Genomic DNA, 114515 nt, shown 5'->3' on the forward strand with positions numbered 1-114515 from the left:
TTTTGGATTAGCTTTATGTCCGACTCTGTGGTGTTGTGCACATAAGAGACTTATAAATTGCCGTGGCTTGACTGCTGTGGGCCATTAGGAGGTCTCAGTGTAGCTGTTATTCGTAAAGCCAGCTGGGTTTAAGGTCTTTATCATTTACGTGAGGACAGCTTCGAGTCACTGTGGAGAGGTTTTACTTTTTATTTATTTGGCAGATATTTCTTCAGTCTAACTCCTCCGTGCTCCTGTCAGCAGAGTTGCAATGTGGTAAGGAGGTGAAACTCTGAACAGCTTTGTAATTCCAGGCTGTCACAACTAGAGCCAAAAGGATTTGTCTTTTATAGGATTAGGCAATTGAAAGACAATTAATTTAGCGTCCCTGCTTTTCTTTGTCATTTTTTATAGCAAATAACACATCTTTGGGTTTGATGGTTGGTTGGACACAGGAACAAATTCAAGGCATCATTTTTGTTCATGATGCCTTGAAGATTAATTGATTCTAAAAGTTAGTTTTTTTTGCATCCCCGGAATTTAAAAACACACTGCTGCAGGTACAGATTATTGACTTTTTACAGATCTAATTTTTTATGAATAAATGTCCTGTTTATTAGCAATACTATTAAAACAGAAAAAAAAATACAAAAACTGCCAGAAATAAAGAAATATAAATTTACATGTGCTGGTTATAGGGGCACATCAATCTATACCAAATGATAAATTAAAATTAGGTGGAAACTTTCTAAGTAAAATGATGGTTCCAGGTTCTCAAATGAAACAATTTGCTTTGTTTCATTAACATTTTCTGATCATTTATGGACCAACTCATGGATTCATATTTTTAAATGGTTAATCTATAATGAAAGTCATCAATATCTGCAACCCTGAATTGTTGTGGAAAAGATCCTATTAAATGCTGCACACACATCAGACCATGAAGAGCAAGAAAGCTAGTGTAACAGACCAATACAAGATTGGCTGTTGATTTAAAAATATACAATAATAATAATAATAATGTTTATCCTTCTGTAGCTTACACTCACACCTATGAAAACATAAATTAATTTGTACTTCACCATCTGAATAGTTGAAATATAATCATGATGACGTAGTCTACTACTCTTTAAAACAAAATAATGTAGTATTTTTCTCGTAAGGAGTGTGTGCATTTCTTATATTTAATTAATCATATGTTATTTATTCATGTATCTTTAATTAATTATTCATCCAAATAAAATGTCTAACTTTAGGTTCTTGCTGTGTGAAAATGCAAAGTTGCTTCCCTCTCGTTCAAGTGCATTTTTCTTTTGATGAGTGTGTTCTTCCTCCCTATGGACACCGTGACGGACACGCCCCTGTCTGGAACGTGTACTTCCTCGTTTTTGTTCCCGTTTCTACGGTGACCGTCCAGCACGGTCGCCGGTTGGTGGAGCCGCTATGACGTCACGGTGATATCGGGAATTCCTCTCCCTGTAGGGTCTCGTTGGTATGACGGCGAACCGGAGCCTCAGACACCGCCGGGAGGAAGCATCACGTACTGCGTACACGTGAGCCGTCAAGTTTACCGTGTTTCCTGCTCATGTTTTCATCTGAGCTCCGGTCCGCGGCGCGAGGAGATGTGTCCGCGTGTTTGTGGGAAAGCAGTTTAGGTTTAATGAGAAAACTTAGACAAGAGACAACATGGTGAACTGTGTCTTCATCTGCATTTCCTGCTCATAAACACAACAACTGAGAGCTGTACTGCTACTGAGGCCGACTGAATGTAAGTGTGTTGTGAATGAAAGTCATTACACTTACACAATAGTAGTAGTCATAGTATTTGTAGAAGTATAGATGTAGCATATGTGGTATCAATCTATCTTAGAGTTTATGTGTAAGAATTTAGGGTATAATAAAAGTAAAATGTAAAATCATGATGATGTCAAAGTTGTCATGATCTTGAGGCATTATTAGGGTCTTGTATACAAAGTAAACTAAGCAGGTATTTAAGGGGAAAGGTTGTTTTTGTCAGTTAAATGAATTTCCATGTAGCCCATTAGTCTTAAAGACAAAAATGTTGGGAAACTAATATGTAAATATGTTAAATAATCATTTTTAAATAGTTATTTTCAGAAGCAGTAGCTTATATATTATGTTTTATCCTTTTTGTAAATGCTGATGCATGACCAAACAAAACAGCTCTATTTTTGACATGTATCTTTAAAGTGAACCTTAACTGATAAGATGTCAGTCTTCGTGTTTTGTACTTATTTCTCGCTCTGTTTTTCTGCGTCTTTCTTTTGGAGTCTGCAAAGTTTATAATCACTGACCTGTTTTGTTTTTTCATGCACATTTTTAAACAAGTCCAGACCTGTTCAGCATAGCATGTTTCAATCCTAGATATGAGTTTTAAACTTAAATTAATAGTACTGAGGCAGTTCTTGCAATGCAGGGCTTTAAGTTCTGCAATGCATGGTTAGCAGTCGCTGTAGAGTTCACAGCCATATGACAAACCTCACATGATATAGGCATTGAGGGCTGCAGAAGGAGCACAAAACCTCTTTTCATGCATTTCCCAACCCCGGCGTTTGGCTCCCTTAACACTATTACATGTGCATTAACTGTTTGTGTTGCCATGTATTTCCCAGCAGAACTTATTGTGTAAATTTCTGTTATGTGACTTTGTTTGTGCCCCTGCTGCGTGACTGCGTCGTCTCTATTGAATCTCATTATTGACCACACTCTCTGGACAGTCAATCTGCACCCCGCTCGGAGTCCTGGCCGACCTTGTCACAGAGCTTTGCTGTTGCAGGGATCAGTGACAGTGTACGGACACACTGGCAGCTCAGATGTCTGCTCCCAAGCTCCTGGGGCTGCTGGCAGGCCGTCTTTAAATAGATAAGCACTTTACTTGTACACCAGCAAGGGGCAGCGACCTCTGAACAAGGTGATTTCTCAAGTCTATCTGCGTCTCAGAGGGTGATTCAGCAAAACACGCGGGCTGTTCTCTGATCTTTCTCGGGGTTAAAAAAAGACGACACAAACAGTTAATGTGTTTTATTACTTCTATTTTCCTGCTAAGAATCTAGCTTAAGTGTTTTTCTTAAGATTTTCTTTTCTACAATTAAAAAGCCTTCTTAAATATCATAAATCATCAATAATGAAAATAATCATTGATTGCAGCACTAGTTTTTAACTGAATTTCTGAGCTCTTTAGATGCATAACAAGACTGTTTTTCAATGATTAGAAAAACTACACAGGTTGGAGTTAGAGGTTTAAACCTGCAGAGGAATTACCCAGAAGGCTTTGCAGGCTTTTGTTACATATATGAAATACGTTTGTGATAAATCTACTTCTTTGTTTTTCCGATTTTTCCCTATTAGGTCTGCCATGTTCCCAGATGCCCTCGAGGCAGCAGGGCGGGTGGAGGGCCTGCCTCTGTCCTCCCCACAACCTCTTCCAGAGCTTGAGGAAGAGGACGCAGAGACATCAACGGAGAGGGGGCCGAAGAGAAGAGGCCGCTACCGGAAAAGCCTGCAGCTTCTGAAGCCCTTCAGGATAACACACAAGTAAACATAACTGTATTTATGTTCATGTCTAGTCCCTTTCCCTCTGAGCAAGATATAGGTGGACATAAAGGTACACAGACAGCTGGAATATAGACAGACAGCTACTACTTTAGACACACATCAACACAAAAGTTCACATTTGTTGTGTTTGCTGTGCTCTGAGGGTTAGAGACGAGCAGGAGGCTATGATTAGGGGTGGTAGCTTATCCCCCAGCGACAGACAGCACCGTGTTTGAACACATGCCGACTGATAAACTGCCCCTGATCTTTTTTTTCCCCTTTTCGCTGCTCTCTCAGATTTCTGTGAGGAGCGTGTAAATTACTGTTCAAACACTGAGGTCATGATTCACATTTCATCGACTCCTGCAAGCAAAGACGTCGTGTCTTTCTTGGTTGCCTATGAGGGCCTTCTCCCCCAACATAACACCTCTGTGTATGCCTGCACTTTTGGACATCTCACCCATTTCCATGTCTTCCTCTCTATTCCAGGCATCAGCACCCAGTCGATAACGCCGGCCTCTTCTCTTTTATGACTCTGCACTGGCTCTCCCCACTGGCACTGAAGGCCTACAAGGCGTCTAGCTTGTCTATAGATGATGTGTGGGGACTGTCTTGCCATGAAGCCTCTGAAATCAACTGCCAAAGGTGAGGTAACTGTGGCGCTGCTGAGGTTTGACTGATGAAAGTGACCTGCGGTGTTGGGAACACTCTATTTGAAGCCTTATCAAAGTATTACTAGAAAACTGCAGTTGGTGTGAGACATGGCATGAAAACTGTTTGTCAAAAGGAGAAGTTAAACCTCATTTACCATATTCACACGGCGCCCATTTTCTTCTGATGAAATGCTCAGGGTGGGAAGTGGAGATTGTTCTCAAGAGGGTAATGTCATAGTGTTTTTCATTTTACCGCTTCCTGATTAATCAGCAAACTAAAAACAACAATAGAAAGTGAAAATATGTAAGGATATCAGGCCACTTTTCAACTTTAAAAACCTGGTTAGTTAGCTAGCTAGCTAACATTAGCATTCAACCAGTGACATTATGCTCACTGGAACACATACAGTATTTCTATTAATTATGTCTTGGCTTATGGCATACTTTCCCAACAACTAAACACATGTTAGCTAGGAAGTGTTAAAATCCTAACGCGAGCTGTTTACTTAAGATTGATAACGGTTGTATATAAGGTTATTTTGCCTTGTAATGTACAGATTTTCATTGTAGAAAACTAACTGTTATCCAACAATTGCTAATGCTTTTTAAAAGGTAAAATATGTTGTTTCTCCTTGAAATATAGCACTAATTTCACTATCCAGTTGCTAATAAACAACAGCTAATAAACGATAATAATAATATTGAACTGTAACGTTAGCTGTTTACCCTACAATAGCTAAAAGGTTCTTAAAAGGAAAAATACATTGTTTCTGCTTGAAATAAAGCACAAATGTCACTATCCAGTTGCTAAAAACAACAGATAATGATTAGCATTCAACTCATATTGAGTTCATACTTGTTTTCTATCAACGTTACGTTAGCTAGGAAGTTGTTCAATTGTAACATTAGCTGCAGTAGCTAATGGGTAGGTAAAATCTGTTGTAATTTATGGAATATGGTCAGATTTTTACTATCCAATTGCTTCTCAGTTTCTAACCCACCTGGATAAGTAAAATTATACTATTTATTTCTTACCTTAACAACCTGGAACACAACAGCACAAAATCTTTCTTGTCACCGCTTCTGAGTGTGACATCAGAGCAAAATGGCTGCCTTAATGTAACCTCATGAGGAGAATGGAATATACAGTTAAAGGAGGGGTGACTTTGTTGACCTTAGCGTGTGATGTGTGTGAGTCTGTGTAGCGAGTAGTGGACAAGCCTGGTAGACAGAGTTAAACTACTTTCTCCCCTTTAAAGTCAGAGAGTCTGGTTGAGCTTTGACTGTCATGAGAAGCACATTCATGGCCCTTTGTGAGAGTCACGATGTGGGTACCTGGGTTGTAGCTTGGCCTCAGGGCTCTGTTTTGAGAAGTTCTCAGCGTTTGCTTCTGTGGGCCAGAGTCAGTATTTAGCCGTAGCCTTGCTGCTTATTGTGATCAGGATAACTGTGCTTATGCTGCCTTCCAGTCAAAGCAAGTTTCCTTTAAAATTCTTGTTTAATTAGCAAGAGTTTTTTGGGGCATTTTCTAAGGTTTTTCTGATTATCTTTTGTGCTGTCATGGGAACAGTTAAAAATTCGGTGTCATCCCTCCTTAAAGGAAGAAGTTTAGTGATACTCTGGGTTGTTTATTTTGGCCAACAACTCACGTGATTCTAAGTAATGCCAGTTTATTCAAAGCCTAATTGTTGAATAGTTGAAACCCCTTTCGATGTGTGTGCTACATTATATTCTGTCACAAAAAGATGAGATTAAGGATGATAAGCATGTGACATACAGACAATATTGTGCTGGCTGGTGTTTGGATACCCATTCTCACTGATCCTAGATAAAGATTTTCAGTTGTCACAACATCATTAGATTAAGAGACATGCTCCTTAATTAACATGAACATGTGCAATGTTAGGTTTAAGTCAATGCTATATACTCTTTCCTGGCTGTTTGTGACATGTTTTAAAGATTTACGTCACAGTGAGCGTGTGGCTAACAGCCCCAGACGGGAAAGTATAGTCATAGTATGAATAATGTTGATTATTCATCCTTGGTGGAAAGGCGTTGCTTTGTCATTTTCAGCAGTGGAAGATTTTTGCTAGTTTTCCATTTGCTATAAAACAAACTCAAAGTTAAATTGAATACTCTTCTTCTTCTGTCATGTGCACACACGTTATGAAACAAAGAAGGATCCATTAAGGTGAAAAAGTCATGTTTTTTGTTTCAGACTCCCAGCAGAGCTTGTGGTTTTAGGACGTGTTCAGGTGAACTGATCTGGACATGCTGCTTCACTCTCACACTGCAGGGTCACTTGGATTGTGTTTCTTCCTCGAATACAAACTGAGAAACCTCGCTTTGCACTGTACGTAGAGAAGGTGGATGTGGTGATGTGGCGGTCAAACAGGTGCACGTCCGAGGTAGAAATCTATAATGCCCTGCCATGTAAACAACCGTCTGGGCTTATTTTCCGTCTGTTGATTCTGTGCAATGTGACTTCTTTGATGAACATCCAGCCTCTCTTTACCCTCACAGGAACATTGTGCTGGGACGGGATGCTGCTAAGAATAGCAGGGATTAGAGATTACAGTGAGAGTTAGTGCCTGACTTGGGTGGTTATGTCATTAACTCCTCTACCTGGGATACACCGTGTCTGCCCTGTCACGCTCATTAGCTGTCATTGATTGTGAGCAGGCTGCAACAGACTGACCGTGAGAGAAAAGTCATTACTTTCTGCCAAACACGGCTTGAGAAATGCCTTCTAGTAATGCACTAAGTCTATGAATGAACAATAGACTTACAATAATGATATTAGAGGGCATTTAGCTTCTACCATGTGCTGAGAAAGTGAACCACTGCTTTTTCCATTACTCACGTGTTGTCAAGTCATGGCGCAATGACTCGGCAATAAACAGGAGGGTCACTATTTGAGGAAGGTCGCCTTTATCTTGTGACAACTGTGTGTGTTGTAAATGACCTTTCCTTTATAAAGGCTCTGGCTCAGGGCCTGGCGGTTTAGTGCTTCTGCTTTGTGTGTGCTAAATAGCACGCTGAAGGGAAGCAGCATAGAGGCACAAAGCTATCACGTTGGCACGGGTGGGCGATGGTGTGCATGAGCGCTGCAGAGTCTCTGGAGACGGGAGGTCTTTATTTTGTGTTTACATAGCAAGAACAGTTATGCAACCGGCATGCAAAGCAGAGATGACAGCGAGAGGGGGGAATGGGAAAAGCACCCTGGGAGAGTTGACACTTGTTGGTGCTCAGTGAGGTGCGAACCTTGAATGCGAAGTCCTGGCCAACACACCCTCGAAAAACCTCAGCTTCGCTTGCCATTTGGCAAACTCAAACGATGGCTGGTAGGAACATTTCAGCCGTGTTTAAAAGCAAATTATTCCTCCTCTCGATCCCACACTGTCGCCTGGGTGCTTGCATTTCCATTAATGTGTGTGACCATGCACGCAACTAAAGATCTGCTGTTACATTGTGGATTTTTAAAGTCTTGGAAAGGATCTTTAATGTGATATTTAAAGCTTTATTTACACATGACCTTGGATGCGCAGTGTATCAATATTTACAATTATTTAGGCATAGATAGTACAAAGAAAATATCTGATTTTTGCTCTTTCAGTGATGTGTTCAATTGTTCTTGCCTGGTCCTTGACAGGATTTAGTAAAACAAAATGAAATGCTCACATAGAAGTCTAAACTCCAGTGAGTCAAGCTGTCCTCTATCCGGTTATTGGGCTGCAGTTAATTGTACTTTTTGAGATTTAAATCCGTTTTACTTCCAGTCGCAATTATCAGTCTGTGGAAGAGTCTAGTTGGTTTAATGTTCTGTCTATCTCTGATACGTTTTTAATAAAGTCATTAGGGCGTAAATTACTTTCTGCAGCTGCTCTGCTGCTGCTTTATAGAGTCATTAGCAATGATGCATTCGGCCAACATGATATTTTACCCTCTTTGAGGGGCATTATACAGCAATAAAGGACGTTAGCACATCTTTTATACATGTGTGGTTGAACGTCTCTCAGTCTAATTATGTGATTCATCATTCATGATGTATATCCTAGGTCACCTTTACAATATTATCAGCAAAACTGCCGTAATTTTTCCTTTGAGATTTGCAGCTGCCATAATTTCCTGCCAGACTGTGCATTTATATATCTCCTGTTGTGTTTTAAAGCAGGCTTATAAATTGGCAAAGTTCAGCTCCACAGTATTTAAAATAATAATACAAGTTTCTTTTCCCTTATGATAATTTTGCCCTTCTAAAATGCCAACTTTTACATACACTTAATTAATTATAACTACAATTTGCATAGCATTCACGGTGGAAAAGTGAGTTTGACTAACTGTCGAGGCAATGTTCAATAAAATTGTGATGTTTGCTTGAGCTGTGAGTTCATATAGCTCGTCCTAATTTTTGCTCCTGGTTTCTGGTTCCAGGCTCGAAACTTTGTGGCACGATGAGCTGAAGAAACGGGGGCGAGAGGCAGCGTCCCTGACCAGAGTCTTCTGGAGGTTCTGCCAAACCCGCATGCTGGTGGCCGTCTTTTCCCTCCTCCTAACAATGGTGGCAGGCTTTGTTGGGCCCGTGAGTACCTTCCAAATCCTCTTCTTCCTTAATGTTAAACGGATTCGGCTAATATGCACTTAAAAATTGGTCGCTAAATCCCAAGTCTGCGTGTATTTCCAGAAAATCGCTTTATCCTGTTTCACGCTGGTCTGGAAATTAGAATGAAACCATACTGGGAGATTACAAAGCCTTAGATCAGGAAACACATTATAATACCATAGATTATCTGATTTGTACCCAGTCACGCTTTGGTCAAGAAATGTGCTGTTTTGTTTTTGATCCGCCAAAAAATGCCCAAAGAGAATCAAAGCAATTATTTTAATAAACAGAATATCTGAAATTTTTAAAATCTTCCCCTTAAACCAAAAGTTCAGTTTTAATTTATGGTGTTCTTGAGTCGACCCCGTTGTTGTTCCCCGAGTTGTTTACGTTGATCAGGTGGTATGTGTGCAGTATGCGCTTGCTGCTGCCAACAACTAATAGCATTAACTGGATTTAGTTGTTACACAAGGACGCATGTGTCTCGCATTTCCAGCTGATTTGTTTCATACAGTCACTGAGAAAGCTGTGCTGTACACGCTCTCTTTGTAATTCATGTATTTCCAATCACGTCATATATATCTGACTCATCACAAATGTTGTAAGTCTTCTCATGTTTTCCCGCCAGGCCTTAAACTTGACTGAGTAACCACTTGATTCTAAACTGTACCCCCTCCCTTTTATCTTCTTCACCTTCTTCTTCTGTCCCACTTTATCTCCTCCTTCCTTTACTATTTCTCCACCCTTTCCTTCACCTTCTTTTCCACTTTCTGTCTCCTCGCTTTTTTCCGTCCCTAGGCTCTCCTGGTTCGAGCTCTGCTGGAGTATTCCCAGAGCCCGCAGAGCTTCGTGCTGTACGGCCTGTCTCTGGTAGCCGGGATCTTCCTCATGGAGTTGATGCGCTCCTGGTCTCTGGCGCTCATGTGGGCCGTCAACTACCGCACTGCAGCACGCCTCCGCGGGGCTGCTCTCACTTTTGCCTTTAACAAGATCCTCCGCCTACGCAGCACCAAAGACATCAGTCCAGGCGAGGTACGAGACACAACCCCAGAGGGGACTTGCCCCCTGAATTAACAAAACCATCCCTCACTGCGGGGCACCACATGCAGACTGAGGTGGATTTAATTTCTGCTCTTACACCATTCTTGCTTAGATCTGGGCAAATCCCTTAGCCTGAGGGAGGAGACTGTGTAAGATTAGTTATTATGCAGCTTAAGAGGAATCATTGTCCTACAAGGAAACGAGAGAATAAGGGAACGGTCATTTGTAAAATATCCTTTATGTTTCAGTGTGTCTTATTGTCGAGTAATCTGGAAGGTAAATCGTACTCTCTCTTCTCCTAGCTGATCAACATCTGCTCCAGTGACGGCCAGCGGCTGTATGAAGCAGTGTCGGTGGGCTGCCTGCTGGCCGGGGGGCCCCTGGTGGGAATCCTGGGTCTGTCCTACACTGCATACTTCCTTGGCCCCACTGCTCTGCTTGGGTCGGCCGTTTTCATCCTCTTCTACCCTGTCATGGTACGTCTGCTGAAAGGATATAAGCTTATTCAGTTCAAGGCTGTTGTTATAAAATAGAGGATGCATTTATTCCGCACAAGGCGCACAAAATAGAAAACACAACAGCTGTCAGTGATTTTAATATGGTGAAAATTGCTGTCAGCAACAAAACAGTCAAATTACAGCCTTAGAGGGAGCAATGATCAGACCCTTTACAGCCGTGACAAGTAATTCAATAACAATTCATAAAAGTTTTATCAGAAGTTTTGATCGTGCAGCTGTGCCGAGCAATTACATCACAGAAGTTTACCCAAACATAATCGCCAGAGACACTGCTTTATTGTTGAGTCATTGTTTGTAAACTACATTTTTAATTTGGTTAGAAGAAGACATTAGCGCTCGTCGCTGAAGCTTCTTTGAAAATACAACCAGCACTTTTTTAAAAGCATCATAACTATTCGTCTATCAATCACCTGTCAAATTTTTAGCTGTTATTTTCAAATTACACTCAGTCCAAGCCTTCGCCTGACAGCCGGAGACCCCTGCTATTGATGTGAGAGGCATTTATCACTCTGCTCTCCCGGACAGCCCTGCAGCACAGCTAATGTGATTGTGTCTGCTTTCATTTCCTCCCCTGCCACTTATTTCTCCTGTCATCATTTCCTCTCTCTCTCTTCCCCATCCGGACAGATGCTGGCATCGAGACTGACAGCGTATTTCCGCAAGAAGTGCGTGGTGGTGACTGACCGGCGCGTGAGGCTCATGAACGAGATCCTGGGCTGCATAAAGTTCATCAAGGTGTATTGTTGGGAGGATGCATTCGCGCAGAATATTAACAGTGAGTGGCAGCCGAGCGCTAAAACTGCTCATGTTATGTTTGTGTTCAAGGCCAGCTAGTTTTTATGAGATGCTAACTTCCTGTGTTTTAATAAGCTTTTAATTCCCACCTCACTCAGCATAAAGGGTCAACTCATTTGAACACCTGTCACTGCTGCAAATTAGCACGTAATTGGTCAGTTTATCACCTTAAATTAGACTTATCCTCTTAGTGAACTGGCAAGATAACCCCGACCCTAAATCCATTTTCATTAGCTCCCTCCATTTAAGTCTTTCCCCGTGCCCTCCTCTATAATCAAGGCCAGTTTGAATCCCTAGGCTTCAAGGTTAATTTGCCAGGTGTTTGGGGCCTTATGATACCTTGAATGACTGTCAAGGCAGCTCCACTTATCCATGAATTAGTGATGGCCTTTTCTCACGAGAGCCTGTGTGTAGGTTGTGGATAAGGATCATTTTCCCCTTTTAATCATGCTACAAATTAGCCAGGCGGGGCTCATTTTCACTGCTGCCCTTTGATTACCTATTATGATGATAATTAATTGGCATTCAAGTCAATGGCCAATGAGTCCTTAGAGTTACAGTGCCATCTCCGTCAATTACTCTTGTTGTGAAATTGATGATCACAGTGTTTTTCGCCCCCGGAGCGTGCAACTTTTCCTTTGTAATCCACGCAGAAACACACAAGCCATCCGGAGCGCAGTCCCAATGAGAGTAACATGTACAAGGGGGAGGGGGGTCTTTTATTTCACACACGATGCTGCCGGGGTTGAATTAAAGACGCACAAGCTTTCGTGTTCCAGTATTTGCACTCATTGAACTGGGTGAACAAAGCAGCTAGCATGTGCATTCAGGAGATACAAACGTGGAGGAAGGGGGGGCAGGATTCGGGCATTACACTTGGACAGTTATCAAGGTTCAGCAGGTTTTGAAGCCCCTCTCATACCATGTATGGATGCAGGGCCCCTTGTGCTCCCTCTGGTATCTATTTCTGTCCTCTCTGTGTGTTGGTAACCGACTCTTATGGTGTTGTTGATTGAATTTTCACTGGAGGACCCTCTGGGAGTCACTCAACCCTTACTTTATTTTTTCTCTGTGCCTGCACGTCTTTGCCTTTTTTTTTTATCACCTCTCTCCCTCTTATCTCCTCGACAGAGGTGCGATCAGAGGAGAGGGGGATATTGGAGAGAGCCGGAGTCGTCCAGAGCCTCACAGTGGGCGTGGCTCCCATCGTTGTGGTGATAGCAAGTGCCTGCACTTTCACCCTGCATATGGCTATGGGTTATGACCTCACTGCAGCTGAGGTATTTAGATACAGAAGACTGTGCTCACTATGTTTGTTATGTTTCCAGTTTAGATGTATCTAAAGATTGCATATGTTTTTCTTACCACCAAGGTAAAATTATATTTTCTGTGGCTTCTCTCTCCTCCTCATTTCTTCAATGTCTGTTTCAAAAATAAATCCTTTAAATGCCCTTTTTTTAAATGTACACTTTAACTTGTTTAAAGGGGTGATGTGCCATTATTAGCATGACTACATTTTCAAGTCAAGTTTAGCCCTAGATAAAATAATAAGAGTAACTGTCTTCATGTCTACACATCCTACTTCAGGCTTTCACCGTGGTGGCAGTTTTCAACTCCATGACCTTTGCCCTGAAAGTCACACCACTGGCTGTGAGAGCTCTGTCAGAGGGTGCTGTCGCTGTCAAAAGATTTCAGGTAAGACTTATTGATTCGTCTGTCAGCCGCCCCTGTCACAGAGCCGCCTCAATTGCTTTTACTTAATACAAAGACACCTGCTATTGATGTTAGCTGTGTCCCAATTCAGGGGTTGCTTCCTTCGAAAGCCATACTTGAAGGCCGGTTGCGTCACAGCGAGCGACATTGAAGGCTGTCCCATTTCGAAGGCTCCTTCAGATGCGGCCGACAAATGCGTCCTTTTCATTTCGATTAATTGCGCGCCAATTCAAACGAGGTAGCGCGGCCGAGGAATACACTTTTAAATGTAAACGTTTTTGGTTTCAACTCAGTCGAATAGCTAGAGATACAAATGTTAAAAATAACAAAAGGGCCCTTGAAACAAATTATGCTTTATAAGTTACACAACGCTAGTTATGATAGCTAGTTAGCCCTCTAGCTACCTGTTGCTAGGCGACAGGAGCCACATTTGGTGACACAAGTTTAAGGGCACGAACAGCTGGTGATGCAAACAGGAAATCCTCCACAGACCAGTCAGTCTCATTTCAGTTCAGCCTTTGCGGTGACGAATGATCCATCCTCTGTAGACCACATCCTTCGAAGGATGCAGCCCCTGAATTGAGACACAGCTTTTGTTTAATGTTAGAATAATGCAACATTTCCACGTCTTTTGTTGAGTTGTTGACTTACATTATCCCAAATGTTTCCATAAATGTTCAAAGCGAGATAAGTCCCTAGTTTCCTGGTGTAACAGGGCGTTAATTGTGTTAACTGTCTTCCTGTGAAACTCAGGAAACACCAGCATTACATAAGAGAGTGAAGTCAGCAAACTGTGTTAGCTTTACTTAGCTTGAGGCTGTTTCATTGGGATGAAATGAGAGGAAATAAAGTCAATGTAACAAAACGTGACATGGCTCTAATTATACACTATCAGTATTTCTGCCTGAGCCTGCGCACTTTCATTGACAATGGGGGTTGTTATACAATAAACACTTATACACACAATCACTGATATGACCCCATGCACACTGTAGGATACTGTACATACTTGATAAGTATGACACACAATGAGTTTTTACAATCCCAACATTGTTAAAGCTTCAGCTCGGTCAGTCAAAGCAGTTAGTCTATAGCCCTTTTTACACTGCGGTTCTGCCTTAGCGGCGTAACGAAGCTCCGCCGTCATGCCGCCTTTGCCATTATACATTGGACCAAGCAACAGCGGCATAAAGCTGCCCCAGTGTGTGTTTTTACACAGCGTCCTGGTATTGCGGAAGCAAAACATATGCAAGGTGTAAACAAACAGCGCAAGCTTCAAAGACACACGCACACATGGTGCTGTACCGCCCTGCCGGATCTGCTGTTTATTTCGCCTCTGTTACTACCTTTGATGGCGGCTCAGAGGCGGAACAACTTCTCCCCACCATTCTGCCTCTGTGCATTTTACACTAATGCTAATAATCCTGCCTTGAACTGGCAGTGTTTTAGTGGCTTATGTGTGTGTTCCACTTGTCATACAGGTCAGTTATAAAACACACTTATGTTGACTTAGAGGCTGTAAATACTGGATGTCAGTGGTCGGGCAGGTTTTACCGGGTCCGTAGCCAATCAAAATGCACTCCCGTTGTTACGACAAACAGACCCACCCAAACCACACACTGTCTTATCGACATACTGTATTTCAAAAACATGGTAAAAGTCGCATGTTAGTGAGAGATGGTTTCACAGAGCCAGCTCAGGTTAAGTAAGCAATCACTTCTGCCAAGGATAAACCTTGGCCTAGGGTGTATTGAGTTACCAAAAGGCCTAGGGTGAGTTATTTAAGCCCTATGTGGTGTGACTGTACCTTAAACACAAGGTTGAGAAATGTATGTGCATGCTGCCAATATCTAATGACACAGCACAATGTCAGCTGCGTTTAACAACCTTTTGCTTCAACATAAGCAAAGACAGAAACTCTGAGCTTGTTTATATGCATTCATTTAAGAACTACACTTAAGGAAAAGCTGCAGCGTCCTTTTTCCATTAAATGTTGCATAAGGTAACCCATTGTGTCTGTCTCCGCAGAGGCTCTTCATGATGGACGACAGAGAGGTCGTTTTGGTCAAAATGGACGATCCCAGCAATGCGGTGGAATTTCAGGACGCCACGCTGGCTTGGGAAAAGGCGCGTCCACCGGCTGCAAAACCCAGCCAGCTTCCCAAGAAGGGGAGAGGGATGAAGCGCGTGCTGCGCAGGGAAAAGCTCAGCCTTTACATTTCCACAGACGACAGCAAAGGGAGCAAGGAAAGTCCCACCGCGCAAAGTCTCCTCACAAATATGGAGCAGGAGAGTCCGCAGAGCACCATCTCCTCCACTCAAAGCATTCGACCCCCACTGCACAAGACCCTGCACCGCATTGACCTGCGTGTTAAGAGGGTAACAACACAAACACATACATTACATGGATTAAAGAGGTTTTATTTAAAGGGTTTCCTACCTTATGTAATCCCCACAATCCCTGTGTTTTTTCCCCCGTGCTAGGGTTCACTGGTGGGAATCTGTGGAGGTGTCGGAAGCGGCAAGAGCTCCCTTCTGTCTGCTCTTCTCGGACAGGTGAGATTCAACTGCATGTTAAGCTAAATTGCTCCGTTTAAGACATGAATAACAACAGCAAGGATAGCTTTTCTGACCCTTTTATTCACACACAAAGCAAAGCAGCAACCTGCGATTTAAAAAGGAGCGTTTCAAATATTTTCTCTGCTTCTGACAATCTGATTTTGCGTTGCAGATGACCCTGTTAGAGGGAAATGTAGCCGCCAGTTCCGGCTTCGCTTACGTGTCACAACAAGCCTGGATCCTCAACGACTCGCTGAAGGAGAACATCCTTTTTGGAAATGACTACGACCAAGACAAGTAAGATTAACTGCCGCCTAATGATGCTATTAAATCGGATTTATCCCAAATTTAACATTCTCCCTCGTCATTTCCTCAGATATCATGCTGTCCTGCAGGCCTGCTGTCTTCTCCCAGATCTTACAGAGCTGCCATACGGAGACATGACTGAGGTAATAAATTGATAGATACTTTATTGTGCTTTTACAAGAAGTGTGTTGCCATAGTCTGTACAGAGAGTAAAAAAAGACGCAGATACATCTTGTCAGTAAACACAAACCTACACACACAGTACCTACACACATGACAGCTACCTGATTGCTTTTGTTGAGTAATGCTAAGGCAGAAGGGACAAAACTCCCGTCACATAGAGCCCATGTCCAGGCCTGGGATATGTATCTTGGACCAGATGGAAGCATAACTTGATGCAGTGTTAGATAATAATTATAAATCTAATTCTATAATCTTTATATGATGATAGAAGAAGATCGGGTTCTGGTCAATCTGCTTCTGAGCAATATTATACTTTGGCTCTTTATTCTTAGCCAGGGTGGAAATGTTCTTCCTGTTTGCATTTCAGTGCAACAACAATACTACTTTGTCTTTCCAGATTGGAGAGCGAGGTGCCAACCTGAGTGGAGGGCAGCGTCAGAGAGTGAGCCTGGCTCGTGCCCTCTACAGTGAGCGGCCCATCCTTCTCCTGGATGACCCTCTCAGTGCTGTCGATGCTTGCGTGGGTTCCCATGTCTTCCATAAAGCTATCAGGGGTTTTGCCAAAGGCAAGACGGTGCTCTTTGTAACCCACCAGCTGCAGGTAAGAGACCGTCTTCGAAAGACACCTTTAATTTCACTTAAAATGTTTCCCTCAAGCACACTAACGCCTCTTTCCCACTGGTCAAAAAACCCGCTAACACCCGGCTTTTTTGCTTAGTGGGAAAGGCTACAATCAACATTCATACCCTGCAGTCGACACGGGTAATTATCGCTTCGGCTCTGATCGGCATTGATGGGAACACAAAACCCGCCTCAACACGCTAATCTCCTACCCCTCTTGGGCGCAATGCTATGCACCATTGGAAACTTCTGCGACTCCTCGTCATCTCAGCTACAAATTCTACCCGTCTCTGTCCGAGCAGTACTCGAACATCGTTCCAAATTTGTTGGCGCTGAGTTTGATATACAGACTGAAAGACCTAACCACCGTAACATCTTCACTGTTAACTAACCCTGTTTCCGGCGCGGTGACGCAGCAGAAAAGAGACCGACAGTTGTATACTTCACTGGCAATGGGAACAGAGACAATCGGCATCTAGAAGCAGGTCTTTCCGGGTCTGAAAAACCTGCGTTAACGTTAAAGTAACGGTCCTATCTTGGTGGTTTCAGCTTTGTGGAAATATTGCACACTTTTTTCCTCTCTCAACTGTTTTGTTTCTTTAAACCAGAAAGGGAAAAGGTCTAAAAGCAGCTTTGATTAAACTTTAATAATCTAAATGTCTGCAACACTAAATCCTCACTATTTTGCCTCTGTTGTTTGGTTTTTCCTCTTTAGTATCTGTCTGAGTGCGACAACGTAATTCTGATGAAGGATGGGCAGATTTCCGAGTGCGGCACCCATGCTCAGCTAATGGGTAAAGAGCGTGACTATGCCACCCTGTTCAACAGCATGCAACAGGAGGTAAGGCCGGGGGCAGACGAGGCACCAGGCCAGCTCTTTTGAATAAAGCATCTTTGCCCTCACTACACAGTAACAGTGAGCTTTACAGGCTGAATAATTCATAGGCCCAGATAGGAAGGCCCGATAGCTCGGAAATGTTAATGCATACATGGCCTTTCATTATTTATGCGTGCATTGATTTACTGGTGGGCCGCTAAAGATCCTGTCACAGATATCTCTATTTAAATGCCTTGCAGGGTGTTGCTGTTTTAGCATGTTTCAAAAGTCTTTCTCTTTCTTTCACTGTTTTTTTCGTCTCTTAGAATCTGGTGAAAGAGAATTTAAAAAACAAACAGAAAAGCGCAGGTGCAGAAAAGGCTGACAGTGTTGCCGATGTCGCCAAGGTGGGACCAAAGGTGGAGAGCAACAAAGGAAGTAAGAGACGGTGCCACTTTTCATGCTGCACATGCACAATGAATGCTAAATGCTTTACTTCCTCGCGAATGGCTTTCAAGTAACTTCTTTCTTGCTTTCTTCCTTGCATCTTTTATTCAGAGCAACTGATGAAAGCTGAAGAGAAAGGCTCGGGTGCAGTCGCCTGGTCTGTGTACGGTGCCTACATCAAAGCAGCAGGCGGGCCGGTCGTCTTCATCATCAACATCTTCCTCTTCCTGTCAACTACAGGCAGCATAGCCTTCAGTAACTGGTGGCTGAGCCACTGGATCAAGCTGGGCAGCGGGGTGAGTTTAGAGATCATCCTTCTTCACTATAATAGACACCTCTTTTTAGTGTGTATTTGGCTGCTATTCTTCAGTGGGTTGTTGTAGCAGACTGAGCATTAATCTGAACGTGCATGATTAAAAAAGTAACGGCACCTCGATAAACTTAATTAAAAACAAGCACGAGCAGTGAAGAAACAGATGTGCAGCAAAGCAGGCGCTGGCTGCTACTGAGAAATGTGCTTGGAATAGTAAACATGGTCGAGCTGACTGGTTTTCATGTGCTCTTTGTCTGCCAAAGTGTGCTTTTCTCAATTTCATTAGAGACAAAATTCCTCTGCATCGAGGGAAAGATTTTATTTTTCTCTCAGTGTTTGTAATTTGTTTGCTCCATCTGCCCTCAGAACACATCATTAATCTCGGTGAATGAAACGCTGGCGAGCAACAGCATGAGACTCAACCCTCACATTCAATACTATTCTGCTGTTTACGTCTCATCCATGGGAGCTGCTTTACTGCTGAAGACAGTGAGAGGGCTGGTGTTTGTGAAGGTAAGATCCCCTCACCATTTACCCCAGACTCCACTCTGTCTGCCACATTCGTCCGCTTAATCGCTGATAAACTTTTAAAATGATGGTGGCGTTTGTCAGGAATATGAAAACTTAATATATTAGTGCTGTACAGTTGAGCAGTGACCCTACCTAATTGTCTTTATTGTCATTTGTTCATGCTCTCATGGCTCTCACTGCTATAATTGAAAATGCCTGCGGGCTAAATCCATTTATCTGTCCACAGCCATGTCTCCGAACCACTGCATGTGTGTGTTTGTGTGAGTGCAAGAGAAACAGAGAGGCAGAGAGAAAGAAAGGATGTGTGTGCGTGCATGCGTGTCAGTGCCCCTTCGGCTCCTCTTTTTTTTAAAGCTAACCCGTCCTGACGCTGCATTGCAGAGGTCAGGTCCCCACGTTAATGTGTGCCACATGAAATTGCTAATTTTTCAAAGATGGCTAATCTTTTTTACCCCTAGCTGTGAGGAGATCTCTGGGAGTGTTGAATATTCCATTAATAGAATTAATTTGTCCTCCGCTGCCACATGTAATTTCTGTCCAATTGGAGAGATGTCTCTTGCTCATTAGGTCACGACCTTTTGTGTCAGCCTTCCAGAAACTCATTATAGATGAAGTTTTGACAGCTTGCCTCGTGCGAGGGAAACAAACGTACTACCCACCACTGCGCACATGCTCAGCATATGGTCGTAGCATTTGTAGCTCTGCAGGCAACATTTTAGCGCCACTGTTTTTATCCACTGTGTGTTTTTCCGCCTTAGTCTAAGCACATTGACTGACGATTTCCTCCCGACTGTGTGTTTATCCGAGCCCTGACTCTTTCCGTATGTTTTTCTAAGTTGTTTGTTTCCATGTGTCGGGTCTCATGTTCAAACACGGCTGTTGTTTGTGTTGACAGTGCACGGTGAAGGCTGCCTCCGTGCTCCACGACAAGCTGTTTCGCCGGCTCCTCCTCAGCCCCATGCACTTCTTTGATACAACACCTCTGGGCCGCATCCTGACCCGCTTCTCCAGAGACATGGATGAGGGTGAGGCTTGATTTGTGTTGACTGGGAATCTTTCCCTCGAGAGAGAGAGCTCTCAGTCAGTGAAGTCACCGCGGTTGACAAGGTGTAGTGCCGAGACACAGTGTGTTTTCACATGGAGTTTTTAGCCTGAGGGAGTGGCTTTGTGTTATCCACTTCACTAGTGTCTTTGCTTGACAAGTTGATTTGTGGGTTGCTGTTTATTTACTTTTTGGATGGTTGCTTTTGTTTCTCAGAATTCTATTTTTGGAGACTCCGTTGTGGCTCCTTCTCTCTTTTGTGGAAAACATAAACACTTAGGGGGACAAAGAGAAAGTTTTCTTCACATACAGAGATGGATAGATCCAGCCCCAGACAGTGTGTCTGATATATTATATGTCTCCTCTCCAAAGTGGACGTGCGTCTCACCATGCAAGCTGAAATGCTGCTGCAGAACCTGACCCTGGTGCTGTTTTGCTTGGGGATGGTGGGCATCGTCTTCCCCTGGTTCCTGATTTCCATCTTTCCACTGGGAGCCTTCCTCTGCGTTGTCAACCGTGTCTCAAGGTCAGACTCTCATTGCTCTTGTTATCACTGTTATTAGCATTAAGATTCAATCTGACTGTTTGCACGTCACACCTCATCTCCCAACAAGTGATAGATAAGCAACAAGTATTCCAGTTACTTTAAGTAAGTAGAAACTTAACGCTGCATTACTTTTGAGGGGACAGAAAAACATCCAAATACACTGACAGATACACACAGGCTTATAACCGTAACACGGATTACCTGTCAGTTGATAATTGCCTGCAGACACAGAGCGATATTTGCATTCGTTTTAAGTTTCTGTCGACCTGGCAACGGCAAAAAGAAAAGTAAACATTTAGCTCACTTTAGTTCTCCACCAAGTCTTGTTGCCTTAAAACACTCAAAACACAAAATAACTACAAAACACTGAATATTTGAAGGTTAAAATTATTTTCTGTTATTGTACAATAGTGGAAACAAAACAAACCTCATCTACAGGAACCAGAATCTAATTTGTCTAACAAAAGACAAAATGAGCAACAAGAAGTCATAGATAAAAACTTGCTACAAGATTCTAACAAAATATCATCAACAATGATATTATCATTTATGGTAAATACAAACCATGGAGCCATGAGCTAGTCACATGTTTAAAGGGGTCGGATCTGCAATCCTGAAGTATATGCACCAATATGAGTATTTGATAAAGCTAAGTACATTACATCTCAAAGATTGTCACTGAAATAAACGTCTGTTAAGTCTCTATTTATCACCGAATGAGGTAACACAATGGTGATTGAGCCTATGGCCCACTGATGAAAGCCTTTGCATTTGCAGTATTACAGACTGGTTGTCTGTGGAGACATTCGCAGAAAAATCACAAGCGGCGCCCAGTTAGTGACGCATTTTCCATCAGCCAGCAGTGGTTGGTCTGCCAGAGAGGGTAGGCGAAGCCAAGCGGCTGCTTTTCCGGTCTCTGCAAGCGTTGCGAGTAAACAGTAATCTACTATGGCTGAACAAACAAAGAAAAGATTGATGACTACAGATACAACTTCAAAAATAAGTGGAAATCCAAAGACAAAGACACAAATTGGACGCTCAGGTGAAGGCAAACAGTCTGAAAAGGAAAGCGACCGTCAGCGAGGAAAATCAAGAGCTACAACCGGAGCCAACCGTGGACGTCACACAAGCAACACTGTCTGGATATCTGGGAAGTGTGCTCCTGCAATTACTGTTTATCGACATTGGTGCCGCCAAAGAGAACGAAACTGAGATCTTCAAGATTACCACTTTAATACTAACTTGCTTTTTTCTTTGTTTCAGGGCATGTAGCCTACAGTGGGTTTACATTTGTATCTTTTAGCTAACAGTTTCCTTCTTCAGCTCCTAAAAGAGGTGATGGGAATATTATAGATCGGACTTTATTGTTAATGTTGGTCTGAAAACACTGACTTGTAACAGGCTAGAAATCTGCAAGGTGGCAAATTTGGGTATTATGTCTGATTTCAGCACTGGGAATTAACATTTTGTCTCCTTCAAATTTAGACAAACTCAACAAATTTCATGCTCACAAAAAAGCTTTCTGTATTAAACCAGTGATTCTCAACTGGTCTAACCTCAGGACCCACCTCCACCTCCTTCATGATGAATCGCAACCCACATTTTTTAACCACTCAAATGTATTTAATTAAAATCTGTGGAGTTTGCACCTGAGATGTAACGAAACATCATTCATTAAACAGCCTTTTTTTAACAGAAATAAACTAAAAAAGTGCAACATAAATGCAACTACTGTTGGCTCATCAAGTTTCAAGAATGTAAATGTAACTGTAGCTGGGATTACCCAATCAGTGGATACATGGAGTGTGAATAAACTACACTACTACTGCACGCATTTCAAAGGAAACCATCTCCTTCAAAATAAAAGCGCAGCATAGATTTTTGGCCATAACTTTTGTTTTTTTTCAAGCACACATCCGCGACCAACTATCAACAGCTCCATGACCCACTTTTGGGTCCCGACCCACCAGTTGAAAACCAGGAGAAAACTGCAGCTAAATAACAGTAGAAAAAAGAGTTATCAGTTGCTGACTTAGTTTTTATCACCTTCCTGTCTGTGGTAAATGTTTGAGAAACACCATGCATGAGCTCAAGACACTGCTTTAGTCATTATTTATGGTTTTGCAGCAATTGTGCAATAAATGTGAATCCGCTGAGACGAACAACAGCTCGCTGGTGCCTTGGGAAATAACCGCGGTATCTTGTTATTTCCTCTATCTGAGAGAGCAAGAAGACCGTGACTCTCAGTGTTATTGTTTCTGCAGGTGTAGATCAGGAAGTACTAAAACAGAATAGGCAAACACATAGAAAGAGATTTGTAGCTGTGCATCACTCACGAGTATAAAATGACAGAGTGATTTGAAGACACATTTGTCTGGTAGAGCTGAGATCTTTGGAGGGCGAAAAGGAATGATTTGGGTTCACAGCTGAGAAGTCAAATAGCTCGCAAATCACACACAGCCTCCCCGCCATGTCTGTGGATATGAATCACTTCATTACTGGCCCGACACAAACTTGAATTCTTCATGTCTTTAATCAGATCTGATCCCAGTTTGTCTCTTCGGGGATCAGTTCAATTAAAAAATATCTTAATTTATCTTTGAAGAGACTCTTGATTTGCCGGCTATTCAAGAGGAATTAATGTTGAAGTATTAAGCATGAATAAAACCAAAGGGGGAGAGATGGCCCTCATCTGTAGCGATCACCCTCGGCAACACTTTAAAAGATTAAAAAGCTGTATCTTAAAAAAGTCGTGACACCCCAGAATATGTACGTTACATCAAACTGGATCTCCCATTGAAATTACCCGCTTCTAAAGCCGCCTTTATTGAAGTCTGAAATGAAATCGCCCAGGGCATAAACATGTTTGTCTAGATCACATCCCCGAAGCGAGGAAGTGTCATGTTCTCTCCGTCTCTCTCTCTTCTGGGCTTTTTATGAGAAAACCACATGATTCATGGGAGACTTGCAATTCACACGCACCATCCATCCCAGCCGTGTGTAGATACTCCAACCTTTGTCAATAAACCTCTCTCACTCACACCGCCACGTGGTCGCAGAGTCTGGTGTCTCTCTGGCTGCCCATTATTTGGTCATCTGTGTGTAAAGATGCTCGTCATATTGCACAACAGACAGTCTGTCCTTTGTGCTGGTTTGAAATGCAAACTTTAGATGTTAAAACCAGAGCAAATAACCCTCATTAAGGATCGTACTTCACACTTCAGACAGCGCTTTAAAGATCTGTCTCCTTTTCAGTTGCTGTGGCGCCATCGTAGGAGAAGGGTGTTCTTCATGGTGCTTTTCAATTTAACGTGATATATTTGAAAGATTTGCTTCTCATAACGCTGAAGTTTGTTTGCACGCAATCATTTCTATTTTTGAGCGAATGAAACAAACATGAGTGGCGTTTTTTTTTTCAATTCTTAGGTGCTGCAAACTTGCCTACTTAGGATTGTCACAACTATTTTGGGTAACAAATCAAAACAATGCAATTTCTGGTCTCTTGTTCCAATGTGCCTATAAAAGAAAATGGATATTTAAAGTGGTAATCTCTAAGATCTCAGGTTCGTTCTCTTCGTCAGTGCCCGGAAAAGCAGCCGCTTAGCTCCGCCTACCCTCTCTAGCAGACCAACCACTGCTGGGTGATGGAAAACGCGTCACTAACTGGGCGCCGTTTGTGATTTTTTTCCACTAAAGTCGACACAGACAGCCAGTCTGTAATACTGCAAATGCAAAGGCTTTCATCAGTGGGCCATAGGCTCAATCACTGTTGTGTGATAGATAGTGACTTAACAGACATTTGTTTAGATGAAAATCTTCAAAATTATTACTTTAAAGATATTGTCACTTTCAATCACTCATCCAAAACTGAATCACAATTACAACACATACAAATACAATGCTTCATAAATGATTGGACAAAAGTGTTTTAAACTGTAAAAGGCTCAGTCCAAATTATATTATCATTTTAAACATCTATGTTCAGTCAATTTTAACTTCATAATTCAAAATATTGGTTTTATAATTTAATTCAATACTGTGGGAAGTTAAATGTAAAACATCATCTTTCTATTTCCAGGGTTTTGATACGCGAGCTGAAGCGTCTGGAGAACATCAGCCAATCACCGTTCACCTCTCACATCACCAGCAGTCTGCAGGGACTCTCCACCATCCACGCCTATGGAAGAGGGCACGACTTCCTCCAAAGGTGAGCATAGTGTCTGTCAAGAGATGGAGATCATTAAACTTTAATTTCATCCTATCTCTCATGGGTAGTTCTTCTGTTTACTCCAAGGTGGTAAACATACCAAACCTCGTACCAGAGCATTTCCCCCTAGGGATCTAGAGGTCTTCTTACCTCTGCTCTGGCTGAAACAGGTTTATCTCGCTCTTTTTTCAGATATCAGGAATTACTGGACACCAATCAGGCCTCCAACTACCTCTTCAGCTGCGCCATGCGCTGGATGGCTGTCCGCCTGGACCTCATCAGCATCTCGCTTATCACCGCTGTAGCACTTCTCATTGTCTTCATGCACAATCAAATACCTCCAGCCTACGCCGGCCTGGCCATATCATACGCAGTGCAGGTTTGTAAACAACACGATGTTTGGAGGCACCAGCAGCCCTGGGGGTCTAAAGGGTTGAAAAGAGGGTAGCTTGACACGCCAGACACGTTTGTAAAGGTGGATTCAGTTTCTAACAGCCGCTGCAAAAGTGTGCTTAAAGGGTGCAGGGGTAAACTTTTATTAGAGCTTGTTGCATTTATTCTATCAATACGCAATTAACATGCACAGTTTGTTTAATTCAATATACTCAGAGGTTTTGCTGCTGCAGCTTTACTCTGTCTGGTATGATTACGGTGGCAAATGTTAGTGTGGATAATTGTGTTTTAGGTTAAATCTGCTGTTGAGGCCACTATTTAGTTCACTGAGTTTCTCCCCTTGTGCTACAGTGACAATAGCTGCTAAAATACTGTTAGCATTTATCTAAATCAACCAGCATCAACCTCACTCATTCCCCTTCTTTTGGAAGAGCATGCATCAAAGTACCGTGTGCATGCGTGAGTATTTCCACAGCCGTTTTAAGAGAGGATGTTTGGTTTATTACTTTTTAAACGCTCAGTGTCTGCAGGGATTTGTGCAGGAGCCATAACAGCAGACCTGTTTATTGGGCTGTAATATTTTTGGTTGTTTTACTGCTCATTTATTGAAGGGGGACTTGCACATGTAAATATTAAGTGTTTCATAGTGATTGATGCGACAGTTTCACTCATTGATCTTCCGCCCCCCTTTGCTTTCTTCTCCCCTCCAGCTGACCGGCTTGTTTCAGTTCACGGTGCGGCTCCTCACAGAGACTGAAGCTCGGTTTACATCGGTCGAGAGGATCAATCATTATATAAAGGTAAGAGCATTGATTAGCGCAGCGAGGAAGGTGGATTATGTGGCACTCAGACGTATTGCTCACATAGACATAGAGCAGAAGAATTTAGGGCAGCTGGCATGTACATACATGTTTGTATTTATTGTGTGCATGTGATATGTGTGATGCACACAGCAGGAGGCAGATAGAAACCCAGTGTGAGGCTTTAACACACTGCAGAGCACATGACAGGACTCGTTTCACACAACAGCCATCAAACTGCAAAGAGTAGACTCAACTTTTTCTGTTCAGTCTCAAGTGCAAAGAAAAACTCATAGAGAGAAAATCCCTACAAATCAGTGAGGGAGCTTGCACCTCCGCAGAGATTTAGAGATTAATACCAGATATCATCACTGTTCCTTATCTCAGAGTCTGGAAAAAGAAGCACCCCGACAAAGCCCCGAGGCAGCCGCTCCTGCCCCCTCCTGGCCTCAGCAGGGAAAGATCACCTTCCAGGATGTGGGCATGCGTTATCGTGATGATCTGCCGCTTGTGCTTAAAAATCTGTCCTTCACCATCCTGCCCGAAGAGACCATCGGCATCGTGGGCCGCACGGGATCAGGTATTTTAGTGACCCTTTCTGTTCCCCTAACCTGCAGCCATCAGTCTGTTTTACATCCCTTTTCAACATGCACACACACACACGTCTTCATGGAGTCTCTTCTCTGTCTGCAGGGAAGTCCTCTCTGGGTGTAGCTCTGTTCAGGCTGGTGGAGCTCACTGGAGGCTCTATTATAATTGACGGAATCAATATTGCACAGATTGGTCTGAATGACCTGCGGAGCAAGCTAGCCATCATTCCTCAAGAGCCGGTGCTCTTCATCGGGACAGTCAGGTAATACAAATGATGTGAGCTGATGTGAAATGTGTTTATGAGCTTTGTAGCTTTTGCTTTGTTCCCACGTAGCAAAATTTCAAAGCAGAGCAGAAGTAATAAAAGGAGAAACACCTGCGATTTTCAACCGGCCATTATGGTAGAAAAGAAATACAATTTGGCTCTGTGCCTTTGGAGGATGCTATCCGCTTCTCCAATGCGCCCTGGAAAATCTCCACCAGACTACGTGAAAGCGTCATCTGGCGGAGGCCAGGGATCTCGCTAAACTACACCTCCCCAATCTAGGACGCCCGCTTCCAATGTCATGTCTCGTTCAAAATCGTCAGGTTTGAAATGTAGACTGCAGACCTGAAGATTTTTTTAGACGATCCACCGTTATATTCTCGTCATATTTCGGATTCTGTACCGCTCTGAGCCGTTGCCTGCAGCGATCAATGTCCTTGACTGGAAAACGTTCGTATTTCACTCTAGCATCTCTCGCTGGGCCGTTCCTTTCAGAGGGAGGGGTGCAATGCATGCTGGGTGTGCTGGGGAATGAAGAATAGGCGAAACCACGATCTGTTTTTACAACTTTCTCCACAGCTATGGCGCCAATTTCAAATATTATTGCTTCTATCGATTACAGAGAACACCAGCTCTGACTGACAGAGGGTAAAAAACCCCTGGTTGTTTACTGGTGCAACAATGTGGCATCTGTCACGAGCCTTTACATATGTATCACACTTCCTTCTTACATAGTCAGCTGCTTGCCACGGCAAACAGTCATGCGCCTTCAGTCAACTTGTGTGTGATCCTGTTAAAACACCAATGTATGTGCTACTATTCCTCTTTAATTGTTTTAAAGAAATTTAAGTTCAACTAGATACTGTTTGCTGAGTGTGAGCGCAGCACTAGTGTGAATTTAAAGCCACACTACGGGGAAATCAAACAAAAATGTGCATGCAGTTAGAAATAAAAGAGACAGAAATTTGACAGGCAAGACTGATTCAAAAACAAAACATCAGCATTGCTTTTATAAAACAGCAGTCAGTGGCTTTATGGATGCCTCCTGCCGCAGGCTAGAACTGACCTTGGTCAGCAGGAGTGGCAGGAGTGCAGTATGCAGCACCTCCTCTCTTAATGTAAAATGGTCATAACGTTTAATCCAGTTAATAGATCTAACGATTCTCTCTTCTTTCCAACAGAACTAATTTAGACCCCTGGGATCAATACTCTGATTCCCAGATATGGGAAGCTCTCGAGGAGACACACATTAAAGACATGGTAAGTGACATGATAGTGTACCACAGACGGATTATCCCGTATAATGCATAACTAGATTAGAATAAACCACCTAATATGTGTCCTCTCGCCTTCCTCAGGTCAGCCAGCTGCCTCATTCGCTCCAGTCAGAGGTGACGGAGAACGGAGAGAACTTCTCAGTGGGGGAACGACAGCTTCTCTGTGTGGCCAGAGCCCTGCTGCGCAACAGCAAGGTGCTGAGCGTATTACACTGCTGGTTCACATTTACATGTGCAACACTGTTAGGCATGGGTGGTGACAGATTAGAGATTCTCCTCAGTCGTATTATAGAGAAACAGACCCTTCCTATATCATAGAACTGTTACTGTTCATATGTCTCTGCATGGGATAACACTGCCACCAAGTGGTATGTGTCAGAACTGCAGCCATAAAACTGTTCAAGCATGAACAAGACATAAAGTATGGTGTTATCCCTGATTGTTACACTGATATTCTTTAATTTTACATTTTTACAGCAAGAACAGAGACCAAAAATTTTGTCTTATTTTTACATATTTTTTTCTAGGTTCTTATATTGGACGAGGCAACTGCCGCCATCGACACAGAGACAGACCGTCTCATCCAGGAGACCATTCGCTCTGCGTTTGGCAGCTGCACCACCCTCATCATCGCCCATCGTCTCAACACTGTGATGAGCTGCAGCAGGGTCATGGTCCTGGACAACGGCCAGGTGTGTATAGACGCAACACGACAGACCGCATGATTGCGCGATTCAGGCGTGTGGTTGAAGCTCATTCGGGGGTTGAAACACCTCTGATTTACTGTGTGAATTGGTGCCTTTGAGGTGATGGATTGGATAAGGCAGTACACATTTTACCTAAGTGGTCTTGTGTTCAAGCTAATAGTGATGCACTAGTGAGCATGAAACACACGCACATGATTATAAGTTTCAGCGTCAGCCTTTAACTCTGCTAATAAGCTGAGTTTATAGAGGGGGAGTTTAAAGGAGTGAGGGAATGGATGTATCAAGATAGACAAGATTCATGGTGCAGATTTAGCTCTTAATTGTTGCCCCTGTGACCATGTAAACATGCTTTTATCCTCCCTGCAGTGGGTTGCAAGTAAAGGGCAGTTTCTATACAAACATTAATGCAGTGTTTTCATTATTTTTTTACTATGTAGCAGAGACAAATAAGCATTTGATTTGTTGTTGTTTTTGAATAAACAGTATGTAAGAAGTGAACATAGCCGTCGTTTGAAAAGTGAGGCTAATGCAAAGTGCCTTAAACCTGCATTAAGTGTGAGGGCCTTTCCCAAACCACTCCCTACGCACTTCCACTCCATTTGCACGATCACATGGAGGATCCGCCACACTGAGTGCCGCCCAAAACCTCTGAGTGTTAAATCCTCCTCCAGCGAGTCTCTACCGATGCTGACTTACTGACCGGGTGCAATGGTGTGTTATGTTCATCAAGTTCAGTGTTATTACCCGTACAAACCAGAACTGCTTTAATTAAGATAAACATGAAGTAATATACTTATGTCACGGCTTAAAGTTAACTTTATATTCAGGATCTAATAAACCGTTTTCTTGTCGAGAAACGATACAAGTGAAAAGTTTTTATATTAACGGCTATACAAACTCAGCAGGTCATTATGAGTTTGAAAATTATATTTATGCAACAAATAAGAAAAGCTACCAACGAAACTCTGGATGAAATTTATTTTCTTCATGATGTGGACAGTGATTTTAATGACTCTGCCACGCTGGTATTTACAGCGCTTTTGTTATTTGTATGACATGAAACCATGGTTACACAGACATCCTGTCTCCGCCAAGTTTGTCTCAAAGCTCTGCTCGGTATTTAATCCCTTCACCTAAACGAAGGGTGCTCCGTTCAGCTGTGAGTGTGACGCCAAACGGAGTTCACTCCACGATGGAGTGTGAGTGGAAAGACCTAACTTCCCACTTAAGTTATTGCCTCAGTAAACATTTCCCCAATGACCTCATGGTCTCAAAGGCCAGTTTCAAGTCTTTCTCAGTATAGCATAATGTTAAGTTTTTTAAACAATGATCCCAATCAGAAAAAAATGTAACAATGACATGCAAAAATGTCAATCTCGAAGCTGTAAAATATCCAATTTGCAGAAATATTAAAAAAAAGTTTCATAGTTTGAGACGCGACATGATTCGAGCACCAACAGCTGAGTGTAAAGGCTGTCTGAGGACACAGGGGTCAATTAGGATTGGTTGTAGAAGCTTGTGTCATCCACTAAAGCATAACAAGACTGTCTGAGGACGCTATTTTCCAGATGTCAAAATTCTTGTCATACGCTGCCTGCAGGACATAACTGAGGTTGCAATATTCATAAAGAGAATAAAATGCCTGGATTTTTGTTCCCTCTACTGAAGTTCATGGAATGAGCTGGTTCTGATTTAAGATGCTGGTACTGATCACTGTTCTGTCATTTGTATTCTCACAGATTTTGGAATTTGACAGTCCTGCTGCCTTGCTGGCAGATGAGAACTCAAGATTCAGAGCCATGATCGAAGCCTCAGAAAACCAAAGCAGATAAAAGACACTGGAGCTGATTTCTGGACGTGAGCGCTGACAACACAACTTATTCAGGGCGAATACCTGAATTGCACACAAAACACACAATTAAAGCAATCCTGCCATGGTGTTAAAAGTGTTGAAACACAGAGGCTGCGTCATGTAACAAAGTCTGTTTATTTCCAAACCAAAGAACAAGGGACCACACTTCTGGACGACACATGAAACCCAACTATGCAAACAGAGACGTAAAGGCCTCGAACTTTCTGCTGCCGTGTCTCAAGGGTTATTTCCTGGAGGCAAAATAGTTAGCTACAAGTAAAACAGAGCAATGACTCTGACAATAGCACTTTATATTTCATGTGAACACATGGAAGGACATGTGATGCTTCCTACTCTGGGGGCCGACCTCAGAGTGAGCCTCTGAGCTAGTTTAAGTTCATTTATTTTGATAAGTAACACCTCACAAGTTAGTATTGATTATTCAATACAGTGTATCTAAAACCATCACCTATTAACCATTCCTATAGTAGGAGGTACTGTCTAAAACAATGTTTCACTGTTTTTATGTTTTATGCACCTAGTTTAATGTTATTATGCAGAGATTTCTGTAAATTATTGCAAATGCAATATGTGCCTAGAGCTGTACACTTTTCAGGTCATATAATGGAGTTAGCCATGTAAGCATGCTTTTTAGACTGCATGCAGGTACTTTGTTTTGGAGTGGGCTACTGTTTCCTCTTAATCCAAATGCTGGAGTTTAAAATCTGCACATTTTACACTGACTATAATGTTTTTTATCAGCAACATAATCCCAGTGTCGAACAAAGTAAAGGTGCAGGTTAAAGGTTGAGAACCTCGGTACAAAATATGTAATGTGCATCAAAGCTGGAGCTGAGCAACATCAGGATGTATCTTCAAATGTTGTGTTTTCTTAAAGCTGGGGATTGTAAACTTCTGCCTTATAATCAAGAATGTGCTGAACAATCATGAAGAGTGCAATATCTTTTTATTGCATCCATATATTTTTTTCAAGATTGCCTTTGTACACTTGAGATTGTAGTGTTGCAATATTCTTTTGTAAATGTTCGGTTATTGTTTTTCAATAAAAATATTTTCTATATATGCTGATGTCCATTGTTGATTGTTGATATGTCATATGTTAAAGGGGAACTCCACTACTTCTACATTTGTTCACAGGACTTAGGGAGTATTGTACAAGTGAAAACAAGCCTTTTGTTGCCCAAAGCACTTTGCTGCCCACACCTGATCAGCAGCGGACAGTGTGCTGGTAGCAGACCATTATGTGCACTGTGTGCTAACTGGTCAGCTGTTAGCAAACAACCCAAATACCTTAACAAGGTGGGAAAATAGCTGGAATTCTTGGAGCCACACAGGAATAAGGGGGGTTATGTAAAACTACACTAAATGTCCTTTACATAAATACGTGTGTGTGTGTGTGTGTGTGTATTCCTGCATGTGTAACAGAGAGAGACAAACAACTGTGTCCACATTCAGCTGGACACATTATCAATACTCTTGCTGATATCATGAGATTGTCAGTGACTCAAAGCCAGTGTTTTCCTTTCCAGGGTTCACCTCCTTGACCTGAATTGCTACAACAACATGACATAACTTTTTTTGACCTTGCAGCCATCTATCTAAACGATATGTTCCTTTTCTAACAAGGACGTGTGCATGCACAGTATGTTTGTGTTGTAAAATGTTTTAAATAAGCTTTAATCTGACTTCATAGATTGTAGTCTGAAATGGAAAGTATTTCGTTGACAAGACAACTAAATCAAAATATCCATTCTTCGGTCATTCTTTCCTTTGTTCATTTTTTCCAGGGGAAAAATACCTTCTAGGTACCACAAAAGCCTAGGAACCACTTAAGCCCATGTTGCTTCTGCAGCGTACCGATATGTGCAGTTTTTCTTTCCTGAAACACCTTTAGCTATAGGGTAAGTATGCACCAGACTAAAATACTGAAGCTCCTAAAATTAAACATGTACTCCATCCATCCAAACATGCAAACTCCACACAAAAGCCCTCCACGTCCGAACCTGGACATCATTTCAGATAATTTGGTGCATTTTTCTAAAATAAATTTCTCAATAAAATTTGCACAGACACTCAGTAGGTCTGGAGCTTTCAGGGCCCTTACCAATTCCTGGGTAACTGGTTGTTGATTGAGCCTTCCCTTTAACTGCATGAGAATTGGTCAATGATTTAAAAAAGATTCTCTCAAATTAAACGGTTTTGATCCTGTAAAACGAAAAAGCTCTGCATGAGAATTTTAAGTTTGCGAATGTAACCGTCTAATCAATCTAACCGTTTTATTTTAGATTTAATAAAATCTGTCAAAACCCAGAGTTGTTCTCGCACCACACAGGATGCTAAATTTAAGTAATTGTGTAGTCACATGTACATAAAAGCAGTTCTTGTGTAACCTCACTTTTTATTCAGTTCCTGCACAGATACGATTTTAGCACCATTGATTGATTTTGACACTATACATGATCAAAAACCTCGAATTTTTTTTTTAATCAAAATGTATTTATTCGGCCCGTTTGCAAATGTTGACAGGCATTTATAGTTTTCCCTGTATTAGTCCCATTTTATATTAGCAGGGTTTTTAGTGGTAATTACCGAACTTATCGGTAATGTTGATTATAAATTGTATGTTGTAGAAATTAGTACAGGTATCAAAATAGAACGACTCCATTAACGTGCATTAGTAGGTTCATCTGCCCGACTTTTATTTTGAAGTCCGGGGATGAAGCCTCGCCGGAAGTGTGTCTGGTTGCTGTCGCTCTGTTCAGGCTGCTGGGGAGGAGGAAAGCCCTGGCTGTGATGCCGCTGGATGATGGCTGCTTTCGGGATCCTAAGTTACGAACACCGGCCATTAAAGCGGCCCCGACTCGGCCCGCCAGACGTCTATCCTCAAGATCCAAAGCAGAAAGAGGTCAGATTTTAGAATGTGCAATATTAAAAGTCCAGGAATCCCGTTTTATGAAGGATTCTTTTAGCCGAGAAGCCGTGCAAGCTAATAGCAGCTAGCCTGTTTAGCTAGCTATGTAGACGATTTGGGCCTAGCAATAACAATGAACTGCACCTAGTTGTCAGTTTGTTAGCTAGCTCACAGGCTTACTTGGAAAACAACCGGTTTGTTAAATGCCAGAGTTTGCTAAGCCAAGCTAGCTAATCGGCTGGCGGATGCTATCCAACATGTTATTCTACAACCAGCATTTAGCCTTGTGATGGAAACAATATCCGCTGGTTTCTGAGGCTGTGCGTGATTGGAAATTGTTTGTTGGCTTGATGTTTTGGTTCAACGTTAGCTAAACCTGCAGAGCTAACCTACATGACCTCACAGCTGAAATATAACTTAAATTAGCAGTTTTAAAGAAGATGTTTGGCCTGGCAGTAGTAGTGTAGTGCAATTGGATACTGATCTATTATTAACCCAAGATAATCTGTTGATGTGGATTTGTAAAGCTGTACCTGTGGGGGATTCTGTCAAGGCTGCTCCAAATTACTCAAATACTTACCTAATAACGTGTCACTAAATTAGACTTTTTTCCCGTGCGCACAACACCCAAATAATCACTATTCCTAGCTAGTTAAAGCTGGTCTTGGATCAGTAACTCTGCATTCATGTTTTTGATTTGGTATGAAGTAGGGCTTGGCGATATGGCCAAAGCCCTATACCACAATATAGGATTTTTCATATTTCGATAACGATATATAGGGATACACGATATTGGATTTTTTGCCGATATCTGATATGCTGATATTTTCCAACCCTTCTTGCCAATTTTGATACCGATATATTAGGCACGTGTTTTTTTCCACCTCATTGGAGAGAACATCAAGTCTCCCCTGTATCATGCTTTCTCTTATTGTAGTGGACCACTGGCAGATGCAGAAAAGACAATACAGTGCTTTTTCAGATGTCTACATTCACTGGGCAATAAACTACTTAAATTTAGGTTATGTACAAAATGCCATATTTATTTGTGTGTAACATTTTCTTTTAAATAAAGCGGTAATATTCATCAAGCTGTTTTAGGGAATCATCGAGCATTTAGGCATAATTAAAGTGTTGTTATATTGGCGGAAAATATCGGCAGAAAAATGACATATCTGCTAATTTTCAAGCCATAATCGGCAGATAACGATAACGTGCCCATGACATCATGCATCCCTAGATATCACGATATAGCATGTTTTCTGGTCTAACAAATAACAACTAATTAGTCTAAATGAAATAACCACATAGTAAAGCCTATTTTTGGATAATCCTGTGTGAATAAAATACTTGACAAATAAAAAGTACTGAGTTTCCATTTTCACTCGGGCTGTGCCTGAGTCCTTTTCTACACATTAATGTCCATGTACATAAACAGCACCTCCCTCTGTGGTTCGCTCCAGGTTCACTCCCATGTGCAAGGATTAGAATTTAAAGCACTGTCAAAATGACGTTAAAATAGCTGTAAAGTAGTTCAGCCACTGGTTTTGTGACATCACAATAGAGACAATATAGAAAAACACATACGATAGACATTTTCATATAGTTTTAATGATAATGTCTTATTGCCCAGCCCTACCATCAGTATGCATTGTAAATTGTGTTTATTTCAGGATGAGTTGACTGCCCTGAATGTGAAGCAAGGATTCAATAACCAACCAGCTGTATCTGGAGATGAACATGGCAGTGCTAAAAATGTCAACTTCAATCCTTCAAAGGTAAGAAATATCGATTCTCCCCTGCATGCTTCTTTGTTGTATCTCTAGGAAAGAGGTTTGAAATGCAGTCGGCCATCACACGTTTCCCTCATTTCTCTCCAGATCAGCTCAAACTTCAGCAGCATCATTGCAGAGAAGCTGCGATACAACACGTTTCAAGACACAGGGAAACGTAAGCCACAGGTCAACCAGAAGGATAATTTCTCGCTCGTCACAGCGAGGTCACAGAGCTCCATCAATAATTGGTTCACGGATTTAGCCGGGACTAAACCTCTAACACAGCTAGCTAAAAAGGTAAGACCCTGTTGTGAGTTTCTGAAAGCCTTCTTAACTAAATGTTGTTTCCTGCATGTTGGTTTAACTTAGAACAAAGGAATTTTGTACATGCAGTATAAAAGTCAAAGGCTGGGTTTGGCTGTTTAATCAGTTTGTTTAAATGCTTTAGTGTTTTGTTTGGCTGTTCACTGCAATTTGCATGTGGAAAGGATTGGTGTGGATTTATTCGTCTGTCATCAAATCCCAATGTTTTTCACCACATTCCACATGAAAGATATTTATTACCATAATAGATTAAAAACATTTCGCTTGTTTGAAAAACATTAGCATATTGTTTGTTTTTTCCACATGCACTATGTTTTGGTTGCAAATGCCTTCTGTCCGGCTCAACCATTTTCCTGTCCATATTTATCAATACTGATAAGATACTGTTTTCCTGTCATCTTGTTTAACAAATACTAAAGACAATAGGCTTTTTGTTTTTGTGTCATGAGGTATTTAAGTTGTAGTCAAAGCCAGATAATTTCCATAATAGCATTAGCATGTTTAATGCTAGCTAATCTCTGTCTGTGTATAATCTGAAGGCTCAGGATTCTGGTATTGGAAGTGTTCTGGTTTCTGTTTGTAGTATGTTTCTAGTCCTGGTAGTATTGACCAGTCACGTATTAGCAGGCTTTGGTTGCATGCAGGAAAAAAAAGTCCGTGTGGAGAGCAATCGGGGCTAACGGCAATCCGGTGTAATACCATCCCGGCTCCCATCGAGGGTTGTTTGAGGACGATGTATCTTTTTATTAATCTCTATAGACAGACATCTGCAAACAATGCAGCACATCGAAAAGGAACTCTTGGCTGGAAGTCCTTTATCGTTAACCGCTAGCTACATTGGATGCCCCAAAAGTTGGCCGCTGCTCCCAAAGGCTATATCGTCAGCAGGCGATAGCCAATGGGTTCTGAGATGGACCGTTGGCATGTTATATTCACAGCTAAGATTAAGCATGCTACCCTTCCTACCAAAATGCTAATATGCTACGAACACGACGAGCTAGTTTAAGATTTCCTACCATAGTTGCTTGTAATAATTAGATGTTTATCTGTGTATCCCATTTGGTAATAATGATAACCAAACTGTTTCAACAAATTGGGCCTTTGCTATCTTGGTTTTTTGGAGCCTAAAGAGATCCTATTTGGATAAGGGGTGGAGCAGAAGGAGCAAATTGTTAGCAAATGCGAAGTGGTCCAAGTTTTACAGTTATGAAGTGTATGCCTGTTTTTCGTATCAGGATATAAGAAGTTTTATTTCTGCTCTAAAGTCAGGCATTTTAACATGAGGGTCTTAGAGATTTACTCGCTTTTGGGCCCAACCTCAAGTGGCCATTCGAGGAACTGCAGCTAGATTAATTTTGCTGCCTCATAAGAAGAAACTAACACATTAGGTGTGAAGGACCCTGATGTGTACCTTTATATCAGCGCTTGTGAAAGCCAAGAAGATGCCAGTCGGTAAATTAGCCACAGTGATAAAAAGTCCCTGAACGGTGCAGATCTTTCCTGGATGATTTAATTCAACATCCCAAAACAAGAACAATTCACAACAGATAAATAATGCATTGTGTTTCATTTCCTTGTCAAACAGACCCAATGCCTCTGTGTAAATAAAGCCTATTGTTCGTCTTGTTTGCGTTTATTGACCCCAAACACAGCAAATGTCACGGTTTGTTGGTGGAAACAAGTTTTATTGCTGTTTGGTTGGTTTTTGAACTTGTAAATCTATTATTCATAGATATTCTGGTTAGATGTTTTTGTTCTTTCACAACAAATTATTGTCTGTGCAGCAGCTCTCACATGTGGTTTTCTATTAGTGTGTAAAAGCCCAAAACTGTTACTTTCTAGTTTATGTGCTTTCTTTTATTCCTGCTTGCATTGGTCCACATTTCATTGTATTTCCCCTATAATGAACAATGTGTTTATTAAAGTCGAGGTGAAATGAAAAATGTAATCTAATCCTTTCAGATCACATCCCCGGTAATATTGTGCATCTATTTGACAATATAGGCCAAAAAAATACAGAAAATCCATTTCTTCGTATTCTTATATCAAAATCTTATCATTTTTTCTTCCGGTAAAATTAAGTTTCACGCGTGCCTACGTAAGTTAGCACCAAACAATTTCAACCAATCAATCTGCAACATTTAGCCGCAGAGCACCAAGAACGCTCGGTCAGTTAGCTAGCTACTGCGCTGTGGAGAACGTTTGTCTACGCCCACTTCTCAACGATCAAATCAAATCCCTCCAATGATATGTCCCGCCTGCACGTCCTGTTTCACTCGGAAATACGTCACGATACGGAAGCTAGATACTCTTGAAGTGCCGCTTCAGCTCGACTTTAATGACATTGGCAGATCATCTCTCCAGGTGCACATTATCTTCAGCTTCCACCTTAGCTGATCATTCAGACCATAAAAGAAGAAATCAGGAAAACATTAGGAAAAGGAAATGCATGTAGCTTGATGCTTATTTTACAAGGATGTAACGTACACCCAATTCACATCCTGTTTCCCGTGTTTCTAATGTAGCATTTTAGTCTTTTAATCAGCGTCTTCCTTGTTGAACTTGTCTTAACTCAACATGTCTGACGCATACTGGAATGTCGTTTCGTCACAGGTTCCCATCTTCAGCAAGAAGGAGGAGGTTTTTGGATACTTGGCCAAGTACTCAGTCCCTGTTATGCGTTCAGCATGGATGATTAAGATGACGTGTGCGTATCACGCAGCCATCACAGAAACTAAAGTGAAGAAGAGGCATGTGATTGATCCTTGTATAGGTAAGCAAGTGACGTTTGTAATCTTAGTAAAGCAGTTTGTGTTTCTTTGAGTCTTACTTGTTTGGCTCATATTTCATGAGCTTTTTTGTAAAAGGAGATTAAAAAAAGATATACTTTCTGTTGCTTTAACAAGAATTTGTGTTTATGTGTTTGTAGAATGGACTCAGATTATTACTAAGTACCTGTGGGAGCAGCTTCAGAAGGTGGCCGAGTTTTACAGACAGTTTCCCAGTCAAGGCTGCAGCTCGCCCCTGCCTGCCACTCCTGCTGATGTGGAGACGGCCATGAAGCAGTGGGAGTATAACGAGAAGCTCGCCATGTTCATGTTTCAGGTCGGTTCACTCAATAACATAGTTTGCTGCCAAACAGTGTTGGGTTTAACATTTTAACAGTGTAAAACTGTACTGTAGTCGCACACATTTTTACACATATTACAGTACAGTAATTCAGCTTTTCACTGGGATAATGCAAAACAAGAACAAACAGCTGAAGAGGCTTTGAGCTCGAGTAAACAGTGTGATCATAACCCTCTCATATGACCTGTGTTAACCAGATTTACAGGAAGTTCGATTGGGAAGATTGATACTTGTGACACGACTGTAAAAAGTTGATTTATAGATGAAAATCATTGTATATTTCTTATCTTTATTCCAAACATTAAGGAAGTCTACCTCCCCACGTTTAACACTGTATTTGTGATGTTTATGTACTTCATATTAAGATGCCCTTGTGTCGATGTCTGTGTTCAGGACGGCATGTTAGACAGACACGAGTTCCTGACGTGGGTGCTGGAGTATTTTGAAAAGGTCCGACCCGGTGAAGATGAGCTTCTCAGACTTCTCCTGCCCCTTTTACTGCAGGTATGTCTGTCTATCCTTTTAATATCACCTCTTCCTCATCATCACTCATGCACTGATGGTTGGCTTTAGGAAACATGCAGTCCTGCTTCACATGTATCTGTAAACACTGTGACTCTCTAGCTGCTTGGCTTCTACAGCTGTCGACAGTTTTTCCTTGACAGATTGCGTGTTGTCGTCCGCAGCACTTTGCTGCTGTTGACCTTTGCTGACGGATGCTCACCGGGGGGTGCAGCCTCCCTTTTTGTGTTATATTTCCAAAGCTGACTGATATTAATGGAAGCTGAGTGCTGTGGCTAATGCTGTGAATCTCTCCTCCGCCCTTCAGTACTCAGGGGAATTTGTACAGTCGGCTTACTTGTCACGGAGACTGGCTTACTTCTGCACACGCCGCCTCAACCTGTTGCTAAGCGACGGGAGCCTGGGCCCCGGCACAGGAGGGCATCCGGCCCACGGCATCTTAGCGCAGCAAGGTAACGCCCTGCCCCCTACCCCCACCTCACAGCCGGCAGGTGGGAACCAGCCCCAGACACCTTTCACAGACTTCTACATCTGCCCTCAGCACCGGCCTCTGGTATTCGGCCTCAGCTGCATGCTACAGGTACTGTGTCCACGTTTTTTACTTTTATACATTATCAGCTGCGTAAATGTCAAGACACTTAAAAACTGTCTCTTACCTATATTTGTGTTTGTCTTTTCCGTTGTTATTGTCCCATCAGAGCATCGTGTTGTGCTGCCCCAGCGCTCTGGTGTGGCATTACTCTCTGACAGACAGCAGAAACAAAACTGGTTCTCCTCTGGACCTCCTGCCCATCGCCCCGTCCAGTTTACCAATGCCCGGGGGAAACACTGCCTTCACACAGCAGGTAACTCCTCAGTGTTGAAATGAATGTTAATTTAATCCTTGCAAACTGCAGGTTTTTGGAAAAGCACTTCAGTTGTACATTCCCATTTTTTTCCACTTTTGAGCCGAAGAATGACAAGAAAAAACACACACACACACTCACCCTTAATGGACGGTAAGGCCATGTCCACACGTACACGGGTATTTCAAAACGTATACTTTTTTCTCTGCGTTTTGGCCTTTCGTCCACACACTAATGCCGTTTTAGGTCACTGAAAACGGATGTTTTATAAAACTCCAGCCGGGGTGAAGACATTTAGAAACTCAGTTTCCACGGAGACGGGGGTAGACTGCGTTCTTGGCTCGTGACGCCAGGCTGTGCACCGCTACCTCCTTTTGTGAGGCGTCACAAATGAGGCGACATTCCTTGCAAAATGACGGACGTGACAAAAACAGTGTTGCCTCTAACCTTAAAAGGACTTTTTACATGTAAACACATATGTACAGTTCCTCGTCCACTACATTGATATATCGCCCCCCTTCCTCGATGCGCCATTGCAGCCCGCCAGGTAGTCTTCCGGCAATAGATTTTTTCAGACTTTTGATTGACCGCCATTTTCTTTTTCTTCTTTGTTCTTTGAAGATAACATTTCCTCACTCTTTTCTGTACCACAGGTCCGTACAAAGTTGAGAGAGATCGAGGAGCAGGTTAAGGAGCGAGGCCAGGCGGTGGAGTTCAGGTGGTCGTTCGACAAGTGTCAGGAGACCACAGCAGGTTAGAGAACTGTTCCTTTATTCTCTCTGCAGACAAATGTTTACACCTTATCTAAACAGGTTTTTTGCATAGGCCGGTGTTGTGATGATTTCTGTAATCTGTTGCCAGGGTTCACCATCGGGAGGGTTCTCCACACCCTGGAGGTGTTAGACAACCACAGCTTTGAGAAGTCTGACTTTAACAACTCACTGGACTCACTGTACAACCGAATATTTGGGTCAGGACAGAGTAAAGACGGCCATGAGGTAAGATCCCCCTCATCTCTTTATTTTTATCCTGCATGAAGCATGAAACAAAATGTGAGGCTAATTCCACGCAACAATCCTCACCATGTGATTACCACATTATAAAATGCGACAAGGACTTCTATTTTCAGCCGTATTGTCTCATTTGGCGTGTTTCTGTGCAGATGTCACCGGACGATGATGCGGTGGTGACCTTGCTTTGTGAATGGGCAGTGTGCTGTAAGCGCTCTGGCAGGCACAGGGCCATGGTGGTGGCCAAGCTGCTGGAGAAGAGACAGGCTGAAATAGAAGCAGAGGTAAGAGACACGCAGCACAGTCTGTGAGTAACTACATGTTCTTGTCTCTGTCACAGGTCCAAACGAGCTGTTTTTATGGTGTTCAGCTTAATTACACCTCTTCTGCTGTTCACTTGGCTAAGTGGATAACTGTGCTGTCGTGTCTTACAACTTCCTCAGGGCTAATAGTACAGATATTTCGTATTTTTACCATGTTCTTGTCTTGGTGTTCTTGCTCTGTTCCCCTCGGTAAGAAGTGTCAAATTCTACCATGTACAACTTCTTCTTTAAAATGTGCAACAGTATCAGCTCGAGCAGCTGCTGCACCACATGAAGCATACTGAAACAAAATACTGATTTCCTTTTTGAAAGTACAGAACAAGCTTAACTAGTTTTTTTGCCTTTGGTTATGGACCATGTATCTGTCATTACTGTATGTCTATATACAGTATGTATGGAGTTATGTAAGATAAACACACATGGCCATAGCCAGGATTTTATATGCGCTAATGTCTTAATCTATCAAGCCTCCTAAAGCAATTTAGAGAGATAGAAAGATGTACTTTTTTGATCCACAACTCTTTTTTTGTAACGAGAAAAGAAAAAAAACTCCAACCAACCAAAATATAAGACGCAGTCTGGTTTTGAGCTTATACCAGAGGGAAAAACGTTTTCTACAGCTATTTATTAATAAAAGCGTTTATACAAGTTATTTCAACGCCTACCATCTGTTTTCGCCATGTCATGTTTGCAGTCCTGCTAGCTCCCAGTGCGGTAGTTTAGCTCAACCTATGGTAACATTGATTGTTGTGAGGATGGCGGCTGCACCTGCGATCATGACGCCACCTGTCCATGAGTAAGGTTTAGCTAGATTATAGCTCCATCGTCTGGGTAAAATATTGTAACAAAATAAAATACCTCCCTGCATTTTATACTGGTATATTGGTCGCACCGGTATCTAGGACGCAGCCCATTTTTTAGATGAAAAAATATGTGTTAAAAGTGCTCATAGACCGAATTTTACAGTACTTTTTTAGTGAATTAAGCAAGATACTGGTCAAGACAAACTATATCCAGTATCCACATAAATTATTTGATTTATTTTATGTCAAAGGGAATGTGTTTAAAAAATGGCCTTGGCCTTGCTGTTCTCAAGGGGGTTTGTGACCTTGAAAACAGACCCCTTGCTCGTTCTGTTATCCTATAATGAAAAGGCTTCAGCACATATTATCTTGCATTTATTCAAATATGAATTACTGCTAGGATTGCCCTGCAAACCCATCATGTCCCCTGTCGAATTTAAAATATCATGATGGCTTACTTCATATTATGTTCCCTTTTTTGACAAAGTCTTAAACCCAATAATGCTTTGAATAAGGAAAGCATGTAAACACACTGACTGTGTGTTGTCTGTCCGCTGTGTGTGTGTGTTTGCAGAGGTGTGGTGAGTCGGAGGTGGTGGATGAGAAGGGCTCTGTGTCATCCGGCTCCCTCTCCGCCGCCACACTACCAGTCTTTCAGGATGTGCTGCTGCAGTTCCTCGACACTCAGGCCCCCACACTGAGTGAGTCTCTTTGTCTCCTGTTTTTTTTATTCAACATTTCCTGCGGCTGAGATTTTCAAAGCTTTCAATCTTGATTTGATATTGAGGGAACTTTATATCCTTTTGACTTTGCTTCTTATTTCATCACCCAGTGCATATTTATTATGAATGATTTGGCAACAGAAACTTGGTATTTAATAATTCAAAACCTCTTTTCCCCCTCTGCAGCTGAGCCTGGGAACGAAAGTGAACGTGTGGAGTTTTCCAACCTGGTCCTGCTGTTCTGCGAGCTCATCCGTCACGACGTCTTTTCCCACAACATCTACATGTGCACACTCATCTCCCGCGGTGACCTGGCTTCTGACTCCCACCTGCCGCGCCCGCGCTCCCCCAGCGACGAGCCCTCCGATGAGTCAGAGCGCAAGGAGCAAGAGGCAGGCGGCAGTGGCAAGATGGAGGCATGTTGGAGGCATCTGTTGTGGAGTGTGATGAGTCATTTGTACATCAGCGTGGTGTGAAAGGGTAACCTGAGGTTATTGTTTGTTCAACAGGATACCGGCCTGTCGGAGTCCATGGAAATCGATCACAACTCCAGTGCTAATTTTGATGAGGTACACACATTTTGTAATCCCCTCTATAACATGTTTAGTATTGTTTGCAATATAGTGACCTTTTTAAAAAATTCTGTACTGCTGCCACACTAAATTGGGAATTCCTCATGCGTCCTTTCGGGAGTGATTTCAGTCCCCCTTTGCCTTACAGATATTCTCTCCTCCGATGCACTGCGAGTCCAAGGGGAGCCCCTCTCCTGAGAAGTCTGCCCCAGAGCAGGACGGCAAGGCCGGCTGTAAGGACAAGGGCATGGACCCCGCCTTCCCTCAGCTGTATGAGCAACCTCGCCACATTCAATATGCCACTCACTTCCCTATTCCTCAGGTGAGACAACCCACAGCTCGGAGCGTTAAACAGAAATTACAGTTATTAGCTGTCTACACATGACTCATTTGGGCCATGTTTTCCAGTCGTCATTCTCTGAATCTTCTGAAAAAACAGATGAACCTCTATTAGAACACATACAGTACATCTCACACTTCCTACAGTGTATGTGTGTAACAGCGACCCATATTTTTGCGCTTCTAGTCTATTTTCTTCCATTTAACTCATGTTAATGCAGTGATTCTGAGTGCTGCCAAACCCAGGTGACCTACACTCAATACTGCGCCTGAATGCATCCTTTATAAACAAATATTGATGATTAAGCTGCTTCCGCTGCTCTGCTATGGGACCATTTAATTTTCACTAAAATTAGCTTTGCCAGAGTTACAATGCAAACTAAATAATACAGATGCAGCTTGGATCAGTTCATCAACAAAAAATAATTAACTGTTTCATGAAGCGATTTATAATTTAAGTCAATCAAAAACACACACAAAAATAACCTATTTTCAGCCTCTCAATAATGATAATAAACTTAATATTGATAGGTTTTGGGCTGTGATCTGGGATAAATAAATTCACTTGTTTTCTTTATTACTTCAGTGCTTTATTTAATTTGCCTGTTTTGTTAGATGCTACAACAACAAGTTAATTTCCCCTTTGGGGGCTCAATAAAGCTTATCTTATCTTAAAGACACCACCACAGACTTATGGAAACATTGTGTAGATCAGGGGTGGGAATCACAATACGTGGCCAATGATAACGATAATAATGAATAAAAAAGATAATGAATATATACCGTATTAATCCCAGAGGGGAAATTTAATGTTTACACTCTGCATGCCGCATACACAAAGGCACGAAATACACACGCACAAACAGGACCCTATGGATGCATTAATGGAGAGATGTCAGAATGAGGGGGCTGCACATGGACATGCGCCCCGAGCAGTGGGGGATTCAGTGCTTTGCTCAAAGGTACCTTGACAGTGCCTGGGAAATGACGCAGCACCTCTCCAGCTACCAGCCCCAATTTCCATGCATGGTCCGTACCAGAACTTGAACGGGCCCAACTCCAGGTCCCAAGCCGAGTCCCTACAGACTGAGCTACTGATACAGCCATTCTGCGATAATTTATATATTGCAGGACAGTCCTATATTAGTACATCACAATATCTGATTAACTTATTTGGCCAATTAATTTCTGTTCTCGTTTTCCGTCATTCATGTCATGTCATTGCAAGGAGTTATGAAGTAGTGACACTGTGAGTCAAAATCACAGGTAAATCTGTGCGCCATATTTATATTATATATATATATATTTGTAAATCAAAATATTGGCGCCAGCCTATTGATGATTGTCAGGACACAATACATCGTATTTTGTCCCACCCAATTTAGCCATTATCAAAGAAATCCCACTAAACCAAAACATGCCTATGTTGAATATCTCCATTTTTTTGTATGATTTTCAAAATGACCCTTGATTTTTGTTTTATTCAGAAAATCTCACTTACTGATGTTGCAAAACTTTGTTACATTTATTCCTCAAACCTTGTCACATCTGTCGTCCCGAAATTGTTCCCCATGCCACTCGGGCTGTCGGGTTCATGCAGTTTCTGAGGATGTTTTTTGTGCCCTTGCCGTCTCTGTTAGGAGGAGAATGCCAGCCACGAGTGCAACCAGAGATTAGTTGTCCTGTACGGTGTGGGCAAACTGAGGGATGAGGCGCGACACACCATCAAGAAAATTACCAAAGACATCTTGAAGGTGCTCAACCGCAAAAGCACAGCAGAAACAGGTAACTGTGTTCCTCTCTTTCACCAGCCTGTGACTTAAAGCTGTCCTGTGTCTCACATTTATTTATGTCTTACATTTCCTGGAAGGCAAAGCAAATCTGGAAGCCAGTAAAATCGTTTTAAAGTTTGGATATGTGTTCCTCAATTTGCCAGCTGGATGTTTTCCTGCATTTCTTCGCCTTTCATATGAAAATAAATAATATTTTTCCAGACAGCAGTTTGAAACGCAGGAGCTTCATCATGCTTGGATGTTTGTAAAAAATCATTCACATGCAGCCCGATTGTTCGCTTTCCCCACTGTCGCCATTCCATCTCTTATCCTCCTAATAACTCGTGCTTGTTAAATACATTTCATTTGTATTCCCTTTCTCCTGCCCTTAAGAGAACAAGCCTATTTTCTTTCTTTATCGACCCTGAGGGTGTTGCATTGCTCAATTTTCTTTTCACCCAATTTGTATGCTAATAAGTCTCATCTGTTCACAGCCACTTTATCTTGGATACATGTGACCTTATTAAGGTGATTTAAGGTTTTCAGAGTTATAATGGTGTAGATTAGAATGATTTAGTGTCACCTTATCACATCACTATGAGCTGATGGTGACCTTCAGCTCAAAATTGGGTTTATTTTAAATGAAAAGTACCAATTTTCTTTCCCTTTGAGTGTCTTTTGCACTGAAGCTCCAGATCGAGGGAGGCTGGGTGAGATAACGGACCGTCAGCTTAACTTGATTTCACGGCCGGTCCGCTCAGCAGACTGGAAAGAATACTGCTGACCAGTTATGAGTCGCTGCTCCCTCTCTTATTTATCATTCGTCTCTCTTTCCCACGTACGCAGGGGGAGAGGAGGGACAAAAGCGGAAGAGGAGTAAGCCGGAGGCCTTTCCCACCGCAGAAGACATTTTCTCCAAGTTCCAGCACCTCTCCCACTTTGACCAGCACCAAGTCACCTCCCAGGTCAGACCAGGAAGCCTCGTTCTTTTGTGTCCTTGTGTGTCCCAGTGCATGTTGGATCACTTAATTATTTGAGGTAGCCGCAGGGTTTCTAAATGCAAATACCTCAGCAGCCCAAAACAAAAGACCCCCCTCCCCTCTGAAGGTGGCTCATTTGAATTTAAATGTAATTTGAATGTATTTTGATTCCTCTTGAGGGATGGGTGAATACAATTTGAATAGATAATGCAGTCAGGTGACTTTCACTTAAAAACAAAGCAGAGCATAATGTATTTAGATTTCTCTGAGGGTTTAAAGAGAATTTAGTTGAACGCGATACTGTTAATGATGCAATATTATAAGTTCTTAAACACTTTATATGTTAAAATTAAAGTGGTAATCTTGAAGATCTCAGTTTCGTTCTCTTTAGTGGTAAACAGTAATTGCGGGAGCACACTTCCCAGATATCCAGACAGTGTCGCATGTGTGACGTCCACGGTTGGCTCCGGCTGTAACTCTTGATTTTCCTCGCTGACGGTCGCTTTCCTTTTTAGACTGTTTGCCTTCATCTGAGCTTCTTAAAAGATCTGTCCTGCTCTGCCACCTTTGTTGGCACCCATATAAGTATGAAAGCATTAGTTTATTACTTTGGGAATTGGCTCATTCCTGTTGTTGGGAAATGAATAAAAGTAAAGAATATCCATAGATCTTTTTCAGAATCAGAAATACTTTATTTATCCTCGTGGAAAATGTGGGCGTTACAGTTGCTCTGACACAGAGAGAAGCATGAAAATATAGGGAATAAAGTAATATAGCAAATATAAATACAAGTAAGAATACTTAAAGTATGTGCATTAATATACAATAAAATAAGAAATAAAGACGATGGTGATTTTAACATACATGCCAGAATTAAGTATAATTGCCTTACATTGCGATTGCGCCACAGCGCCGTAACAAAGCTCCACCATTAAGCCGCTTTTGCCAATTTGCATTAAACCAAGCAAGGCTGGCGTAAAGCCGCCCCAGTGTGTGTTTTTAAAAAGCATCCTGGTGTTGTGGAAGCAAATGGTGGTGACGTGTAAACAAACAGTGCAAGCACACGGTGCTGTTCTTTCTGCCGGCACCACTGTTTGCACAGGCATCATTTCACCTCTGTTACTACCTCTAAAGTCGGCTCAGAGGTGGATCGACCTCGCTCCCCTATACCGCCTTTGTGCGTTCTACATTAGAGATGAGGTGGAACAGTCCCGCCTTGACCTGGCGATGTAATATGACGTGTCTTTAATATGAAGCTACGTCCAGCGCAGTGTTAAGACTGGGCAGATTAAGGCTAGCTGTTTACTGTATTTCCAAAGGTTAATACAACCACGCAGAGACACTATAAGAAAAGAACAGAAGTGTAACACTGAGAAAAGACGTTCTATTGGGGCTCTTTGCCCTGTCACTGTGAGGTTTCTTTTTGCAAAGCTAATTGCAAGAAAGCTATATTGTGTATCTCCATATATTGTGTAGAACCATTCTATTAACATTACTCTAAAAACATACATCTTGAAAGATTTATTAATTTAACCATTTATCTGCAACAAAGCCCATGAAGAGGAGTAAATCTGTGATATATTTTTCATTTACCGTAAATTCTCAAATAACAGCCGGTAGTCAAATAAAAGCCGGCTCTCTATAAATAGTCGGGGGCGTGGTCGACACGAACAAAGGAAGGAATGAATTGTATCATTCTTTTTATTTACAAATACGAGCCAATAATCATACAATCATGTTACTTTTAACAATTCAACACTTTGTTGTTGTGGATTACTCATCTCAAGTGTTGGTGTCCTGTTTTAGTCACTGCGGGTGCAATCAAACTGGAGCAGTAATGAATGACTTTATTTTCTGTGTGCTGCATTGTTTACAGAAAATGAACCCGTTTTTCTTGTGATTTACTTTAATTAATAGGTCTTGCCTTTGCCGAAATTTCAACATCATGATACAGATTAGTAAAAAGTAAAAATTCAAGCTTTGTCAGGTCTGTCCTCGAGAGGAGAAGAAAACTACTTTTAAAATGCTCGTTTGTTGAACTGAGGTTGGATTGATCAAAGTCGAGAAATCTGAATGCTGAACGGCTTTCGTGACACAGCGTCAGGGAATTTATCTCAAGTTGAATTTTTCATCTTGCTCAGGGCTTTAACATCGATCTGAAAAGAATCAGGTACAAAAAACAGCGCAAACAGAGCAGATCATAGAAAAATGAGGCTTCATACTAAAATATGACCACATGTACAGAGGGAATTAGAAATAACGGCCTGTCTCTAACATAAGCCTGCTTCATATAAAAGCCTGATACCCTCTGCAGCTGAAGTAAATAAAGGCCCCGCCCACTAGTTTATAGAGTAAGATCAGTGAGATTAAAGACAAAGTTTTAATCATTTATATTCCCATTTGTTATTTTTCTTCTCCTTCAGTTGTCAGGGTTGTCTCCCTCAGACATCAGAATTCCAGTTGCAGACGGAATATTTTGGCACTGCTTGAACATTTTCTTTTGTTTTAAACGTCTGTCCTGGAGCGCTGCTGAAAAGTCGTGCTGCAGCTCGGTGTCAGAGCCAAGGCTGTAGATATTGTGTGTTTTTTTGCATGTTGATGATGTTTTTTGTTTTGCGTGCAGGTGTCCAGGAACGTGCTGGAACAGATCACCAGCTTTGCCTTAGGGATGTCTTATCACCTGCCTCTCGTCCAGCACATTCAGTTCATCTTTGACCTCATGGAGTACTCCCTCAACATTAGTGGCCTCATAGACTTTGCTATTCAGGTACGGCCCGACATCATCACCGGAGATTAACTTGGACAGAAAAATCTCATCATTGTTTGTAAAAAATCCATTGGCTGTGTGTGTTTTGCAGCTTCTGAATGAGTTGAGTCTGGTGGAAGCCGAGCTGCTGCTGAAGTCGTCCAGCCTGGTGGGCAGCTACACCACCAGCCTGTGTCTGTGTATCGTAGCTGTGCTGAGGAGGTACCACTCCTGCCTCATTCTCAATCCTGAGCAGACGGCGCAAGTTTTTGATGGGTATGTCTCTTACATATTTACTTGAAATTTCAGCATTGATTTTCATTGGTGACCCTGGATCTAAGTGTATTTACTGTACTGAGACAGACATGAAAAATAAAGCCTAATAAGGGGATGTTTATGCAGATGAAGCACGGTGAAAAAATGAGTTAAACTTATAATTACAGTCGTAAAAAATGTGTTTCAGATTGTTACAGCTGGTTAAAGGATGGCTCTGCTCTCCCTGAGCCTCATTCTACAGTCTATAATGAGATTTCTCACAGCATCGCTGACGGGGCACTTCCTGACCACAACACTATTAGCAGTTGTTTGTGATGCTGTTAATTTAGAAATTCCAGCTGATTCTGCTTTTGCAGTGGTTGAAAGTCATTTTGGATTAAAGCATTTGCTAAACGCCTTAAGTGTTAAAAGATAAGGATAGCTTAAAGATAGCTTATGTAAAGCCTTTAATTAAAAGAAACCTAATTAGATATAAGAGTAGTGCTTATACAGAAAATACTGTGAAAGGAATGGATCAGCATTTTGGGAAATACGTTTATTAACCTTCCTGTAAAGATGGGAAAATAGATACCAATCACATGAGCTACCATCAACATGGAGCTAACATAGTTTAGCACTAAGGAGGGAAAGACCAATGTAGATGGACAATGCTTCTCCATCTGCTCTCACTGAAGCCAAAGTAGCGGGTGGAGCCGCTGTAGCCACTTCCACGAACCAAAACAAACACTTAAATTACCAGAATAAAACAGCAAGGATCCTGCACGCCGCCGTGTTTAACAGCAGAACAGCTTCTTGTGTTGGCCTGAAGCAGACGTTCACAGATATGGAAACTTCATTAACTGTAGTGATTGTTTGAGCTACATTTTATGCTACCTCTGGACAGAGGAAGATTGGCTCATTCACCCTGTGTCCAGCCTTTATGCTAAGCTAATTTAGTGGCTGCTGAATTTTGCTCCACACTACACTACTTTGAGTCTACAGACGTGACAGTGGTATCAATCTTCCCATCCAACTGTCAGTAAGATTACCGGATAACCATTAGTCAAAATGTCTGCTGAATAACGTGCGTCTATGTGTTCTCAGGTTGCGTATTGTGGTGAAATCAGGTGTGAACCCGGCAGACTGCTCCTCAGCTGAGCGCTGTATTTTGGCGTACCTGTATGACCTCTACACGTCCTGCAGTCACCTCAAGAACAAGTTTGGAGAGATCTTCAGGTAGAAAACATTTCCAAAAACGTAGCTCTGCTTTAGAGACTTATTTTGACTAATCCCTCAAAGATAGAAGTCTATCTTCTGTCTTTGTTTAACATGATTCACTTTTTGTAACTTATAGTTGATTCTTTTAGCCATCAGTGCCCATTTATCTCTTCATTCTCTCCTTTCTCCTTCTGCTCTCTCTCAGTGAGTTCTGCTCCAAAGTGAAAAACTCCATCTACTGCAACATCGACCCGTCGGACTCCAACATGCTTTGGGATCCTGTGTTCATGATGGAGGCCATTGCCAACCCCTCGGCGCACAACTTTAACCACTCTATGGTGGGCAAAGTCCTCAACGACAGCCCGGCCAACCGCTACAGCTTCGTCTGTAACGTGCTCATGGATGTGTGTGTGGATCACAGAGACCCTGAGAGGTGTTGTTTCTGTTCTTTTTACTCCTCTCACTGGTGCAGTTTTCCACTATATGTCGGACTTGTTTTATATCGTGTGTTGTGTTCGCAGGGTGAACGATATTGGGATCCTGTGTGCAGAGCTGACGGCGTACTGTCGCTCCCTGAGCGCTGAGTGGCTCGGCATCCTGAAGGCTCTCTGCTGTTCCTCTAACAACGGCAACTGTGGCTTCAATGATTTGCTGTGTAATGTCGATGTAAGTTGTTCTTATGGTGGAGGGTTGTAAAATAACCTTCTTGCATGTGTTGTAAATCAGCAGGCTATGATGTGCGTTTTATTTTCCACACTAACAATGTTCATTCTCTTAACTGACTAATAAACTAATGCAGAGCTGCAGCAAGCGATACATATAGAGTTTTAAGATTAAGATTCATCGTAGACATGATCCAGCTCTGACCTTCCAGATACCGATTCTGATACCTAGACTTAAAGTGTAAAAAACCTTCTGCCTGTCTGTATTACTCTGCTACACCAAACACGCACACACACGTTTTGCAGCTGGTATGTGTCGGCCATTGTGCGGTGCGTCTCTCTGAAGCACCGAGGCAAGGAGAGAGAGAGAGAGAAATGTTGTTTATTCCAAAAAGTACACTTTATAGCTGGCAAAATGTTTAAATACGACTAAAGTTATCATTATAGTTATGATTCTTGGTGTGGACCACCTTTTTACCTCTAGGTGTTTAGCTTAGTTCTACCGTTAGCTGTTACCATAAGAGCTACCGTAACACGTCAAGAAGGAACAGGGCAACCTCTGCATCGCTCTTCTGTCCCTTACACTCCCACTCGCCTGATCCCTCTTTTTATTTAGGGCTCTCTTTGTAGCTTTTTTCTCCCCCAAGCTCTTTCTTCTTTTTGCTTCTTTAGCAGTGCCATTGTTGACAAAGGAAGTACAGGAAATTTAAGTTGCCATAGCTCCTGACTGACCAGCCTCTACGTGCGCGCCGCTGACACTAGTCATGTAGAAGCCAGATGATGCTAGTTTGTACAGAGTCGCTGTGATTGGCAAGTTGCGTGGAAGGCTAACCCTGATTGGTTGTTTGATTCAACCTAAATACATAGGGGCGGGTGCTCACAGTCACAGATCAGCAATCATTTCAATTTAATGTTGTAAGGGAAATGCAATGAACCAAACTTGTTATTTTAACAAAATGCTTATGAAATAATGTTGCCTACTGTAGCTTTAAGTACTGGCCGAGTAACCTCCGATAATGGTGCAATAAAAAAACCGACATAAAATATGGTGTAAAAACACTGCACCACTTTACCTCAGCGGTTAAATTTCGCGTCCCATGTACAGAGGCTCAGTCCTGGATGCATCGGCCGTTCTAATATTTAGCAGTTCTCTGATTATTGCTTTTTTCATGTCACAGATTTCGTGTTATAAAGTTGATCTCTGTGCTCCTTTCCTTCAGGTCAGCGACTTGTCTTTCCACGACTCTCTGGCGACATTTGTAGCCATTCTCATTGCGAGACAGTGCCTGCTGCTAGAAGACCTGGTTCGCTGTGTGGCCATTCCTTCCCTCCTCAATGCAGGTAAACAAACTTCCTGCGACACAAAATCAGATTAAAAAGGTTTATCAGATCATCATCCATTAAAAGAGTGGTTTCTATGTCAATATGAATTAATTTCAAACTGAATGTTTTAAACTATGTTTATTACATAGAAGTGGAAATTGTTGGAGCAGTTTCTTCATTTTTTTAAGTTCAGTTTGGTCAGGTATGTAATTGTACATTTGCACTGGCAGAAGCTGGACGTAAGCCATGTATTCTATCTATTAAAACCATTAATCAATTACTTTTAGCTAACTGTTAAGACCTCTACTGGTTTACTGCTGCTTCCTTTCCGTGGCCAGTCTCAATATGTACGAATTGGGTTTATTTGGATATATTTTTAATCACATCCAAATTTATATTTTGTCAAATTTTGTTATTTCATGTCCCCCCCTGGCATCGGAAGAACCACGAGCCCATGGTGGGGAGTAACTGCTTTAAACTATCATTTAAACTGAACCACGTTATTAAACTTAGTTCACTTATTCGTCTTTTCTATCTGTGATTCAGCTTTGCCAGGGTTCTCCACGTCACCACCACCCTTTCAAGCATCTACATGTATACAAACACCACCGCCATTAGACTTTGAACTAATGACTGAGCACGACATTGTAGCCGGGCTCGTAGGAAGGAACACCAAACTGTTTAATGCATTACTTCTATCAGAGAGGAGAGTAAACACGGCGTGTTTGATCTGCGTCCACGAAGCCTTGGTGTGCGCTTTGTGCTCTGGCCACAGAAGTGCCTCTCTCTCTCTCCCCACTGTTAATCGTTCTTCCTCTCAGCTTGGAGACAAGGCTCCATTCAGCCATGCTGTTTGTTTGGGTCTGGCTCATTTTATAACGCTGCTACACAAGCCAAACGACAGCAGCTCTGGTTTGTGGTAAATGCTTTGTTCTCACTCCCCTCGTCTGTGAAAACTCCACTTTGTCCTGTTTTGATTCGAGGTACATGGAGGACAAGTTTCAGATTTTGTACCTTATCTTAAAAATGTGATGTAAATAAACTCTAACTTGTCCGTGCTTATCTTCAGCCTGCAGTGAGCAAGACTCTGAGCCAGGAGCCAGACTCACCTGCAGGATTCTGTTGCACCTTTTCAAGACGCCACAGCGCAACCCGGTCCCCCAAGACGGCGTAAAGTCAGGTAGTGGAAACAACCAGAAACCTTTAAACCATCAACATTTTCTCTTAGACCTGATTGTCAAAAGGGTCACTTTTTTGCCTTTTTTGCAGATAAATCCTCTGTTGGTATCCGGTCATCATGTGACCGTCACCTTCTTGCTGCTTCTCAGAACAGCATTGTTGTTGGAGCAGTGTTTGCTGTCCTCAAAGCTGTCTTTATGCTGGGTAAGAATCTTTGCTGTAAGCTTAAGGCCAAAACCTGACAAACATTTATTAAAGAAATGATGATTATCGGGGTAAGCTTAGGTCAGTTTGCCTTCTCTAAACTCTGTTCTGCGTCAGCTCAGCCTCAGTTGCCTCCTCAAAGGGATCGATGCAGATTTACATGCTGTTAAAATACTGCATCATGATGTCACCGATTGATCTCACTGTTCTCTCCGTGCCTTTTTTTTAAGGTGATGCAGAGCTAAGAGGCTCAGGACTGTCACACCCTGCTGGCCTCGACGACATATCTGAGGGGCGCAATGTCTCCATAGAGACGGCCAGCTTGGATGTGTATGCAAAGTATGTTCTGAAGACGATCTGCCAGCAGGTGAGGATATGAGATGACACGGGATGAATGATGTAAAAGCAATGAAATCCACGACCACCGTTCAGTAAGTCGGTGTGAAATGGGGAAGATGAAAATGAAGGTACTGAGAGGAGTGATTAATGTGTCTGAAATAAACAGTTTTTTTTTGTGTAGAGTTGAGAAATCAGGCTTTCTTTTCATTTTTAACTATTTAATCTCCTGTTTTTCTGAGCCACTCATGTCGCATAGATATGAGGCCCAGAGAGAGATTGCAGGCAATAGCTCAGAAGGCATGCTCTTACATCTCTAATTACTTTGGACACATTCTCTACCCAGCAAGGCTCGAGCATGTGCAGCTCTAGTCCTGAAAAAAAAAAAACCCATTTTCATCACCTGCCACCTGGCTTTTGTCAAGCTTGATAAACGCTGTCCCATTTTTATTCTGCCACTTCTTTCCCTCTGTGTCATCTTGCAGGAATGGGTCGGTGAGCGCTGCCTGAAGTCTCTGTCCGAGGACAGCAGTGCCCTCCAGGACCCGGTGCTGGTAAACATTCAGGCCCAGCGGCTACTGCAGCTTATTTGCTATCCACACCGCCAGCTGGACAGCGATGATGGTGACAACCCTCAGAGGCAGCGCATCAAGCGCATCCTACAGGTCAGGAATACACAGAATCTCACATACACTTGTGTCCTTTTGTTTGTGACAGAGAATCGTATAGTTTTGGGTGAATAAAGGTTGTATAGTTTAAAGGTATAATAAGTAGGATTTTTCAACACATTCAATCTGGGCCCCTCCTCCTGGGCTCTTCATCACAAGAAGCTCACTCTCACCCTCTCGTGGCATCACTAACCTTTGCGTTAGCATGCTAGCCACCGGTTAGCTTGTCCTACCCGGTTTGAGGCATCTACCTGTCCAACAGAAAGAAGGCCAACTCTGCATCGCTCTTTCGCCATGTTCACCGGTCTGAATGGGGCCCAGTTGCTAATCTGAACCACTCCCACACTCGCCTATACGCTGTGATTGGCTCAGGGAACTACAACAGCGCCCCTCCTGAAAACGTCCTGTGCAAAGCAAAACAACAGAACCGATGCAGAGGGAAGGGTCTCACAAGGGTCTGCACACACTCACCAACACACATGTATAGAGGCCCATAAGTGATGATTCATATTATATTATATTTGTAAAAGTCTATGTGTTATTTTTCTAGGAAAATCCTACTTATTATACATTTTTAAGTAGTAGATCCAACTACGGTAGGTTTCTCAAAAATAACAATAACCTTCATTTAACCTGAGAAGATGACGGCCTTGCATGAATACTCTGAGGTGTTGCTGCCCTCTCCTGGCTGAATTGTGCACACTTTTAATAGCTTTTGACCAGAAAAGGGAATAATACATGTGACTAACAGTTCTCCTTTCTGGTTCGTAGAACATGGACCAATGGACGATGAGACAGTCGTCCCTGGAGCTGCAGCTGATGATCAAACAGAGCACAAACAATGTAAGTGTTCAGTCTTAACCATTTAAAGGACAACATGTAAATGTGAAGTCTTTTTCAAATGAATTGCTCTGAATATTCCACATTTACTTTCCAATAGGAGCTCTACTCGCTCTTGGAGAACATAGCAAAGGCCACCATAGAGGTGTTTCAGAAGTCAGCTGAGATGAACTCCAATAATCCCTCAGGGAACGGAGCAGCTGCTCAAGGAGGCTCCGGTTCAAACAACAACAGCGCTAGCAGCAAGATGAAGCCAATTTTAAGGTGTCTATCTTTCTGTTTTAATTTATTTTGTTTGTTTATTTTTTATGTGTCCTTTGTGATGTTGTAACTCAACTCTCTTTGTTTGCACTGTGTGCTGCAGTTCATCAGAGCGGTCAGGTGTGTGGCTGGTGGCGCCGCTGATAGCCAAGCTGCCCACAACAGTGCAGGGCCATGTACTGAAGGCAGCAGGAGAGGAGCTGGAGAAAGGACAGCACCTGGGTTCTTCTTCACGCAAAGAGAGGGACAGGCAGAAACAAAAAAGGTCGGCAGATGTGCATATTTCTTCTGTTTAATCTAATTTAGAGATTAAATTTAATCTTCCACAAGGACAAAATCCTTCGCCAGTATCTGTAATAGTGTCTTACTTACTGGCATTTTCATTCTGTGCCACCCTCACAGGCTATGAAAGCTACAAAAGCTAACATCTGCACCTGATTTCTTCTTTATTAAATTCCTTTTTATCCCCTCTCTTCAGTATGTCTCTGCTGAGCCAGCAGCCGTTTTTGTCTTTGGTGCTGACGTGCTTGAAGGGACAGGATGAACAGAGGGAAGGCCTCCTCACCTCCCTCTACAGCCAAGTGCAGCAGATTGTTACCAACTGGAGGGAAGACCAGTACCAGGACGACTGCAAAGCAAAGCAAATGATGCACGAGGCTCTGAAACTGCGACTCAATCTTGTAAGAACTTCTCGACCGCTGCAAGCTTTCTTTATAACGTCCATCCAGAATAACTTTTAGCTCTAATAGACCAGAAATGGGCCTGATTTCATTACATTTATTATCTGCAACAAAAGCCACAATAACCTCATAACTGTCTTAGACTAACAGTATTTTTCTTCTCCTAACAAGGTGGGTGGCATGTTTGACACCGTGCAGCGCAGCACCCAGCAGACCACTGAGTGGGCCGTGCTTCTCCTTGACATCATCAGCAGTGGCACGGTGGACATGCAGTCCAATAAGTGAGTGTGGACTGAAGAGGAAACCCTATTGATCCTCTAGTCAGATACTTCAGTTATTATATTCGATTCAAAAACTCTGCCTGGCTCTTATGTGTTCTTCTCTCCAACAGTGAGCTCTTCACAACAGTGTTGGACATGTTGAGTGTGCTGATTAACGGCACGCTGGCTGCTGACATGTCCAGTATCTCTCAGGGCAGCATGGAGGAGAATAAAAGAGCCTACATGAACCTGGTGAAGAAGCTCAGGGTAAGAATATTTCTCACACACAACACGCTCGCCTTTTAACAAGGTTTTCTTTTACTTTGAAGTCCAGGATCATAAGATTTGTATTATTCTTTTATTTGGAGTCAGAAAGGGTCTTTTAAAGTAAAGATGAAACAGTTATAATGAAACTAGAGAAGATAGAATCACTCCTCCCAAAATAGTCAGATAAACAAAAATGTGACAAACCCCAACAGCAGGGTAACAAAGTAATGTGTCACCAAAAGGTTTTCAGGCTAGATGTAAAGTAGCAAAGGTTTATTTTTACATTATCTGTCTTGATGAGCTCATAACTCTACAAACAAGAGAGATTTCGGTAAATTTACTCGCGTAGAAATTAGACAAAAGGCCCCCATGGTCCTTGAATTGAGAGACTTTCATCCCTCCATTGGCTCCCTGAGTAAACGCCAAGATCCTGTTTATTACATATATAAAGCACTGCATGACCTCGCCCCCAGTTACATTTCAGACCTTCTCGTCCCATATTCTACTTCTCGTCCACTCCGATCATCTAAATTCAGCCTTCTATCAAAGCCACGTTCCAATACCAAAACAAAAGGTGATCGCGCATTTGCTGTTGTAGCCCCGACCCTCTGGAATCATCTTCCCCCAATCCATCAGATCTGCTTCTTCAGCCTTCAGCCTTCTTGGAGCTCTCCATCCCCGCCTTGTGTTTAAGTTTGTTTTCGTTTTGCCTTGTTGATAATATATTTTTTATTTTTATTATTGTTGTGTTTGTGAAGCACTTTGTAACCTGGTGTAGAAAGGCCTCTAAATAAAGCTTTACTTACTTACTTAACAACAATGTACTTACTTCACTGTTAACAGAAAGAGCTCGGAGATCGGCAGTCAGAAAGTTTGGAAAAGGTTCGCCAGCTTCTGCCGCTGCCCAAGCAGACCCGTGATGTCATAACCTGCGAACCTCAGGGTTCGCTGATAGACACAAAGGGTAACAAGATCGCTGGATTTGAGAAGGAGGTAAGTGCTTAATCACAAGTTAATGTAACTTGGCATCAACCTGCAAAGTCACACAGTTTATGATTTCCACACCACAATTTGCATACAAATAATATTAGGTAATTAAGAGGGAAAAAGTTACAGCAACCATTTTGGATCAACAATATTTCATTAACAGCAGTATTATAGTTCACATGCTTTATTTGATTTTGCTCTCAGGAGTGTAAGCATCATCTGCACATGCTGATCTTAACATGAATAACACTGCTGTGTCTCTGCGTCATCAGGGCCTTCAAGTGTCGACCAAACAGAAGATTTCTCCCTGGGATGTCTTTGAGGGTCTCAAACACTCCGCCCCCCTCTCCTGGGGCTGGTTCGGTACAGTGCGCGTGGACCGCAAGGTTACCAAATTTGAGGAGCAGCAGCGCTTTCTGCTCTACCACACCCACCTGAAGCCCAAACCTCGTAGCTATTACCTGGAGCCGCTCCCGCTGCCCCCTGAAGAGGAGGAGCCGCTGACACCTGTCTCCCAGGAACCAGAGAAGAAGATGATAGAGCCGGTGAAGCCCGAGAAGAGTGCGCCCGCTGTGTCCTCTGACATGAAGAAGAAACCCAGCAAGAAGAAGAAGACTCCGGCAACCAAGCAAGACGTCAGTTGTGTTTATAGTGTATGATTTAAGAATAATAGGCATGTATGTATTTACAAAGAGTTTAATAAATGAGTGTATTTATCCCCTTTTGTCAAAAGGACTATGTGAACCGTACACCAGGCGGTGTGACCTATGGGACTAATATGCCACCTGAGCTGATGCAAAGCCACCCATATGGCAGGCTTTACAGCCAGCAGGCCATGGGCATGTACGCACAGAACCAGCCTCTACCTCCAGGTCTGTTCAAAGCACATGCACACACCAGTATGCCTTCAAAATCAGCATCATTGTTTTATCAAATTGAATTTGTTGTTGTTCTTTTCACAGGTGGTCCAGGTTTAGAACCTCCATACAGACCCGCCCGCAACCAACAAATGAATAAAATGATGCCCACACGGCCCAGCTACCCAGGCATGATGCCCAGCATGCAGGGAAGCATGCCTGGCATGATTGGTATGGACAAGCAATACCCGATGGGTTATAAGCCCCAGCCTACCATGCCACAGGGCCAGATACTGCGGCAGCAGCTACAGGTCAGACTGGTGAGTCAGTGAGCACTGACAGGTCAAGCTACTCCATATTTTTAAGTAGAGTTGACCATCAGCAGGAGTTAGTGAAATTAAACAGAATGAGAGCATTTGATTCTCTGTTTGATTGCTGACATGTTGTCTCTCTTTTCAGAATCAGAGCATGATTGGGCAGCAGATTAGACAAATAACCCCCAACCAACCATATACTTCAATGCAGGCGTCTCAGGTAAATCTATTCGTGTTGCTTTTTGTTTGTTTGTTTTGTCAAGAATTGCATTATCCATCTGACACCTTCATGCATTGAACAGATATCATCTGACGCCTTTAAAACAAACTGATGCTCAAAGTTGTAAAAACAGGATTCCCTTTACCTTGACAGTTTTCAGAGTTTACCTGGTCCTGTTTGGTTTTACTACATGAAGAATTCTGACCCAGACATGGCCAATAAACATATAATGTCCTCCTCTGTCTTGATTTTGACTAATTACATTGGCTTTGTCTGTTCAGAACATATCTCAGGGCTATACCACGTACAGTTCACACATAGGGATGCAGTCGCATCCGTCCCAAGGTGGTGGTATAGTTCCTCCCTCCTATGGGAACCAAAACTTCCAGGGCACCCATCCTGGAGCCAACCCGGCTGTGGTGGATCCTCTTAGGCAAATGCAGCAGAGGCCCAGTGGTTACGTTCACCAGCAGGCCCCGGGCTACGCACACAATATGCAGAACGCACAAAGGTTTGTATTATTTTGCAAGGAAGGTTGTTCGTTTCTTATTATGGGAATACCGTCAACCTTCTGCCATGATACTTAAACTACACTGCTACCTGTGTCATACTTCTTCCTGTCCTGTACACCTCAGGTTTTCCCACCAGCCCCTCCAGCAGAATCCCATCATGCACACTCTCAACCACATGGGAGGCCAAGGTGTCCATTCAGGCATGCGGCCCAATCAAATGCTGGCAGAACAGCAGCAGCAGCAACAGCAGCAGCAGCAACAAGCAGCACAGCAGCAACAGCAGCAGTACCTCAGACAACAAGCACTCAGAGTAGGTCTCTAGAATGATGGAATTTAACTGTGCTCTATCATCTTATAAAGGGCATTGCCGGATATATGATGCATACTTCATGAGATTGGGATTACTCTTTATGTTAAAGATCATGCTTGACTTAAACACTGCTTTCCTAACTCTTAGATGTCACAACAGCAGCAGCAGGCTCAACAAGTTCAACAACAACAACAGCAACAACAACAACAGCAGCAGCAGCAGCAGCAGCAGCAGGTCCAACCCCAGCAGGTTCCTCCTCAACAGCAAGTTCCACAGCAGCAGCAGCAGCAACAACAGCAGCAGCAGCAGCAGGTGTCAGCGGTGCAGCCACCAGGCCAGGGTCAGAACCAGGGCCTGGGCATGCAGCCGCTGCCCCCCCAGCAACCTATGGTAGGTCCAGTCCAGGTAGTCCTTTTGTACATAGGATAAGTAATGTTTGGAGACAAGTTTTCACTGCGTTTTGGGAGTGTTATGTTGGTTGATTTTTACTTGTTAATAAATCTTTATATGTTTTTGAATAATGCCAAAAAAAAAATCACTGCAAGTTTATTCTCATAGCATACTAAAACAAGTAGACATAATATGGTATGCATTTTGTAGAATGAATGTGACTAGTAAGGATTTAAAATCGACTGAGGCAGAGAACTGCTGTGCTTGGAGCTAATTATATCGTTACCTCAAGAAAACGGCTTTGTTACTGCAACGTAACGAGACAATCAACCCGTTAATCACAAGAAATCAAAAGGCCATTTCCTCTTATTACTGCTGTTTATTGAGATCAATAGTGCCAGCATGCATAAATGGTATCTTGATGGCTGTTGCAACTGATTTAAGCTGAAAATGTTAGATCAGGTACCAAATATTGATCAATGCATCAGACAGTAAAGCAGTAGTACTTAAGTCACTGTTTGGTTATGAACCTGCTTAACAGTCATGACAGTGATCTTGAAGGCAGATATCAGGTGTGACCCAATCTCAGATCCCATCGGCTTTAGTCGGACGACGATATAGCCTCTGGGGACAACGGTGAACATGGCGGGCGTGTAGCCCTTCCGTCTTCCAGTCAGGACTTCCTTTTCCACGTACTGCACTGTTTACAGAAAACATTTTTCTTGTGATTTACTTTAATTAACGGTTCTTAGGTTTGCTGAAATTTCAACATCATGATGCAGATTTGTAAAAAGTAAAAATTTTTGTCAGGTCGGTCCTCAAGAGGAGAAGAAAACTTCTTCTAAAATGCTCGTTTGTTTGTTGTTTGAGGTCGGATGGATCATTTTTGATGCATTCGAAGAAACACTGAACGGCTTTTGTGACCACGTCACGGAATTTATCTCAAGTTGAATTTTTTATCTAGAACATATTGTTAGCTGTTAGCATGCAGATGTCTGTTTAAAGAGATTAATAAGAAGCTAAATCATTATCAAATAGCTGCTGATGGGATCCGGGATGTCATTACGGCACATTACGTTCTCCTCACAGACTGGTTTTACTGCATACGCCTCAGCCTGTTGATACGTGATTGGCCAATATTACTCGGAATACAAGCATAGTACAAACAAAAACCAGAACACTTGCTGTCCCTAAAATTCACGTTTCTGCATAAAGATTAGGTGTGACCAAATAACACAAAATCGTACTTCAGTTTTTCATAAATAGGCCCGCCTCTTTTTGTTTTCACAAGATAAAATAGCCCGAATTAACACGTGATTTAGAGATGACAGCGCTGAAAGTAATTGCAAGCAAGACAGTTTTCAGCTTGCATAAAAATGTAATGAAATTGTTATACTTACAATGTTTTATTCTCTTGTAGTTCCCACGACAGGGAATGCAGCAGACTCAACAGCAGCAGCAGACTGCAGCTCTGGTCAGACAGCTGCAACAGCAACTTTCAAGTAAGTCAAAAACTGTATTTAGATATTTTCACTGCAGTTTCCAGTGTTTCTTTTTCTTGTGTATTGATGAAAAACATTTTCATGTTTATAATGAAACTTTCCCTCTCTTTTCAGATACACAACCAGGACAGGGCACCAACTCATATTACTGATTGTGCTTGTTCATAGTAGTACGGAGAAAAGGCTCTAATTATGTGCAAAGTTCCGGCTCTGCAGATGAGATATGTCCAGTCCGGTGTAGGCTGTTTAAGGCACAAAGGACCACCACACAGATGAACCAGATCTCATCTCGACCGCTGAGGCAACGATCAGAGAATATCTTGACTTCAGTCGTGTAATTATGGATTATCAAATGAGGGATCCTGCTCTGAAGTAAACAGATAATGGTTAATAATGGTAAAGTCTATGTAAAAAAGTACCAGAAATTATAAGAATAATGCAATTTTTTTTATTTTATTTCAATTTGTACAATTTTTTCAGTTTCGTGTATTTCTCATTAAAAAATCATGTCAGTTTTTATGCCTTGTACTTTTATGCCTTTAGTCAAAGTCATCTTGCTAAATGATAGATGCTTGTGTTTGGTGTAAATTTTACATTTCCTGTGAAGAAAATTATTACAAAATGTAACTCAAGACATATAGCCAATCTTTATAGACTTTCCACAGCCTTAATTACTGTTGTCATTAGACAAGTTATAATTTCAGCATGTGTCTCAATCTATCATGGAAATATTGATAATGACTGCAGCTGTGGCCGTTTTTAATGCAGACATTGTAACTTTTAATAATAGGAAAAGCACAGATATTACTAATTGTACCTATTTTTTCATGATGGCTGTGTTCATTCAAGAGTCTTACTGAGCCAATATACACAACACCACCCTGAATTTAAAGCAGCTAAATAGTATTTGGCCATCATTAATCTTATTCTTTACACTCACTGAGATGTGTCAAAATGTTTTACATGAAAATTTAATGAGTCGGGTTATAGTAATGTCAGGTTGCATCTTTTTTTGCATTAGACTATTAATGATAAATTGAAAATAACATCTGCAACTATTCAGCAAAGGCAACGAAAAAGTAAAATAGAGCTATATTTTTGGTGAATGTAAAGACGCATGTATATACACGTCAGGTTTAGTATAGAGTTAGAATTTTTTTAACTACAAAATATCCAATGTGTTGCAGACGTACAGTCCTTTCTGCCATGTATTTATATTAAAAAAAATACTAATTTGATATTTCAAACAAAATGAAATGGATATTGACAGCAATATTTTAAGTCCCCGATATAAACCACCATGAACAGTCTTAAATAGTTAAATAAGTTTAATAGATGGTGTCAAAAAACTAGGTATAAGGTATACGTTTTGAGGTACTGATTATTGACAGCAAAACAACTGGAGTGAAGAAGATTTCAATGCAGGCACACCTCCGTGTTGAGAAGATAAAGTTAAACCAACCAGAGGAGCTTAATTCCTTTATTGACAGAATCAGGATACAGGAAACAGGAAACATTTCCTCATTTCAATTTTGCTGCCTTTTTCATTGTCTTTGGTTTTTGTTTATCCACATTCGGTCTCTCCAAGCGACTAAAAAGCACTCCCGAGTCAGGTCCCAGCACTCTCCCTTCAAAAGGACAGTCCATCCCTTGATACCTTGGCAGAAAGTTCAAATCCACCCATCTCCTCTCATCTGGTTTCAAGCCGAGTCGAGACAGCAGCTTATGTGAAATCTCTGGTACTACTGGTTGAAGGAGCGTGCCATAAATCCTCAGGCTCTCAAGGGAGACATGGATGATGGTGTCTAGCCAGCGCTGGTCTTTACTGTCCCTTCGATCAAGCTTCCAAGGTGCGTGGCGGTGAACAAACCCATTGGTCTGCCTCACACAGGCACTGATGGCCTCCAGAGCTTTGTATACATTGATGCTCTCATAGTGCTCCTCTACCACAGCAGGGAGATTTTTTACAGCGTCCAACATGTGGTAGTCTTCAGCCACAGCTCTGCCTCCCTGATCAACTGGGAAGGACTGAGAGCAGAAAGAAGGGTAGACCTGAGCCGGGTTAAGAGCCGGAGCTGTGCAGCGGTTAAGCAGACCGCCCAGAGTGTCAGCGAGCTCTGCGTTGAGCATCTTGATAACTTTATCGTCTGTATAATCACAGTCTGAGTCTGGGACACCCTGACGCAGAAGAAAGTACCTCATACCATCAGTTGTGAACATCTGAGAGCGTTCAAGAGGATCCACCACATTACCCAAACTTTTAGACATCTTCTTCCCTCCGACTGTCCAGTGAGAGTGAACATATATCGTCTGTGGTAGCGGCAGTCCAGCGCCTAGCAGAAAAGCTGGCCAGTAGATGGCATGAAATTTTAAGATGTCCTTCCCAACAATGTGGTGGGCAACGTCCCACCATTGATCCTTTTCTTCTGGATATCCAACAACTGTGAGGTAGTTTACCAGAGCGTCAAGCCACACATAGATGGTTTGTTCAGGGTCACCAGGGACTGGGATGCCCCACTGAAGGCGGCTTTTCTGACGGGAAACAGAGAGGTCGGGAAGCTCCTCCTGCAGCATGTGGAGAACAGCCTGGTGGAAACGCTCAGGCTGTACGGCCCCGGGATTTCCTTCAAGCCAGTCGAGCAGCTCAGAACGAAATGCAGAGAGACGGAACATGTAGTTCTCCTCTTTCATCCACTCCACCTGCAAGAGATTGGAGAGAAGATGTACAACTGTTTCCACAGGCTGAGTAGTACCATTACAGCCAAGATGAGCCAACTTGCCTTAATGTGTAATGTGTAAAATTTACACTTAATCATCTCTACTGAAATCACATTGCTATGATCCAAATTTCACACAAATTACCTTGTGTCCACTCTCCAGCGACACCTTGATCTCTTTCCCTGATGAGTCCAAAGCATCGACCACCTGCAACGGCGTGAGGAAGCTTTCATCTTGGGTGGAATACCAGCCTTCATAACTCCCCTTGTAGATGAGCCCTTTGTTCCAGAGCACTGACCAGAAATGCTCCACTGCCTTGCGGTGTCTCTGCTCAGTGGTTCTTATGTAGTCTGTGTACGATATGTTGCAGCTGCCGAAGAGATGTTTGAATCTCAAAGACACATCAGTGCAGAAGGTCAGGGGATCTTTTCCTGCAGCTTCAGCCGCTTGCTGGATTTTCAAGCCATGTTCGTCTGTGCCTGAAATGTAAGTTAATATTGTGTATTATTATCATTATTTGCTTGAAAAATCTTAAATAGCTTCTTTTCCCCCTTGGTGATCAATAAAGGATTATCTTATCTTTGTCTGGCAAAAAGTCTGATTTAAATCTGAAAAAAACTTCAAATTCCAACATTTGATAGACTGCAACTAAAAAGTATTGAGCATATCTGCTTAAAAATGACTTAAAATATATAAGAACACTTATACTTTCTTATTACAGCATAAAACAAATAGCAAGAGCGGTTACAAACATGTGTATTTTGTTAAATAGAGGAATTACCTGTTGCAAACTTTGAGTTGAATCCCTTCAGTAGTTTATACCTGTGTAAGCAGTCAGCTATCACAGCAGAATACAAGTGTCCTAAATGAGGAGACGCATTAACATAAAAGATGGGAGTTGTTACGTAGTAACTCCTGTCCTTTTTGCAGGCGTTTGTGCTCGTACATCTCAACAGAGTTATCCTCTGATGTGTCAACAGAGCTGAAACTGGTGAGAAAAATGGGCTTTGTCGGAGTCTGTCAACAGCCTTACAGCTTCTGGTGACGTACAGCCATTGGGTCCTCATCATTGGAAAGCTGGTGATGTCCACATGAAGTCCACCGAGCGACTGTTAGTGCTGTAGATATTTTTAAAGTGCTAGCTATTCATTTAGCTAGCTGAGTTTTCACTCAAAAACTAATAAGCTGAGTAACACAACTACAGTCAGAAAAAAACATGGAAGGTCGTTAAGTAATAGTGCTAAATGCCTCCCATTTATCTGAAAGGAATCAGTTAATTTTATGCTTTTATCGTGAACGAGCAGCGCATGTTTTGTTCGCTTGTCAAGGTTAGTTCTTCTTCCGGTCTTACCCGTCCAATCAAAACGCTACATAGTATGGCACAGACACAATCTACCAATCAGATATCGAAGACTCTTTACGTAACGTTCTACCAAAGTTATCAGCTTTCAGCTATCAGAAAGCCTCCTCCCTCCTTACCGTTTCCTTGGACACTACCAGGAAGTACCGGGTGACAACAAGCCAATCAGCTTATCCACTTCCTGCACTCGGTCAGCGACGACGAATGGGGCTGACGTGACAGCTGAGGTAAAACATTTTATAAACTGTAACGTTAAGCGGCAGTTAATAGTATGTTAGATTTAACTAAATCATAAACAAGTCAGAGAAGTCGTTAGTTTTTCTTTTCTTACTATCTCTAGCCGTCTTGAAAGCTAGTTTCAACCTCGTTGGGGTAGAAACAGTCAGTCTATCATGTGACTTTAAACATGGGGTGCCTGTTGCTCGACTCCTCCTGAAAGTTCTGTTGAAGTTCAGTTATTTGTTGCATACGTTTGAACGTTATTCTGTGTCACCTGTTGTTATAGATGGAAGTGAACCGTACAGACTTTTACATCGGTCTCGCTCTGGCTGTGAGCTCCAGTGCGTTTATCGGTGGAAGTTTCATCCTAAAGAAGAAAGGCTTGCTGCGATTGGCCAGCAAGGGCTCAATGCGAGCAGGTACTGTGGAAAAATACCCTATTAAAATGAAACTAAACTTTATCTAAAAAGTAATTGCTGAAGGACATAATCAAAAATTAATTAACATGTAACGAACAATACTATATTGTAAAATACTTAATTACATTACATGTAACCTCTGTTAAGGGTAGGCCTACTGGATAAATAGTAGAAATCTCTGGGAAGCTAGATATGTCTTGATGGGAAGTTTTAGAAAATATGAATATGAGAATAATACACTAAAGATGTAACGTCATAAGGTCTGTGTAAACTTTAAATGAAGGCCAATCGATCTGTACAGGACTTTTATTTGTATTCAGGAAGTTGTGGTAAGAAGTGTTTTCTTGTGAAGAAGCTAATGACCCTCCAACCTAGGTGAGAAATTATTGTTGGTGAGTCATCTGTAACTGTTTTGCTTTCTGTTCCTTACAGGTCAAGGTGGATATGCTTACCTTAAAGAATGGCTGTGGTGGGCAGGACTAATATCAAGTAAGTGAATGCTTTACAGACCTCATTCTGCAAAATGGGTGACATTGACAGCTGTTTGTTATTCCACTTGGTTACACTGCTCACCAGCCATACCCCGGAAACATTGCGGCCTTTGTTTTTCAAGGGGGAAATGAGGTTAATGTGGGTTTGGTATTTTTGCTGGTGACGTTGCAGCACCCACACCCTCTCTTTGAAGCACACATTCCTCCAAAGAGTACATTTGCACACGTGGGTTGGAAAAGAATAATTTTTCAATGTTAAACCAGCTGCTTCACTTATGAACTCATGCACACTGATGGTCATGTTTGTATTCTAGTGGGAACTGGAGAGGCTGCTAACTTTGCTGCATATGCATTTGCGCCTGCTACACTGGTGACTCCTCTTGGAGCACTGAGTGTACTTGTAAGGTAATTGTCTTTGTTTGTATTATTTAGCCGCATGTTAACACAACATTTGCTTAATGTGATACAGATATTCCTAGCCTTCTCACTACTTAAAGTCTATATTTTACGTTTCTTTTACTTTCAATAAATCAATATGAAATACTAAAACAAGCAATTAATTCATCCCACTACATAAACAACTATTGTCTGTTTAGCTAAGCAGAATCTGTGTTGCAGACCTCTATAATCCAAAAACATAACTTAGTCACATTGTGGGAATGGCTGACATTTTCCTTTAATAAGAACGTGGTAAACATGTAGTTTATCCCATGAACCCTCCTAGTGATGTAAATGCTTCGAAGAGCAGTGGTTCACAACATTTGGCTGTTAAAGTTAAATTAGCAGTATTCTGATTGAGGGATTTTAACAGTATTTAATAAAAGCAGCTAAAAGCAATCACAAGACTTATCCTTTTTATAATGTAGCAACATTTCTCCTAACTTTCTGTTTCTGCATCATTTTTTTGTCCTTCCAGTGCCGTGCTCTCCTCTTACTTCCTGAACGAGAGGCTGAATGTGCATGGGAAGATTGGTTGTCTGTTGTGCGTCATGGGCTCCACAGTGATGGTAATCCATGCCCCTCAGGAGGAGGAGGTTGCGTCCCTCAGTGCCATGGCTGAGAAGCTCAAAGACCCAGGTAGGACCAGCCCCTCATTAGTATGATCTGATTAACCACGCTGCGGAAACTGAATCCCACACAAGGGTTGGATGGATTTCTTTCAGGGTACTAACTCCTTCTTGAATGCTCCCACTAGGTTTCATTGTGTTTGCTGTGTGCGTTGTGGGAAGCAGCCTGGTGCTTATCTTTGCTGTGGCTCCGAGGTTTGGACAGAAGAATGTGCTGGTCTACATCCTGATCTGCTCTGTGATTGGCTCCCTCTCTGTGTCTTGTGTCAAGGGCCTGGGCATTGGCATTAAGGAGCTGTTTGCTGGGACAGCCGTGCTGAAGGAACCCCTGTTCTGGTCCTTAGTCATCTGCCTGGTAGTCTGTGTCAGCGTTCAAATCAGTTACCTGAACAAAGCCCTGGACATCTTTAACACCTCCTTAGTCACTCCCATCTACTACGTCTTCTTCACCACCTCCGTCATGGCCTGCTCAGCCATCCTCTTCAAGGAATGGTTGAGTATGACCACTGACGGGGTTGTGGGAACAATAAGCGGGTTCCTCACTATCATTTTGGGGATCTTCCTCCTCCATGCCTTCAAGGACATCACATTTAGCTGGGATTCCCTCCCACTCTACCTAAGGAAGGGTCCCCAAGGCTGTCCGTGGGGGAACCAGCCTTATGTAGCTCTCCCCATCGACGCCGAAGCAGAGGATGAGATAAAGCTACCAAGAGAAGGAGGCTCAAACGGGGGGCGGGGTACGCACCAAAGAGCTCTTTAAAGGAAGACCAATTATTTAGCTCATACTTGAGTAATGGTACTTATAGCAATTCTAAAGCTTTAACGCACACTCCAGCTTTACAATATGACGTTAGTTTACTAAATCTGAATTTCAAGTTGGAATAAGTGAACATATTGGCTCTTTCATTACACTGGATTTCTTATATATCATAGTTGAAAAGAGAGGACAGAAATCTAATCTTAAAGCTACTGTGAGGAACTTTTATTTTGTGTTTATTTTGACGGCCCCTAATGACAAAGCAGGACATCTTTTCTCTTTGCTGATCCTCTCCGGTACATAAATCCAATCTGGTTCTGCTTTCTTCTAAGCTTGTGTACTGCTCTTTGTTAAACTTTGCAGGGTAAAATTTAGACAAAGGCTCATTCAATCTGCAAGCTGTAAATCTCTTTGTCGAATGTCGACCGGGTGGCAGAAGTGACAGCCATACAAAATATAGTCGAGCATTACGATGGTGGTCTGGTTCACTTCTGGGGTTATAAACAGGCATCAGTATTAAGTTGAGTCTATTTGATAACCACTTTTAAACTCCTCGAAGTACATTGAAGTGTAACTTATATCAATGTGAAAGTCTGTTACACTTCTGAGTGCATTTTCTACAGCAGCCAAGGAGTAACAATAATTGAACGTTGAATCCTTGCCTGCATAAACCACATTGTGCCTTCTGTTACTGAAATAATAACCTTATTAGGTTTGCACTTTTAACCTTAGCGTATAGTCTACAAATATGATTTTATAACCAGTGTTAAGGAAAAAATAACTTATTTGCCCTGAATGCATTTCAATCATCTGTTGTTGATGAACAAGTTGGAATAATTCCACTGATGGGTTTCTGTAATACCTCAGTATTATTTACAAACAGCACCAAAGAATGTTCTTTTTCCTGTATACATTTATTCCCAACATGTGCCAAATTGTAACATATCTCTGATGTTACCTGTTACTTTTTGTGTGTTTGATACTGCCGATTAAAAACATGGCTACAACTTACTTGACTTCAATTTTCCAAAAGATGGACAGCATTATTTGGCATTCTGTTTATTGCATATATACAGTCCGTAACTTCACTTCAGCTTTCTTAAATTATGGTAGAGTGTGTAATGAAGTCCTGGGCTGTCAAAAACAGCTTGCCAGCTAAATTTCCTGGATGCATCCAACTCACTGCAGTCTCCCGCACTTGACCCACTAGTTTTCCACAGTGGAGTTTAACACATTCAAGCTCAGTTTCGCAGTTCGACCATTTAACAGACTTGAATTCCTTGGTTTTACAAACAAAATCAGCACAAAAGAAGCCCATAATATTAGCTTTTGCAACACTCATATCCTGCTAAATGGAGGACAAATAAACACATCTTCATAACTCCATACATAGTGTTGATCTCAGGCACTTGTATCAAAAGCAACACTCAACGATGTTCCTTTTCCAGTTGAAGGGACAGTTCTGCAACATGCAGTCAGCTGCATAAAGACCTAATGGCCTCTTCACGGAGCAGGTGCCGAGTGCTGTGCGTCTTGTCAGTCCTTTCAGTGACAGCATTTAGTCTGACATGGATTCAGAGAATGAGCCCCTGCCCCTCTGAGTCTGTTCCAGCCTGTTTAGGATGAACTGGCTGGTGTCAATAAACCGCTCCACACAATTAACAAAGCACATTTCTGTCCTTGTGTCCAGCTTTGGCCCAGGTTTATCCATACATTTCTCCTGAAGACAGAGACAGATCAATTAGAGTTAGTCTGATGGAAGCGTTAGAATTTTAAATTACAGCTCATCTCTATTTTCAGATTCTAGGTAGAAATGTAGAATCTGCAGGCAGGATGTGGATTTTAGGGCTGGCAGTGTTCTGGTTTCCCTTTGTACTATGCTTGTCGTCAGAGTAATATTGACCAATCACGTATGCAGGAAAAACAGTCCGTGTGGAGAGGGGACAAACCTGACAAAGCTTCATTTTACTTTTTACTAATCTGCATCATGACATTGAAATTTCGGCAAAGGCAAGACCCATTAATTTAAGTAAATCACAAGAAAAACTGTCTCTTTTTCTGGAGACAATGCAGCACGCGTAAAAGGAAGTCTTGACCGGAAGAGAAGTGCATTACAGCAAATACTGCTTCTATTACAAGAGCGCACGAGCTTGCTATAGCTGTGACCTCAGCAGTACTTACGTCACATGACGTGACAGTTAGAAAATTGAACGGGGACGTAAAAACGAGTTTAAGCGCATTAAACAGCAACAGACACTTCCTTCAAATGTCTTACAGATCTTATACATGTCTTCTTTCAGTCTAGCGTGATAAAATGTTATCCATGGACAAAACCAACATTTAAATCCTTCATTTATTGACACGGGCGCAGGCCGTGGTAGTTGTAATCGTGCGTCAAGGGGACTTGTATGTAAACGTTTGTTTGCAACAGTTTCTCGTACCTGGCGGAGGGTAGAGATCTTTGGGATGACGAGCGGCTTAATAATGGATATAATTCAGGTTTGCGTAGGGAACGCTATGTGACTAACATACGGAGGGACATACGTAGTGAGGGGGTCACAAATGGGATTACTTTCGCCTTTATTTATGTAATGGGACATCATTATCTAACCACGGCAAATAAAAAACGTATCTGCAACTTTTATTATGTCAAAAAGAAACACACTAATCATCAGTTCAAAGGTAAGTCAAACGTAAATAGTAGAGCTGCAACGTTAGCATTAGCTTAAAGCTGATCTTACCCAGCAAACCTCAGTCATCTGATGCACCAGCTGCTGAAATCTCTGTTTCTGCGACTCGATTTCGATGAACTGCTGAAGCTGAGGGTCGGCTGTCGCTCCCTGGCCTTCCATTGTTAGCTAAAACGCTTCGTTAGAGCAATATTTTCTAAATATCAATTTCTTATGGCACTATTGCTGACCTTCACGTGCATGTATCATGGTATGTATGAACGACGGGAAACAGGAAGTAGACCAACCAATCACAGAGCACGTTCTTCTGACGGCATACGTCATCATACATACGTAATATTTCACAACAGCCATATACAAATAAGACTGATACTGATGCATGTAAAGTATTGATACAGTAAAAAAAAGTTCACATTTGATGAGAATGTAGGAACAAAAGGATGAATTGACAGACGTTTTCATTTCACACCATGTTTCAGTCACTTCAAAGCCTGACATAGCCTACTTGGCTTTTATTTGTGCAATATGGATATATTCTCACAAAGCTTCATGCAAAGGTGTCTATATTACACAATGATTACACACAATACAATACACAGAATACAACAATGACAAATACAATGTATTTTAATCCAATAACCTTAAAAATAATATACACACTTTAAATGCTAGTCTGTTGGACTGTACTTCAAACAATGTGATAAGAGGGCTATTCTAATCAGTGAGTTAAAGTGACATTCATATTATGCATATTCACATACAGAGGAGCTGAGTGTGACTCTTTAGTCCTATGTTTAATCTGATCAGGTTGAACTGATTGTGTCTTTGGATTAATCTGAGAGCTACTGCAGCTCGTACAGCAAATCCTGAACAGTTAGTGCTAGCTCCTCAAAGGTGGGTCTCTCATCAGCTTTCTGAAAAACAAAACAAAAAGAAACTGACATTGGTGTTAAGATTTTGTTTCTATATTAGGATTCCATATAATAACATAATTCTGCACAAGATAATGACATCTGCTGAGACCCATTACAGACAAAAAAAAAAATCACTTACCTCAGACCAACAGCTTGTCATAATGCTGTAGACCTTTTCATTGGCCAGCTGGGGGCGGTAGAGGCGCAGGCCTCGGGACACCTGATCCACTATTTCCGTGTTGTTAAGGCGTTCATACGGAAGGCGTCCCAAAGTGTACACCTCCCACATAAAAACCCCTATGCATTTAAATAAATAGTTCATAGTGTGAAAAACTTTTACAATGCTTTTATACACATGTGAATTTAAATGATTTGAAGTCCTTTCACACTGTGTTTACACACCATAAGCCCATATGTCCGACTTGCTGCTGAACCTGCAGTATAGGAGGACCTCAGGAGGTGACCAGCGAACAGGAAACTTGGATCCTGCTGAGCTTGTGTACTCATCATCCAAGACATACCTAAGACAAGTGTGGAAGAAGAATTTAATTACTTTAGTAAAAAGGAAAACTACAAATACCATAATGTAAAAATACTCTCGACAAATAAAAGGTTTTGCATTTAAAATAGAAAATGTGTTGTAAAGTAAATGCACTTAAAGTATCAAAAGTAGTGTATGCGTGTTAAGAAAAATTTCCACTGTGAGAGTTATATCATAATTACGGTAGACAATGATTACTTCTTCATTCATTTGTTAGTAGCCTTCTACTGCCGAAGTTGATTTAGTCAGAGTTACTTAGAACATTTTTTTACATCTTTTTATGTGTAACACAAATGTGAACAACATAATGTGTCAACATTAAGGTATCTTTGCATGTAAATATTAATACACAAAGTAAGTAGGAACTATAATTGTTGAATAGATCTAGTGGAGTTAAAAAAAAAATACAGTATCTTCAGAATTAACTTTATTGTCACTATATCAAGGTACAATGAAAATCTGTATAGCTTCTCTCCTGTGCAGTAAATTAAATAGTACAATAAATACAATTTAAAAAATAGAGCAATGGGATAAAAAAAAATAGAGCTATAATTCAATGAAATACTCTGTAATGTAATATTTTCCCTCTAAAATGTATTAAGTCAAAGTAAAAACAGGCATTTAAAAGGAAATGCTCATGTAAATTACCGAAAAGGACCTAAGAATAGTACTTAAACATAACTGAGCTACTTCCCTTTACTAATTAAAGCACACAAAAAAAGGATTTCGTACCATACACTATTAGTCACCAATGTGCCGCATGTATATGTATATGTCCTATAATATTTTGATAATAACATTTTGAAGAATTTTACCTTGATAGTCCAAAGTCAGTGACTTTGATTGTGCCATTGCTGTCTACTAAACAGTTCCTGGCAGCCTTGGGACAAAAACCAAACAACACTTGTGATTTTAGTGTAATGATTTACTTTCAAATAACTAATCCTATTTCATCTAACAAACGTTTTTGTCTATAAATATACTGGGATATGTGTTGCTGAGTTGCACATGCTATAGGAGTTCTCTCTCACCAGGTCTCTGTGGATGTACCGCTGGGACTCGAGATAGGCCATGCCCTCAGAGACGTCTTTACACATCTCCAGGAGCTGCACGGCTGTTGGGTGCTGCTTCAGGCCCTCTCTGAGGTATGTCAGCAGGCAGCCATTGGAAAGGTACTCAGTTACTATATAAATGGGTTTTTGTTTGGTGCACACGCCGTACAGCTGGACCAAGTTCTCGTGGCGAAGCTTCCTGGTTTGAGCAGAAGGGGAAGGAAGTTACTGTAAGATTATGAGTTGGTTTCCTCTCAGAAGTGATAGAAAATACAGTGTGACACGGCAGCTGTTTTATGCCTGGCCACAAATCCTTAATAACTTATAAACTGCAGTTAATGCAAGAGTAGCAGCTGAAAAACTCTTGCTTACATCATGATTTTGGCTTCTTCTATGAAATCATCTTCAGACATGGAGCCCTCTTTGATCATCTTGATGGCAACGTCGTGCTGGCCCTGCCACTTTCCATACTTCACCACTCCAAACTGACCAGTGCCCAGCTCCTTGATGAAGGTCAGGTCATGGGGGTCAATCTCCCACACACCTGAAGCGCACAACAGCAAGGGCGTAGTTTTCATTGTAACATTCATTGGGACAACTTTTTAACTGTATTTCATTTTAAAATGTGCTAGCAAGATTTAAAATATGATTATTCATGTCAACATATCTTCTAGTAGTCTCGGAGTAGTTTAGTTGACAGAGGACAGAATTATTTATCTGCTTCATCTGCACTCTCCCTGCATTACAAAGGAATTATGATGGTGATGATGAGGTGTTTTTCGTTTCAAATGTCCCATTGGAACCAAATACATTAAGGCAGCGATAGTAATTGAGTATTTATGATATTTAAACAAACTGTACTCCCTTCAAAAGAGAGAGAGAGAGAGAGACCATGCATATGGACAGCACAGATGTGGCGCAAAAAGTGGTTATATGAGCATGAGACATGTTGTTCTGCTGTATAGGTTTCAGTTTAGTGAAGTGTATGAACTGTAGACTGGAGTCCATGTTTACAGTGACAGGCAGAGACTCCTCCGCAGGTTAAAAGTGCAACAATTAAGCGTATCATATATACATTTTTGGACAAAATTATTGGGAGTGACAATTCAGTCATTTCTATATGTTGGCTCTTCTTGTCGAGTGCTAGGTAAGATGATAAAAGTTATATTATGTCCCTGTGCTAGCTTTGGCCAGCAACCAGTTAGCGTAGCATAAAAACTGTAGACAGCTTATCAGGATAATCTTCCCACCAGCACCTCTAAAGGTCCCAAATTACACATTTTATTCAGTCAATTTCACAAAACACAGAGTAGTATTACTGGAGGTTTTGTCCACTATTAACTTTGTGGTGACATCAAGACACTAGTGGGTTATTGCTGCTGGCCAGGAAATAGTCCAGCAAATAACTTCCTGTTAAACCGTGTGACGTTTTGACATGTACATGCTTTGTACAGATTTAGCACAAGATATTGTGTGAATGTGTGTATGTGTGTGTGTGTGTGTGTGTGAGTATTTTATAACCATTGACAGATCAAGGCTAGCTGCTTCCTCCTGTTTCCAGTCCTTTATGCTCAGCTAAGCTAGCTCCTTGCTAGCTCCAATAGCGTACAGAAATGTTGTTCTTAAAAAACACAGAGGTGCCATAAAACGCTACTGAGAAATGATCCTGATGTCAATGATACATGAAGCTTCAATTTAAGTCCATTATTCAGGGAATTGTTGGTTCATATATTGTACCCACAGATAGTCAGTAGATTTTATGATTAAAATGAGAATAGATTCAAAAGCCAGGTACACATGTGTTTTAAAGCTCTGTGGCCTGTAGTTCAAGTCATACATGTATCCACTTACAATAGCCAAGTCCTGCTGTTGATGGAGGTCGCGCCCGGTTGGATACAATGTATTTCAGCCTGCTGACCATACCTAGTGGATAGATAAGGTAAACACATTATAACCTGTAAACAACTTTTTTAATCTATAGACAATGACAAACTTATAATACTTTTTTAATCTCCACATCATAGAGTCATTTCCTTTTTCTGTTATCACAATTTAATCCTACTGTATTGAAAATACTTAAGGATTAAAATAACAAAATTGTTTAGGAGATATCTATACATTAGGAGCTGCTTTATTAACCTGCTGCATTGTGCTGGTGGTAGTTGATGAGCTCTGGGATGCTGCTGAAATTGTGCTTCTCTGCCAGGTAAAACTGGCCCTGTGAGGTGGTGCAGATGTTATAATGTCTGCAGCTTCCACCAGTTTCCCTGTGGAGACAGCATGAAGAGTAACTTAAAATAGATTTACTGAACAGGTTTTCATCAACACACGAAGCTATCATTTATCACACATGCACGAGTATCTCCTCAGGGTTGCCACAATACAGCTCAGTCTCTGAGCCCTGCGATGAAAAAAGTTGTGCTGGCAGATTAGTCCATGTTTTGCATGAATAATTTACATCTCTCTCCCTCTGTGGCCCACTGTTTCCGCTTTCATTACAAACAGTTCTTCTTTTGATACGTTCACACATAACTGAAGCCAGTGGATAGAGGATATACTGTAAATGGTGTACCACAAAGCGGTGTTAAACACCACTAAGCTCACTCACCCTCCGCCCTTACTGAACAAAGACACAGTGTATTTCCCGGCCTTGCTTGAGTCGCGGATCAAGAAGCCACCATCTTTGTTCTGGGAAACAAAACATGAACATACATTTAAATAAGTTTTATTAAATCTGACCAAGTTTGATGTATTTGTAGCTGCGGAAATATTTCAAAATGTTCCTTCTATAAAAAAAACAGTACGTGTCAATTATTGAGTTTACCTCAGTTTTCAACAGCTTTTCTGCCTGGCTACGGTTCATATTCTTGCAATACCAGCTGTGAAAATAAACATGAACAGACTTTTTTTCCTGCAGCATTTATTGTTTCAACAATAAAAGCATATTATAAGCGATAATGAAAAATACAATTTCACCAAATTTGTGACACTACAACAGAACAAATACTTACTCAAATCTTTCTAGAACACTTTCTGCTTCCACAACATAATTACTCGGTATGTATCCTTCCTTTCTGCAAAACAAAACGAAACAAACATTTCTGAATCATGTCCCCATGCACATACCCAAATACACAAAACGGTGTTTATCTGGGCTTGTTACAAACACAAGTAGGATCTTAATGACATACACTTGCTCCAACAACGCCAAATGAAAATGATGATAAGTTTTTAAAGACCCCCTTCAGTGAAAATCAAGTGCTTAATCTTGTAAACATCTCCATGTGGTGTTCTTCATGTGCTACAAGACATATCAGGGACAACATCAGCAGTCATCTCCATGGCTGGGCCTGTCTGCTTTTAAAGGACAGGCTGAACAACACGTTTTCAGATTGGCAGGTTTGAGACGTCGCAAACCTAAGGAGCCAATCCCGTTAATGGACGGGGTGACGCTATGCATATCATTATGTGTAACCTATGGCAACCAGTTCGGTGATGTGCTAGCCAGCTGTAGCCGTAATTGTAATTTTTGGGCTGGCTGTTTGTAGTAACATGTCATAAAGTTTTTAACTCACCCATATTTGTCTCTGGCTCTCCACCAGTTGGGATCGGACATCTCCAGGAGGGTGTACTCTTCCTCCCTCCGCAGCTCCAGATCCTGGGGTGTCATGGGTGTGTAATTATACTCTGCAATGACAGTCATGCCTACAGTGGGGCCTGTTGGCTCAGGAGGCTGTGGAGGTAAAGGCCGACCAGGTTTCTCCTGAAACAAATTAGATACGTTTATGCATCATTGAGAAAAGTGACTGTCTGTAGTCAGTATTGTGTCTGTTAAGGGACTGTGTGAGTACCTCTGTTGGCGTTGGAGGAAGAGGTTTCCTGGATCCCCGTCGTTTAGATTGTTTAGATGCAAATCCTATTCATGACATGATTTAAGATGAAATATATGTAAGTCATAAGTGGAGGTTTGGTTGTGGAGTTAAAACTAAAGGGAATCTCACCGTTTTTACTGTCCAGCACCTTGCACCCCATGGCTTGTTTAACTTCCTGATGGCAGCACAGCCACACCCCATCCATCCAGTAACAAGGATGGTACTTCTGCATGAGGTCCTTGTTACAGCGGACCACTATTCACAAAAATTTGCACACACACACACACACACAAAAAACCACATACACTATTTACATTGAATTAAGACTGATATTTGCATCGACACCAAGCCTTTCTGGGCGATATTAAGGTAAGGCGAAATATTCCATATTCCTTATTTGACTGTAAACACCTGATACATTTATACATTTGTTTGCATATACTGACTTTCTTTCAGCTTCTTTATCCACTGTGCCCGAACGTCCTCGTTCTTTGCAAAGACATACAGCGGCCCCTCATCATACACAATCTGTAGTCAAAGAGAAAAAAGAAAACACCTATGAGCTGTTTTTCCAAGAAATGTTCTACTTCTTAAGTTTCTAGCTCAGTAAATTTGTCGCTCAAGTTTCCGACAGAATCTTTTAATACCAATACTCTGGGGGGTTCTTTTATGGTGAATGCCATACAGATGCATTTTTCATGCTGTCTTGTTGTGTGGGTTTACTCATGTGCAATGGCAACAGCTGCACGGTCACTGAAAGCCCCTAGTTTACTTGAGAGTGAGAGATGGTTTCACTTCTTAACTATGGACTTTCACATTATAAACTGTCGGAGGATTGGACCCTTTTTTTGTTTGCTGAGTAGAAAACTACATCTTAGTCTCCCATTTCAACAGCTTCTCCATAATTTTGACCTTTGTCATGACAGCTTTAAAACAATATTACACCACAATGACTAATAGTGTGATAAAGGACAGTTTCTCTCTTTCTTTCAAGTAAACACCAGCTTAGATGTAGGAGTGAAAGCACATACTTTTTAAATCTTGAATATAAGATATTGTTGCACATTTTTCTGTACCTTTAAACGTAGTTTTTTTATTTTTTTTTGAAGAGCACCTCTCTTTTAGACAAATAAATTGATATAATTGCTTACCTGGAATGCGTACATGCGCTCCTGCGGGGCGTTGGGCTCAGGCTGGACCGTCTCTACACACTTTATCTTCTCGACATCGACTGATCCTCTCAGACCTTTTCGCTTCTGCTTAACAGATGAGGAAACAGTCAACAATTTATCTTAATATTAACATCGTGATTCTGTTTTATGTGGTTCTTAAACGCACCCGTTTGTCAGGATCAAAATCGTAGTACGCTATCTTTTCCTGGGTCAGAACGAACATTCTCTCCTTGTAGTTCAAAGGCGAGGTCTTCTTCTTCTGCTGAGAGCGTTTAATGAAGATTTCTTCCATTATACTTTCTGACATGATTCAACCAGGGTTAGTCTACATGGGAACAAGAGAAAAGGACAACGTCAAAGACTTTTTTAAAGCATAATAGCAGCACAACACCTGCCTGTTTTTTTCACACATCGGCTCTGAGAGCTGTGAATGACTGGTCCGTTATTACTGTGCTTAGCTTAGCAATAAGCTTAGTGTCGTGTTGCACTTCACACTTAGTTATTCAGCATCTGCATTTCATTTTTTTTAAAGTGTATTTTAACAGATTTTAAGGTCAGAGCAGTGCCACAATAACAGGTGAGAGTGGAGATCTGGAGAGAGATGAGGACGACCGAGTGCGAGCACGTATCAGTGTGTGATTAGCTGTAGTTTGCATAAGCCTGCTTTTACTGCCAGCAACATCCTCTGACTCCAAAAATCCCCTCCTGATCATCATCGCACCAGCTCTGTGGCCCAAATACGTTTGTGCTAGGAAGCAGTGAAAGGAGATATTGGATGAGTTTATGGTAGATAAGGAGCTAAGGTAGATAAGAACCCAATTTTCAATGTTGTTGTCAAGCAATACAGTTGCTGACTTAGGTTCATGTAGCACATTAAGTTTTTTAGTGATCTTGTGGAGCAGGATATTTGTGATTTTGTGGTTTGTATAACTGAAACTGACAAAAAGCACACTCTTAACTCTGGAGTCACTCTAAGCCACAACCTGCCCTTAAACAGAATGCCAACATACATTCATAAATACTATATTCTTCCTGAATGATTACTATGTCTTTGGTGAAACATACTATTGAAATGAGTATAACTGGTAAAATCTCACTTTTCTCTCTCAAGCACATGCATGCAAACGCAGTATTACATTTAACCTGCCTTGGAACAAAAGTAGGCATTTAAAAAGGCTGTCTCTTTTTAGTTTAAGACTATAATTGTGCCTTGTTCTTTGCACCTACTGACCACTGGTGCTAAATTGAAACTCGCACCTTCGAAACAAGATACGACTTATATTGCTACCATAGCTAGGTGAGAGAGGAGTGGGGTAAAGAAGCACTGAAAGAATCATAAACTGTGCTGCTACTAATAAACAGACAAGTAAGGTCAGCTTTAGTTGTAACCTACTGATGCTAAACTTCAACTAAAATCACATCAAACCACCACTTTTACCAAATGCATGATGTAGTTCCAGCAAAACAGCTAATTTAATGTCCAAAGTACGGTTTTCAGTCTCAAATACAACCAAAGCACACAGTGCACTGAAGGTACAAATAATTTTGACTTATTTCCAGGTGAAACATGAACTATTAGATGCTCAAACTCACCCTTTTATCACAGCTGAGTGCGCATTGTCTGCTAGTCTCTGTCACACTGTGTTTGCACTTCAGCTCAGCCTATTTTCAGCCTGAGAGCACTTCCTTCTATCATCTGAACTGTAACTGTAACATTACCAGAAGCTTCTGTCACTCCCTCCTGTTAACCAGGAGTGTGACATTTCTTCACACCAGACTGACAATACCTATCGGTTTTGTTTGTGCCGTCATGAGCAGACAGCATTGTTCCCTTTTTCCGTAAAACATTGTTTATTCATTCCTCATCCGCCACCATGAGATGTTTTCTCACAGTTTCGCAGTTAAGTTAAGGTCAACGCACTCTGCACTTTTAAAACACCTGTGCGCCTATCTCTGATTGGTTGTCCCCAGTCGACTGAAACTGCACGTCTGTATTTCACTGTATCATTCCTGCAAAAAGAGGATTTTTTTGGCCTTTTTTTTTTGAAGGGAGTTGACTCATGTTGGCTGACACGGACAAACTCATAGGGAAGTTGCATCAGTGTTGTACTGCAATATAAAGGGAGAAGAAACTCAGTGGCCTGCAGCTCTTCAACCTGACTTTATCTCTTCTTAACATGTTGATATCTTTTGTTAAATCATTAAAATGTACGTCACAAACCTTTGACGTATTACTTTACGAGTCATGGCTAAAAACTGTGCACAAGTCTCACTTTTTTTTCTCTGTTTCTGCACAGCACAAGAACTCTTTTAACACTTTGAGATGGTTTTTTTCTCTCTTTCTCATGCTTGTCCTCAGTATTTTGTCTGTTCTTGAGTTGTGAAATTCTCCATGTGCTATCTTTTCATTTGACTCTATCTGTTATGAATCAGGCTAAAAAAAAAAGCTCTTATCCACTTAGCCACTGATCTTTGAAAAATCAGAGTGACAGACAACAGATCTTTATTAAACATTGCCAACTTTATCATGAACTCACTGCGTCAAAGGCAGTACATGTTTTAAATGAAAAGGCCCAAATAAAATGGTTATAAACTCTTTTGAACATACATTTTAGGACAGACTGCATATATTAATTTTGTTGCGTGATGTCTGCTTTGTATGACACAGCAAACCTAACCCTTGCAATGTTGTTTTAACAGGAACCTGTCATGATGCTCTCTTTCCTGACGTTTCCTGACTGATAAGTGAATGTGTGCAAGAACATGTGTGTGTGTGTATGTGTGTCTGTGTGCGCGAGTAAAAGAGCGAGACAGTGAGAGACAAAGAGACCAACGAGTTCAAGCTCAAAGAGTGAAATCTAACCACAAAGAAATGCTTTCCCACACATGTTCAGATACCTTTTGAATTTGGGGTGTTTGTGCAGGTCAGTTTTCAGAATACGTATTTTCCTGTGATGCGTGTAGGCTCAGGCTTATTTGTCGTTCACGGGTCTTAAAGGTAACCACATTAAACTTTATCTGATAATAACCTCACCAAACGTCTAAACCACTTCAGTGCTGCAAGATGCGGTAAAAGGACTGTGTTTTATAGCAACATGTTCAAAGTACTGCAGTATACACCAAACATTAAGAAGCAAGTGAATTCTAGAACATAATGTCACGATGATTTGGACTGTGAGTTGTAGTTGTTTGTACACAAAGAAGTACACATTTAATTTAAGGATTTGCATTAAACTGAATATCAGTGGGTTTCAAGTCTGTACTTGCACAAATTTGCATAATACTTAGTAAAACTAAAATGCATTCATTTTGCTGCTTTAAATTACCAACTGATTCAAAATACATCATGCTCTTAAAGCATAAATTCAGAGAGTATTGTCACTTACCCAGACATCCAAAAATGTCAAGCATCACACGGTCAACTCCAGATGCTGAGGCTTGAAGCAGTGGTATGAACCTTTGCCTCAGTTGCTAGTCTTTCATTAAATGTGTGTTAGTTTGTGATGCAAGAAACTAAAACACACCCACAGAGAGGAATCGACGCTGCTTACTTCCCCTTTTTCTTCCTGCTCATTTTCATATCGGCCCTGTGGACAGTTTTGGTGATAAGTAGAAGCGGGCTAAACATTAACACAGGTGTTTGTCTCTCACATGTAGTTTATCTTTTATTTGAGGGACATTTTTGCAGTGTTCTGCTAATTAAGGTGTTGCAGGGATGAGACATCAACAAACCTCAAACTGATAACTTATGCAGAAATCAGATTCAGAAACAGTTTTATTGGCCAAGTATGTGGGCACATACAAGAAGTTGGACTCCAGGTTTACTTTGCTCTCAATGTACAGACACGCAAATTGACATGCTACACTTAAAACAAGGACAGGTTAGACAAGGTAACACAGACACTTAAAACACTAAAAACTAAAAATACTATATACAGGCCTATGGATACAAATATATATTACAAAGTGCATATATGTATCTATATCTATATCTATATATATAGATGGGTGTGTTATTTAAAAAACAGAACACTTATAGACAGAAGACAATAGTGCAATGAGCAGTGCAAAGGTGCAGAGATAAATGTGGTTATGAATCAGATTGTTTTATTTTCATAAAGACTACATTTAAGCAATTTAGGTCAAATTTAATCTCTTTGGTAACTTGTGTGCTCTCAGCTGTTGTCCTCCTGTAACGTCATGCCGCTAGGGGGCAGACTGTGCAGCCTGTTCACCGCTGCTACATTAAGGAGTGCTTCCGGTTCTGACCTCCCTCTTTTCCTCTGCATCGGGTCGCAGCCATGGTATGAAATTATTAGACGAATGCACTTTTTGGAATCTAAGTCAATCTTATCGATTTAAGAAACGTTATTGTGTCTTGTTTGATAACATATGTGAACAGGGCTTCGATACACGTAACGATGGTAATATTAGTTGTCTTTTGTATGTTATACTCTGCTAGATTGTCCTTAAAGTAAACCTGATGTGTTGATGCTGAAATGCCGCTGCTAGCTGCACTTCCTCTCCAGTAGGCTATTTAAAAAGGGGATTTAAGAAAATGTCAGTCTAAGTAACCGTAATGTGACACAAAAGCCTTTTCACCTTTCAACGTATCATTTGTTTTCTATGTTTACGCACCTATTAGCATCAATTTCACGTGATTAGCCACGATGCTAACATGCAAGCTTGCTAGCTGACGTCAGCTGCCTTTACCCTGTTCGTGGTGCTAACTGGTAGAATGCTAAACCCAAGCGAGTTTTGCTTCCCTTAAAGGCAGCTTGTTTGCAGAATGAACGCCAATGGTAAAATCCTAGCAGGCCATGGTGACAGATGAAGATAATAGCTTTTTAGGGCATATCTACGGAAGCCCTTAGCGGACATGCATTGATCCATTTTTATTTACCCAGAAAACGACCAGTAATAACTGAGATAATAAAATGTATGGACCCATGTCCGTTAAGGACTTTCGTCGTAGTCACTATGTTTATCAGTACAAATCGTCTTCTGAATGGTAATGAAGAAAATGTGTAACATGGTGTGCCTCTGTGTATTGCAAATGTGCTTAATGTTCATCTTGTGTTGCCTAGGTGAACGTCCCGAAGACCCGCAGGACGTACTGCAAAAAGTGCAAGAAGCACCAACCTCACAAAGTTACCCAGTACAAGAAGGGGAAGGATTCCCTCTATGCCCAGGGTAAATGATCCTTATCAATGGGTATATGCTGTATGTGGAAAATCATCTGTATTTATATTTAAATATAACTGGGTAATATATGTTCCGCAGGTAAGAGGAGATACGACAGAAAGCAGAGCGGGTATGGTGGTCAGACAAAGCCTATTTTCAGGAAGAAGGTATGATCACCTTTCCAGTGCTGTTTAATTCATCAAGAAATGTGTGTGTGTGTATGTACTAAGACCTAATGGTGGGATATCTTATCAGGCTAAGACTACAAAGAAAATCGTGTTGAGGCTTGAGTGTGTCGAGCCCAACTGCAGATCCAAGAGAATGCTGGCCATCAAGAGATGCAAGCACTTCGAGTTGGGTGGTGACAAGAAGAGAAAGGTAGGCACCACGACATTTTGAATGGCATAGTTGGATGTCTCTGGTCAAATCTATGAAGTGTAGCCTTAAAGCACTTAATGAATCCTCTGTTGTTGACTTTTCTGGAGTATGCAAGGTTTTGTTAGCTAATTCAACAATAGTCAGCAGGGAGTTCATAGGCATGACATGCAGATGGTATGATAACTATTCTTAGAAAATTGGTTATTAATCCAGCCACACCCTGACAAACGGTAGACATAAAAAAAAAAAATAATAATCTTAAAGTCCCATTCATATTTAGCTCTTCATCACACTGAAGAGTAAAGGAAAATGTGGTTTAGCAGCTGCAAGATGATTCAGAAAAGCTGCATCTGATGGATGTTAGCTTTTGATATATTAACCTGAACTGAAACCCTTACAATGAGTCAAATATAAAATGGAATAGTAAGAAGGAAGGCACTGTTTTATTGATATTTGTACAGAAAATATTCAGATTTAATTAGATTGTATTCCTCTAGTGAGTCTACAATTTTAAAGCTGAAAGATAAAAAAAAAAAGATGTTTAGACAGGTTTTTGAGTGTTAAGTGTGTTGAGCACACTTTGCCTCAGCACAGGGTATTTTGGTATTGGGTGAGATGCCTTGATTTTGATTGGAATCATGTAGGTCAACTAATATGGGCTGTATGGTTGTTGTACAGTTGTACACATCACGTATTGCTCACATATAGACAAAATAACGAAAACAATGCAGAAATTATGATGCTGTGTATTATAGTTTTAACTTAAGAGTTTTGCAGGCCTGTCTTTGTTTTGTTAACATGGCATTTTAAATCAAGTCAATACCATATTAACATGGAAAGTTAGCTGTTTATATCATTTGTAGGAAAATTGCCGGACAGCTTTAAAACCTTGTGTTGGCAAGTGTCCTGAGCAGTAAATACAATACTTTTAAAGTGTCCATATTTGTAGTTTTTAAGTTTACATGATTCAAAAAAAGTGGTTAAATGTTGAAATTTTGACCACTAATGCTTGTAAAGTGATAAGTTTGCCTAACAGAATTTTAGAGGACGTTGGAAATTTGGTGTCACAAACTGTTAAGCAATTATCTCATGACCTCAGAAAGTCTGACAAAGAATTTAAGAAGAAATGGTGATATCATCGATATCATTTCAAAATACTTTATCTTGAATCTGGTCTTTCACAAGGAGAATGTTTTTATAATTGGAACAATAAATGTGTATAAATCATAGTAGCATATTTGTCTAATTGGTTTCATCATTATGTCCTCTCAGCCCATGCTGCAGTGCAGCTTTCACCCAAAATGTCAGTCAAAGATGGCAGTGATGCAAAAGATGATGCAACTTGGGAGAGAATATCTATTTCAAACAGTCTTAATTTGAGTAAAATAGAAAAGTTTGTAATCCTAATGGTAGATTATGCTTTATTTCCAGCATCAATTCAAATGAACCATATATCAGTAATGTATCAGTGTGTGACTGTGCTTGAACATCACTTTAACCAATGTTTGTATCTCTTCTCTTACAGGGCCAGGTCATCCAGTTCTAAACTGTGGCTCAGTCTTCTGGAGGATGTTGTCACTATTTTCAATAAATGTATCAAAATTTACTTGGGAGTTTGGTCCTTCCTTCGCCTGTATTTCACTATACTTGTCTGATGGGCCAAATTAAAGCTCTTCCTAATGGAGAAATATAAAACCTGAATTGAACCTAGCCGGCGGGGTATACTATGAAGCAGGATTTGCGGTTAGGGAGATAACTTACCGGGGTAGATCACCATGGTAACTAATGTTGAGCACCTAACCTGCTGGAGATTACAGATCAATCTGAAGTAAACGCCACCCACTGACCAATCAGGTCTCTTGATTTAGGAGCTCTGAGAGCAGATCTTGAGGGAGACAGAGCGGTAAAACACTTCCGCTTTACTGTCTGATTTTACGAAGTATAATCATGAAAGATATTCATCATGCTTTACTGATGTACATCTACATCAGAGACTGATAAAAACATAGAAGCCTGAAGTACTGGTAAGATATGAAAGTAAGCTTTCGTAATGCTTTAAATTGCAGATTTATTTTTATTTGCTCCGTAGTTCGATACAGCTGGGCTGAGAATAAGTTTAAATCCGTCATTAATGCCACAAAAATAAATCTGCAATGAATTAATCTAATGTAATACAAGTGTTCTAATAAATTAATGGTGCTCTAATTATGGAGCAGTGATATATGTGCATTTACAGTCTGTTTCTTTTATTTGGCCACTGCAGCTGAGTGGATTTTAGTCTGGATTACATGCGACTTCTTCATATCTCTCTAAAATCAAAATTTGCTCTTGGTTTGTGAAATATGCCGATCAGCTGACGGCAGACTCTACCGTGTTTAGATTGCTCATTTGCTCCAAACGACGGCCCTTACACTGTATGGGAACGCGCTCATAGAAACCCTCGGTTGACTTATTGAATTGACAACCAGCGTCATGTGCCTTTGTTAGGTTAAGTAAAGCCAGATTAGGAAAAGATACCCGTGGTATGTTGAACTCACTTCGTTGAGGCCCCTGGTCTGAGTTGCAGAAAAATTCCAGTGGTTTATTAAACATGATATGAAATAAGTGTGTGTAACACAATTATCACAGTACTTCCGATTTAAGCAAACTGTACAAAATAAAATATTTCCTCCCTTTTTCTTTAATATATTCAGGCACTCAAATTTTAAAAAGCAACCTTTCTGTTCACATTAAAAGACTTTGAAAAACATTAATAGTGCAGTAGACTGAAGTGCGTAACCACATTAGGGCTACAAAATGTTGTTCTTGTGCTTGAATGATGGGTGTTGCCAGTGGAGCGACTGACGGCCTGGGAAGTTGCTGCTTATGGGAGTGACAGTCAGTAGAGCGGTTCCTGAAGGGTTGACGGATACAACCAGGTTGCTGTTCGGAGTCTGAACACCCATCTCCTTATACTGAGGCAGGATCTGTGTGACGTTACACTTGGGGCTGCAGATCTTCCAGCCAGGGGCCGCTTGGATGGGTAACCCGCGGGGACCACCGATCTCCTGTTTGTTCAGCACAGCGATTGCCAGCCTGTTCTGAGACAGCGGCCTCTCCCACACTTCAAAGCTCTCCACCTGTAGAAAAAGTTGTTTGATATAGTTTTGTTGATGGAAATCAGCACCTCATAACTTGTATGTTACCTAAATTAATCAAATTTGTACGATTGTGTCTACAGGACCCTGCCAGAGACGACACAGCATTAAGCATTTATACACTGAAACAATGTCCTATAAATGCTAAACAAAAGCTGTAATTCCAGGAGGTATTTTATATGAAACCCACCTTGGCAGTGCGGTATCCCTGCCTGCCCAATGGGTCCTGGCTGATGGCGATGATGTGCCTGTTCTGCAGCAGCTCCTTGGAGCGAGGACAGATTTCCCTCAGATCATTAGACATGAGCAGAGGGGCTGCCATGATGGCCCATAATGCCATCTGAGACTCCTGCTGGTCATGACTCAGGCCAAAGTTTCCAATCACCAGCTAGAGAAATGGACCAAAGTCATGAATATGTAAATAATAGGGTAATTTAGGCTTTCTGATAGTGTGCAGTGTATCAACAGCCTTATATTGACAAATATGTTTTTTACAAGAAAATAGAAAAAACTGGGTTTGTCATACTTTGATGTTTTCACCCATTTATCTAAGTAAATAACCATGCAGTTGCTACTGCACTAAAACCAATGTTTCATTCTGGCATTTAAATAGTAGACTGAATAAATTATAAAGAATGGAGCATTTCGGGTAAATATGATTATTTGCCTTTTGTTGGGAGTTAAATTAAAGGATCCAGACATACCATACATCTGTTTCTGTATTGTCAATATGCAGTTATAGCCAGCAGACTGTTAGCTTAGCACAAAAATAGAGAAGAAAGCAAGCCTAGCACTGTCCAAAGGTCACAAAATGTGCTTTCTAAAACACACTCTTATACTTTGTATCTCGTTTATTTTGTATAAAAAGCAAAGTGTTGTCACTTTAATTCGTAACTTTTTAGCTTTGGACAGAGACAGTCTTTAGTTTTTACGCTAAGCTAACTCAACCAGCTGCTGGCTCTAACTTCATATTAGCTGAACAGACGCTTAGCTGTGCCAATCTTCTCATCTTTGTCTCAGCAAGAAAGCAAATAAGTTAATTTGTACTAACTGTTCCTTCAAATCTGCACTTAAAATTCTACATGCAATTCAGATAGGATTTAAAAAAGTGATAATTAAATAGCTTGTAACTTAAAGACCACTGGTTCTATGCTGCTTTTGAGATCATACAGAGGATTGTAGAGAAGAGTCAAGTACCATATCGGGGTCATTCCAGCCCCCAGGTCCAGCCGAGGGGGCGATGATGTCTTGATGAGAAGCAGTCCAATCCAAGATGGACTTGACCGAGCTCCACGAGTCGTACACGTCAGCGTAGTTGCGCCAGTGGTTGCACGTTTCACGGATGGCTGTGTAGTTGGGCTGCAGGCACAGAAATCCTTTTTTTATGCCATATAACACATGATGTATGACATCATCACCCAGTTGATTGCCATTAGTTAGAACTTTTAATCTTTTTCTTACATTAGTGTGGGTAAAGTCCTGAAACTAATGTTATAGCTAGCCCTTGGTCATACATAGTTTAAATACACTTGCTTTGGATCAAGTGCCAACAAAATAAATATAATGTAACATGATACAGAAACAAGAAAATAATGACAATGAAATAACATATTTCACATAACGCATAAAAATGGGGGAAAAGAGGCACAACTTCTCTCTCACCTGTCTGAAGGGCCACTCATACAAAGGCCACTCGCAGGAGTACAGGATACTTGCTCCAGTTTTGTTCAGTGCTTTTGACATGTTCATGTAGCCTGAATCAGAACAAATGGATAACATATAGATTAATTAAAGAAGTATAATGTTAGATATTGAAAATAACTGGCCTATCACATTGTTTCAAACTCAAATTTAAAGCTGAGTCATGTAAACATTAAGGTCAGAGCTAAGCTTACCTTCTCCCAGCAGTTTCCAGTCCATGTAGCAGCCATCAAACTTGAGCAGATCCACACCCCACTCAGCAAATGTCTGAGCATCTGTCTCATAGTAACCCAGACTGCCAGGGTATCCAGCACAGGTGTTTTTCCCCACATCTGCATAGATACCCAGCTTCAGCCCCTTAGAATGGACCTTAAAAATACATTAAAATTAATTAATTTAGTTTACAAAGTACTGAGAGTAGGAGATTTGCTCTTGGCAGGTGAGTACCAGTGGGGGGCGGTGTTGTACAGCATAAAAAGCCTCATTTACAGGACATGGCTCTGCCTTAGTGGGCAGTTTCCTGAGGGAAGCTAGCTTTTTAGCAGCCTGTCATTAGAGTCTCCATCCTAAAGAGATAATGACTGCAGCAGAGAGGGTGAACGACAGCATCCTCCTACTTAAAACAATGTATGCCAACCTACTGTATCTCCCTCGGCTCCAGGTGCTGAATTTCTCCCTGTATGAAATCTGAGACCTGGTTTCCACATCTGCTCTTTTCTCTTCATTATGTAAATAATTGCAGATTTGCTCAGATGGACGTATAATGAGTATGTAATGTGACTGTGTAATCACTTTTACACCTAGAGTTATTCAACAACTGGTTCCCAAAGTTTTATGAGTCAAACATTTTTAAACTTAGAAGCATTGCACCCTATGGAATGACATCTGTAGCATTAAATTACAGTGTATTCTATTCATAATAAAGTACAAAGACTGGTAAATCTTATAACTCATATTCAATACTCTTTTTGCTCCCTCCAGCTAGTAAAAAAACCTAAAATTTAAGTATTTCTCGCTTTCCTTAAGTCTATCCGAACCCCTCTCTCTTTGAAGTTCATGGAGGAATTATGGCATTGAATAGTATATTCACACCCAGGCTCTCCTTTTATACCTGCTACTCACATAGTCGGCCAGTTTCTTGATGCCCCTCGGGAATCTTTTGGGGTCTGCCTGCAGGCGGCCCTGGGCATCGCGCTGGTGAGAGGGCCAGCAGTCATCGATGCAGACGTACTCGTAACCGGCCTCCTTCCAGCCCTCCTTCACCATCGCATCTGCCATCTGCATGTACAGACTCTCACTGCCAGGGCAACAAGAGGAGGCAGGAGGGGCCCATAGTATCAGTTTGATGCCAGTGTTCAATGTCATGTGCAAGAGCAATACGGCAGACACAAATACATGCTTGTTTTTTCCGTTGATCATTGTCGACTGTTTCACCACAACAACAATTCAAACAACACACTGACGTTTGTTTGAAACGCTTTGGTTTTTTGATTTGCAGGCCAGGGCATCTCTGCAGCACTACCATACTTTATTATAGTGTTGTTTTGTCATTTTGCCTTTATCAAAATAGCAGCTTCTGCAATTTTGGTATTTTAATTTTTCCATAGTGCAATTTCAATAATATCTGGGGTGGATTGTGAAGACCTAATTTTTTAATTACATTTTTTAAAATATTTTTTGGGCCCTGGCTTCTCAAATCAGAGGATAGAGGCTACTGCTTTTGTGAGTCTTACATTTGACATCACTCTGATTTGGCTGTTGAAACAGACCATGACTGTTAAAGATATGTTTACATTTGTTTTCATAAATATTTTCAGGCATTTTTCACTTTATGCTGATGACCAAACAAGTCATTGATAAACAAGAAAGTAATGGGTAGTAGCACATCTATGTAATTTCTCCTGATCTTTGTTGTTGTTCTGCCATTTTTCTTTGTTGAAACCTTGTCTCTTACTACTACAACCATCATTTTTACATGTCTTGTTTATCTCCCCTGGAATGTAAGGTGCTTTGCAAATATAGATTATTAGATTATGCATCGACTTCAATATCTCACAGTTCCTCAAACCACAGAACTAATAAAGGCAAATTAAATCAGGTGGCTCCATAATGGTCCTGTCTTATTAAATGTCCACTGCTTCAACAATGATCTGTTTCTGATGTCATTTTCTTTCCTGCTGAGACAGTTTCTCAATTAAATAATATCCAATAATAATAATTATGATAATTATGATTATGAATAATTAAACGGGATCCCCCTCCCCCCTGTTTTGTCACTTCCTGTAAATGCGGAATCACTCTTTGGTACTTTCTGGAGGAGACATTTTTTTTAACAAGATGTTTACAGTGGAGTTTTAGTTCACACTCCTGTTCGTCCGTGTTGCTGTTTGATCACCGCCATCTAACAGCTTTGATGTCTCTTACCTGATACAGTTATTGGGGTCCCTGTCACAGTCGATATTACACATGAATCTTTCCCAGTGGAGCCAGCCCATTGTGGGTTTCAGCGCCAGACCATTGTCCAGCGCTTCAGCAGCACGACTCATTAAAATGATGAGCCCGAGGAGGAACATAGCTCCGTACATTTTTACTTTTGCTCGACACTTGCCACACATTAATGACGACAGGCTTGTGTTTTACAATTTCCTCGTGCAAAACGTCTTCAGCCCGCCTCCCTGGAAGTTTGACGCAAGTCTCGACCAATGTAATCGAAATGCGTTTGTAACCGTCCAATAGCGATCCGTCCTGACTGCTAAACCAGGAAGCGCGGATGTTTCCTGTTGCTGGAGTCAGATAAAAATATGAGCTGGCAAGTCAGGTGACTTGACATGACCGGATTATTATATTGTCTTTTACTGTCCTTCAACACTGAAACAAAAAAATACAATGTTGTATGGCACACAGTATGAAAATAGTATGAAAATAATAAATATTTAGGTGTATTCACTGCTAGTAAAACTATAACTATTAAATACTTTATGTTCTCTTTATGTCAATATTTTTTTGGTTTACTCGTTGTTATTAAAAATGGGATGTTAACTTCTACTTTTGCCATATACTCAGTGTTTATGTGCCATTACCCTATGTATGTATGTTTAAACATTTTAAGAAACTACTATTTGTTGTGTGGAAAAACATCAATAAAAAAGAGTTTGGAAAATTACCCCATACTTGTATTGTGACAAAATGAACATAAAATACCAGGCTAAATTTCTCCGTACTCTCCCAGAGGCAGGGATCGAACGGGCGTGCGAGCGTATCCTTCTTTGCAAGGGACAGGTGAGCCTACAGCTCCCTATTCTCCTTATTCTTCCTACTCTCCCTACTCTCCCAGAGGCGGAGATCAAACGGGCCTGCAAGCATACCCTTCTTTGCACGGTAAAGGTGAGCGTACAGCTCCCTACTCTCCCTCCTCTCCCTACCTCTCCCTACTCTCCCTACCTCTCCTGACTCTCCCTCCTCTCCCTACCTCTCCCTACTCTCCCTACTCGCCCTACTCTCCCTACCTCTCCCAACTCTCCCTACTCTCTCTACCTCTGCCTACTCTCCCTACCATTCACAAGCAATCTCCGATGGAAGGGACAGGTGGTCTGTCCATTGAGCTAGGTGGATACCCTTTCTTAAGGGATTCGTTCGGAGTTTTGTAAGTATTAACATCTGACATTGATTTCAGGACACTCGGTCTTATGAAATGGAAGCTTTTAGAAAAACTTTAGGAGCAATAAAATCCAATAAAATTAGCTGTGTCTTATTCGTCTAGGTGAGTATCAATATCTGACCTTGATTTGAGAACAATAGGTCACATGACATGGAGGCTATTGAAGAAAGAAAAACATATTTTTAGAATAGAAATTATTAAAAAAAATATACAATAAAATGAGCCATTGATTTAAAGGACACTGACATGGAAGCTTTTGAACAAAACCATTAATTGTTCCATAAAATTATTGATAGACACTTGACGGAACAACCCAGTATCCATGGATAAACATTGAGAAAAACGAAGCTCTACACAGAGAGAGCCAACTTTGAACCCAGAATCTTCTGCCTGCAAGTCAATGGTGCTAACCATTATTCCAACCTGCAACACTGCAGTACTTACTTGTTCATGTATATCTATTTGGCAATTATATTATGATAATTTAAAGAAAGGCAGGTGCCAGGTCATTGTCATTGTTTTGCCAGGGGCAGGATTTGAAACAGGGTCTGAAGATATGCTTTGATGCAACAGTCAGGCACTCTGACCTGCTCTGCCTTAAAGGGTTCATTTGAAGTTTTGAAATCATTCCAGTTGTGCATAATTGTATTGTTAAATGACTGTGGACGAATATGAGAAGTTGGCAGAGGTATGTGTATATTTTTGATACACAGGTCAGGTATTCTGTCCATTGAGAATTCTGTCATTGCGCTGCCTTAAGGGGTTCACTTTAAGTTTTGAAATCATTTCGGTCGTGCATAATTGTATTGTAAAATAACTGTGATCACATTACTTGTGACATTATTTAAATCAGCCTCAGTAAAAGCTTGCTATGATTCTGGAACTTGCGATATTGAGGAGTCAAAACAAATGAGGCAGCATTCATGAGTTGGCAGCACCCCAGATCATGACAATAATCCTCAACCCCGCAGCTGGCCGTATGTAAAAAGGGAGCATAGATGAACACAAAACCTGACCTTTCAGTGAAATGACAAGGGTGCCTATTTCAACCCTAAACATTTTCCGAGGCTTCACTGAGGGATAGGCCTGATACAAACAATTTGTCACTTGCTGTAGTTCATATCAGTGCCAGTGAGCAAAGGCGCCGAGGCTCTAAATGTCAGATTTCAATTTGACTCCCCCCTCCCCCCAGCTGATGGATGGACCAATCTGGCTCACTTGAATACATACTTTTCTCTTTGTAAAAATGGGAGCTGGCCCCTCGTGATGATAGAGATGCTTGTTGTTGCTGTATAAAAGAGCAGTGTGCCTCTGTGTGTACTGTGGTTAATTGAGATTGTTGACAGATGGGCGGCCTGTACTTTCTGTCTGGCTTATGGCTCCCCAGGGCTTTGACACCAATCCATCATGTATCTTTCTTCACACAGTGTCACGTAATTGAAGAGACTGTCATGGCTGATATATGTCGGCAACTTTGTTATGAAATGTACAGGGATAAAAATGAAAGCATTGCGAGTGTGTGCCTCTTACCAAGAGGTACCGTTACTGTATTGATCTAGGGGAAGAGGTGGTAGCAAGAGCAAATATCACTAATAAGTTGTTGCTCATATATACGAGGACTAACACTATATGGCTCACAAAGCCACAATGGAAAATCATTTATTGTCTTGTAATTAGCTGCTTAAGCTCTTTAAGTAAGTGTCACAGCTGAAAAAGCCGTCATGTGATGATGTTGCTACTTTAATTAGGTCTTGTTGGACTGAGAAGAAATTACATTTCTTAATAAGCCAGTCATTTAACATTTGTGTTCAGTAATCAGATGGAGATTGATTTTAAATTCTCTAATTTCCTAATGTTAGGCAAGGGGTGTATTGAGGGTTTCCATGTTATTTCCATCTGGGGACTCTTCATTTGGTTTTATAAAGTTGACACTTTATCTAATATTGTACACTGAACAAAAGTATAAACGCAACACTTTTGTTTTTGCTCCCATTTTTCACGAGCTGAACTCAAAGATCTAAGACTTTTTCTATGTACACAAAAGGCCTATTTCTCTCACATATTGTTAACAAATTTGCCCAAATCTGTGTTAGTTAGCACTTCTCCTTTGCCGAGATAATCCATCCACCTCACAGGTGTGGCATATCAAGATGCTGATTAGACAGCATGATTATTGCACAGGTGTGCCTAAGGCTGGCCACAATAAAAGGCCACTCTAAAATGTGCAGTTTTATCACACAGCACAATGCCACAGATGTTGCAAGATTTGAGGGAGCGTGCAATTGGCATGCTGACTGCAGGAATGTCCACCAGAGCTGGAGCTGTTGCATTTATATTTTTGTTAAGTGCAGATAGTAGTCTTTTTAAGACCTAGAGTTGTGCATTTTGGCTGCTGCCATGTTTTCTGCAGCCAAAGGGGATTTTATTTTGATAAGACGGTGGCACGTGAGAGGAGCAAGGGTTTGCAAAATCCAAACTTTCAAAGCTTGTCGAGTCTGTGTCTGTGGCTAATTCCTTAGCTGGCAATTAAGCTAATTAACTATTTTCCACTAGAATTATATTCTTGCTCTTAACCGGACTTGTTTATTTTTATTACTGAAAAAACTGATGAAGCCGGTGGAACTTAGCTGCTATAGAGACTAAAACTGTTCTTGAACTGGGCTTTAAACATGTTTAATTCTGGCAGGGCGTTTTAATATGCGGTTTAAAGGGGATTAACATGCTGTTGGAGCCAGTGGCCACTCAAAAACTGCAATTTTTGACACCTCGCATTGGCTTACTTTCTTAGTCCACAAGGTTGCCACTTGCGTTTTACTTGACTTTCTATAATTCAATTTATGCAAATACTACTTAAATTTTGATTAGCCAAATATACTCAACATATGTGCAATACCACCCTGACTGGTAGTCGATTATTCAGACATGTTTAATACAGATTTGACAGAACATGTAAATCCATTGGATATACTACATTACAGTGCTTTTCTAGGTGCATTTTCTTTTGATTTGACAGATGACAAGGGGAGACAGAGTGAGGGTGATTGACATGGAACAAAAGTGTCTGGTCTGTTTTTTAACCAGGGATGTTCTCGTCATACTGGTATGCATTTTAAACACCGCCAGACACTCCCATATAGAATTTTGATAAAGTATTTAGCCCAGATTTAATTTAAGATATCTGTAATTACATTGTGACTGGTAAGAATGAGCCATTAAGTTGTGTGATGATTCAAAACTTATCTTTAATTAAATTCTCAACGGTTCATTCTTACTAGTCAAAATGTAATTAGAAAGTCATAAATGTATTGTGCATAGCTTCAACGTGAATGAACTCAATCTTATACGGTACATTAAAGCCACTTTTTGTAGATGCAATGTTATGGAAGTGTTACTATTTTCATTGTTGTTCACAGCTGGAAAGCATTTAGTGCAGAGACGGATTCTTAGTTCTTTGTGAATTAGATTAAATCTCTGTCAACTCTCAGAGGGGGGGCACAATGTGCTGGATCAACAGCAGGTTTCATGCTGAAACAGCTGCAGATGTGGAGCAAAGTAGTGGGTTTACATGCATTATTTGTTTGGTAAGTTCATCAGCTGTCAATCTGATAAATTATTTGACATTGACACATAAACAGGCAGAGAATTAATTTGCCTTCATATGTAGAAATGCTGCTTTCTCTGCTTCTCTGCAGCCCCAAATGTTTAGGAACCACACTGTGGGGGCAAGTCCTTTTTATAAATAACTCTTCATAGTAAATGTAGCTGTCGCAAAATAACGTGTTGCCTTCCTGATATGTTTTTATATGTAATTTGGGTTCTCCTGGTTAGTGGCGACACCTACTGTTCAACCTGTGAATTACGCTGAAATAGTAACATACTGTGATCATGTGATTTATTGAGCCGGTAATGCGTGCACCTGAAGAAGCTACTGCCAGAAGCCACCCTAAGAAGCTACACCAAGAGAGAGGAGCTTAGCGATGAAAAGTTTGTGCTACATACAGGATTGTAACGACTCGTACACTTCTGGTCAGAAGGTGCACGGTATGTTTTGTACATTTTATTTTGCATTGATAACATTTTTGTGTTTTGTGTTTTGTAAATTCCTTTTGTGTTACTGATGTTACCTGTATTTTGTTTTTAGTTTCTCACGGTGTTGCTGGTGAAAGAAGGTGTTTGCTGGAAGATGTTGCTGGTCAAACAAAGAAGATAAACACTGGTCAAACATCAGGTGGAGCGTGGCTGATCTGTATCAGAAGAAAAACTTTGGGAGCAAGTAATTTATTCACCAAAAGCATTATTCGCTGCCTTTTAGTGGGAGGGTTTAATCGAAAAGAGCACCCCGGTTCCTCCTGTTTGTTCTATTTAAATATATTTACTTTTAAAGCATTGTAATTTGTCTGTGAGAAAGGACAGCCTTCGATATCAATATGTTGTCAAAGCCAGACATAGCATTAAACATATGTGACACTCTCCCCTCTGGAAAATATGTGCCTAATTATGATTTTACTCTCCCGCCAATGTGCAAATTGTGTTCAATAATAGTCTAGTATTGATTGCATCTTAAACATTATTACTAATGAGCAGCTACTCCAGCAGAGAGAGTTACGGAGCCTCTGCGAAGGGGGTATATCAGTGTAAATGTAGAAAATCTATTTTAATAGTATAATCGACACATGACTCAGTTGGTAGTCCTAAAGAAGTCAGGCGGTACACAAAGACTGACCTTCTGTTACAAAAGCAGCCCGGACCTGCCAGGACGAAGCCTTTGAGGAGGCCTGATGATACACGTTCTCCACAGTAATTAGATAGAACTGTGTATTGTGCACTATAGCAGGTAAACAAAGTGCATTGCAAAATCAATATCAAGCATACAGTAGAGGCACTACATGTCTGATAAAATCAAGGATTTGTTCAGCTCAGTATGCAGGACATGTACTCAAGGATATTTTGAGGTTGTCTACTTGGCGTCTAGTTTTGTGGTATTTATCATGTCTTTGTCTATTTATGTCAAAGCAGATGGATCAAGAACATTTCAGATGCAATTTAGCTGAACGTCTCGTAAAAATAGGCTCCTTTAAGTCTCTCCAACTGGAGCCGCTGTTCCCATAAGATCTGGACCACTTCACATAATAAAGCAGCTGAAAAAGAACCAGGTGAACAAAACATTCAGTCTTATTAGTAGTTATACATATATATTTATACATGGCTTATGGGATATTAGTTGTTTGATAAGTCCACCTAGTCGGTCCAGACTGACATATCTTGATATCTCTTGGTAAAGACACTTCCAGATGCTAAGATGATACATGACTGGTGATTCCCTGACATTTCCTTTGGCACCATCATAAAGTTGACATTTGTGATACTGAGTAAAATGTCCTGACAATTGGAGGATGGAATGCCCCAAAATTTGGCACCAACATTCTTGTTTCTCATGAGAATGGATTTCAAATAACTTTGATGACCCCTTCACTTTCATCTAGCGCCATCATCAGGTTAAAATTGAACTTTTCATGTGCTTCAGTTCATGATGAAATACAGAAAACTAATGACATTCCAATCAGCCTCAGCTGTTAGCATGCTAATGTAACCGGTGGGCTCCTGCGTTGTGTTGTGTAAATGAGGCTTTCACACCGGGACTCTTTCAGTAAATGTATTCTGCCACACTGGTAAACAGAAAGACAGACAGAACCTCCGTTACATCTCCCAGCCCGCTCCAGCTCCTCTACAGACAAAATTAAAGCACACAAGTTAGCTTAAAATGGCGGCCCGCAATTAGGCTTAACGTACCGCGCAAGCTAGCTCACGGACGATAAGTTTGACATTTACAGGATTTTCAAATTAAATGATCATATCGACAAGTAACAATAGACACGGTCGTACATTGTAGGAAATAAAAATATACACAAAGAATACCGTACATAATACAATAGATAAGACAATAGCTTCAGCTAAACAATGGACACTCACCTCTCCCACAAGGGAATTCTACTAGAGGGTATCGGCCAAAAGGAATATAAAACAAAAAATGAAGAAGAAGACACAGACAAGAAGGAAACCATACTACATACATGCATATTTATTCTGTACAGCATGTTTTTTGTTTAGTTTCCAATATTTTCTGGGAGCCGTTTTGAGACCACCTACAGTTAATTAGGATTAGTGTTAGCCGTTTGCTGCTTGCTATTTCCTTCATCGTTTTGGCAGGCTACACAGAACACTCAAAATCAATCGTCTCTAGTTTTCATGCTCTCTACTTTTAGTTTACTTTCTTATAGATTATTTTTGGGGCGTTTGCCTTTAATTGATCGGACACTGAAGAGTGACATGAAGTGTGGGGAGGATGACATGCACCAAATGGTCACAGACAGGGGGTCGAGTCTCGGATCGATGATAAGCAGGGAGAGGAGGGGGCAGCTCTTTTAACAGTTTACCGTAAAGTCCAGACTCGACAGGTGTTTACTTGTTTAACTGTCTGTAACGCAGAGTGCGCAACAGCAGCTCGTCCATATAATAATCCCTGTCATGCGTAACTGCTCCAGACTGGCTCCACACATGTGGACAAAGTGCCCATGTGCCGGGGTTGAGCCTCGCGCATCCCCGGACTGATTGGTCCCCCGATTATAATAATAATGACAATATATTATTAACAGATTGTATTTACAGACAGATACATTTTTTGATCACACAAAAGTTAGAACTGTCGTCATGATCAGTGTAAACTCAGAGCGTGACAGCCCTTATAATACTGTGCTGCAGTTACCACCAGCTCTCTGCAGACGGTAATATTTTCACTCTATCTGCGCGGTGCTGTTAGCGCTGGCGCTTGTGAATTAGATTTGACAGGAGACTCATTTGCATAAGAACGGGGCTAAATTTGCTACTAATGCATAATGAATCAACTAAATCGTGCAAACGGCACCAGGGCACAGAGATGCTGTTTGCTCTGCAGCGCAATTTGGGGTGCATTCAACCCTCTGTGTGTGCTTGGAGAATGAGGTGGAGTCTTTTTGTGTCATTTGCACAGGTTTTGCGGGCGCAAAAGCAGCGCAATCCTTAAGTCAATCAGGCCCTAAGTGTCTTAAATATTTTGGAGTGTAAAATGAGTACTGAATCCGACTTAGATACACAGCATTTCAAGCTAAATCTGTTCCTGCAAAAACAGTTTGCTAAACTGTGAAACAGCTGAGAGCAGGTTTTTGCCCTCCATCACTGCCACTCATTGTGCTTTACCTCACCAGTTTTGCTGCGTAAGTTCCAGACAGAGTGACCTTTGTTTGGGTTTTTTCTTGCTTATAGAGTCAATAATATCTGCTGGTTATATAAGACTGTGGGCCTTTTTTTATCAAGAGTAAGATAGAAAAACTGCGCATTATTGAAATGTGTCTTTCCTTACATAAAGGGAGGATGAAGTCAACCTTTTTAAAACTCATCTTTCATGGTTTGTATGTTGCATCTGTGTAATGGATACAGGCCTGACCTTTCATATAGAGATAAACTCTGATGCCAGGACTTCTCCCGGTGAACTTTGAGAAGCCAAATCAACCATGTATGGAGCAATTTGCAACTTAAAAGCTCACACTAGTACGTTGGATAAAAAGGGGTTTAAACTTGATCTCAGACGAAAGACCTTCACGTTTTAACAACCTCCATTTTGTAGCCGAGTACTTCCTTCTGATTCTGAGAGACGGGAATCAATTTTGTCTCTTCATGGGGCGCTGTACCTCCCTGTTTAATTTTTCATTTGGAGGTTGAAAAATTCAGCCTGTGTTTTCTTTGAGACGCTGCCTCTGTATTACCTGAAGAAATTATTCTGTATAGGAGTTCAATATGTCTCAGGTTACCACGGACCTGAAAATTGATTTTTTTCCGAGTTGGGTTTGCAGCCTGGAGCAGGTTTTTATTCTCTTTGCTCTGAAAGGAAAAACAAATAATTTCACACACACCATTATTTGTTATCACGGTAAATGTATTGTTATATTGCTCTATTCGGTGATAGAAATGAGCAGTAGCCTAAGGGGAGCAGGTTATCAAGTCATATTATTCCACCCGGTCATGCAGATGTCGTAGAGAAAGGAGGAAAAAGAAGGAAGTGAGGTTGTATTTCCCCTCTTGTTTAAACTGGAAACATCTTTTATGACAGCAAAAGGTCACATGCAACCTTAATGGACAGAAATACAGATGTAACAAAGAATATATAGCATCTCTGTGCGTTTCTAAATGGCATACACAAGAAAACAACATCACTTTGATGCAGGAGAACAGCATCCTGAATCCTGCATCCTACTGATGTTTTCTTCCGGAGATCCCACGATTGCAAACCCACGTTCCCATGCTCCAAACACACCCTCCATTGTTTACACACACGCTCATGAAATCTCTAACACGATAAAAACGGAGGCCTCAGCTCATTACCTCCTGTTACACTTGACTGTTAAGCTTTTGAACGCTTGAATCAAATAGCAAAGGCGTAATTGGATTCAGATGGGATTTTAACCTATTAGAATAATTTTCTGTGTGCCGGAAAGATGCTAAAATTTTAATGCTCAGTTCTTTTCATATTAAATGCTAATGAGGAGTTGGTAGGTCAAAGCAAAGTGTATTCACAGCTCTCTAATTGTCTGACATAGAGATTAAAGGTTGTGACTGCTATTACTCTGAGAAAAGTGTTTTTTCTGATAGTGTGTGCATCTGAGAGTTTTGTAAAAGTTCTGTCAGATTCCTACCAGGGTTTAAGATTAAAAGTGCCCTTTAGTATTAAGTGATTGAAGGATTACAAACAGACAAAAGAAAACGGAGATGCAAAGACGATTTGGTACAGTTTGAGCCTGAATAACCCCAGCCTGTTTTGCATCACAACATTTACAACAAGTACAACAAGGGTCAGACCAGGTGAAGAAAGCTGTTTGTTTTCTGTGAGCTAGTAAGAGATACGCTTGACTCCCATCGCAGGAAACTATTTCCAAATGTTAATTACTGCAGAACATCAAATATGGAGGTCAAGATTAACCAGCAATACTTCCCTAGAATTAAGACCAGTTAATCGAAATAGGAGCTGTCAGGTCCTGATGTGATCAAAGTTGCAAGAACGGTTATTTTGCCAATGGGTGGAAAAAGTACAAGCTGTTCACAGTCTCATTTTCTCTGGCACGATGTTTGGCAATAACTAGTTAATACAGTTGCGTTTCCAGAAAGCCTCCTTGCAGATGATTTTGAATGTTTTCTTCATATGGCAACAACGTAGTTTCCTTTTCTTTTGATTTGCACTTGTTCTTTAGGTTTCAGAGACTGAATTCATTGATCCTGTGCCTGTTTGTTTGGCTAGACTGAGCATTTACTTCAGGGAAGTTAACGCTACATTGCTTCCTTCTTATCTCTCTAGTGGATTAACCACTGCTGGGTGATGAAAGCCGCTTGAGATTTTTCCTGCGAATGTCTATCAACGGCCAGTTCTTAAAACAAAAGAGTCGTACAAATCAGTCCCTCCAGGAAGCTGCAAAGTTGCATTTTTCGCAAATTTAACCACTTGTTGCAACTTATTCTTGACCTCGCAATTTTGGCCAATTGCTGCAATTACGATTTCATGTACAGCATGTCACCTGACTCACTTCCCCTCAGATCCCCCAGGTCTGCAATGTTGGCATCTGTACTGTATTACTTACGTCACTGATCTCACAGACTGTTTGTATGGTGAGATAGTGACTTGACAATTGTTTAACTGAAAAGACTTCAAAATCATAACTTGAAGAAGAAGAAGAAGCCTTTATTGTCATACAGAATACAACGACATTGTGAGTGCCCCTACCAACGCTGCTTAAAAATACATACACAGAATCATTCCCATTCCACAACACACACCAATCATAAATCCATTAGACAATAAAACAATGAAACAAGGCAGGTAAAAGTGCATTGATGTACCATAGTCAGGTCAAATATTGGGATAAGCATGAGACAACAAGTCTCCTGGAGATGCTATTAATCCAAGAGGAAGGGAGTCGTCTTGCTTGAAGACTTTTCTCTGGCCGAATATTGCTAAGTGCTCCTCATGGTGATTCATGTTGGGCCTCTCTTTAAATAACAACAAAGAGTCGGTCTAGACCTGCTCTTTCTGTAAAGTGTCTTGAGATAACTCGATTTGGCGCTATACAAATAAAATTTGATTGATGGATTGATTGAAGGTAGAAATAAAAAATGAAATAACACCATTAAAACAGAATTTAAATCCCATGCTTATAAAGCATATCCATCAGTCGTATACTCACACACTCTCCTGTCAGGCTCTTGAAGCAGGCAGGGTCTGTTTCACTGACAGTTTTCAGTTCTGTCTGTGTGTGTGTGTTTGAGCTCCTCATCAGCTGTGATCGAGGTAATTCATGCTGCTTGTCAGATGATTCACTCTGCTCTCCGTTTCTGCAGCAAAAGCATTTTCAGATGTTTTCACTTGTCGTGAATTTATTTGATCAGATTTGTAACACGAGAAACACACTGGGCTAACTAAACACGTTTACTGTACTGGCCAACAAACTCACTACAAACACACTTTGTTAGCCTAGCAACATTAAGGCCACTATTTGCTCATAATAATCTCTGTAGAGCTGAATATTGAGAAATCATTTTCTAGTCCTTAAATACAACACGTGCCAGAAAAAAAAAAACTATATTGTCTTCCTATATGAGGATAATGCAACATTTTTGTTTTACCTACAAAAAAAAGATGCTGACTTTTTACACATCCAGCAGAAAGTTGCCAACTTTATCATTCATTATGAGTTGTGTTTCTGGACACATGTTTGATTTTAATCCAGTATTCACTCTCATGGTACCTGTATATTTCTCTCTACCCACTCCTGAGAAAAATATTTGCCTCTTTAGCTGCTAAACTCTCAACATTGTTCACAGGTCAGTCGCTAATGATTTTGCAGATGGAACAAAACAGTGAAGTTGTAGGCTTCCAGCGGTGTAATGTGACAGTAGCCTGTTTAAGTATTTTCAGGGAGTATCTGTCCTTTCGTGGGTTTTTATATTTCTGTGAACTTCCACTTTTACTCCAGAATCTTCGTAACTCAAAATTAAATCGTAAGAAAGTTGGTTGTCTAATGATTTTGGATTTTTTTTATTTCACTGAAAATCCGGCTTTAAAGCAAACAGAGGTTAGAAACTAATGGGTGGCAGTAATGCAATATCGTGGGTACCAACTGGCGTGAAAACCCAGAGGAGGAAGAAGAAGAAGCAAGATAAATCAAGCGCAAACGTGAAACAAGGGATTTCAAAGCCGCTGTTTTGCTTTTAAGTCAACTCCAGGCATGTCAGATACAAGTGACTACGTGAGTAGAATACCACCATCATGGTGCGTCTATATTAGAAAACACCATATGGACATGTTAACAAGGTTTAAAACTTGACTTTCAACAAAAGAGAAGTTGTGAAGGCTCCGTTTTTTACGGTGGTTTACAGTTAAAAATGACGTTCATAGTTCATGATATTCTGACCACTTTCTTCTTTATTATCACCATCTACTTGTACTTTCGAAGTACAGAAAAATACTTGTGATGTGCAAGTACAATAAAGATTCTTAAGACTCTTACTGGAGTGATATAAGAATAGCTGACTTTCACTTCTACATTTTCTGCTTTGAGATCTGTACTTTTACTCAAGTGCAGCTTTCAGGTACTTCATCCGCCACTGTAGGCCGTAAAATACCCCCCAAAAAAGAGCTGAAAGACACGATTGCACTTCATGGAGCTGAGGGAAACTGCAGGATCAGGTGATGAATATGATGCATTCACCGATATGAGCGCCCCCTTTCACATTACAAACCATCACTGATAGATGGCAGCTTTTAATTACAGCAATTTCATGTCTTCACCTACTAAGTTAAACATGTTAACAACTTTAAAAAATGTTTTGCTTCCTGTTTGGATTCATTTTAAAGAGTAGATCTTGTTGACTGCGTGAAAAAGCTGTAAGCCCTCGCAGCAGGGTTCAATACTTGACATATGGCCTTCGGTGACGATGTTTTATGATATTCCACATACATTTATTATCTATATATCATGAGCAATGACAGGGAGTGGGAAAATGCAAGTTTGTAAGATTGCATTCACACTGACACATTGGATGAGGTGTGTGCAGACGGGGGGTAAGTGGATGGGACGGACCATTACTCAGCAGGAAGTGGACAGTAAATAAAGGGTGTGGAAACACCTGCTGAGCGTCCCCCGCAGAGTCTCCTCTTTCACATCTCCACTCGTAACAAAGAGAGATGTGATGTTTATTTTTGATGCTCCTGCACAGACGGCTCAGAGCGATGGCGACGGGAGTTTTAGAGCGGACGGGGAGGAATATAAGTGAGGGAGGAGCACATGAGCTCACCTCACTGATGTTGATCCTGGTGCTTCTTCTTCTTCAAACACCAAAGTCCCATCACTCCAGCGCCAGCAGATGCTCTGTGCATCATGCATGCTCACGTAAAGCGCTCACACACACACCTTCATGCTTCAGCCCCGATACACGGGTACCATCCCCACATCTCACAGTATTATTCACTCCATGTTCCTCAGCAGGGCCTTTGTTTCCAAGGCAACGGGACTTAGTGGATGTGTTGGGTTTGCTGTAGTCGAGACAATCTGTATTTTTAAGGTTTTATAGCTTCACAAAAGATATCTCCAAGAACAGAAACCTTTTTATCGGTATAGTGATATATAAGGAATTAATTGAAGGCACAATATTGATTGATATGCTTTGTCACTCTTGTTCTGTGACATCTTCAGTCACTGAAATTTAAACATGCATACTCAGGCAAACAATTCATTTTCCACCCTACTGAGTTACTTCCTATGAAAAGACTTGAGTTTAAACTATAGCTGTGTCCCAATCCAGGGGCTGCAGCCTTCGAAGGCTGTATTTGAAGGTCGATTGCATCACAGAAGCGCGTCGAAGGCTGTCCCAACTTGAAGGCTCCTTCAGATGCGGCCAACAAATGCGTCCTCTGTTTCCCGGGCTGCGAAGGATCCATCGGGTGCATCCTTCACGGCCCAACGTATCCCAAGATGCATTGCGCGCCAATTCAGACGAAATGGTGAACTTTTACGTGGCCGAGGAATACACTTTAAAATTTTTAAGTTTTTGGTTTCAACTCAATCGAATAGTTAGAGATGCACGTTTAAGGAAACGAAAGGGGCTTTGAAACAAGTTATGTTTAAAATAATAGGTTTACTAACTCAACGTTAGTTATGTTAGCTTGTTAGCCCGCTAGCTACCTGTTGCTAGGCGACAGGAGCAACGTTTGGTGACGCAAGGGTAGACCAGACCGTCTCATTTCAGTTCGGCTTTAACGCTCTACGCAGGCTATGAATGGAGCATCCTCCGTGGACTGCCTCCTTCGAAGGCTGCAGCCCCTGGATTGGGACACAGCTCATATTTAACTTACTGATGGGGTCCAAAGGCAGTCCTCTTTCCTCAGGCACCTAGGTCTGTGAGCGAATGGGGCGAACCAAATCACTTTGACAACATTTTCTGTTATAAAATTTTCACTTAATATCACCGTAGCCGGCCACCAGAATCTGTTTCTGAACACATATGAGGCGAAAAGTAAGCAACACAGTTACTGAATCTTCACTCATATTAGCTCTACAAAGTGAGAGCACTACTACTCTACTGCACTGGAGATAAGCAATTGGCTAACATGAGCTTTCTAAGCTTACTGCACACATAATGTTGTAACTCAATAGCAGCTAGCATCTAGCTTTCCAATGCAAAACTTCACCATGTGTGATCAGCAACTATACGACTAAAATGTCATTGTTTTAATTGTTGTTCCCGCCAAAAGAAAATACAAAACATCCTCCGACCAGCAGGAAGCGATAGAACCCGTATGAGGTACCTGAGCAGAGAGAGTCTCTGGGTGCGTGAGGAGACAGGTCTGAGCTACTGCATTTGGTCTCTTGTCCTGATGTGACACCGCACAACTTAAAACAAACACCCTGCTCAGTCACCAGCTGAAATAAGAAACAATTATGTAAAAAATCTGGAATCACAGCTGTTTCATTGCTAAAAAGTGCTTGACCGTGCTTATCGATCATTTATAGTCTATCCTGTACAATTCAGCCTGTCCTTGTGAGAAGCAGAACCTGCACAGTGACTGAGAAACTGTTCTGTAGCTTTCATTTTATTCTCACATGTTTACTTCCTCAAATTATGCATGTTGAAGAAAAGTAGCTTCATAACTAAACATTTGAAATAAAGAAATACATTCGGTTTTCACTTTTAAAGCATGACGTCAGAAGTTTGGACAGCATGAACCGTAAAAAATTAATGTGTTTTATAATCTCTTTCCTAGTGGAGTCCTCAGGCTCTGCTATACTCCATAAATTAAACACTAGCTTCCTCCTGATCAGGAAAATTGATGTGTAAAGGGTGAAGAAGGTAGGGTCTTAAAACAATAAACAATGGGATTTATGAGGGAATGGCTGAGTAGTAAATCAGAACCTTGTAAAGTGAGGCCATGCCTGTTAGTGTTCGAAAATCAAGTCTATTACTATAGATCATATGTAGAATTTGTAGGCAGGGACGTGGATTTCCGGGACGGCAAGTGTCCTGGTCTTTATTTGTACTACGCTTGTAGTCTGAGTAATATTGACCAATCACGTATCAGCAGGCGGAGCGTAATGTGCCGTAATGACATCCCGGCTCCCATCAGTTGTCATTAGATGATCATTTACCTTCTTATTATTCTCTATAAACAGACTGCATCTGCATGCTAACAGCTAACAAATTATTCTATATCAAAAATTCAAGTAGAGGTAAATTCCCTTGATGCTGCGTCATGAAAGCCGCTCAGCACTTAGATTTCCTGACTTCCTCAAATGCATCAGAAATTATCGATCCGACCTACGGTCAACAAACGAGCATTTTAAAAGTAGTTTTCTTCTCCTCTTGAGGACAGACCTGACAAAGCCTCAATTTTACTAATCTGTATCATGATGTTGAAATTTCAACAAAGGTAAGACCCATCAATTAAAGTCGATCACAAGAAAAAATAGTTGTTTTTCTGTAAACAATGCAGCACGCGTACACGTCTTGACTGGAAGTCATTTATCGCTAACTGCTGGCTACACGCCCAGCATGTTTACCGTTGTCCCCAGAGGTTATATTGTCGTTAGACTAAAGCCGATGGAATCCGAGACTGGAGAAGCAGAGACTTGATATTATTATGATTATTATTATTATTATTATTATTAAATGGACTGTACTTGTATATCGCTTTTCTAGTTTTGTGACCACTCAAAGCTGCTTTTACTCTATATGTCACATTCACACACACATTCATACACTGATGTCAAAGGTAAAGTGCCCAAATGTCAATCAGTTACCACATTCATACCCGTTGGCTATGCCACCGGGAGCAATTTGGGGTTCAGTGTCTTGCCCAAGGACACTTGGACATGTAGCCTGAGGGAGCTGGGGATCAAACCTCCGACCTTCCAATTGAAAGACGACCGACTCTACCACTGAGCCACAGCCACCCCAATTATTATTATTATGTTTAAAATCTCATCAAAGCAGGGGGAATACATAATGGTACTTTATTCAACTTTTTCATGTTATCTTACTTGAGTGCATCACTCTCCAGCTTCTTCATAGTTTTGTAATCTACAGTTTTTGCCCTTTTCCCCTCACTGGATCTGTTACTTTTTAAGTATGACTTCCTTTTTGTCAGAAAGGACCAAGCCTTTTTGAACTGCACTTTGTGTCCTGTTCTGCTCCGCCTCTGAGTCTCACAGTTGTCTGGTATTATAACATGCTGATAGTGTAATCCTGATCCCTGTCCACGTATTATCGCTAGAGGTGTTAATTGATGAAGTGTTACAGGATCAATGACAACATTGTCAGTGAACGCAAGTTCTCCTTCAAGGCCACACACCACCTGCTCACCTCAGAAGGCAGGTCACCTCTCAATGTGTCAGAGGTGTTTGTGATCACTGACACATGGGCGACTTTTACCTTCTAATACTGCTTTGTACTGCCAGAAGACAAGCCAGCCGTTACATATAAAGTGCAGCAAAAATAGTGACACTTTTCTCCTCTGTACTCCAAACTGCCTCCTATAAAAAGCTTATAGCTTAAGGACTAAATTATGGTAGAATATAGCTGCCCTACAAATACAGCACTTGACTCTAAAGCATGCATTTTTCGGTACTGATGCGAATCCTCCAGACGCATCGTTTCAGCAATTTGCTCAACATGTAGATATCTATCACGGTTGGGTAATAAAACAGAGGGAGAGGACCCAATAGCAGACTTTAACAAGGATTTATTTCAATACAACAAAAGAGAAAAAATGGGCTCACAGTAGGAGTCCTTGGGGAGAGGATAATAAAAAAAACATCTGAAAAAAAGGTTCCAGAAAACACGGTGAAAAATTGGTAAAGCGACGAGGAAATAAAGGAACAAGGGTTCAAATATGATGACAAACAAACTGGCAGAAATGGGGGAAAACAAAAAGACGAGACTAGGTCAAAACCTAGTATGTGGCTGACCGCATCAGGTCAATGTGCGCTTTGGGGGCAATGTGTTACAAGGACTGTGGTTATGAGGCCGAGGACAACGTGTTTGAAAGCAGGTGCGTGCTGCGGTGGAGGTCCAATATGCTCCATGATCCACCATTGCGATGTTGCAACTCTCTCTCTCTCTCTCTCTCTCTATGTCTGTGAAAGTACCGTCACTTAGTCACTCAGTCACTCAGTCAGTCACATATAGACCCATGTGTCGGGCTGACCACAGCGGTCAGCCAACAATGACAAAAAATAGGCCTTATTTTGAAAATCCAACTAAAATGGCTAGCTTCCTGTTGAGTCTTAGGTATAGGTGCAAGAGGATTTTTTCTAAATCCTGGCATGTTTAATATGCCTTCCAACTTTCATACATGTAGGTGAAAGTAACCTCTATGGGGACCCCTGTTAGAAAATTTCAGGGGGGCGCTGTGGAGCCACTTTGCACAAGTCATGGTCGAGATTTTTTACCAGACCTTATGTGCGTGCAAACTTTAATGAGTTTTCGGGCATGTTTAAGCCTCCAAAAATGTGATGTTTTCGAAAGAAAGAATAATAATAATTCCTTGCATTCCAATAAATACACAATGAGGTGAGGGTAATCAGACCCAGGTGAGACAGTCAGGACGGGGCACACAGTCACACAGGTGGAAACACAGGTAAAACACACAAAGACAGGAAGGACAGCAACAAAGGAGAAGAAATCGACAAAGTAAAACAGGAAATGAAAACTGAGCACTGAAGTAAAGACCCACAACTTTATAATAGGAGTGCAAGACAGATTTAGACAAAAACAATCTTGGTTTCAGAGTCAAGGAAAGAAGTGGTGGTACACGACTCTACTTTGCAGCAACAACAAGAAAGTCATGATCCTTGATTTCCTTAAGTAGCATTATATCAAGTACTTCAGTAGGGTTAGGGTTAGTTTGAAGTAACTTTGAAGACCAGCAGTGTGGGATCATATATAAGGGCAGCAGGGCTTGTCAAAGGAGACCCAGCTCCACACTATCGTTGCTTCAGGAGATCAAGGAGCACTGAATATGATGCTGCCACCTCATCGTGGATAAGGGACAGTAAATACAGATGTAGTATGGAGCCAGGATGCCGTCCTTCGTGGTGATGATGTCCAATGCAGAGTCCAGACAAAGAGTAAGGGAGGATTGGTGAGCCCTCGGCCTTTAAACAGGGGGTCATGTGCATGTAAATTTATGCATTCAGGCCCTGAAGGAGAAACTGTAATGAAAACTTTAATGAAAACTCCAACACAGCAGCAGCATCGGAAAATTATTGCACGGAGTGTTCAGCAATAGTTTTAATTACTATCAAACAAAAACTTGTGATGATGAAATTATACACATTAATTATACCTTTCATAATTGTAAGAGTTCAAACTCTTTGCTTGCATACTAATTTAAAGCAGGAGGAGGCCGAACAATGAGCAGCCTGAGAGGGTCCTGCAGGCACAGCCTTGCTTTTGTGACCTGCCAGTGAAAAACAAGCAAGAAGAAGATGGAGAGGCTAACCTTAAAGAGAGAGAGAGACGTCTCGAGCACTCATTATCATTCTGTCTCGGTCTCTCTCTGGGACACGTGATATTTAACAAAGAGACTTTTCTCTGCCCCACTTTTAATTAGCAAAGAAGAAAATGACCTTTTTGAGTTGTCTCAGCTTGTGTCACCTTCAGAGAGGAAATGACATCTGTTTAATGACACTACGGCTTTAACACGATCAGATTAAAGACTTTAAATACCTGAATCTAGATGTTAGGGCCTGCTGTGACTACAGAATCAGATATTAATGTCAGTGCTGACAGGGTACAGTTTGTTTGTCAGCATTTAGCATGCTGCATCCAGTTCAGGCTGTTGAGTGCATTCTTTAGCATGCTGTATTAGCTTGAGGGAAAAGATGCACACTGCTAACAGGTCTAATAATTAACATATGTAATTATTAACAAATAAAAAGAACACATACTTTATTTATCCCCGGGTAGAAATGACATTTTTTCACTCTGTTAGTACAAACATGCTACACACACACAGGCCCAAAATACACACATGAACAAACAGGACCCTATGGATTCAGCGCACCTGTATGTTTGTTGGCTATTCAGGTGCAAGTGGCTTATCCAAGCTTATCTCTTTAACTCTACAAATCATAGAAAGACCTTATTTTTTACTTCTTTTAATTACAATGCGACACATTCAGAGGAGCGCTGAGCTGTGTGTGCCCTCTTAAACCAACCATGTTGGCTCCTCCCACTCTTAAAGGGGCAGACCATCAGTCCACACCTGGGGATGATTACCTTGATTACTCCTGGTGTGTATAAATGGCCGCTCACTCAGAGACAGCATGTAACAGAGGAGCGAGCTGCAAACCAGGAAGGATTTTGTAAATGACCGGAAACATTTAAGCCAAATGGGAAAGCCAGTGACAATAAGACTGTAGAACGACAACACCTGGAATGTAATGATTTAAAATAAGAAGGACCAAAACAAACAGTTTGCATGAACAGCTGCAGCTAACACATGTAGCTTAAACACAAGAGGAAACACTACTCTACTGGCTCTGCAACATAAAAATGCTTAAAAACAGCGCTCCACAGAGGATGCAGGGGGAGGAAGTAGCTTCAAAACTTTTCCAAACAGCAGGAGGAGGATAAAAGATGTACTGACAGGATTTTGACAAGAGGGCTACATGAGAACAAATCCTATCAAGACCAATCATCTGACAAGGTAAGCTAACAGCAACTATACAAAATAAGTTCTGGGTGGAGTTAACTTTGTTGTAGTAGTAGCCATCCATTACTTCTCCTGTGAATGCATCACATATCACAAATATAAGTCTGCATTGCACCAAATGCTTTGAAACGTTTCTCTGCGAGTTGTCAGATATGCAGGCTGTTGAGTTTGACTGGCGTTTGTCATAAGCATTTTTTTTATACTGTCGCTGGATCTTGCCACAATGTCAACACAAGCAATGCAAAGTGATGGAAACGCGATAAATGCAGTCTTATGTAAAGTATTGGAGCCATTTTGAAGCCATCATATGAGCTTATACGTGTTAAAATGCAGCCCACTGCTTCTTGTAAATTCTGATGCACTTTGCTAAGCACAGAGATAAGAGGGGGCTTGCGTTGAAGAATTGTAGAGTTACATCAACAAAGCAAAGATCCTCGTAGCTCTGCATGAGCACAGGAGGAGGTTTGTACTTTTCTGTTTGTTGTCATATATTTTCTTTTAATAACAGAAAGAGGCAGCAGGACAGTAAAAAGTAATCCCCAAAACTAATTAAAAAGAGACTTCAAACTGGTATTTCTTTGCGTGCTTGCTGTGCTTATGCCTGTCTACAAAAGTATTGAAATGGAAACATTGCCAACCCAATCAAAGCACCAGAGTGTCAGGTATCGGTCTGGCTGTGAGTCATGGAGGTAAAGTAATGAATGGTGAGTCTTTGATAGCAGTGTTTGTTTGTATATTTGTTTCTCTGTGGTGAAAACCCAAGGAGACATTTAGCTTTCTCAACCACACACTCTCACTAACACACATGCACGCCTGTGCACATACATGCTTCATCTCCCGGGGAAATAATTATTGGCGCACCTCTCCCAGCCTATACCTGCAGCACTGAATCTGTGTCAGAGCAGCAGAGGAAAGAGGCTGCAAGCTGTCTCCCTCCCTTCGCTCTCCTGGGCATCATCTGAAGTGTGAGTGGTGTCTGATGGACAGGGCGGGAAGGGAGGCAGAGAAAAGCCTCTGTTTACTTGAATAGCAGCAAGAGCAGAGGAGCAGCAGGGACCTGCGAGCAGAGGGGACGCGGGATCGGCACAGTGTCGGCACATGTCCACCCATACAGACACACAACTTTCCACATGAGAGCCTGTATAGGCTCATACTGAGCTGCAGACATTAGTTAGTCTGGACAGAGAGGAGAGAGAGGATGATGTATTAAGAAATGCATTGGATGGAGAAATTATAACATCAGTTAAATCACCATTAAGACAGTGTAAAAAATACCCTATTACAAGTAAAAGTCCTGCATAAAAACAAGTACACGTACTGCTGCCTGTTTGTGTCTATGTGTAAAAGCTTTCACTGTAACAGCTCATGGACCCACTTTTAACTACAGCCCGGCAGACACATCATTTAATTTAGACCAAAACTGAAACTGATATGTTGGAGATTTTAAAAAAAGGTCTGATAAAATATCAACAGTTTTTTTAATGCAGATCCTTTACATTTTTTTTAAAGAATAGTGACCCAGATTAGTAAAAAGACATTT

The 114515-nt window shown here is 41.3% G+C and overlaps 8 protein-coding genes across 10 annotated transcripts; 4 read left to right on the plus strand and 4 right to left on the minus strand.

Moving 5' to 3' along the window:
* The first annotated feature begins 1667 nt into the window (after positions 1-1667).
* LOC138597876 (ATP-binding cassette sub-family C member 5) lies at positions 1668-31358 on the plus strand. The gene is made up of 29 exons (XM_069669409.1): positions 1668-1747; positions 3349-3534; positions 4024-4179; positions 8622-8769; positions 9589-9822; positions 10134-10307; positions 10977-11124; positions 12276-12424; positions 12732-12839; positions 14886-15236; positions 15342-15413; positions 15589-15713; positions 15793-15865; positions 16303-16506; positions 17242-17367; positions 17670-17781; positions 17902-18086; positions 18470-18616; positions 19530-19659; positions 20049-20202; positions 24302-24430; positions 24623-24809; positions 25534-25623; positions 26011-26203; positions 26317-26476; positions 27661-27739; positions 27838-27951; positions 28284-28448; positions 30203-31358. Coding segments are annotated over exons 1-29 (4194 nt in total). The 5' UTR covers positions 1668-1745; the 3' UTR covers positions 30296-31358.
* Positions 31359-33118: 1760 nt separating this feature from the next.
* Positions 33119-62871, plus strand: med12 (mediator complex subunit 12). 3 transcript variants are annotated; one of them, XM_069669842.1, is made up of 43 exons: positions 33119-33241; positions 34921-35025; positions 35128-35319; positions 37960-38119; positions 38276-38451; positions 38869-38979; positions 39305-39577; positions 39696-39842; positions 40496-40595; positions 40704-40840; positions 41005-41136; positions 42553-42679; positions 42887-43116; positions 43210-43269; positions 43421-43594; positions 45252-45396; positions 46230-46348; positions 48987-49130; positions 49222-49385; positions 50469-50600; positions 50788-51015; positions 51104-51248; positions 52465-52585; positions 53637-53747; positions 53837-53950; positions 54181-54317; positions 54772-54951; positions 55726-55797; positions 55895-56058; positions 56159-56320; positions 56534-56735; positions 56907-57016; positions 57127-57262; positions 58106-58255; positions 58522-58884; positions 58983-59121; positions 59212-59426; positions 59566-59640; positions 59922-60151; positions 60276-60462; positions 60610-60852; positions 62273-62354; positions 62469-62871. In XM_069669842.1, the coding sequence occupies exons 1-43, from the start codon at positions 33140-33142 to the stop codon at positions 62504-62506; spliced, it is 6534 nt and encodes a 2177-aa protein (XP_069525943.1). In that variant the 5' UTR covers positions 33119-33139; the 3' UTR covers positions 62507-62871. The 3 variants fall into 3 exon arrangements, with proteins under 3 accessions (XP_069525943.1, XP_069525944.1, XP_069525942.1); XM_069669843.1 differs by having other exon boundaries at positions 59212-59417; XM_069669841.1 differs by having other exon boundaries at positions 58983-59426.
* A 956-nt stretch (positions 62872-63827) lies between these two features.
* On the minus strand, positions 63828-66253 carry mars2 (methionyl-tRNA synthetase 2, mitochondrial). Its single transcript, XM_069670418.1, has 3 exons — positions 65854-66253; positions 65217-65551; positions 63828-65054 (listed from the first exon to the last, which is right to left on the minus strand). The coding sequence occupies exons 1-3, from the start codon at positions 66140-66142 to the stop codon at positions 63876-63878; spliced, it is 1803 nt and encodes a 600-aa protein (XP_069526519.1). The 5' UTR covers positions 66143-66253; the 3' UTR covers positions 63828-63875.
* A 324-nt stretch (positions 66254-66577) lies between these two features.
* LOC138598361 (magnesium transporter NIPA2) lies at positions 66578-69470 on the plus strand. Its single transcript, XM_069670144.1, has 6 exons — positions 66578-66659; positions 66938-67070; positions 67503-67559; positions 67876-67966; positions 68478-68638; positions 68757-69470. Exons 2-6 carry the CDS (start codon positions 66938-66940, stop codon positions 69386-69388), a joined length of 1074 nt encoding a protein of 357 aa, XP_069526245.1. The 5' UTR covers positions 66578-66659; the 3' UTR covers positions 69389-69470.
* Positions 69471-70229: 759 nt separating this feature from the next.
* Positions 70230-72386, minus strand: timm8a (translocase of inner mitochondrial membrane 8 homolog A (yeast)). The gene is made up of 2 exons (XM_069670145.1): positions 72127-72386; positions 70230-71105 (listed from the first exon to the last, which is right to left on the minus strand). Exons 1-2 carry the CDS (start codon positions 72235-72237, stop codon positions 70944-70946), a joined length of 273 nt encoding a protein of 90 aa, XP_069526246.1. The 5' UTR covers positions 72238-72386; the 3' UTR covers positions 70230-70943.
* Positions 72387-72543: 157 nt separating this feature from the next.
* btk (Bruton agammaglobulinemia tyrosine kinase) lies at positions 72544-83101 on the minus strand. The gene is made up of 18 exons (XM_069669578.1): positions 83013-83101; positions 79793-79951; positions 79606-79710; positions 78901-78982; positions 78584-78709; positions 78434-78498; positions 78158-78345; positions 77594-77656; positions 77407-77461; positions 77191-77270; positions 76722-76849; positions 76434-76505; positions 74955-75126; positions 74562-74781; positions 74346-74410; positions 73392-73510; positions 73129-73286; positions 72544-72989 (listed from the first exon to the last, which is right to left on the minus strand). Exons 2-18 carry the CDS (start codon positions 79931-79933, stop codon positions 72918-72920), a joined length of 1911 nt encoding a protein of 636 aa, XP_069525679.1. The 5' UTR covers positions 79934-79951; positions 83013-83101; the 3' UTR covers positions 72544-72917.
* A 767-nt stretch (positions 83102-83868) lies between these two features.
* rpl36a (ribosomal protein L36A) lies at positions 83869-86794 on the plus strand. Its single transcript, XM_069669849.1, has 5 exons — positions 83869-83930; positions 84714-84819; positions 84910-84977; positions 85066-85188; positions 86714-86794. Exons 1-5 carry the CDS (start codon positions 83928-83930, stop codon positions 86732-86734), a joined length of 321 nt encoding a protein of 106 aa, XP_069525950.1. The 5' UTR covers positions 83869-83927; the 3' UTR covers positions 86735-86794.
* Positions 86795-87748: 954 nt separating this feature from the next.
* gla (galactosidase, alpha) lies at positions 87749-92660 on the minus strand. The gene is made up of 7 exons (XM_069669847.1): positions 92451-92660; positions 91149-91323; positions 90221-90395; positions 89988-90079; positions 89523-89684; positions 88516-88713; positions 87749-88307 (listed from the first exon to the last, which is right to left on the minus strand). The coding sequence occupies exons 1-7, from the start codon at positions 92639-92641 to the stop codon at positions 87978-87980; spliced, it is 1323 nt and encodes a 440-aa protein (XP_069525948.1). The 5' UTR covers positions 92642-92660; the 3' UTR covers positions 87749-87977.
* Positions 92661-114515: the final 21855 nt, after the last annotated feature.

The sequence above is a fragment of the Semicossyphus pulcher genome, unplaced genomic scaffold (genome assembly GCF_022749685.1).
Source record: "Semicossyphus pulcher isolate SPU_LCO1_2020_fin unplaced genomic scaffold, fSemPul1.0.p SCAF_2, whole genome shotgun sequence".
Lineage (NCBI taxonomy): Eukaryota > Metazoa > Chordata > Actinopteri > Labriformes > Labridae > Semicossyphus > Semicossyphus pulcher.

Excerpts from the sequence above, each read along its gene's own strand:
- btk (XM_069669578.1), bottom strand. The coding sequence starts at position 79,933 with ATGTCAGAAAGTATAATGGAAGAAATCTTCATTAAACGCTCTCAGCAG. Across the intron at positions 77,657-78,157 it reads AGAGCCAGAGACAAATATGG|AAAGGAAGGATACATACCGA; the intron begins GTGAGTTAAAAA and ends TTTGTTTTGCAG. Across the intron at positions 76,850-77,190 it reads TTGTTCAGTAAGGGCGGAGG|GGAAACTGGTGGAAGCTGCA; the intron begins GTGAGTGAGCTT and ends CTGTCTCCACAG.
- LOC138597876 (XM_069669409.1), top strand. Across the intron at positions 18,617-19,529 it reads GAGGGCTGGTGTTTGTGAAG|TGCACGGTGAAGGCTGCCTC; the intron begins GTAAGATCCCCT and ends TTGTGTTGACAG. Across the intron at positions 19,660-20,048 it reads CTCCAGAGACATGGATGAGG|TGGACGTGCGTCTCACCATG; the intron begins GTGAGGCTTGAT and ends TCCTCTCCAAAG.
- mars2 (XM_069670418.1), bottom strand. The coding sequence starts at position 66,142 with ATGATGAGGACCCAATGGCTGTACGTCACCAGAAGCTGTAAGGCTGTT. Across the intron at positions 65,552-65,853 it reads CAACTCAAAGTTTGCAACAG|GCACAGACGAACATGGCTTG; the intron begins GTAATTCCTCTA and ends CTTACATTTCAG. Across the intron at positions 65,055-65,216 it reads CGCTGGAGAGTGGACACAAG|GTGGAGTGGATGAAAGAGGA; the intron begins GTAATTTGTGTG and ends AATCTCTTGCAG.
- rpl36a (XM_069669849.1), top strand. Across the intron at positions 84,978-85,065 it reads AGCCTATTTTCAGGAAGAAG|GCTAAGACTACAAAGAAAAT; the intron begins GTATGATCACCT and ends ATATCTTATCAG. Across the intron at positions 85,189-86,713 it reads GTGGTGACAAGAAGAGAAAG|GGCCAGGTCATCCAGTTCTA; the intron begins GTAGGCACCACG and ends CTTCTCTTACAG.
- gla (XM_069669847.1), bottom strand. The coding sequence starts at position 92,641 with ATGTGTGGCAAGTGTCGAGCAAAAGTAAAAATGTACGGAGCTATGTTC. Across the intron at positions 91,324-92,450 it reads GACCCCAATAACTGTATCAG|TGAGAGTCTGTACATGCAGA; the intron begins GTAAGAGACATC and ends TTGCCCTGGCAG. Across the intron at positions 90,080-90,220 it reads CTGGAAACTGCTGGGAGAAG|GCTACATGAACATGTCAAAA; the intron begins GTAAGCTTAGCT and ends GTTCTGATTCAG.
- timm8a (XM_069670145.1), bottom strand. The coding sequence starts at position 72,237 with ATGGAAGGCCAGGGAGCGACAGCCGACCCTCAGCTTCAGCAGTTCATC. Across the intron at positions 71,106-72,126 it reads AGATGACTGAGGTTTGCTGG|GAGAAATGTATGGATAAACC; the intron begins GTAAGATCAGCT and ends CTCTGTCTTCAG.
- med12 (XM_069669841.1), top strand. The coding sequence starts at position 33,140 with ATGATGGCTGCTTTCGGGATCCTAAGTTACGAACACCGGCCATTAAAG. Across the intron at positions 38,452-38,868 it reads TCGCCATGTTCATGTTTCAG|GACGGCATGTTAGACAGACA; the intron begins GTCGGTTCACTC and ends GTCTGTGTTCAG. Across the intron at positions 53,748-53,836 it reads CCAAGACGGCGTAAAGTCAG|ATAAATCCTCTGTTGGTATC; the intron begins GTAGTGGAAACA and ends CCTTTTTTGCAG.
- LOC138598361 (XM_069670144.1), top strand. The coding sequence starts at position 66,938 with ATGGAAGTGAACCGTACAGACTTTTACATCGGTCTCGCTCTGGCTGTG. Across the intron at positions 67,071-67,502 it reads CAAGGGCTCAATGCGAGCAG|GTCAAGGTGGATATGCTTAC; the intron begins GTACTGTGGAAA and ends TGTTCCTTACAG. Across the intron at positions 67,560-67,875 it reads GTGGGCAGGACTAATATCAA|TGGGAACTGGAGAGGCTGCT; the intron begins GTAAGTGAATGC and ends TTTGTATTCTAG.